This window comes from Stenella coeruleoalba (genome assembly GCF_951394435.1).
Source record: "Stenella coeruleoalba genome assembly, chromosome: 20".
Lineage (NCBI taxonomy): Eukaryota > Metazoa > Chordata > Mammalia > Artiodactyla > Delphinidae > Stenella > Stenella coeruleoalba.
Genome location: NC_137166.1, coordinates 941,973 through 1,060,903, shown reverse-complemented (window position 1 = coordinate 1,060,903; position 118,931 = coordinate 941,973). Strand labels below are relative to the sequence as shown.

At 62.9% G+C, this 118,931-nt stretch overlaps 6 protein-coding genes across 22 annotated transcripts; 2 read left to right on the top strand and 4 right to left on the bottom strand.

The window, feature by feature from the left end:
* The first annotated feature begins 13,247 nt into the window (after positions 1-13,247).
* Positions 13,248-17,825, top strand: CDT1 (chromatin licensing and DNA replication factor 1). Of its 2 annotated transcripts, XM_079907605.1 has the most exons (10): positions 13,248-13,599; positions 14,020-14,151; positions 14,228-14,379; positions 14,890-15,087; positions 15,185-15,330; positions 15,487-15,587; positions 15,997-16,185; positions 16,467-16,607; positions 16,683-16,884; positions 17,244-17,825. In XM_079907605.1, the coding sequence occupies exons 1-10, from the start codon at positions 13,369-13,371 to the stop codon at positions 17,405-17,407; spliced, it is 1,656 nt and encodes a 551-aa protein (XP_079763731.1). In that variant the 5' UTR covers positions 13,248-13,368; the 3' UTR covers positions 17,408-17,825. The 2 variants fall into 2 exon arrangements, with proteins under 2 accessions (XP_079763731.1, XP_079763730.1); XM_079907604.1 differs by lacking the exon at positions 16,467-16,607 and having other exon boundaries at positions 13,286-13,599.
* Positions 17,826-17,933: 108 nt separating this feature from the next.
* Positions 17,934-20,805, bottom strand: APRT (adenine phosphoribosyltransferase). Of its 6 annotated transcripts, none has more exons than XM_079908199.1 (5): positions 20,189-20,805; positions 19,948-20,054; positions 18,793-18,926; positions 18,461-18,539; positions 17,934-18,215 (listed from the first exon to the last, which is right to left on the bottom strand). In XM_079908199.1, the coding sequence occupies exons 1-5, from the start codon at positions 20,266-20,268 to the stop codon at positions 18,031-18,033; spliced, it is 585 nt and encodes a 194-aa protein (XP_079764325.1). In that variant the 5' UTR covers positions 20,269-20,805; the 3' UTR covers positions 17,934-18,030. The 6 variants fall into 6 exon arrangements, 4 of the variants coding, with proteins under 4 accessions (XP_079764325.1, XP_079764328.1, XP_079764327.1 ...); XM_079908201.1 differs by having other exon boundaries at positions 18,125-18,349; XR_013825355.1 differs by having other exon boundaries at positions 18,177-18,215; positions 18,648-18,926.
* A 296-nt stretch (positions 20,806-21,101) lies between these two features.
* On the bottom strand, positions 21,102-43,106 carry GALNS (galactosamine (N-acetyl)-6-sulfatase). Of its 7 annotated transcripts, none has more exons than XM_079906826.1 (15): positions 43,067-43,098; positions 42,729-42,972; positions 36,881-37,004; positions 36,082-36,156; positions 35,471-35,573; positions 32,885-33,028; positions 32,055-32,121; positions 31,848-31,975; positions 31,461-31,600; positions 29,748-29,851; positions 28,859-28,995; positions 28,171-28,273; positions 25,092-25,213; positions 24,450-24,567; positions 21,102-22,008 (listed from the first exon to the last, which is right to left on the bottom strand). In XM_079906826.1, exons 2-15 carry the CDS (start codon positions 42,843-42,845, stop codon positions 21,922-21,924), a joined length of 1,569 nt encoding a protein of 522 aa, XP_079762952.1. In that variant the 5' UTR covers positions 42,846-42,972; positions 43,067-43,098; the 3' UTR covers positions 21,102-21,921. The 7 variants fall into 7 exon arrangements, with proteins under 7 accessions (XP_079762952.1, XP_079762956.1, XP_079762957.1 ...); XM_079906827.1 differs by lacking the exon at positions 21,102-22,008 and adding an exon at positions 24,171-24,334 and having other exon boundaries at positions 43,067-43,106; XM_079906830.1 differs by lacking the exon at positions 28,171-28,273 and having other exon boundaries at positions 43,067-43,106.
* Positions 43,072-50,953, top strand: TRAPPC2L (trafficking protein particle complex subunit 2L). 5 transcript variants are annotated; one of them, XM_079906833.1, is made up of 7 exons: positions 43,072-43,140; positions 44,846-45,072; positions 46,071-46,236; positions 46,374-46,453; positions 47,277-47,313; positions 49,299-49,357; positions 49,637-50,953. In XM_079906833.1, exons 1-7 carry the CDS (start codon positions 43,108-43,110, stop codon positions 49,683-49,685), a joined length of 651 nt encoding a protein of 216 aa, XP_079762959.1. In that variant the 5' UTR covers positions 43,072-43,107; the 3' UTR covers positions 49,686-50,953. The 5 variants fall into 5 exon arrangements, with proteins under 5 accessions (XP_079762959.1, XP_079762960.1, XP_079762958.1 ...); XM_079906834.1 differs by lacking the exon at positions 49,299-49,357 and having other exon boundaries at positions 44,846-45,018; positions 46,149-46,236; XM_079906832.1 differs by lacking the exon at positions 49,299-49,357.
* A 204-nt stretch (positions 50,954-51,157) lies between these two features.
* Positions 51,158-54,633, bottom strand: PABPN1L (PABPN1 like, cytoplasmic; the record flags this gene model as incomplete). Its single annotated transcript, XM_079907878.1, has 8 exons — positions 51,158-51,367; positions 51,640-51,909; positions 51,993-52,181; positions 52,668-52,755; positions 52,852-52,958; positions 53,458-53,510; positions 53,831-53,969; positions 54,385-54,633. 8 exons carry the CDS (start codon positions 54,631-54,633, stop codon positions 51,158-51,160), a joined length of 1,305 nt encoding a protein of 434 aa, XP_079764004.1.
* Positions 54,634-54,756: 123 nt separating this feature from the next.
* CBFA2T3 (CBFA2/RUNX1 partner transcriptional co-repressor 3) lies at positions 54,757-114,994 on the bottom strand (the record flags this gene model as incomplete). Its single annotated transcript, XM_079907877.1, is given in 21 exon segments — positions 54,757-54,892; positions 55,051-55,193; positions 55,846-55,873; positions 57,515-57,715; positions 59,197-59,329; positions 59,957-60,054; positions 60,179-60,216; positions 62,494-62,564; positions 62,567-62,593; positions 62,596-62,830; positions 64,061-64,251; positions 64,546-64,614; positions 65,040-65,238; positions 65,812-65,897; positions 68,626-68,849; positions 69,494-69,675; positions 73,913-74,002; positions 74,121-74,362; positions 78,427-78,504; positions 81,469-81,615; positions 114,857-114,994. Coding segments are annotated over 20 exon segments (2,592 nt in total). The 5' UTR covers positions 81,590-81,615; positions 114,857-114,994.
* Positions 114,995-118,931: the final 3,937 nt, after the last annotated feature.

The following is a 118,931-nucleotide window of genomic DNA, read 5'->3' as shown; positions in this document are numbered from 1 at the left end:
CAAATTGAGGAGCTGTTAGAAGAAATCATCACGCATCCTGCCGTGGAGCGCTTCAAAGCAGTTAGAAAGTGAAGCAACTCTCTGTGTATCAATATGGAACAATCCCTAAGACACATTATTACAACCGGGAAAAGCAGAGGCGTTGGCCCATGCCTGGCCGTCGTGGACACAGAGTCTCTGGGAGGAACATGCGCCACAGCCAGGCCGGTAGGGGTGGAGCTGCACTGTGGGATGGGAGGGGAACAGTGGTTGCTGAAATGCCTTTTTGTGTTGTGGTTTTTTGCTGTATACATGTATCACCTATTCACAAAACACATTTTACAGGAGCACAGTGGGGACAGATTCTCAGCAGAAGAACTTCCCTACCTGCCGACTTGCCGAGTAGGGGGCAAGTCCTGGCTGTTCAGTAATGCAGGTTCTAATCCTTTGCAGACGAGGACACGGGGGCCCGAGGGGGGGACGTCATTTGCCAAAGGACAAGCCAGGCCTTAAGACCAACTTTCCTGATTCCAAGCCCAAAGCCATTTCTGCCCTACAACCCCATGGCTCAGGGTCCTACCACACTTGTTGATTAAAATAGAAATGTAACTACTCTAAAGAACGGTATGGAGGTTCCTTAAAAAACTAAAAATAGAGCTACCATATGATCCAGCAGTCCCACTCCTGGGCATAAGTCCGGAGAAAACTGTAATTCAAAAAGATACACGCACCCCAGTGTCCACTGCAGCGTTATTCACAATAGCCAGGTCATGGAAGCAACCTAAATGTCTATCGACAGATGAATGGATAAAGAAGATGTGGCACATATACACAATGGAATTCTTTTCATAAAAAGAATGAAATAATGCCATTTGCAGCAACATGGATGGACCTAGAGATGATCATACTAAGTGAAGTAAGTCAGACAGAGAGGGACTTCCCTGCTGGTCCAGTGGTTAAGAATCCGCACTTCCACTGCAGGGGGCACAGGTTCGATCCCTGGCTGGGGAACTAAGATCCCACATGCCACATGCTACGGACCAAAAAAAAAAAAAAAAAAAAAAAGAGAGAGACAAATATCATATGATATCACTTATATGTGGAATCTAAAAAAACAAGATACGAGTGAACTTATTTACAAAACAGAAATACACTCACAGACTTTGAAAACAAACTTATGGTTACCAAAGGGGAAATGCGGGGTGCGGGTGGGGATAAATTAGGAGTTTGGTGTTAACGTATACACGCATATATATATAATAGATAGTCAACAAGGACCTACTGTATAGCACAGGGAACTCTACTCAATACTCTGTAATAACCTATACGGGAAAAGAATCTGAAAAAGAATGGCTATATGTCCGTATAACTGCATCACTTAGCTGTACACCTGAAACTAACACAACATTGTAAATCAACTATATTCCAATATAAAAGAAATTAAATTAAAAACTAGTAATTTAGTCTTGGAAAAGCAGGCATGGTCAGGTCCCCCATGGAGAGAGGAAGGGCCGAGGGAAGAGTGTCATCAGCGGGCTGTCGTCACTCAGGTTTAACTTTCCCCGAGGATAACACAGTCATCCTTACCTGTCTCTATACTTACAACTTATTTCTGAGAAGAAAGAACCCAAGTGTCCATGAACAGATGAGTGGATAAACTGAATGTAGTCCCTCCACACGATGAAACATTATCTGCCCATGAAAAGGGAAGTAGTGACGCTGCTACAACCCGGATGAACCCTGAGAACATTCTGCTCAGCAGAAAGAAGTGAGCCACAAATGGGCGAGTATGGCCCGATCCCGCTTATATAAAACATCTAGAATAGACAGATTAATAAAAGTGGAAGCTAGATTAGAGGTTCCCGGGGCTGAGGGGAGAAGGGAACGGGGAGTTATTACTTAACAGGTATGGACTTTCTTTTTGGGATGATGAGAAAGTTCAGGAAATGGTTACAAATGGTGGTGGTCACACAACAACGTGCATGTGCTTAGTGCCACTGAATCGCGCACTTAGAATGATTAAAATGATAAATTTTATATTATGGGTTTTTACCACCGTGAATGACTAACTTGAGAGATTCGCGTGAGGCTAAGCGGATTTCCCTGCAGCCCACACCATGGCTGGTCCTCCCCCGGGGGCCCCCCCAGAGGCACCCACGTTGTCTGTTTTCTGAATATTGTTTTCCTGACACCTGGCCAGAGACTTGATGAGATCGGGGATTACTTTTTAATTTCCCCAAGTACATTCCCACTGAGTCTCCCCAGCCCCACTTTCCCGGAAACAGGACCAGGAATCGATCCAGCGGAGAACACGCCCAAGTCAGGCTCCTGTCAGCGGTTCCCAGGCCTGGTTCCTTCTGAGGGACCCGTCCTACCGGAGGCCCCTCCCAGCCACCTGCCCACCAGGAATGGGCCGAGTGACCCCTCTTCCTCGCTGCCCGAAGGCCCAGCCCTCGGCCCTGTCCCTGCTCAGGACGTGACTGGACCAGAGTCAGCAGTGGCGCCTGCTTCTGCACTTGCAGCTCCCAGTCGGTCCGGAACCTGCCCCCCTCACGGGCTCACGGGCCGGCTGAGTTGGGAGGCTGGAAATCGGCGCCTACAACGCAGACACGTGCCTACAGGGGCCTGAGGCTGCGAGCCCTTCACAGGCCGCCAGGAACGGCACGGGCCCTAAACCCACACTGCGGGGAAAGGTGGCCCGATGAATAACCGGGTTTTCCACGTGAAGCCAACTTCTAGAAGTTTGTCAGTGGTTTCCCTACCCCCATCTTGGCAGCAAAACCGGACTCCAGCTGGACGGGATGATGGAGGGACCAGGTCAAAATGATCGGGTCGGAGCTGATGGCCCGGCCCCAGGTGCAGACACTACCCAGCTGCAGAGACGAACCGGCCCCACACCCAGCATCCCCTGCGGCTGACAGGCTAGCAGGGCAAGTAGGGTGAGGGGCGTCACAGAGGTGACATGCCTTGCTGAGACCAACTGCTCTGCCCAGCCCCCCGCCACCTGGCCCACGCCAGCCTCGAGTGCCTCCCTGGCTCTGCCTGGGAGGGCACGGGAGGGGGACTGAGCCGGCAGCAGTGGGGACGGGAGGAGGGGAGGGGGCGGCAGGGGGCAGAGGCGGGGTCGGGGAGTGTCTGAAGCATGGCGCTCCCCATGAACTGGGATCATTTCCACCGTCAGACAGTGCTTAGGATTATGAGGGGCAGGAAAATGTCCAGCACCAAACTTGCACAAAGCAGGTGAGTGAAGGGACAGAGGAGGCAGGTTAACGTGGGGCACGAGTGAGACGGCCCGTCACCCCTTCATGGATTAGGACCTGGGGGCCAGGGGTCAGTAGTGCACCAGTGGTTCTAAAGAAAATCAATAACTCGAAAATGTTTATAACACGTGGAGAAACTGAGCTCGGAGAAGGGGGTGCTGCGCCCAGGGACAGTCCAGGCTGACCTGCCCGCCCTCTACCGGGCCCCGGTTTCGAGAACTCCTGGGCCTCTCCCTGCGAAGGATCCCTTCCCCGCAGGGCTCCACTCAGGCTACGCTGAGCAAGGTGCTGAGGGGAGAAGACGGCACTTCTCACCATTCCTACATCTTCTTCACCTGGCTGTTGGGAAGGGGGTGTGATTCTGAGATCTCACTGCCCCAGCAACATCCCGAAGGAACCCAGGACAGACAACCCAGGGGTCCTGGGCAGCGGAAGGGGGCTGGCTGGCACAGGGCAGCCTCAGCGACCACGCGTTACGACCCAGGCCTGGGAGGACCAGGAGAGCATCACCAGGTGAGCGGCTCAGCTGGCGGCCCTGACGGGTCACACGCACCCCCTCCTCCCTTCCTACAGCCATCCGATGTCAGCGGCAGGGCTGCCACGGCCTCTTCTGGGCCGCTCGCCCCACGCCGTCCTCCGCACAGCAACCGACTGAGGTACTGCTAACACGGATCTACCGCTTCCCTCCCCACCAGTCTCGGAGGAAGCTGAAACTTTTTCGGGGGTATTGAGTCCTCCGTGGGCTGGTGATCACTCCTGCCCTGGCCACACGGTCTGCCCCTCCCTTCAGCTCCCAGAGTCCTGGGCTGGGCCCTCCTCGTCCAGTCCTTGGATACACCGGCTCTGCCCCATGCTAGTGACCAATCAGTTCCTGCTCCTGAGCTCTGCCCTGAGGCAGCACCCTGCAGGCTGGCCCCGCGGACCTGCACGACACCCTCTTGGGCAGTTCGGTCACCTGCCCACAGCCTGCGTGCAGGAGTCAGCATCTGCTCTAATCTTGAGTCCACCCACCTCTCTAATCCAAAGCCACGGGCTTCTGCCCAGCCAACTGCATCAGCCTCTCCCTGGCTCCAGTCCACCCAGGACAGTCTTCTAAAATACTGCCGGCGTAAGTCTTCCACGGCCCTTAGCAGAGACCAAAATGCCCTCTGAGGCCATGTACGCCTTCTCGTGCCAACACATTGCCCTCACTGCCCGAGCTCCAGGGCCCCCAGCCCCACCCAGACCCCACCGTGGCACCCTCAAGCTGCTCCCTGCCGGCCCATCCGCATGGCCAGCCCCCTAGGGAGCGTCACTCCCACCCAGTCCACCTCGGTTGGGTCAGGCTCTCCCAGGGGCCTATTTATACACTTGTTTAAGGTATGTTTCCCCACTGCCCGCTCCCCACGGTCCCCTGGGCTCCGTGCTTGGTGCCCGGTGCATAGTGGGAGCTCAGTAAATACTGCTGAATGGACGGACGGCCGCCTCACTTCAAGCCCGAGCTCTTAGAACCAACTAACCTTCCACTCTGGCAGGCTTTGAGCTCTCAGATGCAGGACTCCCCAGCTCACCCTGGACGGGGTGGCTTGTGGCGGGACCTTCAAGGTGTTAAAGGTGGGACATTACAGCCCCTCGAGTGCAGTCCACGGGCCACGGCAGGAGGGGTGCCCACCTGTGTCAGAAGCTCAGATGCCCATGCTCGCCCTCGGGTGGAGGGAAGGAACGCGCTGGGCGGACGCGGGGGCGTTTTGGCCTTCTCAGGACAAGTCCCTCGGCCTCAGGCACGGCCCCTACGGTCAGGCTGTTCACGCAGGCCTAGGCATTCTCCCTGGGACGACGTCTGACCACGGAGGATGCCTCGCTACGTGGGGCCACCCTAGTGGGCAAACGGTGCGGCGGGAGGGCAGCAGGAGTCAGGACAGGGGGGCGGTCCCTGCAGGCAAGCCGGGACGTGGCAGGACCCTGGGGCTGCAGTGACCAGGTGACCCCGGCGGCCGGCGCCGCGGCTGGGCCAGTCTGTGTGCCTGTGAAGTCTGGGCTCGGTAGCGCCTGGAAACTTCCCGCCCTGGCGCGCAGCGAGTCGGCACCCAGCCAGGCCCCTGGAGGCAGCCCCGCCCCCTGCGACCTCGCCCCGCCCATTACGTAGCCCTCCTCCACCGCCTCGGTCGGAGAAGCCACGTGACGGACAAGGCCCGCCGCTCGCGACCACGCCCACGCTAGGCTCGCCCCGCCTCCCCACACGTCTCCGCCTCCGTGATTGGCAGCTCCAGGCTGAGCCGCGGACCTGCCCCTGCGGGCGCTCGTCCACTCGAGGGCTGGGCCCGGGGTTGGCCCTCGCCTCCGGCCTCCAGGAGCTTCTTCCTGCGCTGCAGGGTCCTCGCACCGTCTCTTCCATGTGCCCGGCCGCCTGGTCGTCCACACTCACCCTGCCTGCTCCGGGCTCCACAAACTGGTGCGCTGAGACGGGCCCTGGGCCTGGGCGATGGGGAGCCGCCGGGGGCTGGGCTGCACTTGCATTCGCCTTTAGTTAATTTTCACACCCTTTGCCGTTACCGGAAAACTTTTAAGTCTACTTAGAACAACTTCGGCACATGAGTCCACCTTTCCAATTTCATGATTTCGAAATAAAGATCGAGTACGCCATGAAAATTTAGCATGCTCCAAACTGAGATGTGCTGTCAGTGTAAGATACACGCTACGCTTAGTATGACTGCTATCAGTGATCAGTACTTTGTGATGATTATGATGGTGAGAAAACTGGAAGTATTTCGTTAATAATAAGTTTATATTGACTACTGGTTGAAATAACATCTTGGAAATAACGGGCAAAGTAAAGATATATTTTAAAAATTACTGTCACATGATTCTTTTTACTTTTTTAATGTAGCTACTAGAAAAGTTTAAATTACACTTGTGGCTCCGGCTGCATTTCTACCGGCAAGCACTGCTCTAGACACGCACAGTGCAGCAACACACAGAGCACTCCCCCCGCCTGCTCTGAAACCACGTGGGAGTTTCAGGCCCAGTTCCCTTTTCCAGGACTCTCCCAGCAGCCTGCTGAGACCAGGTTCCCTTGAGGTCCCCCTGGTAGGATGAAGAGACCGAGGCTTGGCGGGGAGAGGAGACTTCCCGAGTCACTCACCCTGGGGGCAGCAGCCTCCCTCTTTGTTCCATCCAGTGATGGAGTCCAAGCTTGCCTGGTGGACCAAGTGCGGACGGATCCTGGCTGAGACCCAAATGCCTTCACTGAAGGTGAAAGCTGCCTCCATACTTGGCCAGGGACCTCGCATTACAAGCCAAGACCATTAAAAGCTCCCCCACGGCTGCAGGTGAGGCATTCTCTGCAGGGCCCAGGGGAGTCCCGGAAAGCCTGAATTCCACCACTAGTCTCTGACTCCAGTCTGGTCTCCGGCGAAGGAAAAGAGGCAGACTGAGAGGCAGAGGTGCGGGTGCAGACACAGCTCCCTGGTGCACCCGCTCTGTGCCCCGTGAGTCTTGGCCTCTTTACCCCGAAATGGGATACCGCTTGTAGGTTTGCTTTGAGGGGTCAGATAAGGCGTTCCACTCACAGGGACCAGGGCCTGCACACAGCGCACCTCAGCAGAGGCCAGCTATTCTTGTTTCCTGAAATTGCTTTAAAAACGGTAAGGTGCTACACACCCCTGGGTGATTGTCATTCCGTGCAAATGGCTCCAAGGTAGAGCACGTGGGGACCAGCCATTCATGCTCCAGACGGGCAGGAGCAGCACCGGGGCTGGGGTGGATTCTAGGGAAGTTAGGGAAGGTCAGACGTGGCTGTGGTCCAAACTCAGAACCTACTGCAACTCTGTTCATCTTTTGGAGCGTGGCTAAAATGATGATGATGGTGGTGGTGGTGGTGGTGGTGGTGGTGGTGGTGGTGACGGCAAGCCCCATATGTCTTATTTTATTTATTTTTAACTTTTCTTTTTTGGGGGGCGCCATGCTGCGCGGCTGGAGGGATCTTACTTCCCCAACCAGGGATCGAACCTGGGCCCCAGCAGTGAAAGCGCAGAGTCCTAACCGCTGGACCTCCAAGGAATCCCCAAGCCCCATCTATTTTAAGTGGCTGCGCTAAGCACTTCACCCACATTCAATCCTCACGAGCCAAGTAGTATTACCATCCCTTGTTACAGATGAGAAGCCTGAGGCTCGGGGTGGTGCAGCCACCTGTGTGGAGTCACCCAACCAGATTCCACTTGGGCTCTTTGACTGCAGGTCCTGGCCTTTACCCATCCAGACCCCAGCTCTGCCTCACGAGCCATACACCCCTAAAAATTTCTGAGGACCCCTAGGGGCTTTTATCTATCAGTATTTGCCATATTAAAACTAAGACTTTGGCCTTCCCTGGTGGTGCAGTTGTTGAGAGTCCGCCTGCCGATGCAGGGGACACGGGTTCGTGCCCCCGTCCGGGAAGATCCCACATGCCGCGGAGCGGCTAGGCCCGTGAGCCATGGCTGCTGAGCCTGTGCGTCCGGAGCCTGTGCTCCGCAACGGGAGAGGCCACAACAGTGAGGGGCCCGCGTACCGCAAAAAACACACAAAAAAAACAAAAAAACCCCCAAAACTAAGGCTTTAAAAAATTTATGTATTAAATCATTAAAAATAACAATAATACATCCACATTTTATAAATGAAAACTAATTGTAGTTTCCAAGACAAAAAATTTTAGTGAGAAGAGTGGCATTCCTTACCTTTTTGTGTCACTTTAATGTCTGGTTGAATAGGAGACAGCTGGATTCTCACAGCCGCTCCACATCCAATCTGCTGTGACGAGTTGTTTTGGTCAAAGCATGTGAAGATAATCCGGCCTCACGTTGGGGTGTAACGGGAAAGGCGAGGAGCATTGAGGATGCTGGCTGAGACCAGGGCACAGTGACGGGTTGAGTGACAGCACCAGATTGCCAAGGTCTGTAAGGTTCAGCTGCAGCCTGATGAGAGACCCAATGTGGGGATGAGGAATTCTGCAGGAAAAGCACATGGGAGACCGCGACGGTCCCCTCCATCAACCTCCAGGTCGAAAGTTTAGGTCAGCCCACAACTAGTGATGCTACTGTATGCAGACCCAGAACGGGCCCTGCTGGCAGAGATGAAGCCCACAGGCCTCTCAAGGAGCTGGTGGACGGACGGAACCAGGTCACTCCCAGTCAGGGATGGGGGCCACCTGGGTGGGCAGATAGGCTCTGGCTCAGCCCATATGCGTGGGCCAGCCAGCAGGGGCCTAGGTTTGAATTTCAGCTCAGCCACTTGCAGGCTGTGTGGCCCGAAGCAAGTGGCTCAGCCTCTCGGGCCTCAGTCTTCTCATCCATGAAATGGGTGTTCTCTGTAGCCGTCTACATCCTCGGTGGCTGTGTGGATCAGATACAGAGGGACGTGCAAAGCCCTCAGGACTATACCTGGCGTGTGGTAAGCGCACACACTCTGGCTGTTAATATTCAGCGCTGAGATCCCTTCTCCTGGTGGTCCTTCGTCACCAGAAGCTTGCTACCTCACCTCTGGGCAGCTCATCCTGCAATGTGGCCTGGACCTCGCTCCGTCTAGAGGTGGGGCCTACGTCTCCTCCCCTGGAGGCTGGGTGGACCTTTGCAACCCCTTCGTCCCCCAGGAGGGGCAGAAGTGGCACTGCAGGACTTCCAGGGCGCTGTCATGAAAGGCGCTATGCCCTGCGTGATCTCTGCTGCGAGGCCCCTACACTCGCAGTTCCTCCTGCTCCGGATTCTCTTCCCTGGCAGCTCCTTCTTGCCATGCACGTCTCAGTTCACATGTCATTGCCTCCAGGAAGCCTCCCTGAACCCTCAGGTGTGAAGTGGCCCCCCCGGCCCTCCACCCCATGGCCAGCTTTCATAGTCTTTATCTGAAATTCGCTCTCTCTCTTTATGACTAGCTTCTCTCTCTCTCCACTAGAATGTGAGCTCGCGAGCAGGGGCCTCACCTGTCTTGTTCTCAACCTGGTGCGTAGCGGGTCCGTAGCAGCCAGGTTCCCGGGGGGCACTCGGTAAACGCTGGTTGATCAAATGAATGAAGGCAGTCCCAGATCTCCAAGTTTCTCCAGGGTCAACACCCACAGACGAGGGGTCTAGCCCCTCTGGCATCTGGTCTCTCTCCCATCCAGGCATTTCAGCCAGGCGATATCCTCTTAGCGTTCCACACCTATATGCCAACCTGACATGGCTGGTGGAACCCTGTCAGAGAAGGGCTTTCACCTCCCTTCTCTACACTTTTACTAATGCAGCCTAATGGACCAACCTTTGTGACCATGCTTTAATCAAGGCTCTTTGGGTTGGAAGAAACAGAAACCCACCCAGAGGCACTTTAAGAAAAAGAGGCAAATGTATAGGAAGGAATCAAGGCTACCTCATAAAAAAGTGGCCCTCACGAGACCAAACTGGAAACTATTAAAAACCAACCCCTGGTGGTCCAGTGGGTAAGACTCCGTGCTCCCAATGCAGGGGGCCCGGGTTCAATCACTGGTCGGGGAACTAGATCCCGCATGCATGCTGCAACTAAGAGTCCACATGCTGCAACTAAAGATCCCGTGTGCCGCAACTAAGACCCGGCACGGCAAAAATAAAAGAAACCACATCTGAGTTAGCGGCTGCCTGGCTGGCTGTCTCTGGGGCCACAGGGTCCCTTGCTCGCTGTCTCCACACATATGGTGGAAGGTGGCTGTCCTCCTCCATCTCACTTGCTGCTACCAGGGGAGACAGAAGGGGATTCTAACTCGAGGCCCAGGTCCCACAATAGGTTCTGATTGGCTCAGCTGTGCGCCTCTCAGACCAGGGGGCGGTGTTTGGGAGGGGTGTCGCCCAGTGCTGCCTCGGCTGCCGAACTCCATCACTGCAGGTGGGTGGGCAGTTTTCTGAGAAGCAGCTGGCCCCAGGGTTGAAACCATCCCAAAAGGCCTCCTCTCCAGGCGTGACATTAAAAATACTCCACAGTGGCACAGCCAGACGCTGCGCCAGGGCATGGACGGCGGCCACAGTGGCGGGGCGGGTCCTGAGGCCCCTGCTGTGGGGCTGCCCCCTTCCTGCTGGCTGGCTGTGAGGGGTCAGCGTGCTAAGTCCCCAGACCCCCAGCACTTCCCAGCCCTCATCCCACCCCCGCAGACAAAGGTTCACACTCATGTTCTGGACTTGAGACTCCAGTGGCATCCTTCTCAGCCTCAGCTCGTCCTAGAGTCCCAGAGCTGCCCCCAGCGGGAGTGAGTCTGTGCAACGCTTTCCCTTCCCAGGAGTGCCCTTGCTGTGGACACGCCTGGCGGCGTGTGCCTGTCACAAAGCGCGTGGTGGCCAGGCGGGAAGGGAGTCCCCTCCCGAAGCGTCTCCCTGGATTTCTCAGGACCTTGGGGCCTGCCTGGGGCCCCACACAGCTCTGGGAGGGCATGAGCCAGCGCCCACTCTGTGGCTGCAGGCTGGTGGGTGGGCAGGTGGCAAGACACGTGAAACGCCGGTGGCGCCAGCTCAGCGTTGCGGAAACCGGGGAGGCCTCCGGCCGCTTCCTGTCCATCAGCTTATCTACAGGGGGCAGGGGCTGGGCTAAACGGCAGGCGGGGGCGGGGGTGGGGGTGGGGGGGCCGAGCGCACAGTCACTACTGTCAGGCCCTGGCGCTGCCACCTCTCCAGACCGGGTGTTTCTCTGTTTTCAAAATGTGAAACACAGAGTGGGAAACCAACTTGTGGCACCCTCCCTCCCGATGAGCAGCTACAAGCCAGCCGAGGCGTACAAGGTCCCCTTATCGCCTCTGGTCTCGAGAAGAGGCTAGGCCTGCGGCACAGGCTCCCAGGCAGGTCTAGACTCCCACACGCTGTCCCTCTTTAACGCGCAGGAGGCTCCGCTTTGACTCAGGTTGATGCCTGCCTACAACCCCCAACCACTGTTTTGATTAAAAATGCGTTTTATGGAAATCGAAACTACAATGAGGCATCACCTCACAGAGGTGAGAGCAGCCATCCTTAAGAAGTCTACATACAGGGGGCTTCCCTGGTGGTCCAGTGGTTAAGACTCCACGTTCCCAGTGCAGGGGGCCCAGGTTCAATCCCTGATCAGGGAACTAGATCCCGCCTGCCGCAACTAAGAGTTTGCATGCCACAACTAAGAGCCCACATGCCGCAACTAAAAAAAAAAAAAAACATCCTACATGCCGCAACGAAGACCCGGTGTAGCCAAATAAATAACTGCTAAAAAAAAAAATAAAAGTCTACACGTAACAAATGCTGGAGAGGGTGTGGAGAACAGGGAACCCTCCTGCACTGTTGGTGGGAATGTGAGTTGCAGCCACTACGGAAAACAGTACGGAGGTTCCTCATAAAACTAAAAAGAGAGCTACCATATGACCCAGCAGTCCCACCCTGGGCCTATATCCAGACAGACTTTAATTCGAAAAGATACACGCACCCCTGTGTTCACAGCAGCGCTATTCGCAACAGCCAACACATGGAAGCAACCTACATGTCCATCAACATATGAACAGATGAAGAAGATGTGGTGTATACAGACAGCGGAATGTTAGCCATAAAAGTGAAATAATGCCACTTGCAGCAACATGGATGGACTGAGGGATGACACACTAAGTGAAGTCAGTCAGAAAGAGAAAGACAAATATCAGATGATATCACTGATTGGCAGAATCTAAAACAAAAATGATACAAATGAATTCATCTACAAAACAGAAACAGACTCACAGACACAGAACAAACGTGTGGTTGCCAAGGGGGAGTGGGAGCCAGAGAGGGTTGGCTTGGGGGTTTGGAGTTAGCAGATTCAAACTATTATATATAGAATGGAGAAACAGCAAGGGCCTACTGTATAGCACAGGGAACTATATCCAATCTCCTGAGATAAACCATAATGGAAAAGAACATATAAAAAAAGAATACGCATGTGTATGTATAACTGAATCACTCTGCTGTACCACAGACATCAACACAACATTGTAAACCAACTACACTTGAATAAATTTTAAAAAACACACTTAAAACAAAAAACAAAAAACATGCTTTACTTGGTGGATCAGAGTACACACACCAAAAGAAAACTGTAACAAAATGTAGCCTTAAAAATGCTGGCCTCGGCCCACCAATAACTTGCTACCGGCTGCTAACAAAATATGGATCTGGTTGCTGTGCCCTTTCTAACATGTGGGCAACGATGCTTCTCTACCAAAGCGTCTCATCAGCCGCCAACTTTCTCACTCTTGTCACTTTGCAAGCGCCACCCCAACTGACGTTTCTGTTCCTTTAAATTTTACTTTTGTAAAGGCACGATTCATGCTCCTCACAGAAAACTTGGAGAAGATGGCAAAGTAAAACTCCCGTCTCAGCCCTCACCCCCTCCCACAGACAACCCTTGTGATTTAGTTTCCTCCCAGACCTGTGGTCAGACTTCAGAACCGGGCTGACTGCATTTTTCTGTGATGGGAATTCCACAGACATTGAGCCTGCCAGATAACCCAGCTTCAGGCTTTAAGAACTTTCTTTCCAATCTGGCCATTTGAGAGCAACATAACAGCTTGATTGAAACATAACCTTCACCCTTAAAGAAGTGTGCAATTCAGTGGTCTCGGTCCGTTCGCAAAACTGCCGAACACCTTCTTTCGAGGCGCATCCACCAGCCTCAGGGTCCTGGGCCGCACACTGGGCGCCAGGCCAGGCCCAGGACACGCCGAGACCCCCGCCCCCGCGGGCACGTGCGCAGCGCCCTCCTAGTCCGCGCAGCTGGGCGCCAGCTTCATTGCACCGTATCAGTTTAAATTTCAGGTGGAAGCAGCGTAGCATGTTCCTCTTTGCCAGGACAGCACTGGCTCGACGGCCACCCGGCACCGTGCCGCCCGGTGCAGACCCATCCGGCACTCGGGAAACGGCACACCTACCACCAAACAACCGAGACCCTCGCCGCGGCGCATGCGCGGTAGGCGCAGCCCGAGAGGGCCAGCGCGCACGCGCCCGGGCCCGTCCATATTGCGCCAACCCCCTTGGCCAAGGCGCCGATGGTTCCGCCTACGGCCGGGGCGGGGCCAGGGCGCGGCGCGAAAATCAGCGGGAAAAGCGGCTCCACTTCCGCCTGTGGTCCTGCAGTCGTGGTCCTGCAGCCGCGGTCCCGCAGCCCCGGTCCCGCCGCTCCCGCCGCTCCCGCCATGGCGCAGTGCCGCCTCACCGACTTCTTCGCGCGCCGCCGTCCTGGGCTCCGGGCCAAGCCGACGCGCACCAAGCCGGCCTGGCGCACCCCGAGTCCCGCCAAGTCCGCGCCCCGCGCCCCGGCCCCCGGCCCCGGCAGCAGCCGCAAGCGCGCCCGCTCGCCCGCCGAGCCCACGCGCGCCGAGCCTGCACCGCCCGCGCGCAGGAGGCTGCGGCTGCCGGCCAACGCGGTGAGGGCGCGGAGGGGAGGAGGAAACTGAGGCCTGGGAGGGAGACAGATGGGAGGGAACCGGTGGAGCCGTGAGCCGGCCCGGGTGGGGCGGGGGCGGGGCTGCTGGAGAGACCTGCCCTGGAGGAGGGCACCGACCCAGGTGGAACCCAGGCCCCCCGCGGGAGGAGGGGCTAGGGCCAGCTCACGCGCACCTGGCAGGCGGGATCCCGTAATCTCGCGGGGCCTCCCTTCCAGAGGACTTCCACTGACAGGGAGCGGGGGGGGTGCCTGATCTGACACACGCTGGGGGAGGGCCAGAGCCCAGCGGACTGGTAAACGCCAGGTTCGTCTGCAAGAGTGGGCGAGGGGTCAGGCCTTCTGCGAGATGGTGCACCCCGGAGTCTTATGGTTTCATCATCTCTGGGGTCCTTCCCACCAGGTCTCTGGCCCTAGTTCTCCAGCTGCCGCTGGCTCCCCAGAGCACTCTTCTCCCCAAAGCAAGAAGACAAAGAAGGCCCCCCTCTCGGCCAGCCAGCGACCTTGCCTGGCAGCCCAGGAGGACGAGGACAAGGTGAGGCTGGACTGAGGGCAGGGGAGGTGGACTGGCCCGGGGTGACAGGCGGGCTGACAGCACTCTGTGTCCGCAGGTCCCTTCCAAAGTCACTCTCTCTGAGCTCACGTCGTGCCTGCAGCGGGCACAGGAGCTGGGGGCACGGGTCCAGGAGCTGAAGGCAAGTGCACAGAAGAATGCCGGGGAACCCAGCGCGCCGGAGGACGAGGGGCACCCAGCCGGGCTGTGGTGAGTCTAGGGAGGGCGGCTAGGCACCCAGGAAGGGGTGGCCTGGTGGGAGGCCTGGCGGGGCTGGGCTGTGGTGGTTCGGGTCGGGGAGGGCCGCGTCCTCCAAGGGATCAGTGCAGTGCAATTGTGTCAGCCTCCGTCTGTGGGAGGGCCAGCTCTTGCGAATTGCAGACCACCTGGACAGCCAGCGGTTACCAGGACCTGGCGCCGTGTCTGTCCTAGCAGGTCACGTAGTTATCATATGCCTCTTACAGACAAGCCAGGGCTGGGGACGGTCGGGGACCGCCCTGGGGGACAGCTGGCTTTGAGGCCAGGCTTTGGTCTTTGGCCCTGGTAGTGCTCCTGACTGGGAGACAGTGGGTGCGTAGGGGCTTTGTAAACTGGTGCGCAGTGAACCCTGGGGGTGGAACCCCAGGCTCTGGGGTCTTCCCCCACCGCTTTGCCTGCCGTTGGGTGCTTGGAGGGGGTGGGTGTGGTGCTTCTCTCACGTCCCCGCTCCCTCCCTGGCAGTGGTGAGCAGATGCCTGCCTACCAGCGCTTCCACGCCCTGGCCCAGCCGGGGCCCCCGGGCCTTGTGCTGCCCTACAAGTACCAGGTGCTGGCCGAGATGTTCCGCAGCATGGACACCATCGTGAGCATGCTCTACAACCGCTCTGAGACTGTGACCTTCACCAAGGTCAAGCAGGGCGTCCAGGACATGATGCACAAGTGAGCGGGGGTTGGGGGGTCAGGGCCTCGTCCTGCCCTTGGAGTCTGTGCGCCCTCTGACCCCAGCTCTCTGACCCCCCACACCCTCGTCCTGTAGGCGCTTTGAGGAGCGCAACGTGGGCCAGATCAAAACCGTGTACCCTGGCTCCTACCGCTTCCGCCAGGAGCACCACATCCCCACCTTCAAGGATGGCGTCAGGAGGTCTGATTACCAGCTCACCATCGAGCCGCTGCTGGACCAGCGTGAGTGTGTTGGGCCTCGGGTTCTTGCCCAGGACGCTGCACGGTTTCAGCGTGGGTGTAAGGCCTCAGGCACTGAGCCTTGTCTGACACCCGTGGGGTGGGCTGGGTGACTGGGTAGGCTCGGCCCTGGGGCTCAGGCCTGGACTCTCCCCACAGAGGCTGGCAGTGCGGCCCCCCGGCTCACGGCGTCGCACCTGTTGCAGCGGCGCCAGGTCTTCACCCAGAAGCTGGTAGCCCGAGTCCGGGAGCATCACAGGGTGAGCGGGTCCCCCGGCTCAGGTCCTCATGTTGTCCCTGCTGTCGCGGCCCCATCTGCTGCCACAGGAAATGGGCTCCTCCCGAGGCTGAATTCTAGAGTTCTCTTAACCACTGTCCACGGCTGTCTTCTACACGTGGGCAGGCGCGGGGCTGGGCGGGGACCCTGGCCCTGAGCAGACAAGCAGGGAGCTCGAGGCTGGTAGCCTCTGGTCCCGGGAAGCTTGGGGAGAGTCCAGTGGGTGCTGCTGGGTGCTCTATGCTGTACCTTCAGCCCAGCTGAGCACCTGGGGCTCAGAGAAGTGAAGTAACTTGCCCGAGGTTGCCCAGCTGGGACAGGAATCCGGACAGCTCTCTACACCCACAGGCAGATGTGCCCAGGGTCAGCTGGTGCCCCCCCTTCTCACACAGGCCTTCCTGGCCTCCCTGAACCCCCCCATGGAGGTGCCCGAGGACCAGCTGACACGCTGGCACCCCCGCTTCAATGTGGACGAAGTGCCTGACGTCGAGCCAGCCGAGCTGCCCCAGCCGCCCACCGTGGAGAAGCTGGCCTCCGCCCAGGAGGTGCTGGCCCGTGCCCGCAGCCTGATGTCACCCAGGGTAAGGCTGGTGCGGGGCGGCCTGACCCCCATGTTGGTGCCTGACAGGCTCCACCCTTGGCCGTGGGCCTCAGGGTAGCTGGACCTGCTCTCCCCACAAGCGGAGCACCGCCCACCAGCAGGCTCTGCCCTGGGGCGGTGAGCACAGGCCCTCGATGTGCCGGGGTGACCCTGGGCCAAAGGACTTCTGGGGGGGTCCACACAGGCGGGGTGTGAGGAGCCTCCCCTGTGGCTGAACTGGGGGGAGGCGTCTCCTGACCTCTCCCCTCTGACCTGCTTCAGATGCAGAAGGCTCTGAGTGACCTGGCGCAGCGCACGGCACAGCCTGGCAGCCCCCAGCCCCCCAGCCCGGCACCGCCAGCCACCCCGCCGGCCGCCTCGCCTGCCGCTCTGAAGGGGGTGTCCCAGGCCCTGCTGGAGCGGGTGAGTGTTCGGCGTCCCCGCGGGGGGGTGGTGGGGCTGAGGCAGACGTCCCCTGACCGTCCATGCCCGCGGCAGGTCCGGGCCAAGGAGGCGCAGAAGCAGCTGGCGCAGATGACGCGGCGCCCGGAGCAGGAGCTGCGGCTGCAGCGGCTCGAGCGGCTGCCCGAGCTGGCCCGCGTGCTGCGCAGCGTCTTCGTGTCAGAGCGCAAGCCAGCGCTTACCATGGAGGTGGCCTGCGCCAAGATGGTGGGCAGCTACCGCGCAGCCATGAGCCCCGGTACGTGCAGGGCCCTCCCCAGGTCCCAGGTGAGGGCGGGCACCGTACCCTTGGGCTCACCTGAGGTGGTCTGGCCCCCTTGCCTCCTGCAGCCTTGAGGGGCTGTTCCCACCCTATCGACCCAACCCAGCCTTGTTTCCCCTGCGGTCCCTCCATCGGCCCCCAGGCCCCATAGGACTTGCCTGTTGCCTCCAAGGTCTCTGGTCCCTCAGCGGCGGGGCGCCTCCCATTGTGGGGTTTCCACGGGAGGGTCAGCTCCTTGGCAAGGCTGTGAGGTCACTACTGGAGTCCTTCCCAGTCTTGTCCTGGGAGGCCTCAGGGCCCCAACCCCCAGCCTCACGTGCCCCCTCTCTCCGCAGGGGAGATGGAGAAGCACGTGCAGCTCCTCTCTGAGCTGCTGCCCAACTGGCTCAGCCTCCACCGCATCCGCACTGACACCTACGTCAAGCTGGACAAGGCCGCTGACCTGGCAGGTGTCACGGCACAGCTGGCCCGCCTTGCCCGTGCTGAGGAGGCGCTGTGAGCCCGGCGGACAGGTGCCAACACCGCCGGGCCGCCGGACCTGTGTCTGTTTTACACTAGGAACACGACGCACTTTGCTTTCCCTGTCCCGAGTCCCCGTGAGGGTCAGGGCTGTGGCTGCTGGGCTCGAGGGCTTCTGGCCAGTGTGGTGGAGGCCCCCCTCGTACACAGGGTGCAGGGAGGGTAGTGTGGCTGGCAGCTAACCCTCCCAGGTGTCCACGTGGGATCCCGAGGTGGTCCTGGAGTAGCTGGGCGGGCTGGGTGTCACACAGGGCCCTCGTGAGAGGCAGGCAGGCACACACTGGGTCTGAGATTGGGATGCCCGGAGCCGAGAGCCGGGAACAGGCTCCCCCTGGAGCCCACAGAAGGAACCAGCCCTGCCTACCCACTCCCTGGTGTTTGTACTTGGCCTCCAGAACTGTGAGATAAAGTTGTTTCAAATCCACACGCGTGCGTGGAGTTACAGCAGCAGAGGAAGCCAGGGTGGGCTGCCCCTGTGCGTGCATACGGCGGCTCACAGGGCTCGAGAACCACCAAACGCTAATGTCAGAAAGCGCCCAGCCTGCTGGGTGGGCCCCCGCACCTTCCCACACTGACGCTGGGGAGGAGACTCGCTCTAGAAAGTCAGTTGTTTATTCTCATTCTCATTCCACTGTCAATGAGCCTGCAGCTCCAGGCCTCGGGGCTTCCAGAAGCCCCCGCAGGCCCCCCAGGCAGCAGCCCTGCGCCCAAGTCCCGCCCCGCCGGGCCCCAACGGCCGATCCTCTTCTCTCCCAGTTGGTGGGGGGCTGGGGCCGGGGTCACTCGTACTGCAGGAGAGAGAAGAAGGGCACAGTCCCCAGCTTCTCCCTGCCCTTCAGAGACGTCAGCTCCACCAGGCTCACGCACTCCAGCACCTGGGCCTGCAGCTGGCCCAGCAGCTCACAGGCTGCACGCATGGTTCCTGGGGAGAGAGGGAGGAAGGGACGGAGGGGTGGTGTGGAGGCAGGCCCTGGGAAGCTAGAGTGCTGAGACCCATTGCCCACCCCCCCAGACCCTGAGGCCAGGCCCTCACCACCAGTGGCCAGCAGGTCATCCACCACCACCACCTTCTGCCCTGGCTCCAGGGCGTCCGTCTGGATCTCCAGCTCAGCCTGCAGAAGCAAGCGGGCATGTGACCTACCAGCTTCCCCAAAAGGCCTTAGTGTGCAGAGCTGGGGAACTGACAAGGGGCCAGCCCCTGGGCCCCAGTTCCAACCCACCCTGTCTCCTGGCTCCGTCAGCCTGGCCCAGCTTCTCAGCCTGAGTTCCCATGTCCACTCCAACCAACCACGGCAGCTCCACTGGCGTCCACGACTCTCCTTTTGGGAATGGAGGGTCCACAGAGGCAGCCCCCAGGCTTCTCACCTTCCCGTATTCCAGTGCGTATGAGGCACACACAGTGGGGCCTGGCAGCTTCCCTCGCTTCCGGATGAGAACGCAGCCCAAGCCCAGCTCCTGGGCCAGGGAGGGACCAAACAGGAAGCCACGGGAGTCTAGGCCTGTCGGCGAGACCTGGGGTGTTGGGGGGCAGCCGCGTGGTACAGTAGCATTGGGGTCCCCATGGGTCAGGGCTGAACCGTGACAAGTAGCCATCACGACACAGGACACACAGCCTTGCTGCCTCCAGATGAAAGACCACTGACATCCAACCACTCTGGGAATGTTGACAGATCACCTACCACACAGGGACTGCTAGGTGCTAGAGAGGTCAGGAGCCACTCGGTACACGGCGGTGTAAATAGCTGTGTGGGCTCGGGTAAGTCACCTGACCTCTCTCCAAAGCTCAGCTGCTCACCAGTGGCTGGTGGTACCTGAAAACGCCCTTAGCAGACGGTGCAGCGTCTGCCCCAGGAGCTTCTAGTCCAGCAGGAGAGGCAGTCCACCTCCGGGGGCGGACTGAGCTGTGATGGGGGAACTCAAGGGCCTCTTCCCCACGTGCGAGTGTAGTTAGGGAGGAAGAGCTTCTGAAGGGAAGAATCCTCTGCAGGACTCAACCAGTTGGAGCCCTCCAGCCTCCAGGGCAGTGCTGTGGCCCCTCAGGGTATCCAAGAACCAGGGAGTATGGGGGGGGGGCTCTCAAAGAGAAACAGGACCTGCGCCAGGATCTTCCACGATCTCCTGGGTTTTCCTAAAACCCACCACTGGGTACAGGACCTGGCACACGGCAGGCGCTCAATACCCGCCGGTAAGACAAGAAAGCATGCTTGGCCCAGTGGATTCTGGTCAGACACCCCCACCTGTCGTGCCTGCCCTCAGCCCCGCCGCCGGCACCCACCCATCAGAGGCGTTCCCCGGCCGCTGGAGGGGCCTGTCGCCCCTCTCACGGCTGCAAAGTCGGGATGGGGCAGCGGGTCTGTTCTTACAACCCAAGCACCGTTGGGGCGTCCGGCGGGTCCCCTAAAAGACCCCCAAAGCCACCCTGCCCGGGGTAAAGGACTCCCGACACTGCGCCCTCATGGCAGACTCGAGCAGCACCAGGGAGAGTCCGGGGACCCGGCGGAGCCCTGACGCGCCACTTGCCCGCGATGTAGTCGATCCTGCCGCCGTGGGCCTTTTTCAGGTGATTAGCCAGGAGGCTGATGGAGGCGCGGAAGGAGTCGGGGTCCTTCAGGACGGGTGAAATGTCCCTGGCACGCAAGGACAAGCCTGGTGACTCTCGGGCCCAGGCAGAGCCCACCGCGCCCCGACATCCGGGGCCGCGCGGCCGGTGCGTCCCTCCGTTCCTCCGCCCGCGCGCCCCACGTGGCCCGGCTGCCCGTACCTGAACAGCACGCCGGGGACGGGGAAGTCGGGGAAGCTGCGGATCCGCCGCGCCACCAGCTGCAGCTCGGAATCCGCCATCTCAACATCCGCGCGTCTCGAGGGCAAGAGCCGGTTAGTAGGCTCCGCGCCTGCGCGGGGTGGGGGAGGAGCCCCCAGGGGGCGGAGCCGGGAGCCCAAGGCGGCTCCGCGCCAGCGTGGAAAGGGTCTGGGTTCGGGTGGGCGGGGCCCACCATCTCCCGTAGGAGGTACCGTATTTCATCGAATCTGAAGTGCGGTCGGTCTTAAGACACGTGCTTATTTCTTGTGCCCTGAACACTAGCGTCCCCGCCTCAAGGACGTTCGCGCGGGGCCCAGGTGCGAGTCAGGGTTGATGGAGTACGGCGTCTACGCAGCCCCGGCCGGACTGTCGGGGAAATCCTCGCCCGGTTCGGCCGAGCCGAGAGCGCCCGCAGGTCTTCGGCGCAGCTGTGGCCGGGACCCCAGGCCTCGGGCGGCGCGCACTGCCTCGCCCGCTCTTCTTCCCTCCCCGGCGGGTCTCGGCCGTGCTCTTGCAGCGCGGTGCGAGGGGGCCAGCGCGCGCACGGGGCGCACGGCGCACACACACAGCCTGGCCCTTTCCCCAGGAGCGCGCCAGTGCCTGAGGACCGGAGCAAGGAGGGACTCCGAGCAGGAGTGCGGTGCAGAGGCCCGGAAGGGAGCAGTTCAGAGAACCAACGGCCGGGGGCGGGGCGAGCCAGAGGCGGAAGCCCAGGCGTTTGTTGCCTGGCTCCCCCGGGACCTGCTGGGGGAGGGCAGCAGAGGGAGTGATGGAATGCTTGGCCTGGCCCACTCCAGCCCCCACCGTGGTACCCAGGGGGGACAAATTCCCCCAAATAGAATTTCATTTAAAAACAAAAGGCTAAAATGCCTGTTACTTTATTCTAAACCTGTTCTCTTCATAATTTCCCAAGTCTTACAACAGTACAGAGTTGGTGTGACAGTCTGCAGAGTGGAAACTCCACACAATGGAAACGACCCACGAGCCTTAAGGGGAAGTCCCTGGAGGCCGTTCACAGTCCTGCTCAGGCTCTCCTGATTTCGCTGGTGAATGGGCTCGTCCTCAAGCGCTGCCACCCTGGGCCCGAGGACGGGAGTGCTGAAGCGCAGGCGGGCCCCACAGTGTGCTGGGGTTGGGAGTCCTGATCTCCAGGGACGCTGGTGGCTTCAGCTGTCCGCGCTGGACTGGGGAGGCCTCGGCTGTCGAGGCTCCTCCGGGACAGGGAGGCCCTTGGCCTCCTCCCCCTTCATGTTCACACCCCTCGACCATGGTGGGGGGAGTACGCGGGGGAGGGGCGCTGGGGTATCCCCTGTGCACAGCGCCAAGGGGCAACACAGGATTGGCACGGCCGCCCTTGACACCAGGGCTGAAGTCCTGAGGGGACTGCAGGGGCAGCCACGGCGAGTCAGGCCCCTGGGTCCTGGGCAGAGCTCAGGCCCTGGAAGAGGCAGCTGGGAGGTAGCTGGAGCAGAGCGGAGGACATGAGGCAGGCAGCCTCCGGTTCAGGGGCTGATGTGAGCCTGCGGCTGTAGAGTCAGACAGGCCCGGTGGGCTGGGAGCTGACTCCAGGGCCGGGCTGCGTAGTCTTGCAGGTCCTGCTGCTGGCTGTCCGTCTGGCAGCAGTCAGGGCAGAGGGAGTGGGGGCTCTTGCAGCACAGGAGCCCTGAGGCTCCTGTCCTGAGCCCAAGCCGGTGCTAGTGGGGCCAGGAACACTTCTCTGGGACAGACTCCGGGGGCATCAGGCACTTCCCTAACTTCTCGCAGCCCGGGGGCGCCCAGTTCTGGGTAATGAAAGTTCAGAAAGGGGACACGCAGTTATTCCAAGCACTTGTGGACTCAGCACTTTCCAGACTCCTGCCCTGCCCAGGCCTGTGACCTGCCCCACCGCAATGGGTGGCTGCAGTGTGGAATCACCTGTCTCCACCTGGCTCGGAGGCAACTCAAGGCCTGAGGCCGGCGCAGGAGACACTGCCCCACAGCAGCCTGGTATTAACAGGGCCTGCCTGTCACTGACGGGGACAGTCCGCTAACTGCCCACACAACCTTGGCCTCCCGGTAAGCTCTACAGGGGGAGGCCTTGGTGCCCCAGGGAGAGCTGGCCTGCTTCAGCACAGGCTCTCCTGGCTGCACCTTCATGGGCTGACGTCCTTTGTGTGGCCATGATTTCCCGGCAGCAGAACAGGACACTCGGGCTTCCCCGGTGGTGCAATTGTTGGGAATCCGCCTGCCAATGCAGGGGACATGGGTTCAAGCCCCGGTCTGGGAGGATCCCACATGCCGCGGAGCAACTGAGCCCGTGTGCCACAACTACTGAAGCCCACGCGCCTAGAGCCTGTGCTCTGCAACAAGAGAAGACACCGCAATGAGAAGCCCGTGCACTGCAACAAAGAGTGGCCCCTGCTCGCCGCAACTAGAGAAAGCCCACGCGCAGCAACGAAGACCCAACACAGCCAATAAATAAATAAATAAATGTTCCTTTAAAAAACAAGACAAGAAAAAAGAAAACAGGACACTCATGCCCCTGAGAGGGAGCCTTTGTGGCGCTGTCGTGTCACCTCACCCAGGAGGTGCACCCATCCCCCTAATCACCCTGTGGGGGGCACTCCCCCTACTACCGCCCCTGCCAGGGCCTGAGTCTGAATCAGAACATCAGCGCCAGTGAGAACCGCAGTAAAGCCCTCCCCTGCCCTGAACAGCATCAAGTGGCCGCCCGGCAGGGCCAGGGTTAGATGAGGAAGCAGCTGCCAACCTCTGAGGCAGAGCAGAGGAAGGGGCCAGGTGCCTGCAGAAAACAGATTCTGCACCCAACCTGGGAGCCTGGGGGTTCAGGGAGGCGGGCTGCCCGGGCTGCTCTTGTCCCAAGAGCAGAGGTCGCTACCCAGAGTCCTCACCCGCTGGCCTGGACGAGCGGGTCCCAGGCAGAGTGCGGGGACGGGGGAGGGCTTTGCACGCTCGCGTGTGTTCGCGTGCGCGCACACACACACACACGCACACACGCGTCCACACACTGTTAAGTCCATGCACCTCTCTGGTGGCAGTGCTCGCTTCAGAGTCTGAGGCCAAGCCACGCTCTTCCGGGGTCCTCAGCTCACTTGGGGCGGGGGTCCCTGCTTTCTCCTGTTACGGGGTCGGCCGAGCCTCGACAATTCCTGCCGCGCCCAGCAGGTGGCGGCAGCACCCCGGCCGAGTCAGTCCCTCCCCATCTCCCCTACCGTCACTAAGACCCCTTTGGTCTCTGAGCCACCAGGCAACGGCTGCTACCTGCAGACTCGGCCCACAGGGCAGGCGTGACAGGAGATGGCGTGCTGGCGTGCGGACAGCACCGTGTCACAGAGGACAAGACAGGTTTGCAGGGGGCACCAGGGGCTCCTCGGACCCGAGGGGCCGCAGTGGTCCTGAGCCAGGGAGGCCCTTCTGCTCCAGTGCTGAGTCCAGAGGCCGGAATGCCAGCCTGGCGTCCTTCCAAGGGAAGGGGGAGGCCCTGCTGGCCCCCGCCCCAAATGTCTTCCCCTGTGAGCCCCAGATGTGGACAACAGCGACCAGGCTGCCCCACTGGCCCTGGCCAACGACCCTCGGCCGCCCCCAAGGCCACCGGCCCCCTGCTACACCTCACCGCTAGGGAATGCTTCCAACACCCGTGCGTCGTCCTCACGCGCACCCATCACAGCCACCCGGCATCACTCAGGCACCTCCTGGCTCGAGGCAGCGGCTCCGCAGGCCCGGCCGCGCCCGCAGCTTCAAGGGGCTTAGCCGTCCTCACAACCGCCAGGTGGGTCTGGGGAATGGGGTGTGCGGGGCGGGGGCACTCACGGGCTGGAAGCCAGGCTAAGTTACTGGCTTTGCTCTGCGGGTTTTGGGGTGCTGCCGGAGCTTCTGCCGCGGGGACGGGAGACTGCCCATCTTTGTGGAACAGGGAGCCACACAGACTCCCCAGTTATGGGACAGACTTGTGGGTGAGCCCCCATGGAGTTGGAGGAGGCTGTGCTCGGAGGTGGCCCATGGGCTTGCTGCACCCCAGGCCATCTGCCCAGCCTTTCAACACCCACATCCCACATGGGGTTGGCTCGTCCTGCACCTGCAGAGGTACCAAGCGACCCCTTGCCACTCCTGTGAGATCGGAGACAGAGAAGCAGGAGGGAAGTGGAGTTCGTGCCTGCAGCAGACCGGTCAGCACTCACATGGCCCTGGGATGCCCCCCACAGCCCACGTACGAACCACCTACCATGACCGCCCGGTTGCACACATTGAGCTGCGGCTGTCCGGGGACCAAGGCCTCCTGGTGCTGCCGGACAACCGGGGTGATCTGGCGAAGGGCGTCCAGGTACTCGGTGCTGGCAATGCTGCAGGCGAGGGGCACCAGGTCACCGAGGTGGAGGGAGGGACAGAGCAAGTGGGGCAGCCCACCCAGGTAGGCCAGGGTTGGGGGGGAGACTGAGGAACAAGCCCCCCCCACCCCGGGGTCACCATCCAGCAGCCTCCCGGGAAGAGCAGCTGGGGCCCACACCTTGTCCCGCCCGCCCTCCCCGAGAGGCGTGCACCCTGGGAACCACCCAGCAAATGAGGGCTCAGACAGAGCCACGTCACGCCCAGGACAGCAGCTGTGACCCTTCAGCCTGCTGCCTGCAGGAACCACCGGGGCACCGCCCGGCATCGCAGGCGCCCTGAGCTGCAAAGGCTTGGAAATGCCCGATCTCTCCTCTCTCAGGGTCCCTTTTAATCCTCTGGCCCCGGTTCATTTCTCTCGGACAGGCTGGTCCTGCCCCAAACGCCCTGAGACCGCGTGGCTCCCGGGCCCTCGGCGCCCTGCTCGGTCGGCTGCACTCGCCCCACAAGGGGACTTGGGGCCCCGTAACCCCCGGCTCACCTGAGGGGGAACCTCTCCCCGGGGTCTCGTCCCAGGTGGAAGACCAGCGGCAGCTTAGTGTGCTCCTCCTGCGAGTGGGTGGTGACCCCCGACACGTTCTGCCCGGGGCAGAAATCCACGCCCTGAAACGACAGGCGGGAGCGCAGGTGACGCGTGCGGGGCTCGCAGCTGGCGAGCACAGCAAGACCGCGGATGCCGTGCTGTGGGGCGGAGCCTGCTTGCCACCCAGCCCCGGGCTGCGTGCCATCGGCCCTGTGCGCCGTCCCCTAGGGCTTCGGTACTTTCCTGGGGGAGGAGGTGGTGAGTCTCTAAAATATTTCAGTCCATCTTCTATCTAATTCCTAGAGCAAAGCTTTTCACGTCCACCCTATCTGCCTCGTGGCAGACGAGGTGCGCAGCGGTCGGCACTCCTCCAAGACTCCTTGGCCAGCTGAGGAGGAGGGACCGCAGGCCTGAAAGCCAGAGGAGACACAGGGGACCCGGACGCACCGCCCCCACCCTTAACAGGAGACGGAGCGTCTTCTCCACCAAGGCTCAGGTGTGCAGCCCTGCTCCGCGCCCTCCAGGCGGCCTCTGCCCTCGGGGTTCAGCCTTCGACGCGCGCGTGAGATGGGGTTCCCGCGCCAGCGTGTCCCCCAGGCTTGAAGGCTGCCCCCCCGGGGCTCCCTGACTTGGTTTAGGGAAAGGCCTGCTGCCATCTGGGCAGAGTGGGGCGAGGCCAAGGGTTGCCACCCCAGAAGCACTGGGGACCTCAGGGCCCCATAAGCAGCTGGGCACTGGTCTCCAGGCATCATGGGACACTGTTTACAGGGTCTGGAGCGGGGCCGTGGCGGGGCCCGTTAACCTTAAAACGGGGCCGGGGACAGAGTCGTGCCCCCTGCCTCTCCTGCGGGCCGCGGTGCAGCCTGACGGCAGCCCTCCCAGCACCCGCGGGCCTGTCCTGGACAGCCCGGCAGCGGAGCAGCGAATACCCTGCTTCTCAGTAGAGCAGGGAAGTGAGGAGCGAGGTAAGTCCCAGTCGTCTGCCCTGAGCTGTAGACCCCTGAGTCAGCGGCTGCAATCTAAGCTGTGGAGAACGGACACCCAGGTGGGTCCCAAGTAAGTGACCTCTGACCTTCTGAGAGCAGACCAGCTGGAGAACAAAAGTGGATTTAACGGTGGGAGAAACAACCACGTTTAGCATAAAAACGCCGAGCAGTTAATGGAGAAGAATCCAAGTCTAGACAGAAAACACGAATTACCATTTGGAAGCAAATCATCAGCTATTTGATTAAGACGCCGCTAATTCGTGCAGGAGTTTCCTCTCACAGCCACTCTCGGGAGGGAGGACCTGCCCCAGGGGCAGCGCAGCTGAGCCCCACGCAGCCCAGCCAGGCAGAGGGGGCGCGGGGCGCCCTGCCCCAGCACAGCACTGGCGTTGGGAGGACGGGAAGGAGGAGGGGGGCGGGCGAGCCGTGCCCTTGAGCCAACGCTCGTGGATTTAGTCCAGAAATGCAGAAGGTCCCATGGACACACGGGCCCTCCCTCCTGCCTCGGTCCCCCGGGCCTCAGACGCCTCCTGAGGGGAGGCCACGGGCTTGGGGGTGATGGCGGCGCCAGACCTGGCACAGGGAGAATGCTCACTCCTCCTTCGCCTCTGGTACCCGGTCAGGACGCGGGCAGGTGGGCCCACAGGCACTGGGGGGTCGGGGGGTCGAGGGGGTGGGAGATGCCCCAGACAAGGGTACAGGGGGAAGTTAACAAGGTCCCCTCGGGCGAACCCTGCACCTGGGGACCCCTGACCTCCTCAGCTAAGCCACGCCCCCAGCCTGCAGACAAGGCTGCCCCTCACGTGTTGATCGCCTGGAAGGCAAGTCTCCACAGAGTTCAGGGAGCTGTCGACGGCCACAAGGCCGCTGTCGTGGTTTCTGGGGCCCCTCCCGACTGCACACACCCCCTCCGCCTTACTGGTCCCTGCAGGGAGAGGGGCCATCAAAGCAGCGTGCGGGGCCCCCTCCCCCGCCCCCAGCATCTGAATGGAACTGCGACCGTGCAGACCCACCGCAGGGGGCACCCCCCAGTGCCTGCACGCCTGCGCGCCTTGGAGAAGAGACGGCAGTTTTGCGCGTTAACCAGAAGCCCCACAGATAACCCTTGGGAAAGGGAAGCAGCGCTCCCCGCGGAGCCCTGCGCTCGGGTGTCCCCGCCGCGCCGAGGGGGCCTCCTGACGCTTTCCGCCCCACCGTGAACGCACTCGGGTCAGCACAGGCCGTGCAGCTGGCTGCCCGCTGCCTGCAGACACGCTGGGCTCGAAGAGGCTCCCCAGCCCCTGTGGGCTCCGGCTTGGGTGGAGGCTGGGCTGACCACACCTGCCCTCAAGAGGCCCAACAGCCCACGGCGCGCGAGCGGTGGCTTCCAGAATGCCGGCGAACCCGTGCAGCTGGACGCAACGGGGACCCTCCGGGGTGGGGTGGGGAGGGCCCGGGGAGGGGCAAGGGCCGCCGCGCTGTCCCCAGGGGCCCTCAGGCGGGGCTCCTAGGCCCTCGGCCCCTTGGCATCTTCAGGGCGAGCCAGCCGCAGCCCTGCCCGTCGGGGTGCCGGGTGCTCAGGACAGCTCAGCAGTGACGGGACGTGGGGAGGCACAGGCTTGGCTAGGGGAGGGCGAGTGGGGGGCGGCCCAGGCACGTGGAGAGGAGGTGGTGGGCGGCCGCGAGCTGGGAGGGCCGAGTGGGGCTCCGGGCCTGGCAGGGGCACTCCACCGTCAGGACTGGGGGTGGACACGGGGAAGCAAACATGGCGACAGCGTCTCGGGGGGCCGCCGAGCACCTGGCCGGGCCAGTGGGTGGACGGGAGGGGAGGCCGGGGAGGTGCCGGGTCTGCCTGGGCCCCTGAGGCATCTGACCCGGGTTTGGGGCTGAGCGGCCCTGAGGCTCGTCTCCGGAGCCTGGGTGGCGCGGGCCAGGGTGGGTGCTGTCCTTGTGGCCACAGCTCGTCACCCCCAAGTCCCTGACAGCAGGTCAGCACGTGAGCTGGGGGCACAGAGGCCTCCCCAAGGTGGGACGTGAGGGACGAGGCATTCACAGAGCCGGGACCGCCTCACCTGCCTGAACTCCTCCCAGGAATTGGTCCAGGTCCAGAAGTGGGCCTTGTACTGGCCACGGGTGACCGCCATCAGCGTGTTGCCACGGTAGTAGAATACCGGCCTGTCAGGGGGACAGGCGGCGTCGATTGAAAGGGTCCCCGGGCTGTGGAGGGGCCCCCTGGCCGCCCCTCAGCCCCGGTGCTGGAGAGGCTGGCGGCGGAGGAAGGGGGTAGCACGCGGGCACGGCAGGCGGGCCTGTGGGGACGAGCGTGGCGGCTGGCACCCCCTACCACCCCCGCCAGGGGTAGCAAGCTCTCATGCCAGGTTTCAAGACAGAAAAGAGACAGTGAGCCGTCCACTCCTGGCCGTCAGCCTGCTCTGGTTACACTATACACCCTTCAGAGTCCACGCCCCTTCACGGCAGCCTGGGAAACTCATTTTGTTTGAGCAAAACAGTAGCAGATCTTGAGCTGGAGCAACTGCCTCTGGACAGCGTCCCGGCGTGGAGCTGCGTGTAGGCTGGGGCCGGGCAGAGGGTGAGGGACGCCGCAGGGAGGAACAAGGCCTCTCCACCCCACCAAGCACTTCATGCCAAGACCCCCGGGTCTCACCTCCCCCTGGGCGAGGACACCTGCTTTGTCAGCCAGCTCGGCCCCGGCGCCAGCTGCGGGGCGCCGGGCGGGGCGAGTGCCCGGCGGGACCCTACCTGTCTGTCAGGCGGCCCTGGAGCATGGTGGGGAGGAGGTCCAGGCCGTCGATGGCCCTGTCCCTGGGTGGCTCCAGGCCTGCGAGGGACAGGCTGGTGGTGAAGAGGTCCATGATGCTGCCCAGCTGGTGGCTCACCTGCAATGGACGTGGCGCAGACGCGCTGAGGATGCCCGCCCTGCCCTGCCCAGATGGCGGCCAGGGGCCAGGTCCCCAGGCGTGCTTGCTGACGCCCACGCCCACGCGCACACACACACACGTGCGGTCACATCCCGCTGCATGTCCACACACGCAGAATAGAGGCTTTCCCTGCCCGATGACACGTGCGTGGCAAAACGAGCGCAGGGAGCAGGCCAGAGAGGGGACCACGGCTTCACGCCCCAGGATGACTGCAGGGCAGGAACGAGCGCAGGGAGCAGGCCAGAGAGGGGCCACGGCTTCACGCCCCAGGATGACTGCAGGGCAGGAACGAGCGCAGGGAGCAGGCCAGAGAGGGGACCACGGCTTCACGCCCCAGGATGACTGCAGGGCAGGAACGAGCGCAGGGAGCAGGCCAGAGAGGGGACCACGGCTTCACGCCCCAGGATGACTGCAGGGCAGGAACGAGCGCAGGGAGCAGGCCAGAGAGGGCACCACGGCTTCACGCCCCAGGATGACTGCAGGGCAGGAACGAGCGCAGGGAGCAGGCCAGAGAGGGCACCACGGCTTCACGCCCCAGGATGACTGCAGGGCAGGAACGAGCGCAGGGAGCAGGCCAGAGAGGGGACCACGGCTTCACGCCCCAGGATGACTGCAGGGCAGGAACGAGCGCAGGGAGCAGGCCAGAGAGGGGCCACGGCTTCACGCCCCAGGATGACTGCAGGGCAGGCACAAGGCCGGCTCTGACTCACCTGGCCGGCAGGGATGTGCCCGGGCCACCAGGCGATCGCAGGCTCCCTCATCCCACCTTCAAACGTGGTCTGCTTCCCGCACAGAAAGGGGCCATTGCTGCCACCTGGGGATAGTCGCCCATCAGACCACGTGCCTGAGTCCCCAGGGCCATAAACACCCTGCCGGGCACTCGCCCTCGGGACACGTCTGTCCACCTGGCTCCCCGCCTGGCCCTTTGGAGGTGACATTACTGAGGCACTGAGGCCGTTGTGGAGACAAAGGACCAGCCCTGGTCCTTTGTCAGGCCTCAAGTTCAAGGTCGGAACGCCTGGAGATGGCTCTGACCTAGAGCTGTGGTCATAAGGTCATGCCCCCATAGACCGCGACCACGCACACACACAGCACGTGGACATGTTAGTGAAAGACGTGGAAACGTTAAGACACAGTCCCGACCCCGGGCCTGGCAGGTGCCAGGTTCCCTAAATGTCACTGTGCACAAGCAGCTCCTGTGTGCCTGGGGTTTGGGGGTGCAGATCCCGTGTTTCTGACATGCCCTGCTCTGAGCAGGTGGTCCCTGAACCTGGCTGTAGGCGGTGCCGAGGGCAGACAGCCCGGTCCTGGCGAATCGCACGTCCCCGGCTCGCTGCCATGATGGAGGGAGGGACCCCCGAGCATGGGCCTCGCTGGTCAGCACAGGGACAGCAAGGGTCACAGGCCAGAGGCCAATGAGGGCCTACTTCTCTCCTGCTCCTGTCTCTCCAGCTGGGGGTGGGTACATGGATTTTCATTGTCTTGTTCTGCCCCTGCAGCTCCTTCTCGGCCGAAGCCAGTTGCGCTGTTCCTGTCCCTGGAGATCCCTGGGCCCCTCTGCCCCCAGGACACGTGGCTGTAAGGTCCCCCAGTGCCTCCCCAGACAGGCCCGGCCCTGTGGGGTTTCCAGCTGTCTGTGGCCTTCCTTCCAGAGCTGTCTGAGTGACTCAGGGCCCTCCTGGGGCCCAGCCTTTTTAAGAAGAAAGGGAAAAAGAGACATCACCACGGGGGTGTGAAACCCTCATAGGACTGTGAAACGCGGGCTCTAACAACCTCGCTCCAGCTCCGCAAGGTGGAAAAGCCTCAGGCCTGAGAGGCCTAGAGCCAGGGTCCTCAGGAGGACTGCAGGCTGGCAGGGACACAGACGGAGGGTCTGGGGGAGTGAGCAGGCCCCCCGCGCTGCGCCAGGGGCTCCGGCACTGCAGGGGAGGGGGGCTTGCTCCCTCCCCTCCCGACACCACCCACCACGAGGCCTGGGGGGGCGCTTCCGAGGGGCGGGGTGGGCGCCAAGCCTGGGCCTGGCTGCCGCAGGGTCATCGCCCCCGTGGGAAGGGAGGCCCCCAAACACAGAAAAAGGGGCAGACGTGTCCAGTCACAACGGCCACTGTGTTACAGCTGAGATCAGAACGGAAACGCTGATAGGGGACGTTGCGGCTTCAGAGAGAGAACTCCGGACGCGACTGGCCCCAGGGCTGGCCAGTAGAGAGGCAGGACGCGGTGAGGGCCGCAGCCTCTGCCTCCGCCTGCCCCACCGAGCTCTCCCTCCTGACCAGGCACCTGCCAGGCGGTGGGGAAGAGGGGCATCGGACCTGGGGGGCGCTTGCCGGTGTCTCTCCCTCCCCAAGGCTGAGCCCTTCACACTCGGCCCGGTGGAGGGCTGCTGGGGGGCCCCGGGTGGAGCCCCATCTGCTCAAGTCACCTGCCTTGTCTGGGCGCAGAAATGAGGGCAGCGCCGTTGTCGGACGTGAAGAAAACAAAGGTGTTCTCTGCGATGCTCAGGTCCCGGAGGAGGTGCAGAATCTTCCCGACGCTGTCGTCAATCTCCCGGACGGCGTCCCCGTAACTGCGGGAAGGAGGGAGCGGTCAGCAGGGGCCGGTGGCCTCCGGGACCAGAGGGCGGCCGAAGCCGAACCTCAGGGAGGGACGAGGAGGGGGCGTTCCAGTCGAGTTTCAGACGGAATCGGGGCAGAGGCACAGATGCTTCCCTCTGTCCACAGCTGACAGTGGTAGCGAGGGCCCAGCCTCTGGTGGTAACCAAGCACAGCAGACCCCCCGCCCCGGGGCCCAGGTCTACATGCCCAAGGACTCACCGCCCTCGCTGGCTGGTGCCCAGGAAAGGCCTGGAGGCATAAACAGGCGCGTGTGTCGCGTCGATGGCCCAGTGTAGAAAGAAGGGGCGGCGAGCTGCCTGCTGCCTCTTAATGAAATCCAGTGCTTCCTGAGGAGAAGCGCGCACCGTCTTCCCCGCCCCAGGCCCACCCCCACCCCAGAGCCGGGCCAGCCCCTGCTGTCGTCACCTGCAGGTAGATCTGGGTGAGGTTGGCTTCTCCGGTCTTCAGGTTAATTGGAAATTCCTCATAAAATCTGAAAACAGTACAGATCCAGACAGAAGTCGGCCTTCAGGGCAGGAAAGCCCCCCCCCCCCCGATTTCCTGGGCCAAGTCAGGGGCCTCGTTTACAAGAGAGACGGAAACGTTCACGTCAGAACAAAACCGGAGCCTGGAAGCTCCCAGGCCCGTCGGGGACCCACCGGGGTGGAGTCTGGTGCCCCGGTGACCCCACCATCTGGGAGGAGGGGAGCCCCGCCAATGAACAGGCAGGACGGTGCGAGAGGAAGCGGCCAGTCCACGGCCACGGCGGGCACGGCTAACGGGTGTGGGCATCTCTCCAGGGTGACGGAGGCGGTCTGGGATGGGGGTGCTGCGTGAGCTACCCCTCAGCAATGCTGGCCCAGCTCTGTGGTCCAGTGACGTGTACTGCGCTTCCACCAGAACAAAAATAATTTCAAAAGGAAGAAAGGGAAGTTAGGCCAGACAGGAAAGACCAGGGCCTGCCTGCAGCCACCCGATGGCCAGACCAGGTCGGTCCTGCAGCCGACGGCCCCCCAGACGGTGGCTCGGAGCGAGGCTGACCGTGCAGAGCGTAGCCCCCTCAGGGCACGGGGCCCAAACCCCGGAAGCCAAGTGACGCGCCTCGCTCTGGGGAGCATCCGGGGCTCCCAGCACCTTTCCTGAGACAGTCAGAAGCCCCCGGACGCGGGGCTCTTGTAAGTCAGAGGTCACAGCACGAAGTCTGGGCAGGACGAGGAGCTGGCGGGTGGGCAGCAGCAGTGGGCGGGGCCTGTTACCTGCCAACCATCTCCCAGTCCCGGTACACAGGGATGTTGGGCCTGGCCTTGTTGTCATAAGGTCCAAAGTGACAGTTGGGCGATCCAAACCACTCGTCGAATCCGTGCTTCAGGGGGTGGAACTGAGGCCTGTGGCCCAGATGCCTAGAGAGAGGAACCCGGGGCACTTCAGGGACCGCCGCACGGGCGCCCCGGAGCTCCAGGAAGCAAACACCCTCGCTTTCAGAGAACAGCTCAGGAGACAAGGCTCCAGCCAGCCCCAGGGTGTGCTGAGCCCGGGTGCTCCGTGGCCTGGCCCCCCTGCCCGCACAGTCCACCCAGGCGACAACCGAGGGGTGCACATGGGGACGGTGACCAGGTCCCATGAGCGCGGCTCACTGCCCCGGCGCCCTGGGCAGGAGCCGGACGGGACGAGAGGATAACACGGCAAGGTGCCTGCGGGGCAACGGCCCAGCTGTTACCAGGCTCGGACCCGCCCCCTGCTCCCACCCGGGAGCCCCTTCCCCGCAGGTGCGTCACGTCGGGTCCTCTCGCCAGTGGGAGGGTCTCTCTTGAGAAGGCGCAGCTTAGAGAAGGGGTTTCGGGGTGAGGTTCCTCCTCCCTGGGAAGCAGACAGGTTTCTTGGGGTCACGTTTGCAGAAAGCCTCTCGCGGCCAGCATCGCCGGCGCAGCGCTGGGGGGCTGCACCGGGCCAGGCCGACTCCACGTCACTGTGAGCTTGCCGCACAGCTCGCTCGCTCAGTCAGGTGGATGCGGCCCGAGGCAGCTGGGCAGGATGGCGCCGGAACTGAGCTGGCCGGCAGCGGAGTCTGGGCGCCGGTAAGTGAACCTCTCGGTGCCCCCTGCTGGTCCCGAAACACTCTGCCTCCGCCGGATGGCTGCCCGGCTTCTGGAGCCCCTGTGCCGGGGGCACCCGCACGGGCTCTGCCCCGAGCGCTGTCTCTGCAAAGGAGAGCCAGCTGCGCCCCGTGCTTCCTCTCTGGGCCCGCAGCTATGACGCCCCCTCCATGCTGGACACCGCTGGGTGTGACACTCCTCGTCCTGCATCCTTCAGCCCAAACGGCCTTCACGAAACAGAAACACCCACGAAGGTCCGGCTCGTGTGAAGTTGTCAATTCCAGGTGCTGGTCCCAGGGCAGCTGCGGGGTCAGTACTGCCTGCCAGCGAGCTGAGTGACAGCACGTCGAGCCCCTGGGACTCAGGGCAGCCTCTCGCGGGAGTCCAGGCTCCATCCATCCCAGGCCTTGGTTAGGCTGACAAAATCCGGATCCGTGGTGCTGGGGCCCGAGGCTGGCTGTCAGGCAGTCACGGCCACGGCCACCAACACCCCCTGCGGCTCTGATGGGACCCTGCTGAGACCAGCACACCCACCTGGCAGAGGAGGGACCGAGCCCCCTGCCCCGGGCCTCCCAGAGCCCGTCATCCCATTGGCCATGGCCGCCCTGACCCCGGCTGGTCCACCAGCTCTGCGTCCACCTCCCTGAGTCCATGGAGCTGCCTCTCCAGGCCCTGCCGCGTCCCTTCCTGTTCCTGAGTCCGCCCATCTCCGGAGCTCGTGGGGACAGGCTCCCACTCCAGCTCTGGCTGCCCCGTGTCAGTGACCACGAACGGGAGGCCCCTGGACCGGGGCAGAGCCGCCAGGCTGGGCAGAGAGCGCCGGTCATCGCAGGGGCTCCTCCTTCTGCGGGCGCAGCCCTGGCACGGCCCCGGCGGGCCTCGTAGCCACCCTACCGCCGTCTCCCGGGCCTTCCCGGCACTGCTGGGCCTTGCAGGCTCCCACATCCTGCACCCTCGTCAGCTCTGCTGTGCAGCCCCCACCGCCTCCAGGCTCGACCGCTCGGCCAGCAGGACAGCTGCCAGCCCCTCTCGGGGGTGAGGAAGCAGCCTCCATGTCCTCGGGTTCCCTGAGGACTCCTCTCCCGGTTTCTGCAGATCCCCCATCACTAGGACTGTCAACTGCGTGGGGCAGTGGTCCCCAAGGGGCGCAGATGAGGTGCTTGCCCTCGAGGTGGTGAGTGCCATAGGGGTCAAGGCGAGAGGGTCCAAAGCACGGCAGCGGCCGAGCAGAGACGATCAGGGCTGGAAGTCAGGGAAGGCTTCCTGTAGGAAGCAGGCTTGGTCTCCAAGGGCTCCAACACGCGGGAGAGGAAAGAGGACATCCGACCTTCATATCAACCTCTAGGGCTGCGTACTCAGGCATCCCCGGGGAGTACAGCACGACACGCGTGTGACAACGTGATCTTTCACGATCACTTGATCCCGATGATTCCACACCACACGACCGTCCCCATCCCCTGCTTGCTTCTTGGTTTCATCACCAGACAGAGCCGCTTTGCTCGCTGGCGTGTCATCGTGACGGCACGCGTGTGCAATAACATGGCTCCTTTGGTGCTGCCGTGGCAGCCACCACCCCAGCCTCACCACGGGAGGTCCCACGGGCACGGCCACAGCAGTTTTTAAAGGGATGCTTTGGACATCTTAGCGGACCTGGAATTCAAGGACTCTACTCCCACCCGAGGGGCTCCCACTGGGCAACGTGAGTAAGGAACCCGCTGGGTGAGCCCAGCAGGCAGGTGTGGGACTCACCACTTGCCCACGATCTTGCTGGTGTAGCCGGCCTCCTTCAGCAGCTCCGGCAGCAGGAGCTCTGAGTCCGGGATGCCGCCCACTATCTCCTGTGGCGTGTAGGCTGGTGGAGCAATGCACCGTGTGAGCCGGCAGGGTCGAGCGGCAGAGCCCTGGTCGGGGCAGCACCACCCGGGCACTTTGCAGGTCTTCCGGCGCTCATCACAGCCAGCACCATTACCAGAGCGAACAGGCAAACGTGCCCCCGAGGGGGTCTGGACGTCAGGGGTCAGGGGTCAGGGGAGGGCCTGCCCCTGGCGTCTCCAGAACTCGGGCTCTGAGACCACACCTTCCTCCAAGGGCCCCTTGAAGCCCCACTTGGTCGGGGAGCCCACCTAGAGCCGGGCCGCCCCCGCCCCTGGGACAGGGCGGGAGCCAGCCCCACCCTCACCGTCCTCCCCATTCGCCCAAAACACATTGTTTCTGATGGAAGCTCTGCATTCTGTTTTAACATGAGTTACGACCCAGACAGAAGCCTCAACCCTGGGCGACAAGTGCGCCCGGGAGAAGCCAGGTCACCAGAGAGGACAGGCGACAGACGCCCCCTCCCTCTGCCCCAGGGCACAGCCTACCGTTCCTCGCGTGCCCGTTGGTGGTGTAGAAGCCACTGCGGATGGGCAGGCGTCCGGTGAGCAGAGCCGCCCTGGCTACGCGGAGGGGACACAACAGAAACATGGGTCACGCGTGCAGCCCGAGGCCAGCCCTGTGGTACCCGAGTCCCCGGCAGCCACTTGAGAGCCGGGTGGGAGCACAGCTCCGCAAAGACCAGCAGCGGGGCCGGACGCAGCTCCCCCTCGCTCGCTCTCCAGCTCCCGGGACAGCCCACAGGCCTCCTCAGGTGCCGCCCCTTGCGGGGTCGCCTCTCGTCCTCCAGATCAGAGGTTCTCCCCCCTGCGAGGCCACTACCCCCCCAGCTGGCGATCCCTTCCCCGGCTGAGCACCTCCCCCGAACCAGCCGCGACACTCAGCTCCGCGAGTGAACAGCCGCCGGCACCGAGGCGGCCGCTTGGGCCTCAAACGCCCGCAGAGGCTCCGAGCACTTGGCGGCCTCTGGTGGCTCCTGATGGCCCCGCGCTCCCCAGAGCATGGAGCTCAGGTGCTCCCAAGCACCAGCATCCGACAGAAGAGGCCGCAGCCCGCCTGCCAGCCCTCTGCCCCTTGCAGGAAATGCCGGTGGAGCCGACACACAAGTCAGGGCTGCCACCCCCGAGCTCTGTGCCCGCACCCTGTGCCCCTTCTGGCCTACGCATTCCCCGCCTCCCCACCACGCCTCAGTCTCCGCGCTCCGTGCCCGCCCCCCTTGTGTCCCCCTGCCCAGCATGCCCTACGCCCGGCCCCACCCCCTGGTGGCCTGAGCAGGCCGTGGCTTACAAGGGGAGCACAGGGGATTGGCCGTGTAGAAGTTCGGGAAAAGCATCCCTTCCGCAGCCATCCGGTCCAAATTCGGGGTCTCTCTGGAAGGTTCTCCGTACACCCCGAGGTCGCCCCACCCCATCTGCAGGAAAGAGCGTGTGCAGGTGGGATGAGAACGTAGCCGGAGCCGTGGCCCCCAGCGCACCCCAAGTGCGGCAGGTGCGCGGTCAGCGCTCCCCGGTGCAGATGCCCAGCGCCCACCTCCTCCCGGCCCCGACGCCGGCCCCACGTGCTCACGGGGCACCGGCACCAAGACACACACCTCTGCCTTCTGCACAGACGAGAAGGCCGTCCTACTGGTGGCCAGGCCCCATGAAGCTAACCCGGTGAGGCCCTGAGGCCCGCGGTCCTCCCGAGCTCGCTGTCCCGAGAACTGGGCCGGCCGGCACCCAGGCGCCGCACGAATGTCCACAGCAGCAGGACTCCCGACTGCTCAAAAGAGACAGCCTTTGTCCATCACTGATCAACAGTAGACAGATGTGGTCCATCCATCCAGGACCGGGGTGAACAGCAGCCTCCCGTTTACGTCCACTCAGGACCGGAGAACGTAACCATACTTGGAAATACGGACGTAATTAGCTAAGATGAGATCACACTGGACCAGGGTAGCCCTAAATCCAGTGACTGGGTCCGTGTGAGAAGATGGGACACAGAGACAAGACAGACACACAAGGAGAGGCCAGGCCTCCACGACGGAGGCAGAGACTGGAGGGTCGCAGCCACAAGCCAAGGAGCACAGGAGCCCCCGGGAGATGGAGGGGAGGGAGGACCCTCCCTCGGAGCCTCCGGAGAGACTGGCCCTGCAGCCCCTTGATTTCAGACTCTGGCCTCCAGGACTGGAGGAAACAGATTCCTATTCCAAGGCACCAAGTCTGTGGCCACCTGTTAGGCACGAGGGACCTGATACGCACACTACGGACCACTACTCGGCCGTAAAGAGGAACGAGGTGCTGACACTCACGAAAACAGGCTGCTGAGAAGCCGGTCAGAAAAGGCCGCAGGGTGTGCGATGGATGTGAGACGTCCAGAACAGGCAAGTCCACGGGGACAAGGCAGATGGGTGGTTGCCAGGGGCTGGGGGAGGGGGAGGAGAGTGACTGCCAGTGGGAAAGGGGTTTCTCTTCGGGGGGTGGGATGTTCTCAGCTACCGGATGGGGGCGCTGCACAAGCCGGCGCACGTGCTAAACACCACCGAACCGCACGCTTTAAAATGTTAAAAGGGTGAATTCGCGTTATGTGCGTTGTGCCGAAAGAAAACCCGCCAGGTGGTGAGGTGGGTTAGCACGGGGACGGACGGACGGACGGACGGATGCGAGACAGAGCAGGCAGAGTCCAGGCGGGGCGACAGGTGTGCACTGCGACACCCTTTCAGCCGCACGGGCGTTCGACAACTTTCATCCTAAAGCGCTAAAGAAATACCTGAAAAGGGCAACGGGACGTGACTTCGCTCTACGACCCAACGCATCCTTCTGCGGCCAGCGGCGTGGGGCAGGAGTGACCCCGACAAACTGATTCCCCTCGGCGCTGCTGGCGGGCGCGGCCCTGCTTCCCCTCTGGATTCTCTAGACGCGCCAGCCCCCTCCAAGCTGGCTCTCCTTCACCGGCCGCTCCTCCTGGAGGGATGGAGTGGGGGGAGGGCGGGGACGGGGCTTCTTCCCGGGGTTATGAAGATGACCTACAGCTGACCGTGGTGACAGCTGCACGACGCTGTGAAGGTGCTAGAAACCGCGGAATTGTGCCCTTTAACTGGTGAACTGTGCATGGTGGACACTGCGTCTCCGTAGAGTGCCGCTGGAAAGCGCAGGCACCAGGGGCTGCAGCGGCCTGGCCGTGCCTGTCTCTCTGGGGCCCCTTAAAGCTCTCCAGACTCACGGGCCACGGCCTGCCAGCCCACAGCAGGCTCGGCAGGTCTGCACGGAGACGCTGGGGAGAGCGGGGCCGGCGCGCACGAAGCTCAGGGAGCCCTGGGTCACACGTGGGGGCCGAGCATGCAGGTTTGCCCAGGATGGTCACAGGTAGGTGTGTGGTCTGGCTGTCATCATTCATGCCCCCTGCACCGGGCAGGAGCTCACACGGCGCCCTCTCCGTCAGGGAGAGCCAGGAGGGGGACACGTCCCCTCGTCTCCCGGCCTTCGGCCCATCCTGACACTCGGGTCCCAGAGCTGCCTGGGGGCTTTTGCCCTTGGACTGTGCAGTGTGTTCTCAAAGACCCTTCCAGCCATAGAGTCCCTTTGGGGATGGTTTATCTTGAAATTACTGAAAAGGCTTTTCCGTTCACCACAACAGGAGCTGGAATGAAAGTTGCCCCTGGAGGGAAGTGCGGCCGACAGGGGCAGGAAGTGGAGTGGAAGGCACGAGGCTGAGGCTCCAGGCCTCTCCCTGCTGCCCCCTCTCCCCGCACCCCACGGGGCACAGGCGGGCTGCCGACCCTCACCCCCAGGCCAGGTAGGAGGAGCAGAGAGAGGCAGAGGGGCTGGGTCCACTGGCACCACCCAAATCCCAGCCTCCCAGGAGGGAGGTGGGGCTCGGCACCTCAGCACGTCTGCATAAACGGTTTAGGCACAGGGAATGCTGGGATACTCCCCAAATCCAAGTTCCCAGATGGCGGCCAAGGGCCCACCTATTTACAGGTGAGCCTCTCTGAGGCCTGCAGTCACTGGCCTGCTGTGTTAGCTCCTTCCTGCTGAATCAAGTTCTACTATCACTTATCGGTAGGCTTTCTTGGCTATAAAAATAGGGATGTTAACATCCACCTTGCACGGCTATCACGGCTTCCATGAGACCGTCCTCCACGGCACCCTGGGCAGGGTCTCCCACAGACTGTGAAGGATGTCTCCCCTCTCCCACGTGATCGCCCACCCGCGCTCCCAAGGCAGCTGGAACCCGGGCCTATGGTCCTCCTCCTGGCCTCGGCCTTGCCATTACTCGGTGGGAACTTCAAGACTTCTGGGCGTAACTAATGAGAACATAGCACAGGGAACTCGACTCAGTACTCCCTGGTGACCTAAACGGGAAAGAAATCCAAAAATGAGGATATATGTATACGTACACCTGATTCACTTTGCTGTACAGTAGAAACTAACACAACACTGTAAAGCAACTACGCTCCAATAAAAATTAAAAAAAAAAAAAAGACTTCTGGGCAATGCAGGGGCCACACACAGCTACGAGGAATTATTACCCGTGCGTGTGTCCACATCGACACGTGTGCGAGGCCCTGGAGGGTCAGGGCGGGGGCACTGGCTGGATGGGCCCACCGTGGGCACACAGGGGCTGGCCTCTGTGCAGCCTGGCCTTACCCTTCCCAGTAGCCCCAGGGCGTCCTCCTTAGTCCTGTTTTACAAGTAAAGAACTGAGACACAGAAGGCACTCGGGCCCAGCCGGGCAGGAGGGAGCTCTGTCCCTGTGCCCCAGCCCCATCACCCATCAGCCTTAGAGAATGGAGCTTCTCAGCCTCTTCTAAATTCTTCCACAAGTTGATGCCTACCAGGGCCTGCGCCTCCTGCCAGGCCGATGACCGCCTGGGTGAGGACGCAGAGCTGGGGGGCCTGAAGCCTGTCTAGTCGGGAGAGCCTCGGCCCCCACTTCTGCTAAAGTCGCTTTGAGTGTGTTTCCTGTCATGCGCTGACCAGGACAGAGGTCTCCCCGACTTCTCTGGGCTTCAGCTGCCAAAGACCCCCAAAGTCACCGGAGGAAGCCGCAGAGGAGAGTCAGGGCATTGGGGCCTCCTGGCCCACTGTTCCTGTTTCCTGGACCCACCCTGGGCACCCAGGCAGACGGGCCCCTGGGTCAGCCCCCCTCGAGTGAGACGTGCCCAGTGCCGGTCCCCCTCCACCACTCAGGGCCTCCGACAGAGCCCAGCGGCCCCGGTAACGGGCAAAGAGAAACAGGTGGGTGTGGGCACAGGTTGTACTTTCTGTAGCCCCATAAATCCAGAAAACGACCATTTCAACCAGCCTGCAGCATCGACCTTCACTAATGAACTGTCACCTTGGAGAGAAAGGGAGGGGCAGAAATCGGAGAGGCTAAGTGCTCAGCAAAGCCTTGCTTGCCCCAGTAATTCATGTACTTAAACAGCCTTCCTGCCCAGGAACCTCAGCTTTGAGAAGGCTGACCCGCTGACACAGCGAGCATTTCCAAGACCCACGTGTTCGTCACGAGCAAACTTTCCGTACCAGCCATTGGGGCGGGCTCCGGAGGAGAGGAACTTCCGGGTCCCTGCGGAAGCCGTCCTGTCTGAACAGTTACGGGTAGAGAGAAGCACGGTCTGCGTCACCTCTGGGCGGAGCCACCATGGGCGGGTTTCTGCGATCTTTTCCGGCTTATTTGAATGTTGGTAACTTTTTGCAATAAAGAATTATTTTCATAATAAAAAAGTTACATGAGGTATATTTTATGTCTTTTTCCTGTACTAGGTCTTTGAAATCCGAGCGTGTTTTTTACACACAGCACCTCGCAATTCCGACCAGCCAGGACCGCCCAGCAGCCACGTGAGGCCCGTGGCCTTGGTCCAAAGGCTCCCGGGAGTGTCTCTGCTGGTCTTTTGGGGAACTTTGAGCTATTTTTACTCACAACACTTCTGACACCAAGTGTGTGTGGGTGCGTGACCACAGCAACTACTTCTCTGGCCTCTGGGCACCGGCTGGGAGTGCAACAATTCAGCTCCGTCTGACTACCTACCTGGACCTGGCATCTGACCCCGCAGGTCAAGGGCTCAGCCCCACAAGACTGCCCCCACTTCACATGCCAGGCGCACATCCTGGGCCTCCTGTAAGTCAAGGCTCCCACAACCCACCCCCACTGCTCCCAAAGTTGGATAATTTGCTAGAACGGCTCACAGAACTCAGGGTGGCGCTGTGTTCACTATCACCTGTTTACTATCAAGGATACAACTCAGGGACAACAGGGTGAGGTGTCGGGGGGACTTCCCTGCCCTCTCTGAGCCCTTCCACGTGTACACCGACCTGGAGCCCTAACCTTCCAGCCACGCCTTGGCCTTCCTGGCGACCACACCCTGAAGCCATCCAGGGCCCCCCCCCCAGACACTGGTATCACTCCGGGTTCGAGGGTTTAGGAGCCGTATGCAGGACCTCTGCACTGCCTCAGCCCTCAGGACGGGGCGGAGGGGAGGCCCAAAGGGCCGCGGTCTCCCCACAGCTCAGGGGCAGCAGGCGCCTGAACCCAGGTTTGCCTGCGTCCCCACTTTACCCCAACGCCCCACAGGGACTGATTCCAGAGCCTCCATTTCACTCCCGAAAAAGTGCCCCCCAAATACAGTCCCGCTTCCTTGGGAAGGAGCACAGGGACCAAGTCGCAAAGGAGGCGCGAACAGCACGGCTCTGTGGGAAGGGTTGGCCGCCGCTGTGACCAGGGTGGCCTGGGGCTACACACACACCCATCCGGGGACACTCCTCCGGTTCCCAGGGCAGGTCCAGCAGGCCAAAGGCAGCGGGGAAGGCGACTTCCAGGGCGGGCAGGCAGGCCGGGGTCTTAGCCAGCTCTGCACCGCTTCCCTGCCACCCACACCCCCAGCAGTGGGGGGCGGCAGGCGAGAGCAGGGGTCCTGGGGAGGTGGTCCTCACGCGGCCAGCATCGCAGCACGCCTGAGGGGCAGCGGAAGGAGCGGGGGAGGGAACAGGACAGGAGGGTCTTCTCCTGGCCCGGCCTGGACACTACACCTCACTTCACCCTCACCCACGAGCCAGGCTGCGGCCTGCAGGGCCAGGCGCGACCCCCACACCGCCGGCCGCCCCCAACCCCGCCCGAGCGCAGTCCTCCCGGGAGCCCGGCCCACACCCGCACTCACGTCGTCCATGAGCAGGAGCAGGATGTTGGGGGGCTGCGGGGCGCCTGTGGCCCCCAGCCCCGCGGCGCTCAGCACGAGAAGCAGCCGCCACCTCGTCGCCGCAGCAACCGCCGCCATGGCAACCACGCCGAGCGCCACCGAGCCCCGGAGCGGCGGGAACGGCCCGGCCCGGCGAAGCGGGCGACCCTTCCGGCTGGGCGATGGGGCGGGGCCATGCCGGCTGAGTGACAGGAGAAGCGGGGCCCTGACCGACAGAATGAGAGGTGGGGCGGGGTCAGACCGGCTGAGTGACAGGGATGTGACAGGCGGGTGGGGCGGGGCCTAGCCGGCCGCATTACCGTCGTCGTCGTCACGTGACGCGGCCTGTCGGGCTCCCAAGATGGCGGTTTGCGTAGCGGTGATCGCCAAGGAGGTGCGTACTCCGCCGGGCAGGCCCGCTGCAGCGTCAGCCTAGCTCTCCGGTTCCCCTCCTTCCCTGCCCCAAGGGCTCCGGAGGGTGGGCCCGGGGGCTTTGCCGAGCGTAGGTGGCCAGGGGCGGGCCCGGCGGAGGCGCCGCCCAGACCTGCACCTGCCGCTGCCGAAGCGTCACGGGCCGGGTCTTCCTCTTCCGTGCGGGCCGCCGCTCCGCCCAGCCCCCCGTCCGCGGGCTTTGTGGTTTCCTGCTACCGAGTCTAGGCGTCCACTTCTGTCCATCCTGCTCGGCCGCGCGCTCCCAACGGCCAGGCCGTCGACCCCCGGACGAGTGATTGTTTCCTCTCCGCTCAGCAGCCACAAGTCAGACCGTTGCACACCTCTGCCTGGCAGCCTCAACAGTGGCTTCTCATTGCCGTAGGATCATGTCCGAATAATCCCCTCCCCGTACCACAGACACGCTCCACTCCAGCTGACGGACTCCCCCGGCAGGCTCTGCTCCCTCACGTCTGGGCCTCTGCACCTGGAACCCCTTCCTCCTTCTCCCCCACCCCTGTCCCCTCCACTGGCCACCGAAGATTTCACTTTCTCTAGAAAGCTCTTTCTGAATCCTGAGATTGGGCTGCGTGGCCATCCACGCGCTCCTACTGCACGGAGCCGTGGTGTCCGCCCCGGCCTTTTGAAGACTAGGCTTCTGCGGCGGTTTTCCCGTGAAGCTCTTGTTACGCTGACTTCCGTCTTATCACTTGCTGCGTTATTTGTTGGTGGGTTTGTGGACTGTCTCCTTCATCTGTCATCTCCATCAGGGTAGGGACAGCATTGTGTACACTATATCTGTGCAGTGCCAGGCCTGTGGGAGCCTGGGAAGACGCTGTTAACTCCAGGGTTAGGTTGCTCGGAAATGGCCCTGCAGAGATGGAGGTCTGAGACAAGCCTTGACGGGTTTAGAGGGAGCCTGCCAGTGCCTCTGAGACTGCAGGAGCTGGAGTGTTGGGAAACAGCCAGTATGACGGGGCCAGGAGGAGGGCACGTGCTACGATGGGGCCCTGCTCAGAACGTGAGTGACAGGCTGCGCTCAGACCCACTTCAGAGGCGTCTTCTCTTTTCTGCCCATCCTACCCATGCCCCTTTGCAGACAGTATGAAAACCTCCTCAGATTAGATTGGGTGCCCTGAAGGCAATGCCCACGGCAATTTGAAGGATATTTTAAAATTTATTTATTTATTTATTTATTATTTATTTTCGGCTGCGTTGGGTCTTCGTCCTTGGGTCTTTTTTGCTGCGCGCGGGCTTTCTCTAGTTGCAGCGAGCGGGTTGCTTCTCTTGTTGGGGAGCACGGGCTCTAGGCGCGCGGGCTTCAGTAGTTGTGGTGCGCGGGCTCAGTACTTGTGGCTCGCGGGCTCTAGAGCGCAGGCTCAGTAGTTGTGTTGCACGGGCTTAGTTGCTCTGTGGCATGTGGGATCTTCCCGGACCAGGGCTCGAACCCGTGTCCCCTGCATTGGCAGGTGGATTCTTAAGCACTGCGCCACCAGGGAAGTCCCAGTTTGGAGGATTAGGCAGTGGGTTTTGGGGAATGAGAGCGTATTCCATGGCTAATTGGCACTTGGCCGATCTGCCCTCCTGAGTGCCCCGTGGCCTTGTTTTCCAGGCCAGCGCACATGGGGTGGATCCTTGTCACTTCAGCCGCTGTCATCCTTTTCTTGCAGAATTACCCTCTTTACATCCGCAGTGTCCCCACGGAGAACGAGCTCAAGTTTCACTACATGGTGCATACGTCCCTGGACGTGGTGGACGAGAAGATCTCAGCAATGGGGAAGGCCCTGGTGGACCAGAGGGAGCTCTACCTGGGCCTGCTGTACCCCACAGAGGACTACAAGGTGTATCCTCGCACCTGGCAGTGGCTTCGAGTCTGGGGATTCCCTGCAGTCGCAGGGTGCGCTGTAGCATTAGGTCCCCCTGAAAAGCATCTCGTAACATCACTTGAAAAGAAAAAAGATGCAGGCTTTTGGCCAGTGGGGAATTAGAGCAGCTTGAGGACACTTAGGACCTCACACCCTTTTTCTTTAATTAGGAGGATAATGTGGGAGCAGCCAGGCTTGAATTGCCTTGTGACAGTCTCCACCTGTCCCTTGGGTTTGTGGAGGAACTGGGGACTCTCTGGCTTCATGCCGTCTCAGCGGGGCCACCACCTCCTGAGCAAGGGGTCATTGTTCACGCATCTTTTTTTTTTTTAGTATTTATTTATTTAGACCGCACAGGGTCTTACTTGCAGGATGTGGGATATTCCTTGCAGCGTGCAGAATCTTTAGTTGCGGCATGTGGACTCTTAGTTGCAGTATGTGGGATCTAGTTCCCCGAGCAGGGATCGAACCCCAGCCCCCTGCATTGGGAGCGTGGAGTCTTAGCCACTGGACTACCAGGGAAGTCCCCACTCATCTCTTTGCCAGGCCCGGCCCCACCAGTCACTGTAAGATCTTGACAAGTCCTTGGGACAAATGGCTCAAAACCTATGGAGTTCAAAGACATTCCCACAAGCAGTAACGAGCTCGCCCAGTGTCACTGCCCGGAGCCACTGTTCCGCAAGATGGAGTGGCCTTTAGAGGTACAAGTACCTTAGGCAGGATTCGCCTCATTGTGCAACCTCTGGTCTTGCAGTTAACCCTTCCCAGCTGGGAACTGATGCAGAGAGAAGGCGAGGTGCCCCAGGGTTTGGGCAGGTTGCCCCGGGGCTTGATCATGATAAGGCCCTCTGCTTCTCCAGTGAACACCAGAGCTGTCTAAGGAAGTGTCCATCACACCTGCTGCAGTCCTGTGTCCTCCTGGCACTGTGGGAGTGGCCCAGCCTGGGCCACTTGCTGTGATGCAGGTGTCATGCTTCTGCAGAGCAGCTTAGCAGCCGGAGGACATGCACAGATGGCCTTCCTCTCGCAGGCTCTGCACGGTGATGCCGTGCTTGGGGTTGTCACAGAGTCCCCGCATTAAGAGCGTGTTCCCTAACCAGCTGTGCAGTTACGGCTACGTGACCAACTCCAAGGTGAAGTTTGTCATGGTGGTGGATTCCTCCAACACGGCGCTCAGAGACAACGAGATTCGCAGTGTGAGTGTGGGGGCCGGTGGGTGCGCCTGGCCGCTCGGTTTTCCGTCTTTGTTCAGAAATGCTGAGAAGCCCGAGCGTGGCAGCAGCTGTGTGTACTTACACGTGTGAATTAAACACGTTGTTGGTTCTTGTTCCAGATGTTCCGGAAACTGCACAACTCCTACACAGACGTGATGTGCAACCCCTTCTATAACCCGGGGGACCGCATTCAGTCCAGGTGGGCGTGGCACCTTCTCGGGTAGCCCCCGCCTTGCTGAGAGGCAGCGATTCTGAGAGGCAGGGAGGGAAGGTCTTTTTAAGCGACGGGCACTGTCCGTCTAAGGCAGCCATTCTGAAGAGGCAGAACCCTGTTTTTCCAAACAAACTCTTCCTTGGATCTCCAGGTCAGCAGAAGGGGAGTTGGGGCGCGGGGGCCGCAGAGCTTGTCCATCTGGTCTCCCAGGTCGGCCCAGCAGGTCCTGGGGCGCCTCCCCAGATCCCAGTGAGGGCCCAGGCATGTGGACAGGAGCCTCCGGGAGAAAACGTCCTCCTGTCGCTGCCCGATTTTGTCTTTGACGTTGAACTTAGACGATTAGGAAGTTAGGGTGCAGGTGTCTTCCAAACAGCCTTCAGGTAAACACAGACCTAACATCTGGATGTCACAATGATGCTTCCCAAGGAAGCATTCATGAGCACGTGCTCCAAACCTGCTCTGGGAATTCCCTGCATCCCAGACACAGTTCCCAAGGGGTTTCTTGTAGCCGGCCGGTGACCCCAGCCAGGGAAGATGACCCCTTCCTCTGCTGCCTTCCCTCAGTGGTGACAGTGTGTCTTGGGTCATCCTGGGTGCCCCCCCCCGCCTGGAGACCCAGCAAGGGCAGCACCGTGGGAAACCGCACAGGAATGAGGTGGGACACTCAGATTCTCACCGCCTGATGTGGCGGCATGCATGTCCTGGCCTCAGCCAGTTTTACTCACCTGGACCTCAGAGACTGACATCTCTGCCAGCCAGGGATGGAGGGCCTGGGTCTGCTTCTCTGATTGTCTGTTTCTCTTTGCAGGGCCTTTGATGGCATGGTGACGTCCATGATGATACAGGTCTGTTGAGGAGAGCTCTGCAGCCCGTGGCTGGAAGGAATCGTTCTGTGTATAACTGTGTTGTTCAGATGTATCTTTATTTCTACTTGTCTCCTCTTGGGTGTCATGGACGTGCCACTGGGGGCAGGGCCTCATGCACGGTGCCTGTTGACTAAAGGTCTTGTGAGATCAGGTTTGGCTTTTTCCTTCTGCGTCAGCAGAAGGTTTAACTAAAGACAGTTTAGGGACTTACCTGGCGGTCCAGTGGTTAGGACTCTGCGCTTCCACTGTAGGGGCCGCAGGTTCAATCCCCGGTCAGGGAACTAAGATCCCGCATGCTGCACGGCATGGCCAAAAAACAAAAGGAAGGAGTTTATGTGGACTTTCCAGGGACAGAGCAGATCAGGGACCAGACAGAGCAGGAGCTGTTGTCCCCACTAGGCACGAAGGGGCAGGGGGAGCCGGGTGGCAGGAGCTCTCAGAGCTTGGAGCCCAGAAGAGGCTGCGAAGGGAGGGGCAGAGGACCCGTGGGCCGGCCGCCCCCTCCAGTGGCTCAGCAGGTGGGCTAATCTGGAGGGGTCCGCCTTCTGTGCCCAGAGCCGGATTAGAGGGGCACGTGGGACGGCCTGCACACCTTCCCCCGGCGGGAGGGCCCTTCCTCCTTCTGGTCTGGCCCGGCCCTGGAAGGCCACCCTCCCGAGACCGTGTAACTACAGCGTCCTCATCAGCTGCTGCTGGGCATCGAACGAGCAAAGTGCAAGAGTCCCCTCCTGCCTGTTAGTGCCCTGAGGTTCCTGAGGGCCCGGGGCCGGGTGGGTGTTGGGAGAGGAGCCCCCTTCCCTGCTGACCCCCAGGGCCCTGCGCAGGCTGTGGAAGGGGCGCTTACACTTGAGGAGGGGCTGGTGTCATCAGATTTCCGCCTTCTGCTGCCCCAGAAGCCTGCTCAGTCAAGGTTGATCACAGTTCTAACTGACCACGATTGAGGCCACGGCCCCTTCTGGGATCAGGTGACCCAGGTTCTAGTGCACTTTGTCATTTGGTGACGGCGTCTCTGAAGTGGAAGAGGCCCTCCTGGGCCTGAGCCACCTACACAGTCTGCTCTGTGTGGTCTCAGCGTGGCTGGCTTCCTTGATCAGGCACCCTAAGACACCACGAGCCCCTCCTGCCCCCTCAGTCACTCTGGAGAGGGTCTCTGACCAGGAGGAAGGTAGGAGGGTGGCTCAGACCCACTAGGAACAGGGAGGCTGTGAGCCGTGAGCGTCGTCGGCCCAGGGCTGGAATTGGGATGCACTCTGCTCGTCTTTGGGTTTCCTTCCCTTCCTTTGAGCACAGAAGTAAACAAACAAAAAACAGCTCAGAGTGTGTGTTAAAGACACACGTCCCGGGCTCCCCCCCACCCTGCCTTGCCTGCCACAGGTGGAATTGCAAGACCTAGAAGAGGGCTGAGAAGTGCGACCAGCAGGTGCTGGTCTGATGCAGGCCACCCTCACACGGGCTTCCTCCCCACCGTCCATCCTCAACTTTCTGGTTGAGCTTTCACTTAGTAATCTCTCCTGCCTGAGTGATGGCTGAGGCAGGGACTACAGGTTGCCAAGGCAACTTCCATTCTCTCTTGCTTGCTACTAACAGAACCCTAGTGTTACTGGGGACAATTGGCTAGACAAAATACGCTTCCTGCCCGCACAGGGGTAGGTGGTTATGGCGTTTAAGTGGCTGGCGTTGGGAAGCACTTGCAGGAAGGACACTTAAAAGGGGGATTCAGCTGGCAGTACCTTCATCTTTACCCTTCCTCCTTCCTGGAACTTAGATGTGATGGCTGGAGCCCAGGCAGCTATCTTGAGAGCATGCAGGCAACATTCATCCCCTGAGGATGGAGAGCAGAAAGCTAGAAGGAGGCTGGGTCTTTGCTGACATACCAGCCCTGGACTACTTATGTTCAGCATTTTTTTAATGAGGAAATGAAACCCCTGTCTTGTTGAAGCCACTGCTGTTTGGGTTTTCTGCAGATGGAGCCAGAGCAACCCATAATGGTTTTACACTCGAGATTCTTCACGTGCATCGTCAGGTAGTGTTCCCGTTTAGGTCTGAGAAAATCAAGGCTTAGACATGACCTGCCGGCCTTTGCTTTGCCCGCAGAACGGTCAGATGGCAGTTTCATCCTAACTCTTTGCATCTCTGTACTGTGAGGCTCGCCTCACTGAGGGCCACCTGCCTGCCCATCCTCCCCACAGGGCTGAGCCCCGTCAGATGCAGCCCCTGCTCAGCCCTTGGCTGCTGCTCCAGGTGCTTCTGCTGAAGTTCTGTCCTCCCTCCCCATCAGCATTCCTTCTCCCTTCTTCCCCAGGCCAGACAGCCAAGAGGATCCTGCGTGTCTTGGCTTTCTCTGGGCATAGCTGAGAAAGTGTGGGTCGGAGCCCTGGCCACCCACATGGGCTGCTTGGGCCTGAAATCCACAGGAAAGGAGGGACTCAAGGGCCCACTCTCCTCGCAGTGGCCACGCAGAAGGGATTAAGAAGATACATCTGAAAAGGGACCAATTCCTTGGGATAGAAGCCTGTCTGCAGGTCCTTCCACAAAAGCAAAATGCACAATGAATGCATCAAGGCCAATGCACATCCTCGCCAAGGAGGAGACTGGCACAAGGTACGGCGCGGCAGGAGCTGGTGCTTCATAAAGTTCAGCTCCAGGAACTACGTCTGGGAGGCCTCCCTCTCCTGCAGCCCCCAACTGCACATGATCCAGGCCTGGCTCGGCCCTGAGCCACCCAGCAGCCTTGGCAAGGTCCCTGCCACTCAGCCCCTCCTACCCACATTCTCCAGGGGCCAGTGGTGGTGCGTGTGTGTGCGCGCGCGTGTGCACGTGTGCACATGAAAACAGAAATCTATTCTCTCACGTTTCTGGAGGCCAGAGTCAGAAATGAAGGTGATGGCAGGGCCGGTTCCTTCTGCAGGCTCTGAGGGAGGGTCCTTTCAGCCTCTCCAGCTTCTGATGGCTGCCAGCGACTGCTGGAGTTCCTTGGCTTACGGACGCATCACCGCAACCTCTGCCTCTGTCTCCACGTCACGTTCTCCATGTGCCGGTGTGTCTCGTACCCAGTGTGTGTCACTGGGTTTAGGGCCACCCAGGTGATCCAGGGAGATCTCCAGGTCGTTAGCTTAATCACATGTGCAAAAACCCCTTTTCCAAATAAGATCACATTCACAAGTACTGGAGATTAGGATGTGGACATATTTTGGGGGGGATTTCGTTCACCCCACCACAGGGCCAGTGCTGACCCCAGATCACAAGCGGAGTGTGAACCTGGCCAGATGGACACGCGGATGGAGAGCACAGGCGCGCCCTTCCGAGAAAACACTGGTGCTGGAGAGGGGACACTAGGGACTGGGGACCGCCCACCTGTGGATAGCTTAAGGACCTGATAGTCAAAAAAGTACAAGGTGGGCTTCCCTGGTGGCGCAGTGGTTGAGAGTCCGCCTGCCGATGCAGGGGACACGGGTTCGTGCCCTGGTTTGGGAAGATCCCAAATGCCGCGGAGCGGCTGGGCCCATGAGCCATGGCCACTGGGCCTGCGCGTCCGGAGCCTGTGCTCCGCAACGGGAGAGCCCACAACAGTGAGAGGCCTGCGTACCGCAAAAATAAATAAATAATAAATAAATTAGTACACGGCAGAGAGGGTTGCTTTAGAAAAGCCCAGGCTGAGATCTGTTAGTGGTTATTTAAGGCCAGGACCGCGCGTGTCTGCAGCTGGGCCCCAGAGCTTCCTTTCCCGATCCCAACGCAGTCAGAGGGCAGAAAGCACGCTGCACCATCAGGGAGGGAGAGAGCGGGGCGTCTGCCACAGGGAGGAGCGCAGGCAGGGCGCCCGTCATGGAAGCCCCTCTGCGTCCCTGAGTGAAGAAGCCCAGGCTTGCGCCAGGTGCCCGGGCGCACCCTCCTGCGGGGCCTCACAGGTGAGGACCCACAAGGCGACGTCTGTGTCACCCGTCACGGGGGAGTGTGTGCCCCGGAGGCCACCAGGCCCGGGTGAGGCGCGGGGGCTGGCGGTGACGCTGTAAACCCCGAAGCTAACGCTTGGCTGCCGGGAGTGAAGCGGGTAGAGCTGGGTCTGGGATCCACAGCCGCAGCCCATCCCCCGCCTTCTCTGCACAGTGTGCACCGAGGAAACGGCGTCCAGGTGAGGCGAACAAAGCGGGGCGGTCTGTCGCCAGGTGCTTTTTAAAAATATTCAAGTTTAATAATTTATGCTTTACCAGTAAGACACACATTTCTACTTTTCTGTAAAAGGCGTTAGTGGTACAGTCCTGAGTATGCCGCCCCGAAGCTGACCCGACGCGGCCTGGGCCTCACCTGCCCGCAGCTTTGCCCGGTGCCCCCCAAAGCCCCGACTAGCCCGCGTGCCAGGTCCACCCCGTGCCCTGCTTCGCGACCGGCGGCTTCGGCCGTGGGGTCTGGGCTGTCCTCCCGCCGAGGGAAGGGGGACGGATAGTTATTCTGCGCGGAGTAAATGGTCGCACGAGGAGCACGGCTGTCTACTCCTGACCCAGAGGCAGCCCCCCTCTCAAAATCGGGCCCTCCCTTCAATACGGTGAATACCACGGCGAGAATCTTCCGCGCCCCCTGCCCGGAGAGAGGCCGGGGGGCGAGCGGCCTCCAGGGCTCCGCCCACCGGACCCAGCCAGGCCCAACAGAGCCCCGCCCACCGGGCCCCGCTCCAATAGGATCCCGCCCTCCCAGGGCCCGGCCCACCGGTTCCGACCCCGTGGTCTGAAACGGGCCCCGCCCTGGAAGTTGCTGTGGGGGAAGGGTCCCCCCCTGGCGCCTGGGTGTCCCCGAAGGCCCCCGCGGTCCGTGGAGCTGATCCCTGGTAAATTGGTTCTTTTGGGCAGCACCTGGAACCAAAGGCCGAGTCCGCCTGAGACCTCTGTTCTCACACCCTCCTCCCCAGCCCAGGGCCAAGACCAGGGCTAAAGCTGCCTCCAGGAAGCCTTCCTGGGTTTCCCTGCTGAAGGCTCACAGGCAGGTGAACACAGGCCCCAGCACCCACCAGGCCCTGGCGGCCCCAGGGCATGCGGCTGCCTGAGGCATCAGATCTTAACCTGTTCCCAGCCCCTGTCAAGCCAACATCTCCCCCTGCAGGGGGTGTCAGGAAGGAAGCCTCCCCAGGGCATACACCCAGCCAAACCCGCTGGGGTCTGAGGTGCCCCCACACCAGCCGGAGGATGTGCCCAGACACCGGACACTGGAGAAGGGTCAGGCTGGTGCGGCTGCCTGCTTTGCCTGTCCCCCCGGGGCTTAATGGGTTAACGTAGACAAGCTCAGAGCAGAGCGCTCCCCCCACCCCCCCACCCCCGCAGTGACTGGTGGGGGACACGCACCTTGATGACCCGGCCTCGGAAGACGCTCTTGTCCAGCTCCACAGCGGCCTGGGCCGAGCTCTCGGTGGCAAACTCTATGTATGCATAGCTGGGGCGGGGCAGAGGCAGGTGAGGGCCACGCTCACCCACGCAGAGGTGTCCCCGCCCCCCGGGCGCCCGGCCCCTCCCCGAAGCCCCAACCGACCCCTTGGGGTGTCCGGAGAACTTGTCGCACAGGATGGTGACCCGCTGGATCTCCCCGCAGTGGTTGAAATAGGCCTCCAGCTCTTGGGCTGTGCCCCCGTAGTCCACCTACAGGCATGGACCCTGGTGGGGGCCCTTCTGCAGGGGTCCCCGCCTCCCAGGGTCTCCTGCAGCACGTTTTCTTGGTAGAGAGGGGGTGACTGGGCCCCAGGGTGAGAGTGGTCGCCTAGACCTCTACGCGCCCCCCTGCCGGGGGAGTGGACTGGATATCCAGACGAATGCCCCCCAAGTTTACTGGCCTATGCAAAGGGTGCGTGGCTTTTTCAAGTGGAACTCGTTGCCAATAATCTGCCCGCTGGGAGATTTCACGTGGAAATTCCGAATCCCAGCCCACAGTGGGGAATCAGGCCTGACCACAGAGGGGCCACGCTCCCTCATGGGGACAGCCCCCTCATCAGAGCCCCCCCTCCTGCCTCTCGCTTCCAGGCCTATGTGGCTTCTGAGCCTGCTACCCATACTGTCCCTTCCTTTAATCCTCACAGCCAGGAGGCGGCTGCAGAGCCAGTGCTGCTGGGCCGACCCCACCTCGCCCCCTCCCCCCACTCACGTTGCCCACGTAGACGGATCTGTGATCGGCCTCCAGCGCCTCTGTGGGGCTGTCTGTGGAGAGAGGGGGTTCAGGACCAGGGGGCTTGGCCTGGCAGGGGCCTCCGGCAGCTGCTAAGGGCAGGCGCCTCAGGCTGGTGGCTCAGTCCTCGCTCCTCAGGGAAGAGGGGCACCTGGGTTCTTGGGGAAGAGCACCCCTTGGGGCCTATGTAGAAGGACCACTGCCAGGCCGGACCTCATGGAAACCCTGGCCTTTCCCCGGGAGCCCACACGTTTCCTGCAGCAGCGCGCAGCTCAACCGCATTTACCCTCGTGCCCGAGGACTTGCGGGCCACAGCCCAGGGAAGGGGTTAGCCTGGCCCTCTGGCTCCTACCCGTCTCGGGGCTCTGCAGCTGCCCGGCCAGCAGGGCCCTGGCGTCTTCCTCTTCCCCCTCTGGGCCCTGCTCCCCGGGTGGCTCCGGTCGCTGGGCCTGCTCCATGGCCCACAGCTTCAGTCTGATGGCTTCCAGCTCCTGCCAGCACACGGCCCAGGCTGAGCCCGGAGGCGGGACAGCCCCCAGGCTCCGCTGGAGGGAGGGCAGAGGGGAAGGGGGCCTGCCCCTGCCTGTTCTCAGGGTCATGCTGGGGGCTCCCTGGGCGGGGGGAAAAGGGAAGACCACACGGACTCGGGCCTGGAGAGAAGCCCCTGTAATCCACCCCCAACACACAAAGTCCCCTTCAGGCCGGGGAGGCCACCCTGCCCCTTCCAGCCCGTGCACAGGTGGGCGTCCCTACACCCTCTTCCAGGCGTGGGGACAGTGGCCCTCTTGGCCCTCTCACCCCTGGGGTCAGAGCTGCAGCCGTCCGTCCCCCTGCCCCCATGCACAGCGTTCCCCAGGTTCCCGAGATCCCGGCCGGCCTCCACCAGGCGCTCGGCGCCGCTGTTACCTGGTCAGCTAACGGGCACTCGGCCAGGTCCCCCCTCTCCAGGACAGACAGCAAGAAGCCTGCGTCTTCCTCGCGCTCTTCCGCTTCCCCTGTCTCCTCCTCCTCCGTGTCTCCAGCCCCCGGGCCCAGAGGGCTCTTCTCGGCCTGGCTCCAGGCCCCCCAGCCCTGAGCCTCGGGGTCTGAAGAAGCCCTCCTCAGCCAGGCCTCAGTGGGGGGCGGGAAGAGAGCGCGGCTGAGGAAGGGCCACATGGCGGATGGGGCAGGAGGGGCCAGCAGAGCCTGCGCGCTCGCCTCCACGCTGCCTGCCGGCACCTGCCTGCGCCCTCCCGGGCTTTAAGCCCTCCCCCAGGCCAGGTGTTCCCACTAGAGGCCTCAGAGGCCTCCCGGCTGCGCCAAGCCTCCACCCTGGCTTCCGGGCCCTGAGGGGTCAGAGGCTGGACCCCCGCCCCGGTGCCCTTCTTCCTCACTGGCCGGCCCCTCTGGGACACTCCAGGTGGAGAGGGTGCAGCTGCGGCACAGCCGGGAGGGCCTCCTGGCGACAGCTCGGCCTCACCCGCCACGATGCAGGAGCCAGGAAGCTAAGGGGTCGCAGGTCCCCCCACCTCGCTGTGTCACGCCTCCAGTGGCCGGCCACGGTTAGGATGACGCGGGGGGGAAGCAAGTTACCTGAGTGTGCAGAGCACGGGTGGGGCACAGGGGGTCAGAGCAGACTTCCTGGAGGAGGTGGCATTTGAGCCGGCCTTCAAGGGTTGGGTCAGGCAGAGCCGGGTGAGCGTGGCCTGGGCGGAGGAAACAGCTTGAACAAAGGTCTGGGGGTGGGGGGTAGGGGAGTGCCACGAGGTCAGCGGCTTCTCGGGCCGGGCCAGGGCAGGGTCCTGGGCCAGAAGGAGTGACATCCCTCCTCCTGACCTCTCCTGGATTCCCTGCGGTCCCTCCCCTCCCCACCCCAATTCTGGGCCAGCTCTTAGGTGGGAACCACGTAACGAAGCCGGGTCCCTGCCCGGGCCGCAGGGCACGATGATGAATTCTGTGCAGGTCAGGCCTGGATACTGGGGGCCTCAAGGCAGTCTGTCAAGTCCCGCCCCATTCCTCTCTCTCCCCCAGGGCAGCTGCAGGCCTGTGTCCCTGGGTGCCCTGCTATCCTCCGTCTGTCCTCCCTAGCAGCTGCTCTGGCCTCTTCTCCCCCTGGCGTCATCTTGGGGGAGCTCCTGCCATGCCTTTTCCATCCTGCTGACGTGTTTATGGGGGGCCCTTCTGGGCGCGTGTGCCCACCCAGCCCACATCCCACCCTCCAGACCATTGCTGGTAGGGTCTCTTCCCTGGGAATGTGGAGTTGGGGGAGGGGAGAGTTGCAGCCTGTGAACGAACCCTGGGGGCCGTGGATGGGGGGACGAGGCGTGCGCCCTGGAGGGAAGTGGGGGCCGGCCGTGGCTGCCTTTCTCCTCCCGGCTCTGTTCTCACCTCCGTGGAGGCTGAACGCCCCCGGGCCCTGCAGGGAAAGGAGCCGGCCTGAGTTGGCTGTAAGCCTGCAGGCCTGGCCTCCCAGCTCCCGGCCCTCCTTGCCTGCAACACCCCCTTCCCCCCACCCCCCACCCCCGGCTGCACATGGCTTCATGCACTTGCATGTGTGAGGCTCCAGGGGGCACTATTCTCACTGTGCTGCTGCTTCCAGGAAGCCTTCCCGATTGCTCCATCTCCCTCTTGTGGCCACCGTGCCCGGGCCTCACCCTCTGTCTGGCCTGTGTAAGTTACACGTCCCCAGGTCCTTCCCGGATGGCCAGAGCGCCTCAAGGGCAGCACTGAGGACAGGGCCCAGCCCAAGGCTGGCTGGATGAGGACAGAAGTGCGGCTGCCGCAGGTCTTTCTCCCATGGTTCGGGGCAGTCAGGCCCCCTCTCCTGTGGGCCGAGACCCCACGGAGGGCCCCTCGCCCAGGCCCTTCCCTCTACCTCCAGGTGGGAGGCGGGACACCAGGGAGGCTGCGTCCAAGCCAAGGGCCGGCTGGACTCGGGCCCGGCCCGGCCAGCCTCCCTCTGAGCTCAGACCTCTGCAATGGAAAATTGCTGTCATCCCCTCTGTGCCGGGACTGCTGACACACCAGGCCCGGCTGGGGCGCCGGCCAGTTGCCTGGCGTGCGGACAGGCTTGCCCCCATGCTGGCCTTTCCAGTGACGCCTTTCAAAATACACCATGTTCCAGGCTGGGCCCGAGTATTAATAACACCTCTTTCCTCCCAGGGGCCACCCGTGAGCCCAGAGCCCTAGCCCTGCACACCCACTAGGGGTGGGACCTGCCCTGTGAGCCGGGACACCACGTCTGGGACACCCTGGCTCCTCAGGGTCTTGTGGGAGGTGCCCACATGGCCACAGGCAGGGGGGGCTCGAGCCCTTGAAGCCACGAGCGTGTCATCTGGGGTCCGAGGTCGTCCCGACCACCTCGAGGACACAACCTTCGAGAGTTCACCCCACTTGGCCGGAACTCAGGAGGCAGAGGTCATCCACCACGTCCCGCTCACGCCCCGACCCTGCACTACACGTTCGTCCACCCCCGTGGCGTGGTGCACCCCCTCTTGTCCCTCCTGCCTGTCACCGAGAAAGCCCCCCAACACAAATCTGGTGAATCAGTGTGTGAAACGGGCTTAGGTGGAGTCGCCAGGGACCCAAGGAGAGGCGGAGCCCGTGATGGTGAACGGCGGCTTTATTCCATGACACAGAACCCACGCGGCCGCGAACAGAGAGATGGGGGGACACGGGAGGGCGGCCACCAGGACCCTGCCTGGCACTGAGGAACGTGACCCAGCACTCTCGGTCCAACCCCTCTGGGGGAATTAAAAAATAAAATCACATGAAGAGGAAGTGGACAGTCAATCCATTGCCCATGAGGCTGCCCGAGCCCCTCGGCCCACGGAGGCTGGCCTGGCTAGGCCCCCCTTGTCCTTCATTCTAACGTTTAAAGCCAGGCTCCCCTTGAGTCCCGACGTCGAGTTACTGCTCTAAGGGGTCTCTGGGGAGGCACTCCAGGGTCTGGCTGAACTGAAGCAAAAGCAACGGGAAGCAGGCAGATTCCAGAGTTTTCTGGAACGCCGGGGACTGTGCAGGTGGCTGCCCAGACAGCCGGCTCCCCGGGCCTCACCTGTGCACCGTGTCCAGGCTCGCTGCAACCTCTTCTTCCTCCTCTCCTGCCAGCAGGAGGTGATCCCGCGGGGGGCGCAGGAAGAGCCCCGTAGGTCGCGGGAGCCCGCAGGCAGGTGTGGGGCTGAGGGGCCCAGGGAGAGCCGGGGCTGGCAGAGTGTGCTGCGCCTCTAGGGCCACAGGGACACCCACCCCACGACCCCTGGATGGAAGACGGGCATAGGGGTGAGGCAGAGCCGGGCATGAGCCCCCGGGAGCAGGGGCTCCAGGAGTACTGGTGTCTTAGGGAGGCCAGCACGGGGCTCTGTCTTGCCCCTCCCTTCCTGGGGACCTCTCCAGGCAGTGACCCCTGGTGACAAGGAGAGGAGTGAGTGGCGCCAAACCGCAATGTCTGGGACTTGCCAGGGAATGTGCGCTCCCCGACTGGTGGTCCCGGTCACAGGGCCCCCGAGCAGCTGTGCGGGCCACCTCTAGCGCCTCTCCTGGCCCGTGGCCACCACACTTGCTAGGCGGGCCCAGACTGGCCAGAGCTGTTGCTGGGACATTGGTCCAATCTGCCCACATCTGCAGCAGAACCTTATCTGTCCCGGGAGCAGGCCTGGACCAATGGGAGGGGCACTGGGAGGGGGTGGCCAAGGCCACAGGGGACCCGAAGCACCCCCACAGCTTTGGATCACTGAGGGAGTTGGTGACGCTACACTGGGTTCTGGCTGGGGATGGACTGAGGCGTGGTTGTGTGGATTAGACGGGAGACCCATGTGTGGTGTGCAGACAGGTGGATGGTGAAAGGATGAACGGGGGACCAAGTGATAGCGATGGATGGGTGGATGGACAGATGGATGGATAGATGGACAGATGGATGGGTGGATGGACAGATGGGTGGGTGGATGGAGGGATGAGTGACTGGATGGATGAATGGATGGAATGGGTGTATGGATGAATGGCCAGAGACATGACAGGATTGGTCAGAAGGGTGAACTGATAAAAGAAAAGAATCAATAAGTAATTGTAGGTAGGCTGAAGGGACGGGCAGAATCATGGCCAGACAGACACGCTGCAGTGAGCTGGGGCAGGCAAGGTGGGCGGCGCCAGGGACTGGACTTTGGTGTCATTTTGAGGATGTATTTGGAGAAACTGGCAAATAGGAGGAAGTTAGGGCCTGTCCCGATCCCTCTCCACGGTGTCATTGGGATGAAACCGGAAGCAGCGCTCCCTCCCACCCGTGTCCCTCCGCCACTGAACCTCTCGGGCCCTGATGAGCAGCCCCACAGGGCGGCCCCTTCCCGGGAGGCAGGCTCCTCTTGCACTACGGCCCTTACCCTCCTGGCCCCAAGGCTTTCTCCAGCTCTCCTCTCTTCCCTGGTAGCACCCAAGGCTTTCCTTTGGTCCTGGGGACGGGAACCCTCGTGATGCTGACGGGGTCTGGGGTGTGCCAGCCTGTCCACACGGGGAATGGTAGGCTCTGGTCTTTGTCAAGAGAACACCCCCCAGACACCACGCCCTGGGGACAATGACACGTCCTAAGAGAAAGAGAGGAGGGGGTGGGAAAGGTCCAAGGGTCACACGTCAGGGCGCTTTCCACCGGGGGTGAGGGGACCCCGGCGCCAGCATCTGCTGTCCCAGCCTGTGCATCTCCCTGACTCGGCCCTGTGGGCCGGGAGCTCCGGCCGCCGCCCGCCTCACTCTGCCCTCCTGCGGCGCTTGGCCTCAGAACGGGGTGATGCTGCCGTTTGGGTTGGACTTGTGGGGGAGGGAGGGTCTGCCAGCAGCCGCATCTCACCGAGCTTGGGCTCACCAGCGGGTCCGATCTCGGCCCCTGGGGAAGAGACCCTCACGCGCACACCGACGGCCCACAAGCTCGGGAGGCAGCAGGGCAGGTCGGCCTCTGAGCTGGACCCCCTTCTGTCCAGACGCCCTCTTTGCATAAGGGAGGCAGGGCGAACACAGACCACCAGCAGCCCCAGCTCCGGCCGCCCCCCCACTCCCCGACCAGAGCTGCTCATTGGGAGTTTGCCTTCTCTGTGAGCACTTTGGCCAAACAGGGCCTGCGCACAGCGACCAACAGACATGCCGGCTCCCGAAGCACGGAAGGGGCCCTCGACGGAAGGAGCCGCCTGCTTGGTGTGACCCAGCCCACACCCGGCATCCGCTGACACGTCGCCCCCAGGGACACCCCCTCCCGCCCCCTCTGGGCCTCAGCCTCCTCGCTGCCAGCCCCGCCCACCTGGCTGCCACCCTCTGACCCTGCGGACCCCCTCTGCTGGCCGGGGCTAGGTCTGTCGGCCTCTGGCCGGCCCCTCGTGCCAGGCTTCTGTAGCCCTGGCCAGAGGAAGGTCTTGGTATATGAGATACGGGTATGGGGGTCACACAGAGAAGGTGGCCTTTCCTAGCTGGCTTGAGGTTACCTCTTCCCAACAGCTGGGGTGGAAGGGGCCGTCCCCACCTCGGACCCTCAGCCTGTGGTCCGGCCCTGCAGGCTGGTCTGGCCCGATGCCACCAGCTGGCCAGCCCTGGCGCGCCTGCCTGAAATCAAAGGGGACCCTGCGAGGGGAAGAGGAACAGAGGCCGGCAAAGCACACCTGCGGGGCTGCAGGTGAGGGGCTCCTCCCAGCCAGGACTCACCCCGCAGTCCTGACATCAGGGCCTCAGACCTCCACACCCACACCCCAGCGCGCCCAGGGCGCCACCCTCCACCGGCACAACCTCGTGGGAACGGAGTCCGAGGGGAGAGGCGGGGCTACGTCACAGCACGTGCACAACCGCCCTTCTGACAGGTTCAAGTCTCGCGAGAGAGAAAGCTGACTGGAAACATGACGGGTGGGCGCCCGCTGCCTCACGAGAGCCGAATCCCACCTGGCCCCTGGTCTTCTGAAACCCACAGAAGCGAGCCTCTGAGAGGCGGGTGGCCCTGCAGCCCCAGGCGGCCCGGGAGCTTTCTGGAGGGTGAGATAGGTCTAGCTCGATGGTCAGAGTTAGGGCTCCTGCCAGGTGGGGTTCGGATGGGACCTGGTCTGTGTACCGATGGAATCCTTCCTGGCAATACTCAAAGGGTGAATTCTTACAACTCTGAAAAGTAACAGCGATCAACAAACCCATTGCTCCCCGTAGCACCGCAGTTCGGCTTTCTTTGAAAACCTAGTTCCTGAACTTTACATACTTCCATGGTTTCTCTTAATTTTTTTTTTATTTGGCAAACATCTCTTCTTTATTATCATCATCATGAATATCATCATTTGGACCTCTGCAAGGGCTATATACATTCACATTATCGCAGACTATTGACCTCTTCCTCTCGGTGGGGCCCCTGGGCACCCGGTTTCAGTAGCTGGTCACTATTGCACTCCAGTCCAGGGAACTCCTTACAGCCATGCAAGAAAACACAGATGGGAGACCGTGTTTGCTGTCTGTTCTCCCACTGGGTACAGATCAGAATTTCCTTATTCTTTTATTTCCTCCTTGAGATCGCTGGGGGCGTTGAGTGTGGTGGGGGGACAGGGCTAGGCTTGGTGGGGGGATTTCGGAGAGAGCATCCCCTGAGGAACAGCTAGACAAAATGCAGGGTTATATACAGCTGATCAAGTCTCCAGAAGGCGCGGGGAGGGCGGATTGCTTTCCTTTGTCGTTTTTTTCCTTTTTCTGCAGAAGTGTGGAGCTGCAGGAGACACAGGGGCTGGGACGGAAAGACGAGGTGGGCGGGAGGCTTCTCGGAGCGGGCAGCAGAGGTAGAGGATGACAACGAGAAGCAACAGTTGAAGGCGCAGTTGCTGTCTCCTCGCGCTTTGAAACGCAGTCAAGAATCAACCCAAAAGATTGTCACAGTTTCGTCTCAGAATTATGTTCTCTCTGGGAAGGACACGTGAGCACTTCTTTTTCACCAATGGAAAGAATGAAATGTGACGGAAATTCACAGATGGAGTGAGGACAGACGAGGTACCCTCCCTGCGCGTGTGCAGACGCACGCTGGGCGTGCCCCGGGTGCACACGCAGACGGGCACGCACGCGTGGGTGCCGAGGGCCGAGCTGCCCACCCCACCCGGCCCCGGCGGAGGTGCTGCTGTCGAGTTGAAAAGAAAGAAGTCGCTTCTTGTCGGACAAAACACTTCAAACCCCAACATCCCAACCCCCCCGAACAGAATCAAAGCAAAAGACCGACATCTGAACAAGCCCAGGCGTAGAGTAAGACAGTGAAATAAATACTTTGGCAGCGACAAAAAAATTGTGGATTTGGACTTGTCGTGTTTGCTTTTTGGATTTCCTTTGGAGCAGAGGTGTGTCCGGCGTCCTTGGCTGGCTAGCTGGCAAGGTAGTTTACAGGTATGCTTCCTTCACCTTTTTTTAAAAAAACTTTTTGGATTTCTACTTAAAGCCAAACAGTTTGACATTAAAGGAAAAAAAAAAAAAAACCCTGAAAGCAAAAATTACTTCTTGAGTCTGAAATTGACATCTTTCTAACCGTCCTCGCTGCACCGGCCACACACCCTGGGGGGTGGCTTCCGGGACACAGCGGCTCAGATCTCCGGCTACAAAAGAACAGTTTTCTTTTTCCCTTTTGAATCAGGAAGGGGGAAAACAAACCCCACAGTTTTCTTTGTCCATTTCTGAGTAGCTCTTTTGCCAAACAGCCCCCCAAAATTCTTCAATGAAAATATAAGCCACCAATTAGATTTTTTCATTGAAGAGAAAGTGTGTTAAAGTCATAAAGAGAGAAAAATGAGAGGAAAGAGAGAAAGAGGGAGAGGCGGGTGTGGACAAGCCGGTCACCTCCGGCCGGCGTCCGTCCGGCTGCCTAAAGCTCGTCGGGTGGTTTCTCGGGATGCGCGAGAGGTTGAGGCGTGATCGTCAGGTAGCTGAGAAGTTGCATTGATGCAGTCCTGTTGGTTCTCTTTTCTTTTGGAGAGAAGCAGTAGCAGCAGTGACTCCCAAGGTTGGCTCCCAGGTCGGCCGTCTAGGGGCGCGCGGGCTCGGGGGTCGGCTGGGCACCGGGTCCGGGCGGGTCACGCTGGGCCGGGTCCGGCGGGTCAGCGGGGGCGCGGCGTCCAGGGCGGGCGGCCGGAGGGCGAGCCGGGGCGGGAGGGCCCCGTGAGCCGCCCTCGCTGGGGCTGGCGGCGGCCGGGGGCAGGCAGGGGCCCAGGCCTGGGGTGGCGTCGGGCTGTCCGGGCACTGGCTCGGCTGCTGCGGCCGAGGGGCCCTGCAGGCTCTGGCCGCACACGTGATGATGCTTCTCCCAGTCCTTGTGCTGGCAGAACGAGCCGCAGTAGCGGGCCGCGTTGCAGCCGCTGCACGTCTCGCTGGCCTTGCGCCCGCAGTTCCAGCAGCTCTGGATGTGAGGGGGCACGGTCAGAAGTGGCCCGGGCCGGCCCCCCAGGTCCCCAGAGTACCCTTCCTGGCTGCGGACCAGGGAAGCACACACTCCAAACACACCTGCTCAGACCCAGCCATGACATCACCGGGCAACAAGAGAAAAGCCCCAGCTTGCGGTGACCCTCTGCAGACTCGGCCCCTCAGCTGGGCCGTTTGGGGGGACGGGCTCCCACAACTCCAGCCCACCCCAGACAGGTTCACGGTGGGCCACAACCCCCTCCCTCTCTTCCAGGAAGCCCTCCTGGCCTCGCCAGGGCCCCGATACCAGAACGTGGCAGCCCTGGCAGAGTAAAGAGGTGGGCTGCGCAGCCACAGCTGCTGAGGTCCCGTCCTTCCCCTACCACTGGGCCTCTGATCCTTTTTTCTGTAACAAGCGACGACCCCAGCTGCCCACATGAGCAGAAGGTGGGCAGGGATTCCAGCGAAAGGCCGGAGGCAGCAGCCCAGGCTGTGGGACAGGGAAGCTAAACCACTCTGGGAGAAAGGCCCAAGCGCCCATTTAGCCCCCAAAGCCTCCTGCTGGCCACACTCTGCAGGCATGCCCCCCGCCCCACCCTTGCTGCTCCCCAGATTCCTGCCAGCTCACTCCCTCAAGGACTGCTCGGACGGATGGTACCGCTAGCGGGCTTCCCTGACGCCCACCGTCCTCCCTGCGCACGTCCACGGCCTGAAGAGCCACAGGATGTCCTTCTGTGTCCCTGCTCCCCTTGCCCCCTCGGGGCCAGCTCAGCACAGACGGCTCCAGGGGCCTTTGGACAGTCCCAGGACCCCTGGAGAGCCTCCCCCTCCTCCTGGCCTCTCTGCCGTCCAAGCGCTTCTCAGACAAGGAGAGAACGCAGTGGACGCGCAGGTACCAACACGGTGACTCTCACGCCCCACTGCTCGCCTCTGCTCTCACAGCTTAGAGGGAACCTTGGTGTCTGCCAGCCTGGGTTCAAATAGCGGCCCACCACCTCCTAGGGAGTGACCTGGGGTGAGCCATCTACCCTCTGGAGCCCTCAGAGTCCACATCTGTACAATGGGGACACCCACAGGACCTGCCTCACCAGGCCGTGTGGGGTCAAGGGGCCCCGGGGCTGCCCAAGGTCACGTGGCTGGGAAGCACGTGACCGGGAGGCGGTAGAGTGGGGTTCTGGCCCCGGACTGGGTGTGTGTGTGTGGGGGCAGGGAGGGCGGGCGGCCCTACCTCGCTGGAGTCCTCCTGCTGGTTGACCACGGTGAGGGCGTCCTCGGAGGCCTGCCGCCGCGCCTCGGCCAGGGCCCGCTCCATCTTGGCTCGCTCCATGCTGATGAGCTCGTGGGCCTTGCGCTCGGCGTCCAGCACGGCTTTCTGCAGCTCCGACATCGCCTGCCGCTTCACCTCGTTCACTGCTTCCTCTGCAAAGGACGCCCTCGGCTGGTCGGCACCTGGACCGGCCCAGAAGGGTCTCCCCTGTCCACAGCCCCGGGGGCACGAATGATAGCGGGGGGAAACCTGCAAAGCCAGCCCTCTACTGTAGTGTAGAGGACCGTCCCCTGGAGGGCGGGGACCGGGCCCACGCCCACATTCTGAATCAACAGGCCCGGGCGCGCCCGCAGGGACCCCCACGCAGACGCAGACGCAGCAGACTCAGACGCAGATGCAGACGGGGAGGGCGAGGGGGTCTGGGGCCCCGGGCCACCCCCACTCACCAGCCTTTCTCCAGATCTCCTCGGGCACGTAGCTGGACAGGGTCCGAGGCACGGACTCCCGGTGGACATCTGAAACACAGGAAGGCCGGCATCACACACAGGACGGGGCCCACCCGACTGGGCCATGGGGGCAGGGTGTGTGATCTTGGGGCCCCAAGATACCCATGGTGGAAACCCTGTTATCAGTTGCTGGGCGGGGGGAGCAGGGTGATGTCAGGAAGGGAGACCCTCGGGAGCCGATGGGCTTTGGATTCGGCTGGGAGCTGGTCCGAGCCTGGCCCCTCTGCGTCTCCACGGCCATCATGCAGGGGCCTCCCAGCGCCGGGCCCCTGGCCTATCGGAGCCGAGAGCTGGGCCTCCCAGCGGGTCAGGCAGCCCCTCTTTCCCAGGTTACACGGTGTTGGGTGCTATTTCACTGCAGGGCCGTGTGAGAACGCTGCCGTGGCGAGTGGTGGCCCCGGCCCCGGTGCCCCGCGCGCGCCCACAGAGCACACCTAGCTGAGAGCCCTCAGCGCCCGCGGAGCTGCCGAGGGGCCGGGCGGCGGGCGCGGGGCCCTTCTTGCTGTCCTGGGCGGCGTCACTGTGGCGCCGGATCCAGTGGTTGAGCTCCTCGCGGTCGGCCTCCTGGCAGCGGCGCAGCACGGTGAGCGAGCGCCGCGTCTTCTCGGCCATGTCCATGATGCAGGTCAGGAGCTGCGGGCACGCGGGGCCGGGTGAGCCACTCGATGACGAGGACAGCCGGGACACTGCCCCACACTCCGGGCCCGGCCAGCCCGCCCGCCAGGCCTTCCCAAGGGGGCTCAAGGCTGCGGCCTGAAAACCCACCTCCACTGCCCGGAAAGACACCGAGCAGCTGGGCGGGGCTGGGGGGGCGCCCGGGGCACCACACCGGCGCGGAGGCTTGTCCCGACCCAGGGCTGGGGCTCTCCCTGCAGCCCTCGAGGAGCGGCCTGCCCCGCGAAGCAGACGGGCCAGCGCCGCTCTCTTGGGCTCCCCTCCCCAAAAGGACGCGGGGCAGGGATGACCCTGAAAACGGTGTTAAAGGGGTCCCACCCCCGCGGCCAGGGGGCCTTTCTCCGGGAGACGGTCCGCGGGGCCCTAGAAGGGAGGGTGCTGAGGGGCCGACCAGGAGCGCACGGGCGACCCTAGACAGGCGGGCGCAGGGCCAAAGGGGCACACACGAGCCCTGCCCGCGCAGCGCCCGCAGGTTGGGCAGAGCGCCTGCGAGTTGCTGCGACGCCCCGTGGCCCGGGCCTGGACACTCACGTTGTTGAGGTGCTTCCACTCCTCTGACCACTCGCGCTCCGTGAGCCGGTGGTCAATCACTTCCTCAGGCCGGGACCCGTGCACGGCTGCGGAGGAGGCCGATGGTCAGGCCCCGCCCCCGCTCCCGCGCCTCGCCCCCGCTCATCAAGCCCCGCCCCCACTCACGCCCCTGCTGCAGGCCCCGCCCACGGGCTGTGCCCTCCCGTGGAGAGGTGAGGAAGAGAGCCCAGGGCACTGACCGTATGCCCACTTCCCTGGGGGCTCAGGAACTGGCCTGGCCTCTACTCATGCTTCGGAGCCCTGTCCCCATCCCGCGCTTTGGCCACCCCTCCCCCACCTCCAAATCCAGCCACTCTCACTCTTTCTGCCCCCTGCTGCTGGCATAGTGGCCTCAGACCTCAGTCAAGGGGCTTCCCCGCCGCTCAGGGCCTCCTGTGGCTGCCTGGCTTCACCCATACTTTACTGCTTCCCGGACTCCTATGCGTCCTTCAAAGCACGGGTCCCAGGCTCCTTCCTCCTCAGCAGCCTTGGGCTCTCAGGCTCCCTTAAGCCCCATGTATCTCTGGTTGTGTAGTAACTATAGGTGCTACTTTGCTTATCCTCAGTCCTGCCAACAGACTGTGTCAGTCCCCAGGGCAGGGCCAGTGTGGCCTGTTCACCTCTGTGTCCCCTGGGCCGAGCTCCAGCCTGGGAAGAGGGGTGATCCGGCTTATCTGCTGGGTCTCAGGTGAGCAGGTGTAAGTGTGGTCTCCTGGGAAACAGTGGGGTCGGGAAAAGCCAGAGCCCTGACACTCATTCCCCATGGGACCTGGGCCCTTTGTCTTGCTTGTGGCCTCAGTTTCCCCCACCCTGCCTGCCTCCCGGAGGTGTGATAAGACTCCCGGGAGACGAGATGGAGGGGAGGGCCCTGGGTGTGGAGCAGGGCTCTGTGCTAAGGGCTTTACGGGTTCATCCCTGCCTCAACCTCCAACCGTGTGTGAGGGGAGGGGTCCTGCCGTTATTTCCATTTTATAGATGAGGAAACTGAGGCTGGTTACAGGGACATGTGGACCAAAGTAAAGCGAGGTCGGCTGGAGCTGGGGCTGTGCCCTTAGCCGCTGGCTGGTATAGCTCCAGAGACTGAAACAATGGGGTGCCCACACCCCGTAATCAGAAACAAAACAAACAACTGAGAGCTGAGAAATTCACACCAGCAGGGCAGCGTCTGGCTTCCTCACAGCAGCTCCTCCTACACTTTTTGAAATACTGAATATGCTCATCCCACTGTGACCCAGCAGGGCCCATGCTTCCTGGGCTGGGGTCTACTTAGGCCTTTTTTACCCCCCAAACCTGAAATGCCTACCCAAACTGCAGCAGAGGTGGGAGGTAGTAGCCACAGCCCGCGGTACAGCACCCTGCCCTGCTGCCCACAGAGCTGGGGCCTGCACCGACGCCCTGCCCTGCTGCCCACGGGGCTGGGGCCTGCACCGACGCCCTGCCCTGCTGCCCACGGGGCTGGGGCCCGCACCGACGCCCTGCCCTGCTGCCCACGAAGCTGGGGCCCGCGGTGCACCGCCCTGCCCTGCTGCCCACGGGGCTGGGGCCTGCACCGACGCCCCAACCAAAATAGTGGCTGAGATCTGCCTGACAGCTGGTGTTTATTTTTGCTTTAGCAGAAGCGGGTGGGAATTAGCACCTGCCTGACCCGGCTGCAGGGAGCCAGACGCTGTCACCTGCTGCCCGGGCCTGGGCCCGGGCCCTGGAAGCTTCCGGGGGGAGGAGGCAGGGGCAAGGCCTCTGCTGACCCTTCCTCTGGGCCCACCATCGGCGCCCTGGGCCTCTGCCTCAGGGGCAGCTGTTTCCAGGTTTCCCGCTGGGGGGGGGGGTGTCCCTGGGGTGGAGGCTAATCCTATTCATCCCTTTGACCCAGCACAGAGGAAGGTCAGAAGGTCAGTCGTGGTAGCTAGACGACTCTGGGCCTGTCCGTTACCCCCTTGGGCCTCAGTCTCCCCATCTGTGATGTGGGCACGCTAACACATCACACGGGTGTGTCAGAACACATCAGGGTGCTGCCTTCTAGGACCCAGCGAAACATACAATGCCAACAAGAGGACCCCCGGGACCGGCCACACCACCCCCAGTGACAGCTGGGTCTCAGCACCCACTCTGGGCTAGGCCCTGTATTAACACCCTCTCACCCCCTGAAGGCGGGGCTGCTCTTAAACCCAGCCAGCAGGGAGGAAGCAGGCCTGCAGGGCACGTGACCTGCCCAAGGGCACACCTGCCCCCGGGGCGTGTCGCCCCAGCGCCCAGCCCCCCTGATCTCCTTCCTTCTTGCACGGACCACCCTATATGGATTTGGTGTTTTGGTGTAGCAGGACCCGCCGTGTGCGCTCAGTGGTGCCCTGCTTTCCCTCGGGGCGCCTGGGCGTTGCAACTCCTGCGACTTGGGGACCCCCCACATGCCCGGTCTCTCCCGGCTGCCAGTGCATCCTGAGCGGCTCTAGATCCCATACCTGGCCCTGCAGAGTCCCCAGGACAGGCACCTCTGCAGCCACGGCGCCCACCTGCCATGGGGAGGGGCCCTCCTGGCCCTGAGGTGGCGGCGTCCAGCTGCCCCCCCGGGAAAGATGGCTGTCCCTCAGGCTTCTGGGCGCAGCCCAGGCGGGGTGGGGCACAAATCTCTCCTCTGCACCCACGTCCTCAGTGCCCATCCTCCCCAGACAGACGCGGCCGGGCAGCGCCAGCGTTCACGAGCACACGGCAGCCCCGGATGCTCCGCCCGCCCCCACCTCCACTCGGCGCACGCGTGCACCCCCGCAGCGCGCCGCTCACCCAGCTGCCGATGGCGCTCCCGCAGCTCCCGGGGGTCGAGGTGGCGGTAGGAGTCCCGGAAGTGGTGGGCCACGGCCATGTCCTCCAGGCGGTAGTGCGGAGGCGGCGTGGGCTGGGGCAGCCCGTTGCTGGGGCTGCAGCGCTGGGCGGGGCTCAGGGTGCACGGCCGTTTGCTGAGGTGGTCCGGGTGCAGAGGGTCACGGTCTGACCCGTTCTCTTTGGTCCTGGTCCCAAGAGCAGGCAGGGGACAGTGGTCACGGGGCCACGATCCGTGGACAGAGGGGTGACGGGAAGGTCGGGGCGCGGGCAGAGAGCGAGTGAGCGAGCGAGGAGGAGGCAGACCGAGGTGAACAATGGGAGAGATCAGACCCAGCTGCTGGGGGCCCAGCCCGGTGCGCCCCTCTTCCCCCTCCTCTGGGGCTCCTGGGGTGAGGTGGTCAGGAAGCCTGGGCCTCCTTGGAGAGAGTGGGGGAGACACCCTCCCCCATCAGCAGGACAGGTACCCACGCTATGACCCAGCAGTGCGGGCCAGCCCAGGCACCTGGGCACCTCGGGCTGCTGGACACTCGGGGTGCACGTCCAGAACGAATAGCCAGGGCATGCCGGCCAGGCAGTGTCTGTCCTGCCTCCGCCCCTGTCCTCCCGGGGCATCCGAGTCCTCAGGAGAACCCGCCACAGCCAGACAGGGCGGCCTCGCACCTCAGGCTGAACCTGACCAACCCGGCAGCGGCTGCCACGGAACGCAACGCGGTATCGGCCTGCGTTCTCTCAGCCCCGGAACTGGGGTGCCCGCTAAGCCTCGGCGCCAGCGCAGCTCTCGAGAGTCAGGTAGGGAGAGAGCCGGCCCCTCCACCGTCCCCCCAGGTACCTGTCAGGTGTCCTCCTCTTGCCGTTCTCGTTGACCTCCGGTAGGAGCTCCGAGGAGTCGGTGGGGGAAGAGGCGCTGGCATCCAGCAGGAGCTGCTCGTGCTGGGCCAGGTACTGGGCGGGGGTCTGCTTTGCCAGGCGGGCGCAGTGCAGGAGCTCCCGCTGCAGCAGGGGCAGGTTAGCCTGTGGGGGGCGGGGAGGGGCTTGGACTGGCTGCTGACTGAGGTCAGGGCGCCAGGTGCTTGGAGGTGAGGCAGGGATGCCAGCGGCCAGCCTTGCTGTGTGACTCTGGGCAAGCTGCACGACCGCTCTGGGCCTCGAGTTCCTCTGCTACAGCCTGGGGATGAGGGCGGGACCACGCCCCCCAGGAGACCCAGTGGTTTGGGGTTTCTCCCCTTCACCAAGCTCCCTCCTGCATTGGCATCTGGAGAAATCGAGGCGGGCTCCTCACCAGGACCCGCTGCCTGCGCCTGAGGAAACAGGCCCCAGACGACCGCCCGCACGGAGAAGGAGAGTGAGGCTCAGAGGGGACGGGGCAGCCCTGCACACAGTCCCCGCAGTGGATGAGCAGGACCCCAGCACACCTGCCGCAGACCCCAACGTGCGCTGGCTGGTCCTGCCTGCCCACTTTCTGCGGGTTCCCAGCCCAGCCTTGAATGAAGGTATCAGTGTACCCACGCCGCTCTGGACCGTCACGCGTGTCACCTCCCGGGGTTGGACACGACCACTGGGTTCCACATTTGTGGGTAAGGACACCACAGCACAGGGAGCAGATTGGCACGTGGGGGTGGGCACGGGATTCGAACGCAGATCCCGCCTGTGACCGCCGTGCGTAACTGCCGTGCCCTCCTGCCTCCGCTCTGCTCTAGGCCTCCCGGCGAGCACGGCAGGGCCCCGGGGGCTCGGCGGTCTCCCCAGGCTGGGTGGGGGCGCAGCGGCAGGCCGCTTGGGAGGGCCAGAGTTCTGAGTATTTGTAACGAAGGCAGTTCCCCAAGTTTCTCACGGCGTTTCAAAGCCACTTCGGCAGCCTCTCCCGCCTCTGCGCCACCAGCCCCCACTAGCGCATCCACCCGGACGCGATCAAGCAGCCAACGTGTTTTTTGTCAAGCAGCGCCGGCTGCCAGGCCTGTTCTTTTCCTACTTGGATAGCTGAACAGCGGCCAGCCCGCCATCTGTCGAACACGTTAGGAGCGTGAGCTGGGAAAGGAGGTCCCGGGAGGTCTGAGGACGCCAAACATCCTCCCTCCCCCTCGCCAGCCCCTCCTCTCCTGGTGCAGCAGGGCGGGGGACAGCACGGGCCCTGGCTGGTTGTGTTAGAGCCATGGAAACATCTGGATTCCTGGCCGGCTGGACCCAGCTGCGAGCCGGGGCCACGGGTGGAGGGCTGGCTGGGCGGGGCAGCATCTCCCAGCTTCCGGAAAGCCCCACCACTCAGCCCCGCACAGCGTCAGGCTCAGGAGAGGGTGCAGGGGACCTGGGGCCTTTGGCTGGGGGAATGGGGACCAGGGCCCAGAAGAAATGCATAGACACTATGGGGGGCGGTGCGCCTCTCCTTCCTGGGCAGCAGCCCCAATTCTGTCTCCAGGGCCTCGGAGGCCTCGCCACTGAGATGCTGGACAGACCGAGCTGGTGAATCCCAGCTCTGCCACCTGAAAGAAGGTTCCATGCTGCCCCCTTCACAGACGGGAGCTCCGGCCGGAGAGAAATCAGCGTTTGCATAAACACCCGCAGTCAGTGTTACTGGAGCAGGTGTCTCCCATTCGGTGAGGGTTTATGATGTTTCCACTGCTTTCCCAAGGATCTCCTTCACTGCCCCACACTCCACTGCAGGCCCTGTGTCTGCCCACCCTGGCTGTGCTGTGTGACCGTGGGCAAGTCACTTAACTTCTCTGACTTCTGCCTCACCTGCAGCTGGAGCTGCAAGCAGCTCTGGCTCCTCCCATCCTGGGTGTGAGGCTCCCACGAGCTTCTCATGAGTTAACTCTCCCAGTCCCACCTGAGGAGGTGGGCTGTCACACCCCAGGGACCCGGGAGGGGACTGGGAAGTGGGAGTTTCGGTTGCCCAAGGGCAGAGCTGGGCTTGAGCCGGGCGGGCTGGCCACTGCTCCTGCCTCTGCTATAGGAGACGGCGCCAAGGGCCACCACGTGGGTGCGCCACGGTTGGGCCCAGGAGGCCGTCAATCCCCAGGAAGGCAGTGACCCCGCTGCTCCCAGGTCACAGGTGGGGAAGCCGAGGCCGCCCAGCAGGCCGGCACGCCCCCAGGCTCCCTGCGGCACTCTGCGTGCTCAAGAGGCCAGGGTCCCACGGTGAGTGGGGGGGGAGCAGGGGCGGGGCACTTCCCAGGCAGGGCCGCGACGACTTGTCCACAAGCCCTGGGAACAGGACTGGCCATGCCCAGGAGCCCCACGTCTGGCAGACGAATGGACTCTGTCCCTGACAGCCCGCCGGCCCAGGGCCCTCACCCAGCTGCCCCATCACCAGGAGAGCAATCGGGGCGCCACAGCTCCGACAGCCCCATGACTGTGCTGCGGGCAGGGGGCACAGAGGCAGGCACTGCCAGGCCGGCGCGTCCCGCCTGGCGCCTCACTGGGGTGTGCCTGGGAGGATGCGGGGATGTCAGGGCGAGCGGGCCTGGCCGGGGCGCGCGGGGATGCGGCGTGTTTTCCCTGCTCCTGCTCCTCTGATAAACAAGGGCAGCGGACACGGGCAGGTGGGACCTGTGCTGTAAATGTCTAATCTGACAGGATAAGCAGGCACTGCGTCCCCCACGATGGGGAGCGTGGAGTCAGCAGTACGTTGAAAGCAGGGAGGAACAGGGAAGGGCTGCTGCTGAATTACAAATGACTGCCAGATGGGCAAACCCTCAGCCCAGCTCACAGTGAGCTCAGAGGGGTGTGGGCGGGAAGGCGGGAGGAGGGAGCGGATGTGGGGTCCCCTTGCAACGAGGTGCGGACCTGGGGCACACCCCGGGCAGCCTGGGAGGCTTGGAGCTGGAGGGGTCGGGGCTCCGGCTCTGCTCCACCCCTCCACCAGCGGGGACCTCAGGGCCTCAGTTTCCCCACCTGTTAACCGGGAACAGTGGCAGTGCCTGGGCCACCCCCCCGCACCCCGAGGGCTGCTGGGGGCCCAGCAGGGGCAGCTGCAGAGGACACGTCGTCTGCAGAACACCTGAAATCCCCAGGTGATGACGCCCAGTGGTAGTCGAGCGCATCCCAGAGTCTTTACCTGCGTGTCTCCCCACAACCTTCCCAATAGCCTGAGAACGGTTCCCACTTCACAGCTGCGGAAACGGAGGCACAGAGGGGTGAACTAGCTTGGCCCAGGACAGTGGGGGCTAAGCGGCAGGGTCAGGGCTCGCATCTGGGCGCGTCTGGTATGGCCTGTCTTCACGACCCTCTGAAAGGCAGGCCCCACCAGGGTGCAGCTGTGCAGGTGAGCACGGCCCACGGCTGGGAGCACCACCTGGGCCCGGGAAACGAGAGCCCACCAGGCGCTCCAGGGCGGGCATCTCCCAAGCGAGCTCTGTGGAACCTGACCTGAGGAGATGCGCGCCAGCAGGGGCACCCGTGGTCAAATACATTTGGGAAGCATTTCACCTCCACCCGCTCTGGGAGATGTGCGACCCTCAAGGGGAGCGAAGGCCCTGAGGAGCGCGGCAGGGGAGACACGGGTCTAGCGCTCGTCCCCGTCTTGTGCACACACGCCGCCCAGCACCTTGCTAAAACGCAGGTTCTGACTCAGTGGGTCTGGGCTGGGGCCCGGGAACCTGCATTGCTCACACACCCTGGTGTTGCTGCCGCCAACCCAACACCAACTACCGAGAGGCCCTGGTCCACTGTTTACCTTCCGTGACGGCCACACGGCTGCCTTCCAACTGACACCCGCTCAGCCATCTGTCTGCTTACCCACATGACCACCGTCTGTCCACTGTCCCCCTCCCCTCGCTCCGTTCCGGGTACACCCTCGCTGCTCCTCAAACACAGCAGGCACACCCCTGCCTCAGGGCCTTTGCATGTGCTGTCCCCGCTGCCTGGCTCTGTCCCCCACTCTCCTCCCTCGCCCTCCTCTATCCTCAGAAGGCACAAGGCACCCTCCCTGTAGCTCCAGAGTCTATGGCCGTTGCTGTCGGCTGGCATAGAGCAGGTGCTCAAAACATAGCTTGTCGAGCGGCTGAGTGTATTGGTCACTAATATAACAGGATTGAGCCTGGGAGCTTGGTCTCCGAGCACAGGGTCGGGTGGCTGACTACTCTGGCCTGGCAGCGAGCTTGCAGGAGTCGGCCGTGACAACGGGTCAGCACTGATCCCCCCTGGGGGACAGGGGAGTCAGAGTCTCGAGAACAGTGGCTGATCTGAGCTGGCAGAGAAAAGACTCGGGGCTCCTGGGGCCCCAGCGCAGGGGAAGTGGGTTTGTCCCTACCTTCAGGAAGGGGATGACGAATGGCCGCAGTGGGAAGTTGGTGGCCTCCTGGAGCTTGGAATGGAACTCCTCGATGGTCAGCGTGGAGTTCTGGGGGGTGGGGCAGGGCGGGGCAGGGGGAGAAAACACCTTGCTTCAGCCCGGGGAGAGGAGGGCAGAGACTGAGGGCTGGCCCGGCCCAGGGTCACCACGTCCCCACCCGACTCACCACGAGCCCCAGCACCAGCGTGCGCACGCGCTCCCCGATCTCCGGGGAGATGTCACTGCCGAACTGCTGCAGGGTGGCCAGGAAGCGCTTGAGTTTGCTGAGCTGCCGCGCCCCGCAGGCCGGGGGCAGCTGCTGCGTGGACAGCGCGGCGGTGCACGAGGTGGCTGGGCCATTGCTGAAGCCGCTGGGCGTGGATGGGGTGCCGCTGACGGCCGTGGGCGAGGGACTGCTGCCGTTCATCACTGCGCGGGGAGAGGCGGGCTGAAGACGCAGCAGGGCGGCCGGGCCCCACGGACACCCTTTACAGACGCACAAACTGGGGCCCCGGCAGGGTGGGAGCACAGACGTGATCCAGGCGTGGCCCGGGCTCAGCGGCCCCTCGGCTTTGCTCTGGGCCACGCAGTCAGGCCCTCCACACCCGGGGACACCACGGCCGCACGCTGCCTGGCAGACACGCATCTCCTGCGAACAGGTAGAGGGGCTTCCCCACAACCGGGATCTGCGGGCCCACCCTCCTCTTCCACGGGGAGGTCCCTCATCCCCCCTAAAGGGTAGTGACCACCCCCCCACCACGACAGCCCAAAGCCACGCCCCAGTGCCTACGCAGGTGCCAGGCTGACGGGGCTCAAGGTGGGGCAGGGGAGCCTGGACCCCCGGGACAAGCGGGGTCGGATGCTGGCGGGGGGACACCGCACAGCTGCTGTCTGGGGCTGCTGCACGGGTGGACGTGTGCGCACACGGGCCCCAGCTGCGTGCGGAGGACGAGCAGGTGACCCGAGGGGCTTGCGCTGAGCTTGTGCGGGGGCCCCGGAGCAGCACTGTGGGTGCCTGTGGTGACAGACACTGGGATGCTGTGAAGGGGACCAGAGGCAGGACCGTGATCCTCAGCTGAGTCTGCCCCAGGGCCGGGGAGCCCTGCAGAGCCTGACCACCTGCACCCACTCCCCTGCACCAGGGCCTGCACAGAGATCAGAGGTCGTGGGCTCCCAGGGCCCTCGGTGATGGCGGAGGGGGTCTGGACACGGGAAGGCTGCACGGGACCCGCGCCTTCACACTCCTGCTCGCACACCCAACTCCCGCTCCTGCGCACGTCTGTGCTCCCTACACGACCATCCCGAAGCCCACCCTCGCCCACACCCTGCACTCCACGCACCTTCCCTCCCTCAGCAGCCCTGCACGCACCTCACGCAACATGCCAAACACACGTGCTCTCATACACGCGTACACGTGCACGCACAGATACATAAATGTGCACACACGCGCACACACCTCATGCGTGCTCGCACACAGGCCTATATGCACTGCACGCATGCACACACGTATGTGCACACGGACCCAGTGCACAGCCCACAAAGACCTATGCACACACGCACACACGTGCACACACGTGCCCACAAGCATACCCCACATGCACACTTGCACACGTGTGCACACACGGGCACGATGCAATGTAGCCCCACGGCGCACCCATGTGCACACCCACACAGCACACGCACACGTGCAGGCGCACGTCTCACTCACTCAGCTGTGGTCCCCAAGGCCCGTGCCCTGGCCCTCCCGCCTTGTCTGGCTGGGTCTGTGCAGAGGCCGCGCGCTCACGCCTCGCTGGACTAGGGATCTGGGGACGCAGGACAGCTCAGAGCTGCTGTTTTCTCAGGGCCGGGTTTCTCCAGGGCTCCAGCATCTGCCGGGGCCTGTGTGTGTGGAGACGGGGGAGCAGCAGCCCCCTTCTCCGGGCTGGGGATGCTGCTGGGCTCGGCTCTGGGAAGCGGCCCTTCTGAACAGCCGCAGCACGGGCGGAGGGTGTGTCGCCCTGCCCCTCCAGACCACGCCAACCCGGCTATCCTGATCTGGCTCTGGGGGGTGACCTCCGCCGTCTTGGCCTCGCCCAGCCTGCAAGGGCGGGAGCACGTGAGGTGACCGCATGCCCGTCCCTCCTCCCTGCGCCTCGGCTATCCCAGGGCTTGGCTCTCCAGGTCCCGGTTGCCGGCTCCACCCGCCCCTGCAGGCCTGTGGGAGGTAGCTCCCCTCCAGCCCTAGGCCTGTGCCCTCCCCCTCGGAGCTGGAACTGGCGCCCCCCGTTGACCCCGAGCCCACTGTCTGGGCGGCTCCGCACCTTCAGCTTCCATGACCGCCTGCCGGCGACACCTGCGAACGCTCCCCCCGGCCCCCCCGCCCTGAGCTGCGGGCCAGGGACAGCCACCTAAGCCCCAGGCAAGGGGCCTCGCAGTCCCTGAGCAGCACCCACGGTGCTCAAGGTCGCCTCCCGTCCCCTGGGGGCCCCGGCACTCCGCAGAGCCTCAGAGGCAGAGTAACGCAGCCCAGCCCTTGTGGGCACAAGATAAGCACCCTGGTTGGGAGTGGGCGTCCTGGACCAGCCCAGACATGCCGTGTGGGTGAGATTCGGGCCTGGCCCCCATTTCCTCATCAGCACACGGCCCTCGGCCCAAACCAGAGGTGGGGCTTCTGGGCCCGGAGGACGGGGTGTTCCGTCTGCTGCATGCTCCCCCTCGCAGGACCCAGGTTATCCTTCTCCCACCGGAAGGCGCCGGAAACGCCTGACCTGATTGCTTTTACGTGTTGGGTGATGGCTCATCGATAACCGGCCCCACGTAACAGACGTTTGGGAAGCGCTGGTTGAAAGCCAGGGTTGGCGCCAAAACAGACGTGCTGCCTCTGTGTCCCGAGAGGGGGCGGGCTGCAGGCGTGGTGACCCGCTCCGCTCGGGGCCCGCGCCCTTCACTCGGCCCTTGGTCCCGCTTCTCCCTCCCTGGAGACACAGTGCAGGTTGAAACCTGTTTGCCCCCCTGCTCTGGGCGGCCTTAGAAGCTCCTTCCAGGACCCACAGGTGACACGCCGGCTCAGGGGTAATCCTACAGGACAGTCACTCTGGGGACTTCCTCTCGCTCTGGGATGGAAGGAGCTCCAGACACAGAACACGAAGGGCCCTGTCCCTCACCCTCTCCGAGGTGTGTCCAGGGCACCCTTGGAACAGAAGACTCTGCTGTTGTGCTAATTTTCTCTGTCATTGTGGAGCTGATGCCCCCCCCCCCCCACACACACACCCTCGTCGAGACTGATGACAGCCGCTGGCGGTCACCCCAGACAGGCCGGGAGGTGGCCTGCTGCATGGGGACCTCACCGCAGCGGGGGCTCCTGGTCACTCACGGCAGAGCTGGGCCGTCGCTCGGGGTCTGGATCCTCAGGGGCTTCGAAGACGTGCGGCTATCCATGCCTCCTGGGACCCCGCCCGCCAGCCCCTGGCCTGGCCTCCCCGTGGCGCCCTTACCCGCTCGCCCTCGGCGCCTGGTCCTCCCGGCGGCCGGCCTGCCCTCGCTCGCTGCGCTCCCTCCCAGGCTGCCGGGCAGTCTCAGCCGCTTGCTAAAGAGACGCCGAAAATAACCCTCGGCCACAAGTGCTTTCATTCCCGCAACAGGTGTGTTACTAAGATAGACCACACGTGTCCCGGCCGAGGTTTGGGGGCACAGCGCAGCACCCCACGGCTCCCCCAGTCCCGGGGCTGGGCCGGGGGGGCTAGGACGAGGCACCGAAAACAGCCCCTCCCGCCAGCCCCCCTCCCAGCCTTGGTGCTGGGAATCGCCATCCTCCTGTCCACACAAAGCTCACAGGCATCACAGCACCGCAGCTCCGTGCACACGCCGGGCCCTAGATGATGCCACACCTGGGCTTACATCGGGCCGGTCCAGATGGGCGAGCCCGCTGCGCTGGCTGGCTGACACACACTGCCAGCATCGCCCCGTGAGAGCCTCGCCTAAGGGCATCAGCTGCGGCTTGGGCGCTTGGACGGGCACGTCCACGAGTGACCAACATCTGCTGAGCACCCCGCGTGGGCCAGACTTCGTGCTGACGTGGCCCAGGGCCTCGTGCGATCACCCCTGGCACGAGCGCCATAACTTTCTTTTACAGGTGGCGGCCGCGGCCTGTGGACACTGTGCCTGGAAGGGGAAGCGTGGGGTCTGCCCTTGAGATGGGCTGTGGACTGGCCACTGACATCTGACCTTCTTGCAACTCTGGGACCTGCCTGGCTCGCCCTGTTTTGAGTTGGGGAAAAGGAAGCTGAGCGAGGCCACCCGCCTGCCTGAGGCCACAGAGCGTACGAGCGGCAGGGCTGGCTGTGAACTCAGTCTGTGACTTGGGGGTCCTGGCTGCTCTGCTCTCCTGGGTCTGTCCCTTGGGCTCCATCCCCTAAGAGAGGCCTAGCCCGGCGGACGCAGGGGTGCAGGCAGAGCAGTGGGCGCCGGGCGAGGACCTCCCGGGAGGCCGCGGTTTTTGTTATTTTACTTACAAAGACAGACCATAGACCATTTTAAGCAGCCATGAAAACGGCCGTGGGGCAGAGACATCGCAGGCCCGTCCTCTCGATCTGTAAGCAAAATAAGAAAAGCACGCTGTGAGGAAGGAGGCCGGCACCGGACGCTGCCCTGGGGGGTGTCTACAGTCGGCCCCTCCCCTGCCTCTCGACAGCGTTTTGGGGATTGGGACTCTGTCACCACCTTGGGCCAGTCCACAACCTTCTCTGGGCCTCGGCTTCCTTCTCTGAAAAATGGGCTGGACCAGGGGATGTCTTAGGGCCGTTTCTGGCGGGAACATCTGGGGCTCCACAAGGGTTCTGGCACCTCCCTGGGTACGGGTGGGACACCCTGGCTCTTAACAGCTGCGTTTCTGGAAAGCGCCTGGTGACCCCACTCGGCACCATCCTCAGGGACCCGGAGCCCAGGTGATGGGCTAGAGGTCAACAGACACACCAATGGTGGTTCCGAGACGAAGCCCAGGTCTGAGCTGCCGCGAAGGGCAGAAGCACCGAAGAGGAAGAGAGATTTGATTCGTCTGAGCTGGAGTTAGTGGGCAAAAGCCACAAGGAGACAAGCTGTACCACTGTAAACAGAGACTGAGCCCCTGTCACGGGAGCAGGATGGAGCGCTAGCCCCTTAAGGGTCCTCCCCGCTGCCGAGTAGCTCCTTACATCCCTCCCCAGAGTTCTCTCAGCCCTCTGCCCCAGTCCCGAGCCACACCACAGCTTCAACTCTAAAATGAATTCATGCCCAGGGCAGTCACCAGGCAAGGAGAACCACAGCCCTCAAGCCATGGCTCAAGGTCAGTCTCTGGTCAGCTTGGCTCGCAGGCCGGTCCTGGGGAATCTGGGGAGGTTCTTGGCAGGAATCCGCAGGGAACGCGGGGGCTCCGTCTACTCTGGCTCCCACCAGCAGGTGCACAGACGCGGTTAACCCCCCTGCTTTCAGGGAATTCGTGGGTTAGGGAACGAATCTGAGGCCACCTTGGAGGAAGCCTGACACTTAAGACAAAAGCCCCCAGCAGCCAGAGAGCACTAGGCGTCAGCTTAGGAAAGAAAGACGCTCTTGTCTCTCATAACCTCCATGCCCTAAACGGAGCCGGGACCCCAACGAGAGGGGACGGACCCTGAGCCACACGCAGGCTGCCACCCGCACGTCTGTTCCCAGGCCTCACGGAGGCGAGCCGGTGGTGTCAGCTGACCCCAGCCCAGTCCACAGCCTGGAACATCTGGTTCCCAGACCAGCACTGTCTGGAACACGGGCTCCTGGACCAGGAAGAAAAGCAGGCCAGGGAGTCGCGCCCATGAGGGTCGGGGTCCCCGGGTCGGAGCCCTCGACCAGACCCTCAGATGGTCTCTGCTGGTCTCTCCTGCTTGCAACCCGGACAACAGTTGCGGGGCAGGTCATCTTCCCAGGGGGAGCTGCTGTTGCCCCGTCAGGAAGAACTCCTTTTCCCGCCCGGGCTGAGCGTACGCGGGGGAAGTTTCGCCAGGCTGCAGCCTCCCCTCTCCACCCACGAGGCCGCACGCGGAGGCAGCGGTCCGTGGACGGAGACCGGCCTGCGGCTCAGCCCGAGGTGAGGACTGACTCTTCTGGAAAAGAGGGAGGGGTGACAGTCCCCGGGCGAGAAGAGTGAATGAGACAAAGCACGGCCACCTCTGGCCACTCCCGTGCGGCCAGTGCAGGCTGCGCACCCAGGATGGCGGAGGGCAGGGCCCACCCCAGTCTCCGGCACATGTGGGGACCCTCACTCAGACCGACCCCGGGGGAACAGAAGCTGGAACATTCTGTGCCAAGCGATGTGTGGGGAGGGGTGCTTGGTCATTAAGCTCCTACTGTGCAGGGGTCGCCCTGCTTTCAGGTGGCTGCTCCCGGGAGCAGGTGGTGTTGTCCCATCTCCCAACAGAGACCAGCTCACAGCCAACATCCTACAACAAGGGGCCCAGCCCGACCTCCTTCTCCAGGTGGGGGCCGCTGCCTGGCCTCGGAGGGCAGAACCAGTACCCTTCACGCCCAGATATAAAAGGAGCAGGCCGGGCCCTGGGGCCCACCCTGGGCTCTGAGCACAGCCCAGGACCCCGGGTGGGTGGAGTGGAGCCCGATGAAGCCGGTGGGAGCCAGGAGCCACCAGGCCAAGGCATTTGAGGTTCCTGCCCCAGAGACGGGCTTCATTAGGGTTTCAAAGCCTGGGGAAGGGTCCCCCGGTGTGGGGCTTTCTGGCTTCTGAACATGTGGGTGGGGGAGGCACGTGGACTGCCCGCCAGAAACACCTAGGACACACTGCTGAGCCCTTGGTCGAGGGGACAGGGAACAGGGTCCCCCCAGCAGCCCAAGCCGGGGGTCTCCTTCTCAACTGCTCTGGCTCAAAGGACCGGGGCTCAGGTGGTGCCTGTGGATTCCGAAGCCCACCCAGACCCTCTGTGTGTGCCGAGATGCTCAACCCAGGGCCCAGGGCCAGCGAGATACCACCACGTTGCTGGCAGCCGAGGCCCCCCTGACCCCAGCTCCTGGCCCACCCACACACCCGGCTCAGGCCTGGCCGCAGAGCTCCTCCAAGGCCACAGCTGCCTCCAATGGGCCCTCCAGGGCGTGCAGGCCCAAAAGGATTCACCCACATGCAAGTGACCTGCTGTGTGACCATGGGGAATCCCTCATCCCTCTCTGAGCTCCAGTATAGCAGCTAACCTTGACAGAATGCTCACCGTGTGCCCACCGTGCTAAGAACTTCTAACTTGCTCGCCCTCACAGCAGCTCCTTGAGGCAGGGGCCATGGCCAGCCCGGCTTTGCAGATGAGGAACGCCGGGCCCAGAGAGGTTAAGAAGTTTGCCCAAAGCCTCACGGCTACGAAGCAGAAGAGCTGGGACCCGAACCTCAAAGCTTGGGCCCTGACCCGTGATGACATCCTCCCTCTTAAAGGCCCAACAGGGGCGTTTACAGGTCCAGGATGGAAGCTCGGACCTTAACGGGCTCGAGGGACCCCCGGAGGTGCCTCTCCCCGCTGCACCCCTCGGGACCGGGCCCTGGGGTTACTCACTTGTGTGGGGTGTGAAGGGGGGGTGTCGCGTGGCCCCCTGGGACGCGGCGGGCGGCGGGGGTGGCATGCTGGGGGGCGTGGCCTGGGGCTGCGTCTTCACCTCGGCTGGGGAGCCAGGCATCGCGGAGGCCTTCTCCTTCCTGTCCGCTGTGGGCGTCACGGCCACCGGGGTGGGGGAAAGGAGAGAGAGACAGAGAGAGAGAGAGCACGGGTGAAGCAGGCCGAGGGGCACAGGGGTCGGCGCCGCCCAGCCCCACCTGGTTCCCGGCTAAGGGCCCCAGCAGCTGGACGTGGGCCTATGTTGCTGGGGGCCCAGGTGGGCGACTCCCAGATGGCCCCCAGGTAGCTTCCGGCTCTGCCTACAGAGCCCGTCCCAGGCCCCAGCCTGCCCTAGATAAGCCCCAGGTGTGCTCACAGGTGGCTGCCATCCCACCCACCTAGGACCGGAGAGCAGGCTTGGGTCGGCCCATTTCAGGTGGGCTGGAGGGTGTGGCTTTCAGAACTCTGGCCAGCCAGAGCCGGGCTGGAGTTCTCACTGTGGAAGTGGCCCTGGGGGAGCCTGGATTGTCTCTCCTGCAGACCAGGGAGTCGGGCGGCATCCCCCAAGCCTGCGGTACCCCGACTCTGCTTGCATCAGCCCCTCCTGGAGGGCATGTGCAGACAGCCTCCCCAGCCCCATTCCTGAACTCAGCAGGTCCGGAGCGGGCCTGAGACTCCGCACTTGTAACAGGCTGCCGGGGAGGCCCCCGGGGCCGCAGCTGCCCAGGTATTCTTTGCAGGTGGAGGGGGGTGAGCCTCTGGGCCTCCCCCCTCCATCTTAGCTCAGGGTCAGGCCGCAGAGACCCGGGAGCAGCGGCTGGGATTGTGGGTGCGTCCCGCCTGTAACGAACAGGCCCAGCCCACGTGGCCCCAGCCACTGCTCGCCCTGCTGACACTGACGGAGTCTCCTGGGGGCCGGGGGCCGATGGGGCCAGGCTTGACACCTGTCAGCCACCACCAGGACTACAGCTCTGTCCCTCTGCCTCTGCCCATCCTCCCCTCCCCGGGGTCCCGCACGATCTGGGCAGAGGTGGAGACGCACGTGCACCCGGGCAGCCACCTCCGTGAACAGCGATGATGCTAATGAACGGCATTTACCGCTACCTGTGCCCCAGACCGTGCAGACCTCCCCTCATCGCTCCCACATCCTCCTTTACAGAGAGGAGATGCCCTCGGCACTCCAGGGCCCAGGGGGTGAGAGCAGAGAAATCCCCTCCCCACCGGGCCCCACGGAAGGGGGAAGCAGCCGCTCACCAGCAGCCACCCGGCCTCGCAGCACCTGCTGTCCACTCAGCTGGCCTCCCTCCCGCCGGGCGCCCTGCCCCCCAACAGCCCGTCTGTCAGGAGGCTGACGGCTTGGCACACGTGTGCCACAGCTGTGGGGGCCCGTCAACGCCACGCCTGGCTACGGGGCTGGCGGCCAGTCTCCAGTGACAACCAAAGAAGGAAAACGTGGCCAGCGCCGTGGGCTCCAGGCCACCTCTGTGGGGTGCAGCCCCATCCTGGCCAGCCCTTCATCTGACCAGGCCACCCTGGGGCAGGCAGTCCCGCCAGCAGGCCAGGGAGGGCGCTTAGGGTGCCAGACTGGGACGCCGGGGATGCAGGGCCTGGTCGGACCTTCCAAAGCCCTTCCACGTCGGGCCTTCACCGGAGCATCATGGGTGGAGCAGACCAGAGAAGTGGATGGAGAGAAGCCGGCGGGAGGGGGCCATCAGGGAGGGTGGACCGAGTGTGCCCGCGATGACGAGGGTGCCACATCGCAAGGAGTCTTGCGCCCACCCCACTGATGCCTGCCGGGCCTGTGGACGGAGCGGGCGGTGCCCTGCTGGTGCCCGGAAAGCAGGCCCGAGGCTGTCCACTTACAAAGGAGACACACTCACGCTTCTGGAAGATGACAGTCGTGGCTCCTGTTCCCAGGAAACCCTGCGAGGGGGACGCTGCTGCCAGCCCTGCTTTACAGGCACAGAGAGGTGCAGCCATCCGCCAAGGGCACACAGCACGTATGGTGTGGGTGGGTCTGCAGGGTTCCAAGGCCTGGGTGACATCAACGCGAACTCGCCTCCTTGCAGGAGAGGCAGCAAACCCAGGTGGATGGAGGTTCTGGGCTGGCTGGGTGGGGGCACCCCTGCTCTCCCAGGTCCCACCTCCAGCCCTGTGCACCGTGGAAACCCCACAAGAAACCCCACAGGTCTTGAATCTTGTTTGAGTCTGGCTCTATTGCCTCCTGGCTGGCTGTGTGACCTAGGGCCAGTCACCTCACCTCTCTGAGCTGACTCTGTAAAGGCTGAGGGCAAAGCGCTCAGTGAAATTCGGTCACGGTTTACGGAGCAACTTGTGCGCCGGGACCCTGCTCTGGAGGCTGCCCTCGGCACGCACCCCAAGCCATGAAGCAGAAGGTGACAGAGCCCCTCGGGGAAGAGCAGAGGTGGTGTGGAGACGGCGAGCGACAGCAATTGTGGTCCAGGAACAGAGAACACAAAGGCAGCAGGGAGTGTGCAAGGCCTCTAGCTGTGCAGGGAATCGACAGGAGGCTGGCTGGGCCGGGCTGGTGGGCAGTAGGGAGCCAGTGAAGGTTCTGCACAGCATCCAGCAGACGTCATCTCTCCTGCCTGAAACCCTCCAGCAGCTTCCCCTGTATGTGGGGCTTCCCAGGGTCCTACCCCCCGGCCCGCTCCCACGACACCCAGAGCCCCAGCTCCAAGCCCTCACACCCCCCCCAGACCACTCCCCCTTCCCTCCTGGGGGTCCAGCTCCGACCTCATGTCCTCAGGAGAGGGGTCCCCACGTGAGACATGAGGGTCTCTAGCTCCCCTGGAACGTGACCCCCCGAGATGACCTTGTTTCCTGGCTCACCTGTCGCAGGGTTTCTGGAAGGCCGGCCACGAGAATGAGGTCACCACCGGCAGCCCTCCTAGAGGGGTCTCCCTGCTCAGGGGCCAGAGGGGGCAGGTCGGGGGGTCCTGGCTGCCCTGCCTCCAAGGTGGGCCGACACGGGGGCTGTGGGCGCACCCACAGCTCACCCTGCACCCTTGCCTTCCTTGGGGCTCGCCGAGCGAGGACAGCAGGGTGCGAGGGAGCGGAGTCCCACCCTCCTGACGAGCGGCTGCCTCTGAGCCGGGCTCCCCCCCTCCCCGGGGTGCAGCATGGGTCAGAGGAGGAGGAGAAGCGTTCTTGGTGGGGGGCCGAGCGCCCGCCGTGGTCACGCCGCCCGCGGCGGTAGCTATTATTACCGTCCTCTCGCCGCCTCTGCACCCCCGAGTGGGGAGCCCGGGTCAGCCCGCGCTGGAGCCAAGCCTGCCCGCCTCTGGCCTGCGTGGCCTCAGGGCACACGGCTAACAAGCTGCCAGACAGGCAGCCTCACTCTCCCAGGAGCCGGCTTCCTGCCCAGACCCTTTCAAGGGCCCGCGCCAGCCAAGGGCTGCTCCCTCACCCCCTAAGACCCACTGCGAGGCTCGGACCCCCGAGGGCTAGGGCACAACCTTCCTGCCCATCTGGCAGCCTGGGTAGGGCCGTGTAGGCAGGACCCTGCACCCACAAGCCAGCACGAGCAGGAGCTGGCCAGGACGCGGGGGCCTGGGGAGGGGCCCGCTGTTGGGTGCTGACTGCTGGGGGCCGGTGAGGGGGCAGCTCCCACCCCGCCAAGGCTGCGGCAGGGGGGACGTCCCGGCAAGTTCCAGACTCCACCCAGAAAACCTGGGCCGGCCTTGTGGGGCAGCTCTTCCCCCCTCCCCCATTCTCAGGTACCTCTGCCCCCAGCGTCCACTCCCAGGGGTCCTCAGCCCCGGGGGAAGCCAGGCCCCGTGTGCTGCACGTCCACACGGCATCTCATTGGATCCTCATGGCCCCCCCAGAAGGCGCTGTCAGAGCCCCTGTACCGTGGCATCCTGTGCCCCGCCTATGAGAGGCACTGACCCCATCCATGGGACCCCGGGCTCCAACGGTCCCCCTGCACCCACCCCGGGTCTGCGTTTCCCCCACTCCTGATTCTAGGGTCATTGGGGGTCCTCAGCCCGAGACCCTCCACCCAACACCAGGGGTCCTCCTACACAAGCCCCCTTTTAGGGAGCTCTGATCTAGCAAGTTGGTTATGGGGCCCAGGCAGCTGAATGTATGTCAAGTTTTAAGTTCCTTGTTTCTTATGAGATTAATATATAAGTAACAGCTTCCCCCACGCTGGCCTGGCACATGCCCCTTGTGCCTCAGCTTGCCCACCCCTCAGGACCCCAGGGACCGACTTTGACTAAGAATTCCATACCCCTGCTCGAGGACACGCTGCACCTCAATAGCAGCCCCAGGAGGCAGGTCCTGCCATCGCGCCCATTTTATAGATGGGGAAACTGAGGCTCGGGGAGGACAAGTGACTTGCTCAGGGTCTCAGAGCCTGAGGGCAGCAGGGACCGAGCCTGGGGACTCTCCATCAGAGCCTCAGGCCCCCGCGCCCTGCAATCACTTGGGAGACTAGAAAGTTCTGAAGCCAACCCAGGGCTCCCTGCATGGGCCGACCAGCACACGGAAAGGGCAGCTGCCTGGGGTTTGAGGCCGGGGCAGGTTCATTGCTCTGAGTCAGTGGGTAATGCCCCGGGCGCCCTGACTCTGGGGCAGGGGAGGACAAGGACCACCTTCCCAACTCCTCGGGCTCTTTCCAGACGTTAGAGCTCCAGGGAGGAAGAATCGGGCCGGCCACAGCATCCCTGTCCCTTCCCCAGCCCCATCAGCAGCCAGGGGCCAAGCCAGCAGCCACGGCAGCCCCAGAATCCCACACAGAAATGAAGCAGAAGATGGGGCGGAATCTAAAGACACGTCTGGGCTTATCCCCAGCCGGGGCTCCCCGCCAGCTCTCCTGGAGTCCCCCACAGCGCCTCGACCAGAACGGCGGCCCTTGTGCTGCCGGGCGGGAGACAGCTCCAGGGGTGCCAAACCCCGCACCCATGGTCCTGGCTCAGAGGTAGGCAGACAGGGGCGAGGCGCCCAGCCAGTGACTCGTGACCCTCTCACAGCCCTCGGAGGCAGACGGTGCTCTCCTCCATCCTATGGATGGGGAAACCGAGGCACAGAGGGGCTAGGCGACCTGCTCTGTTCACACAGCTGAGAAAGGGCTGGAGGCGGCCCCAGAGGGCTGCCGCTGGAGGTGGTCCCCGTCCAACCTTCTAACTGTCCGTCCCCCGCTCCCCACCGCCCCATTCCGATCCTGTAGGGCGGGGGGTGGTCCCCGCTGGTGACACCCAGTGAGCTGGAGGGTGAGACGCGAGCGGCCCCCCTCGGGGCTGGACTTCCTCCCCTGGCCTCTGTCGCAGCCCCACCCACTGCCCCGCACTCCCAGCCCTCGAGAACATTCCCAGACCCCTGCGGCGCTCCCCAGGGCCCCGGGAGACCCTGCGTCTTTCCCAGACCGCGGCTCCAGTTCCCACTACACGTCACTAATCTGTTGACAGAGGAAGCTGCTCTCTGAGCCGGGCGCAGCCGGTGGGAAAGAACGTTGAGGGTGCGGAACAAGCCGCCCCATCCATCACTGTCCTTGCCTCCTGTGTTCCCAGCCCGCCCTGCCCGTCTGAGAACCGGCCACAGCCCAGCGCTCCCAGCCCTGGGGTTCTAGAGCCCTCCACGGGAGGGGGGCCATGAGCACCGGCACAGCCCATTCCCCATCCGTGCGCCGCAGAAGCAGCGGGCCCCGCTTTCATCTTTTGTGCTCTGATTCTGCCGTTACCTCACTTGACCCTCATAGAAGCCGCAGGAACTGGGAAGGTGGGAAGGTGGGCCGGTACCGACGGGTAGCACAGCTACGGTGACAGAGTCCGGACTGCGAGCCGGGCCTGAGCTGAGCAGGCCACACAGGTCCCCCGGCCTGGGAGGTGGCAGATGAGGAGACCGAGGCTCAGGGCCCAGAGGCCACTCTCTCTGTGGGGTCTCGGGACGTGACCTGTGGCGCACCCACACCCGGTCCCTGGCACTGACCCGCAGGCAGGCAGGGCTCCCCAGGCCCGTGGTAGGCTCGGCAGGAGGCCTGCACCCTGAGGAGAAGCCCTGCGCCTCGGCCCCTCCCCTGCGAGCGGGTGGCCCCTGGGCACACTGCCCGGCCTCAGCCTCCGCAGCTGTAGGTAGGGGACGAGGAGGGAGCCCCACTGGGCCCGGCTCTGAAGTGCTGGCCTCCGCCCTGGGCCGGGCAGCCAGCCGAGGTTCTGAAGCTCCTGCCGAGGTGGACCGGACGCCGGACTTTCTTGGAGGCAGAGGGGCGAGCTGGCCCCAGAGACACGTTTCCTAAGAGCATTACCAGGTGGCCCCCTGCCCCTCAGCCGGCATCCTGAGAGTGCCCCAGGACGCTCTGTGACTGGCCGTCCCCTCTGCCCTCACCTCCCACACTCTCCTCCACGCCTTTGCCTGAATGCGACCATCTTTCTCAGCGAAACCAAGTGCCCAAAGTAGGGCCAAGCGCACAGGAGGTGCTCCACAAATGCTGTGGAGTCAGGACCGAGGGAACGGGGAGATGGTCCACGGACAGCGGGACGGTCACAGCCTCGCCAGCCCCACAGGCTCCCTTCCGGCAGACGCCAGTCCTGAACCCCCAGCCCAGAGCCTCGGCCAGAGACGAGGGGAACCTTCCCAGTCAGGTGTCCTCTGGAGCCCCGTCCTCCGTCCTCGGAAGGCCTGCGGGCAGGGCAGCAGCTGGCTGGTGTCAGGTGTCCCGGGAAGAGCCCAAGGTGTCCCCAGCGAGGGCACACAGCCACCCGTCCCCGGCGCCTCCGGGCACACTCTGTCCTGCTCAGGCCAGACTCTCCCGGGAGGATTGCAGTGTCCCATCCCCACAGACATCCTGCCCAGGGCGGGGCAGCCCATCCATCGGGGCCCAGCCTGGGCTCCCGGGACCCTTCATCCCACACCAGCCCTCGAGGAAGACGCCGCTATCACCCCGCTTATGGATGGGGACAGCAGGGCCCAGAGTCACAGTAAGCGAGGTGCTTTCCCATCAGGTCCAAACTCTGTGTGTGACATTCGGGGCCCGCACGGCCTCATCTCCGTGTCCTCCAAGGCCCCGACGGCTCCCGAGTGCCCACGCTCTCTCAGGCTCCTCCTCCGCGTGGCGGAGCCCTAGTCCGGGTGGATGTCGCTGCCCGCTGACGCGATGAGGAAATCGAGGGGCTGGAGGTCGGGGTTCACGCAAGACCACAGCTCAGCGAGGCTGCAGAGTCCTGGCTCTGGCACCACTGGGTCCCGGCCAGGATTCCCCTCCCGCCTTCCCTTCCTTTCTTCTTACACCCCCTATCACACCACCGCTATGAGCCCCAAAGCCCCCTCTAACTACCAACAGTCCCCGACCCCCCACAAGCACAGAGGAGACAGAAGCGGGTGTGTCTGTGGGGAAGTCAGGCAGCGCACGCTGAAGTCCACGGCTTCAGGGCGTCCCTCGTGGGCAGCACCCGCTCGAAGACGTGCCCGTGTGTCAGACACGGACACCGTGGGGGCCCTCGGACCCCGGTGCAGCGTGGTCGAGCACGGCACCGTCCCCCAGCAGTGACAGCTCGTGGAGGTGAGAGCAAGGTGCCTCGGCCCACGAGCGGCCCTCCTGAGCGCCGGGCGCCCACGGGGTCCCACTGCGTCCACACGAGGGGTGGACGTTGTTCTGCTCACGCGGTCCCAGGCAGGTTTCTGGCCTTATGACCGTTAGGCGGGACCTTGGAAGCCGTGAGAGACGCAGGCGATGCTGGCGGTGCAGGCGAGTCCTTCCGGAAGGCCGGCCCCGAGCACGCGCTGGGGACAGATTCAACTCCTTCGAGCTCACTGACCACTGCACACTGGCTGCTGTGGGGCCTGGGCAAGGCGGGACAGACCCACTGCCAGCGCGCAGAGGGGGCGGCGGGACAGCGGGGGCAGACACCTCTGCTTAGGTAGCTCCTGCCCCCAGAATGCCCTCCCCTCCCCTCAAGGCTTCCCGGAGGGTGGGTGGGGGGTTTCTCTCCTGGACCCTGGGGCTCTCGAGTAAGCCGGGCAACCGCCTGAGGGCTAACGTCCTGGAGCAGGAAGAGGGGCACAGGGACCCTCTCAGAGCCTCCCAGTGGACGCGTGTGGGGCAAACAAGGGAAAAGCTAGGCCTGCACCCCAGGAAGCAGCCGCGTCTCAGAGGGGCCTGTGACCCCGCTGGACGGGGCTCTCAGGCAGAGGTGGAGGGACTCGGGGGGCTCCAAGGACATGGGGTGACCCGTCACATCAAGATGGGCGGGTTTGACCAGGAGGCTGACCCCTCCCCACCCCCTCCAAGGCCAAGGTCAGGGGACGGCTTGTCTTTGATCCCCAATGCTCTGCAAAGCAATGCGAATTCTGGGGGGCGGGCAGCCCTAATGAGTCCCAGGAGCTGGAACTTGGGCCGCTTCCCACATCTGGTTTCAATCAAGGTCTTCGCCGACCGACGAACCAGTAATAATATACACAAGGATTAGTATCTTCCCTCCCTTGGTCTGGGCGGCCCTCCCGCCCCCGCTGGCGCTCCAGCCACGTCCCTTGGATCCTCCCGCGTGGCCCTTCCCGGTCCTGGGGTCTGACCGGGAGGGCTGTTCCTCTGTGCATTGCTGCTGCCGCCGCCGCCCTTCCCGCTGCAGAGCGCTTAGCCACCCCGGCCGGCCTGCCTCCAGGGACCCTGTGACCACCGGGCCTGTGGGTGACAACAAGGTCACCCGTTGCCATGGCAACAACACTGGGCCGGGAGCCAGGAAACCTGGGTCCCCCATCCTGCTCTGTGACCGACTAACTGTGTTTTTTTTTTTTTTTGCTGTACGCGGGCCTGTCACTGTTGCGGCCCCTCCCGTTGCAGAGCACAGGCTCCGGACGCGCAGGCTCAGCGGCCATGGCTCACGGGCCCAGCTGCTCCGCGGCATGTGGGATCTTCCCGCACCGGGGCACGAACCCGTGTCCCCTGCATCGGCAGGCGGACTCTCAACCACTGCGCCACCAGGGAATCCCCGACTAACTGTGAATCCATAAAACCACCCCAGCATGGCTCTGAGCCTCGGTATACCCCCATCGGTAAAATGGGCCCGTGACTCCCTCTTCTCAGGTCGGGGGTGGTCTTAGAAAAGGAAGCGTGAGGAGCAAGGCCACCGTGGCTCCTGTGTCGGGGAGGCTCCAGGTGGCCTCCCTCCACCCGTCTCGGCCTCTCGGCTGGAGTGTCAGTGGATTTTCTACCTGAGGCCTCGGTTTTCTCACCTGTGAGATGGGGATGAGAGCAGAGCCGCCCCGTAGAGGCTCGGAGGGACGGGACATGCTCAGCCAGAGGCTCCCAGAGGCCCGTGGGCCTGGCACCAGGCGGGGCACAGCTCTCATTTTAAACGGGCTCCCTTTTGCTGGGAGCTGCGTATGTGCCTGGGTGCCAAGACCCCCTCATGCTGACAGAGCCCTGATGTGTAAGACCCGAGTTGCAGATGGGGAAACCGAGGCACAGGGCGCGTGCCCGGGGTCACACGGCCATAAGGCAGCAGATCCCACACGTGCAGCCCTCTGGCTGACGACCCTGCTGGTCGCAGGAAGAGTCCCTCACTGAGGACCCTCGGAGCCTGCCCAGAGGGGTGGCGGTGAGCCTCTGTCTGGGGGTGGGGTGGAGGGGCCACAAGAGAATGTCCTGCTACTCAGGGCAGCCCCTCACAGCCTCAGAGGGGGCGCTGCAGTGGCCAGGCCGCCCCCCGCATCAGCAGGGGCTCATGAATCCCGCTGGGGCGGAGAGGAAGCCGTCTGCCTGGACGGGAGTTTCCCTTCTACCACCGAGATGCTGTGAAACTGGGCCAGACACAATCTCCCCACTGTGCTCCAGCCCAGGGGTCGCCTCAGGAGCGGTCCAATCTCCCCTTTGGTCTGGCTGCACGCCCCCAGGCTGGGAGACCCCGTCCCAGGTGCTCCTGTGCGGCCGCAGGGCCTCCGCACCTGCTGGGACGCCCCCCACGTCCACACGAGGCTGTCTCCTCATCCTCACTCAGGATTGGGTCCCAATGTCCCCCCTTAAAGGAGCCCTCCTAGCCCCCACCCCTGCCCTCCCTGCTGCATCACCCACTTTATCTCCTGGGGAGCACCTGTCAGCACCCGCAATGGTGGTCCGTGCAGGTCCCTGTGTTCACCACCCCTCGCCTCAAAGACACGGGCCTCGTCTTTCCGTGCACTGCTAACCCCAGACCAGCACCGACGCCTGGTGGTCCGTAAGATGCTCCACAAAGGTGTGCCGGCTGACCTGTGAGAAACCCAGAGCGGCCCCGCCTGCCCTTGTGCTGCCTTGGCCCCCGGCCCAGACCGTTCGTGTTCACGTCGGAGAGCATGGTGGCTGTGGCCGGAGAGCCCGGGCGGAGCTTGGCTTGGGACCTGCCCCGCCCAGCGGCCCCAGCAGGTAGTGCCCCTGTGTGTGTGTGGGGGGGGGGGGGGCGAGGAGCTGTTCTGAGCCTGCCCCACAGCAGTAAAGCTTGCTCGTGGCTGCCTAGGACACCCGCCACCTGCGGGGGTGGACAGATTGCAAAACGGCCTCAATTCTCGCGCCCCCCCGCCCACTCACACCCCTTGCAATGTGACTGCAGCTCTTTCCACCCAGAGATGGAGTCGATTTCCCTGCCCTTGGATCCGTGCTGGCCCTGGGAGTCGCTCTGGCCACTAGGATGCGGCAGAAGTGATGTCAGCCGGCTCTGAGCCGGACACCAGGCGGTCAGCTCCACTTGCTGTCCTGTGGAGCCTGCTGGAGGGGAAGGCTCACATGGGGCAGGGTTGGCCCAGCTGCCCCAGCTGGGGGTCCAGGCGCATGAGGGGCCCGGCCACACTCAGCAGAGCCAGGAGCAGGCCAGCCAGGACCAGGACCTCACACATGAGTCGCGCAAAGACTATGAGGCAGATGAAGGTGGCTGTTTTAAGGCACTAAGCTTTGGGCAGCTTGTCACCCAGCAATAACTACCAGGTACACACTGGTACTTAGAACCACAACATTTTGGAGCTGGGAGGGCCCTTAGAGACCCAAGGATCAGATGTTACAGGGGCAGGTTCCAGCTGGACCAGGGTTCCTGCCCCTCTGCTCCCTGCTCTGGTGGAGACGTCTGGGCTCAGGTGAGCAGGCCACCCAACGGACCACGTCTGAGGACATCATCCGGCCCAGACAGCGACCTGCAAGGAAGCTCGCCACAGCATTGCTTGTGAGGGGGATGAGCCCACAGATGACAGGTCAAACACATCCTCCGCCAGGGGGGCCCTACGGAACCTGAAGTCACACGGTGGGTACCTTCACTCAGGAAACGGCTTTTCCGTGCCCACAAGCCTGGAGCACTGCACACACAAGGCACAGCGGCTTGCTCTGAGGCGGGGAATCAACGGAAGTGCAAACAGCCGGGCATCGGCAGCAAAGGACAAGAACACTCACTGGCCACTGTCACAGAGGCCCATCGATAGGTCAAGGGGCAGATCCACACGGCAGAATATTATGCAGCAAGGAAAAAGGACACACGTAACCCAGGCACCAACACGGACAAATGTCACCAACGTAAGGCTGAGTAAATGACCCCAGATCCCAAAGGGGACGGGCCACGTGATTCCACTCACACAAAGTTCAGAAGCTGGCATTAGGGTCAGGGTGGTAGTCCTGCGACAGGCAGTGACGGGGAAGGGCTCGGGGCCTGGGGCAGGTCGGGGAACGTTGCCTGGTATCTGCACACTCTGTGAACACTCCCACACTCCCACACTCTTCTGTGTGTGTGCTGTACTTCAAATACCCGATTACTAGCAAAAATGGTGCCCCAGAATACCACCTAATAATAGGGAAAATCAAAAGAGCTAGAAACACGTGAAACTCCATCTTGTAAATAAACATACGTGCAGAAAAAGGATGAGAAACAAAAGGTGACCGTGGTTCCTGGTAGAAGGCTGGTCAGAGCCATTCTGTCCATGTCTGTGTTTTCAAGAGGGGTCTGGGGGTTTGGCTGGAGCGAGGAGGCCAGAGCTGCCGCCAAGCGCAGATGCCCGAAACAAGGAGGGGGGCGAGACTTCCTTCTTGGACCAAGCCTGGGATGGTCACAGAGCCAAGTCCACGGTGCCCCGGCGCTGAGCGGAGTTCTGAGGCGGCCGGGGTGGAGAGCTCACAGCAGCTGGAATGGAAACCCTCCCTGCTCTCCGCCGGCCGCAAACGTGATCCAGATGTCCCCCGGCTCGCCCCGCGGCTGGCGCACAGAGGAAGCACATTCCTCGCCCAGCTGTCCGGGCTGCGCGGCCAAGAGCAGCTCCTGAGAGCTGAGGGGGAGGCGCCCGCCATCTGGGCCGCCCGCCGTGTGTGTGTGACTGTGTGCGTGTGTGTGTGTGTTGCCGGGGGCAGTGGGAGGAAGGGTGCCCTCCTCTCCCAGCACCGGTCCTGGCACTCTGGGAGTCCCCTCCCGTCCACCCATGCACACCTGCCCCCAAGGGGGAGTGGCTCAGCTGCAGGCTGGCACACCTAGTTAGTGTGAACAGGCTGGGATGATAAACGTGGTGGTGCCTGGGCAGGCACGAGGGGTGTGGGCACGTGGACAGACACGAGTGGGTGAGCAGAAGGCGGGGGGATGGCGCTGTGACCCAAGCACGATGGACAGAGTCCCCTCCTGCAGCTCTCAGTGGTGGAGGCGATGGACACACAGGCCACCACACAAGGTTGCGCGGTAGGGGGGAAAGGCCCAGCTTTGGGGGCGGCAGGCCGGCCTCCAGCCGTGGCCTCGTCACTGGGGTGGCCCTGGCTGGGCCTCCTCCTCTGAGCCTTGGTTTCCCCAACTGCACACTCGGGCCGACGTCCCCGTGAGGACTAGCTGTGCGCCTGTACAGCCCAACACCCTGCTTTGCTCACACACACACACCTGGCGGGGATGTGATGGGGTGGGGGAAACCGCCACCCCAGGAGCTGCCTCGCCTGGTGGGGGAAGTCCTCCTGGAGCCCAGGACATCTACACTGAGGCCTGAACAAAAGACGTGTCCCCCAAGGGCTGCGGCAGCACCTGGTAGAGGCCGACGCGCAGAGTGTGCACGTGTGTGCGTTTCCTGGGGGGAGGGGCTGTGACCCCAAGGAAGACTGCAGGACACCGGGGAACAAAAGAGGATCTGATATGTACACGGAGAACCTCTAGAAGGAAACAAAAGCTGCCCCTGGGCAAAGGCAGCAAGGCCCCCTCCTCTCTGCCTCCCTCCTGGACCAGCCCCGCTTTTAAACCACCTCCTGATTTATTTTTAAACTGCCTGCCGCCCACCAGCGTTGTGCCCCCCGCCAGCTCTGAACGAAAGTGACAGTAACGTGAGCAACAGACAGACAATGACAAAGTGCCACTGAGCGAATAAACAGAAGCCTTAGTCCAGATCCCTTATTTTAAAAAAGGAACTCACAAAACGCAAGCAACTCTGGCCACAACACCCTCTGAGGATGGTCGGTGCTCAGGCTTGGGTGAAGCGGGAAGCCCTGCATCCGCGCAGGCACACCCGGACAGGGTGCGTCACTGGGAGAGGCAGGGAAGCCTTGAAGAAGAGGTGCATTGCCCCTGTGCGGTGTGCACAGCTGAAGCTGGGAGGGCTTCCTGGTGGAGGGCGCAGCTTGGCAAAGCAGTGCGGTCGGAACTCCAGGAACAATCTAGTATCGAGCTCCGCCTGTGCACGAAGGTGGAGAGCAGGGCGGGGAGGCCGGAGGGTCTGGAAACCTAGGCCACGCGGTCGGGATATTCCCCTGCCGGCAACGAGGCGCCCCCGAAGGCTTACCGGATCCCCAAGGCATTTTCGTTGCTTAAAAAACGTGCAGACTGGCTGCATATCACCTTGAAGGCCCCAGAGGAATGTTGCCAAAATATAAAATAATCAGGCTGCGCCTGTGAATGCTAAATAATAATTAGAGACCGGCGGTTTACCCTGCACGCACGGCCCATCGAGGGCGTCTCTCCGGAGGGCCACATGATCCTCCCGCCAGCCCCGAGACACAGAACGCCGCCCTCGGCACACGTGGCCCGCGAGGACCCCGGTCACCCGTGACGGGAGCCACCGATGCGGCGAGGGGGTGTGGCCCCAGGATGCTGCCCGCGAGGCCTGAGGGATCCCACGTGGTGACCTGCACCCGCTGAAGCGGGTTTAGACGTCACCGCCCGCAGAGGTGGGGGCTGAGGAGGTGGTCCGGGCTGGCTTTGCTCCGAGGGCCGGGGTGTCTCCAGCTCTCACGCCCCACTTTCGTAAGGATGACCCGAGAGCTGGTTTGGTTGCTCTGCGGTGAGGGGCAGCCCAACATGGCGCTGCCCCCGTGCCTGCTGCGGGAGCCCCTGTGGACCGGGACTGGGGTGCGGGCAGGCCTGTGGTCTCTCGCCCCACCCAGAGACAACCAACCCCCCTTCTGTGCCCTCTCGCTTCCTGGACGTGGAAGGCCCTGCCCAGGCCCCTCCCTGACCCACACACCCAGGGACGAAGCCGGGCCCACGAGAGACCCCACTGCTGCGGCGGCAGCAGCCCTGGGCCCCAGGCCCTCCCGTCTCTGCCTTCATGGGGGAGGCTGGGGGCCACTGGAAAAGCTCACGCTTCCTCTGGCAGAGAACTCGGTAAAGACAGGAGGCGAGGTACCCTGGGGGCCTTACAGCTACAGCATTCTATCGTGGTCAAAGTTCATAGCACCGGGGAGGCCATCACTGCCTCCCTTCCCACATGCTCAGAGAGGTCCAGGTCTGCACCCGAGGTCACACAGCACTGGTGCAGGCTGGGCGCTCCTAAGGACACAACAGGCATGTCTGGCCCCAGCAGCTCTGTCTACTGCTCACCTCCTCAGATACCTGTGGTTAATTTTACAATTTAACGCCAGCCACGCCGGAGAGGCCTGGGGGCAGAGTGGCCTCACACCACCTCTTGGAGGGAGGCACCGGGCCCCAGCCTCTTTGCATCCCGGGCACCATCTTCCCAGGACCCTTCTCCCTGATGGATTCCAAACAGTCCATCTTCTTCCCCAGAAACCGTCGAAACGTTCCAGAAATTCCAATCACATGTCACCCAAATGTCACGGCCCAGACCCTCCCCCGCAGGGGGGCCAGGAGCCTCAGGGGCCACACACAACCCGTTTCCAGTGCAGACAGCTTCCTGCACGTTTGCTGCGTGCCATGGGCCATGCGTCTCACCCCACTCCCACTGTCACCTCACGCAGTCCCCGGGACCCCGCTATTTCCCTACTTTCAGAGAGTCAGCAACGTGCCCGTGGTGAGCGTGGCAGCTGGCCCCAGGTGGGGGTCATAGTCACACAGGAAACCCGTGACTATAACCCGCTCCCACCCCTCCCAGCCCCCACCCACAGTAACCACCGCTGACGGGTCTCCAGGATCCTTCCAGACACTTCTATGTAAACACAGCTCTGTGTGTGTGTGTGTGTGTGTGTGTGTGTGTGTGTGTGTGTGTGTGTGTGTGTGTGTGTGTGTATGAGACCCGGAGGCTATGCTCATTCCCGCTGCAGTCTCCTCACCTGTGCAATGGGGAGGATGGGCCCCACCCTCGAGGGTTAAGAGGAGACACAGAGGGCTTCCCTGGTGGGAAGAGTCTGCCTGCCAATGCAGGGGATACGGGTTCGAGCCCTGGTCCGAGAAGATCCCACATGCTGCTGAGCAACTAAGCCCGTGTGACACAACTACTGAGCCCGCGAGCCACAACTACTGAGCCCGCGAGCCACAACTACTGAGCCCGTGAGCCTAGAGCCCGGGCTCCACAAGAGAAGCCACCGCAATGAGAAGCCCATGCACCGCAGCGAGGAGTGGTCCCTGCTCGCCGCAACTAGAGAAAAGCCCGTGTGCAGCAACGAAGACCCAACACAGCCAGAAGTAAATAAATAAAATAAATTAAAAAAATAAGACGCAGAGTAATAACTAGTAGAGGCAGCAGCCAGGTATACAGCAAGTGCCAAATTAGTGCCAACCTACAACAGCAGACACCCCGAGCCCTGGCTTTCTCGAAGGTGCTCCCGGAGCCCTGGCTTTCTCGAAGATGCTCCCCGAGCCCTGGCTTTCTCGAAGGTGCTCCCCCGAGCCCTTGCTTTCTCGAAGGTGCTCCCTGAGCCCTGGCTTTCTCGAAGGTGCTCCCCGAGCCCTGGCTTTCTCAAAGGTGCTCCCCTGAGCCCTGCCGCGAGACGGAGGGACGCCGCGCCACACCACACAAAGGCAGGTGGAAAGGAAGCCTCCCCCTCCGCACCCAGAGGAGCCCCCAGCCTGGCAGGACGGTGTCCCCTGCCACTTCCCAGCCCTGCCCCCCACCCTGCTGGGTGGTCTCCCCCCAGCCTGGCCCACCCAGCCTCGAGGCCAGAGCCCCCAGCGGGCCCTGGGGATGACACTAAGGGGACACTAAAGCCTTCTGGGGAGGCAACCCCGTGAGCCAGCGTCCACACAAGCTGGGAACAACCTCCTTTCACTGGATTTAAGGAAAACACAGTCCTCTGGAAGCAAACCTTTTAAACAGATGTTTCCTCTTGGCACGAACTTCCCGGGCGGGGCCTGCGCTCTCACACAGAGGCGCCGGGGAGACCAAGTGATTTCCATTCTTTTTAGGAAGGGGAGGAAAATATTTTAAAAAATGTGTTTTACAAGCCTGCCTTTGCCATTGTTTATGTAAACAGGTAAATTGTTTCCTGCCTCAATTAAAAACATCTGCCACATAAATGAATACCAATTAACTCATCCTGCTTTTAATTAGCCTGTTAATTACACGCAGGCAGCAGAAAGGATGCCTAGAGTCGGCGAAGCCGCGTGCGCGCCCTCCCCCCAGCCTGGCAAGGATCTGGGCTGTGTCTGGCTCCTGCAGGATGAGCATGGCAGGGAGCTGGTGGCGCGGTGCCAGCCGGGATTCCCTGATCTGGGGCTGCCGGGTGGGCACCTCCTCCAGGGGCCCCTGGATGGGGTGGAGCCCCCTTCTACACCCCGTTCTGCCCTCCCCCCTCATCTCCTCCAGCCACCCCCCTCATCACTGGAGAGCAAGGAGGGACCTTAAGGGCGCCCCACTCACATCTCGGCCATATTTTGCTGGGGGAAGGAGGCGGCCAGGGAGTGGAGGCCTGTGCCTGGTCCAAGAAGGCCTGCCTGGGAGGGGCGGGGTGGGGGGGAAGACAGCTCGGTCAGACGCTGCATCGCATCGCTGCATCCTGAGCGCCGGCCTGGCCGCCTCAGGAGTGCCCTCACCCGCCCCTCGCCTGCGCCCCTCCTCCGCAGCCTTCACCATGGTCTGTGATTTCTCACCGTCTTGTGCCTGCTTCCCCGAAGCCCGGCCCAGGGCAGGAGGCGCCCAGTACCCGCTCTGTGAGCGAGCCTTACCCAGGCGATGTCATCATTCCCACTCGGGAGGCTCAGGAGGGCGGAAACCCCTCCAAGGGGTCACCTGGTCACATCCCCCCTCCGGAGGGGCTGGATTTGAACCCGGGGGAGCCCTGATTCCAGGGTGTACTGACAGCACCGAGGACATCACAGAGGCCAAGCTCCGGAGCCGACGCTGTCCCTGGGGGCTGGGCTGGCGGGATCTCAACCCTCACGTCTGATGGGCCCCTGGGGTGCCCCCTCCTTCCACACCCGGGTCTCTCCTTCCAGGGTGGGGGGCACATCCCAGCCTCCCACAGACACTCTCCCCACATCTCCCCCAGGTTCCCAGGGCTTACAGAAGCAGAAATGGTCAGAGCCCACCCAGCCAGAGCGGTCAGTGGGCTTCCACTCGCACTCCAGGCCCTTCAGGCAGGTGGGCACCAGAGCCGCTCAGCGAGAATGCTGCTGCTGAGGAAAAGGGAAAAGGGCAAGATGTGTCCGACTGCGTGGTGATGTCTGCCACGGGCATCATAGCAAGTGGACGGAGAGGAACCCAGGATGCAGTCCACCTTTCACCCACGGTGTTCTAGAACAGTCTGCCTCTCCAGCTGCCGGTGGGCACCTGCTCAGGGGCTGCCTGCACCAGGCCTTCTCTGAGAGGCGGTGAACAGTCCACAAAGGGACAGGCCAGAGGCCAGGGGCCAAGCCCTTCTAACACCGGGTCCCAGCTCACAGGCCCCACCTGGAATCCTGTCCCACCCTGGGAGAGGGGGAGGGGAGCAGCCAGTGCTAAGTAACCAACAATATATTAGCTCATTTAATCCTTCCAACAGCCCCGTGAGGTTTTCCTGCTATTTAATGATAAGGTCGAAACATAAGACGTGTTACCCTCCCATCCCCCCCCCACCCCCCGTTTTACAGACGCACCTCACACACAGAGGTTCAGTAACTGCTGGGCACACGGCTGGGGAGCGCAGGGGTGGGGCTCCACCCAACGACGCAGCTCCGCGTGTGCCCAGGCTGAGCGCACACAGCTGCCTGGACCCAACCCGCTCCTCTCCCAGACCAGCAGCGGGCTGCTGGGGGGAGCCACAGCCTTCGGGCTGAGTCGGGCAGCCGCCCACCTTCTGGCCGCAGCTACGCGTGGGTCCCTTCGCTCGCTCGGCCTCAGCATCTTCCCCGGGAAGTGGGGGACCCTCACCCTGCCTCGCGACACGGGCGCGAGGATTCTGGGGCTGTCCTGCCAGCCTCCCTGCATGCCTCCCCTTCCAGGCAGGCCACCAGGCTGAACTCCTGCACGTGGCCGGGCAGTTCCTTGAGCTGCTGGAGGCCAAGGCCAGCACGGGCCCGGGCCCGCCTGCACCTCAGCCTCGCCGGGTGGGGGCCTCTTCAGACCTTCTGCAGCGTGCTGTCCCTTCAACACCCGCCGGCCATCAACCTCACACGGGTCTGGGCCTTTCTCTGGGGTTTTTGGGCCTATTTGAGCCGTAAGATGCATTAACAGCAGCTCTGCACAGGGCGCTGGGGCAGCGGGGCCTGACGTGGGGAGCCCCATGCTAGCTCACCCTGAGCACATCTCCATGCCCGGGGGGCTCTCCGAGGAGCGGCCAGGAAGGACAGCCGTCCCCAAGGCCCGTCCTTCAGGCCAAGAGATATCTTGCTGGCAGCCTGCAGCCCCGCGTGTTCCAGAGGGCCCGCCTGCTTGCGGGGAGGAACCCAGACTTGCTGGTCGGGACTTCAGATGGGCAGTGGCCACAGGGAAAGGACCACAGGGACCCTCAGGTCCCCCACGCCCCGGGTCTGAGGCAAGGGCTCGTGATGACCCGAGTCAGAACAGGGACCCCGCACCCCAGAGGCCACGTCTGCGGCGGGAGGGCCGCACCCCGGGGTTTAAACCCCAGTGACCTCCTCTGTGTGTGGCTAGATGAAGCCGCCCCCTCAGAGGTGACACAGGCCGTGGGTGGGCAGTTATAACAGAGGGACGGTCCTGCAGAAATGAGATGCCGCTGGCCAGCGGGCGCTCACTGGTCAAGTGCAAGGTTCAGAGTGTCCACATGCTACATCAGCCCCGAGGTGGAATCGCTGTGCTGCTTCCGAGGGGCACGGAGAGGGCAGGAGCCGGCCCGGGGTCACAGAGCGGCAGCCTCACCCGCCGGCCCTCAGTCCCCTGATCTGGAGAACAGGCTGTGTCCACAAAGGGCAGAGGATCTGTTTCCAGCCCTGCCTCCCCGCCTTGGACGGCACCGGGCGGGCAGATGGGCCGGCGCTGCTGCAGCCGCGGTGGCAGCTGCTCTGGGAGAGGGAGCAGGGAGCCGGCTCCACACCTCCCTCCTGGGCGGAAGCTTCTGGGTGTTCTGACTCATTCCACAGAACCTCCAGGAGATCTGGGGGTGGGGCCCTGCTGAGTCAAAACAGCCCAGGGTTCTCTGTGGAGGGAGGAGCAGCGCTCTGCCGGGCTGTGAGGCCATCCCCCCGCCTGACAGCAGGGAAAGCCGAGGCCACCACTGGCCCCGGGTCTCCCCTCTGACCCTGGGAGGCCAGGCCAGGCCTGTCGTGAGCCTCGGGCACGTGCGGAATCAGGCGGCGCTTTATCTGGGGCTGCGCCCTCATCTCCCGGGTTCCCCTCAGGGTGGGCTTCCCGAGGCTGAGAAGTGGGGGGCCCCGATTGCGGCCAAGGCCGCGGGGCGCTCCCAGTCACGGGACACCCTCCCGCCCCGGTAGTGTGACCGTTTCCATGTGACTTCTTTTTAAAAGAGAGCTGCTAAGGAGGCCCCGGCGCCTTGGAGGGAACACCTGTGTCCGTAGGCCTCACCCCGACCGCCCCCCGCGGCCTGCAGGGCGGCCTCTGTGCAGACGGCGCTCCGTGCGGGCGTGTGGGACTCGCCCGCTTGCCCCTCCTGTGATCCGGGGACAGCCCACGGCAGGGCAGACGCTCTGAGCTGTGTGCTTCAGACCCACAATCGTCCAGCACAGCAAGCTTCCGGGGACAGACCCGAGGGGCAGCCCGGGCTCAGTTCCGGCCTATTCCGGCTCCACAACTCAGCTGCAACGCCATGAGGACGCCCGCGGGCCCTCCTGGTCTCTGAATGCCCATCTTCCGACCCTCTCCCAGCAGCGCAGGGTTCAGGGCACAAGTGAGCTTCCCCCTCCTCCCTCTCGGCAGGCCTCGGGGCGGATGGAGAAGAAGCACCTGCCTCAGCTTGAGCAGGAGGACAGGGCGAGCCGAAGCCGCCAGTCGTGGGGCCACAGCCTGACCCAGAAGGCCCGCGAGCCTGGGAAGGCGCAGCTCCACGCGGGGATCTCCCTCAGGGACAAACTGGCCGCCGCCGTGCGGTCATGAGGGTGGGGGGCAGGCAGACCCCAGGCGATGCCAGGGCTCCCGTCGGATCAGCCCTGCGAGTGCTTCAGCGCAAAGCCGGGCGCACGGGGAGCTCGCGGCTTTTGCATGCCTTAGTATCGTTTTTGCTCTACGTTTCGCCGGGCCACGCGGCACGTGGGATCTTAGTTCCCTGACCAGGGGTCGAATCCACGCGCCCTGCTGAGGAGGCACAGAGTCTCGGCCGCTAGACTCCCCCGCCAGGGAAGTCCCCACGCCTCAGTGTGGATGCCAGCACCTCCACCAGCCAAAGTCCTCAGTGCCCACCGGCGGTTCCCGGGCCGTGCTCCGCCCTTCTCGGCACTCCTCCCTCGTGTCTCTCCAGCCACAAGCCCACCTCGCTGGTCCTCAAATGTGCCAGGCACACTCGTGCCCCAGGGACTTCACACAGGCTGTTCCCTAGGCCAGAGGGGCTGTGCCCTGGTGGCCTCCTGGCTCCCTCCCTTCCAGGCTTCAGCTCAATGTCACCTCATCAGAGAAGCTGGACCTGGCAAGGACAGCAACCTCCCCCCAGCCACAGGCCCTCCGCGCGGGCCCTGGTAGAGAAAATGTTCCTCGACCCCTTCGTTTATTGTCCGTCTCTCCCCAAACAGAGTAGCAGCCCCGCAAGGGCAGCGGTCCGTCCGCTCGATCCTGGAACAGCACCGACGCACGACAGGCCCTCAGGCGCTACCTGTCGAAGGAACGAGCAAGCACCGCCGAACCGACTGCGTTCTAATCGACGGCTCGTCTCAGCTCCACGTCACCCAGCTCTGTGCCGGCGTCCCACAGCCGCTGGGCGTGCGCTGTGCCGGGCAGCAGTGACCCCCACCCTGGGGCCAGCCTCCCGGGCTTCGTCCAGGAAGGAAGCAACGGCTGGAAAGCGGGGTCACGCTGGAGGGGGAGCCCTGATGAGCAGATGTGAGCGGAGGTGGGGGGCGGGGAAGCACCGCCTGGAGTCAGAACGCAAACCCCCAGCCCCCCCGAAGCTGGGGGCACGGTGGCTTTGGCCAGGCCCACCCACCCCCAGCATGCAGGGGGCTCAGAGGAGGAGTGAGGGACTGAAGCTCTGCTGCAGTTCGAGAGCTCCGCTGTCTTCCAGTTTGGAGAGAAATGAAAAATCCTCATCTCATGCACCCTGGCCAGGCCCTGAGTATTCAGATTCTGCCCTGTGTCCAGACAGGCGAGGGGAGGGGCCGGCGCCTCTGGGAGGGGAGGGTCCATCTGTCCTTCTCCAGGGACCGCCCCACGTGGGGTGGGAGCCGGGGTGCCCAGGGGGACAAGCTGTGTCAGCTGATGGCGGACAGGCATACCACGAGGTGCCAGGCTGCTCCTGGCTTTGCAGTGGCCCCAGAGGCCCGGGCTCCCTGGCAGCTGGGAAGGAAAATGCCTAATCTCTCAGTGGTTCCCGGGACGGGGCCGTCCTGGCTGGGTAGACTGAAGCAGAGGTGACCCGGAGCGATCTCCACCGCCCTCCCCTCCTCTGCCCCAGGCCCAGGTTCTGCAGGGTCCCAACCCCCAGGGGCCTGTCCTGACCCCCCACCCTGAAACCCTCCGTAATTCTTCCTGCAGGAGGGGGCCTCCTCCCCACGCCACACAGGCTCCTTACCCACGAGGAGTCCCCCATCCCGGGTGGCCAGAGGGAGAGTCTGAGGACATCACGAGGTGGAGACTGGGCGTCCCCGCCGGGCCCCGTCCAAACTCCCGACCCAGGAATCTGAGAGCCGGCACCTGGTGGTTCTATGCTATGGAACGAGGGGAGTTCTGGCCACGGCAGGCGGAGCTGGGTGACTTCTCCACGAGCTCGCCCGTCCCAGCGAGTTGTTTCTGGGGCGCGCCCTCTCAGCTGCCCCTGGAGTGAGCCCTCGAGACGCCGCGGGGTAAGGTTGAGGCGGACGGCATGACCCTGGCCGCCTCCCCCCGTGGCCCCCACGCAGGCAGGACTCACGGCCCGACTCCAGGGCTGGCGAGCAGATGAGATAACTGTTTGTGGAACCAAATACAGCGACAGCTTGCAGGCAGGCGGGCCCTGCTGTTCAAACAGCCCTCTCCCAGCACCCGGCGAGGGCATCCCCGCAGCCGCGACCCTGGCATCGCCGCGCGTGAGATGGGGGCGCTCACAGATGACACACGTTCCTGATCCCCTGGGCCTCCTGGGTGTCAGGCTCCCGCCTGGGCTCTGGGGCAGCAGCGAACAGACAGACGGAAGTCCTGCCCTCACAGAGCTGACCTTCCAGGAGGGAGGTGTGGCGCCGGGCAAAGAAGAGGCCCAGCGGGGAGGGGGAGGGGGGCCGTGGGCACTCACGGCAGAGAGGACGCTGGGCGGGGCAGAGGGGGCACCGGCAGCTACGTGTGAGGGTGGGGGGAGTACGCAGGCAGAGCCCCCGCCAGGCCCCGGTGTGCCGGGGAGACAGCAAGGCAGGCGGGGCGGGGCTGTGTGGCCCTGAAGCCACCGCAGCAATGCGGGCGATCCGGCTCTGTCCCCGGAGGAGCGACATCTGACTAGCTTTCCGGGGGCCTCTCCGGCTGCCACGTGGAGGCCCCAAACTGCCTGCCTGTGAGTGGGGGGAGGGCAAGGGTGAAGCCGGAGACCAGGTGCAGAATCTTGCTCGTGCCACGCACGCCTGACGCAGGTGCCAAGGAGACGCGGTAACTGTTTGCGGAACCAAACACAAGGACAGCTTGCGGGCAGACGAGCCCTGCCGCCCAACCCCCCTCCAGGCTCCTGGCGGGGCGTCCCGACAGCCAGGAATCACCACTCCGCCCCGCCCCCGGGCCAGGGCGTGTCACCTGTGGAAGGCGACTCTGGGAAGCCGGGCAACCAGGGTGGGAGGCTCTTCTTGTGAATTCATCCCTCGAAACCTGGGGGACAGTGAGTTACACCGAGTGACCACTCGGCACAGCAGTTCCTGTCCCAGGAGTGAGCCCAAGAGAGCTGAAAACACACACGCACCCAAAAACGTGTACACGAAGGTTCACAGCACATCAGTCACACTCGCCGAAGGCGGAAGCAGCCCAGCTGTCCATCAGCTGGTGATGGACACACACAAGACGCGCAGATCCGCGCAGTCCAATCTCAGTTGTTACAAAGGAATGAGCGTGACACGTGTGACAACACGGACGAACCTCGCTGAGTGGCCAGAGGCGGTCGTGTATCTGAAACGCCCAGAACGGGCAGGTCCACGGCGACGGAACGCAGAGCAGTGGTTGCCAGGGGCTGGGGCGCGGCGGGGGCGGGGGCAGTGAATACTGGTGGGGACGGGTCTCCTCTTTTCGGGGTGATGAGAACGTTTGGGAATTTCACGGTGGTGCTGGTTGTACAACGTCGTGAATGTGTTAAATGCCACCGAACCGCACACTCAAAAGTGGTTACGGTGGCAAAGGTCATGTTGTGTGTTTTACAATAAAAAAGAAACCCAGTGGGGAGACGGAGGCAGGCAGGACGCGACCTTGTCCTCCTCCCGTGGCCCGTCTGTGTTGCTAACAGCCCAGGACTGGGGAGTCCAGGTGTGATGGGGACACGCTGCCCTCCCCGCTTGGCGGCCAGGGCTGGCCCACAGCAGCGCAAACTGGGAGGGTCATGGCCCTCTTCCCAGGCGCAAGGCTCTTGGTGACCTGGGGGTCCCAGCCCTACAAGTGGGCAGGAGGGTGGCTACCTTGCTGACCCCAACCCCGGCTCCCCTGGGGCTGGTGGTCCCAGGAAGGAAGATGGTGAGGCCTGGCCCCGCTGGCTAGTGACCCACGACCTTCCAACACACGCCCCGCATCCGGAGGCATGGCCTTCGGGAGTCAGCAGGGACCCTGAGGACAGTCCGCCTAAATAACCTCATGAACCAGGAGGCCTAACCGTACCAAAGGCCCCTGTGATGTGAGGATTCGCAGCCGGAAAGGGGTTCGGGTGGCAACTGAAGGAAGCTCAGCCGCTTTGAGAATCAGATAAAAGCCTTTGGAACGCGGGGCGTCGGCACAGGTCAAGCCCAGGACCGCGTGGCCACCCTGACCCGTCCTCCCCTCCACCCCGAAGCCCCCAGGGCCGTACAAGCCCCGACAACTCCACCGACCCCCCCGGGCCAGGAACTGTGCTGGTCCCTAAGCAGGGATTTAACGATCAGAGATTCTGAAAAGGTTTCGCATGAGCAGAGAGGAAACCGCGGCCCCAAGAAACCATGTAACCTGTTCCAGCCAAGGGCAAGCCTGTGGCCGGGGTTCCAGCTGGGTGCCTGACACCCTGAACGAGGCTCTCCCACAACAAAGCCAGGCGCACGTGAAGTGACAGGCGTCCTGGGACGGTCCTTGTAGATGGTGGTGACAGGCGTCCCTGGGACAGTCCTTGTAGATGGTGACAGGCATTCTGGGACGGTCCCTATAGATGGTGACAGGCGTCCTGGGACAGTCCTTGTAGATGGTAGTGACAGGCGTCCTGGGACAGTCCTTGTAGATGGTAGTGACAGGCATTCTGGGACAGTCCTTGTAGATGGTAGTGACAGGCATTCTGGGACAGTCCTTGTAGATGGTGACAGGCATTCTGGGACGGTCCCTATAGATGGTGACAGGCGTCCTGGGACGGTCCTTGTAGATGGTGGTGACAGGCGTCCTGGGACAGTCCTTGTAGATGGTAGTGACAGGCATTCTGGGACAGTCCATGTAGATGGTGACAGGTGTCCTGGGACAGTCCTTGTAGATGGTAGTGACAGGCATTCTGGGACAGTCCATGTAGATGGTGACAGGTGTCCTGTGACAGTCCTTGAAAATGGTGACAGGCGTCCTGTGACAGTCCTTGAGAATGGTGACAGGCGTCCTGGGACAGTCCTTGTAGATGGTAGTGACAGGCGTCCTGGGACAGTCCTTGTAGATGGTAGTGACAGGCATTCTGGGACAGTCCTTGTAGATGGTAGTGACAGGCATTCTGGGACAGTCCATGTAGATGGTGACAGATGTCCTGTGACAGTCCTTGAAAATGGTGACAGGCGTCCTGTGACAGTCCTTGAGAATGGTGACAGGCGTCCTGGGACAGTCCTTATAGATGGTAGTGACAGGCATTCTGGGACGGTCCTTGTAGATGGTGGTGACAGGCGTCCTGTGACAGTCCATGCAGGTGGTGGTGACAGGTGTCCTGGGACGGTCCTTGTAGATGGTAGTGACAGGCGTCCTGGGACGGTCCTTGTAGATGGTGGTGACAGGTGTCCTGGGACGGTCCTTGTAGATGGTAGTGACAGGCGTCCTGGGACAGTCCTTGTCCATGTGTGGTGACAGGTGTCCTGGGACAGTCCATGCAGGTGGTGGTGACAGGTGTCCTGGGACAGTCTAGGCTGGCTGCACAGCTCCCCTATGAGTGCCCCCGGGGCTGCTGCCCTCGGGACAGTCGAGGGAGGTCACACATCCTTCTTCTGCCTGGTTTTCACAGCCTTGCACACACACTTACGTGCCCCGTGTGCACCCCCCACATGCCCACTCACACACAGGGCTCCCAAAGCAGGGTGAGGTCCACCATGGGCCCCGGAGCGAGCGGCTCCCCCTCCACCAGGGACCTCTCTGCAGCCCGGCCCCTCCTCACCAAGTAGACGGAAGGGCAGTGAGCTGGGAAGCACACCTTTTCAGGCATAAGTGCCCTGGCTTCAGACCGTCCTACCCACATGCTGACTGTGGGACAGAAGGGGCCTCTGCAGCCCGTGCTGGGGGCTCGGGCTCGACGCGCAGAGGGAGCACGGTTCTCCTGGATGAGCCCCACCCTCTTCGGTGCCCGTGTCTGCCCACATCTGTACCCCAGGACCATCTTCTCAAAATGCAAACCTGACCAGCCCCGCACCCCACCCCACCCAGCCCAGCTCAAGGGGCTTTCCTGGGCCTCTGAGCCTCCAGGGATAAAGACCAGAGTCCCCTCCGGGTCCATCACGCCCCACAGTCCCCCGCCTGGTCCCGGCCCCCTGGCCTCCGTGTGGTCTGTCACCTCCGCAGGGTCGTCCCCGACACATGCCTCACAACGCCACACACCTGTACCCCCAGCACCATCGCGTCACAGCAGCCCTCACTGCTGTGGCCACTTGAGAATTCCCTGTGCCCGCACCCTGCTCTGTCCGACATGGCGGCCACCAGCCAGCCAACGTGGTTGCTCAGAACTCAGAGTAGTGTAAAACACACGTGGAATCGCAAACTCTTCTTGCTTTTTTTAAAAATCTTATTTATCTTTGGCTGTGTCAGGTCTTCGTTGCTGTGTGCGGGCTTTCTCTACTTGTGGTGAGCAGGGGCACTCTTCGTTGCGGTGTGCGAGCTTCTCATTGTGGTGGCTTCTCTTGTTGTGGAGCACAGGCTCTTGGCACGTGGGCTTCAGTAGTTGTGGCGCGTGGGCTTCAGTAGTTGTGGCACGTGGGCTTCAGTAGTCGTGGCTCGCGGGCTCTAGAGCGCAGGCTCAGTAGTTGTGGCGCACAGGCTTAGTTGCTCCATGGCATGTCGGATCTTCCCGGACCAGGGATAGAACCCATGTCCCCTGCACTGGCAGGCAGATTTTTATCCACTGCACCACCAGGGAAGTCCCTCAAAGTCTTTTTTAAAAAAGATCTCAATAATTGAAAAAGAACAATTGCCTGTTGAAATGACAATATTTTGGATATATTGGGTTAAATAACAGATATCATTAAAATTATGTGGGTTTCCTTTTCCTTTTCCCCTTTTCTCATTGCGGCCACAATCCTAACTGACACAGTCTGCTCTGCTTGTGGGTGCTGGGCGCAGGCTGGGCTCACCAGGCCGTGGGGGCCGACGCGTCCCGGGAGAAGCCGTCATTCAGAGCATCTCCTGTGGGACACGGCTTCGGGTGTCCCAGAGGGCACATGGCATGTCCCACCCCCTAACAGCTACTCAGATCACAAACCGAGCAAACTCCAAACTTCCGTGAGGTCCCTGAATAGTCCAGAGACGCCGGCATGTAGAGAGGCCGTCCCAGGGCTCCGTCCACACACGATCGGACCCCGGGGAGTCAGCTACGCAAAGAGCTCGTGAGGCGACAAGATCAACGGCTGGCGGGCCACGTGGAGAGGGTCTCAGCCAGACCCCTGACCCTGAGCCTTCACAAGCGGGATCTTCCCCAGGTAAAAGCAACGCCTGTAGTGCTGTCCAGTCTGTACTCCAAGGCGCGTGGCAGACGGGGTCACAGCAAGGCGGCGGCGTCCTGGCCCCTGCCTGTGGACAGGCACCTGGTGGGGCGACACGGCTGCTCGTCGAGGGAGTGGATAGGACCGCGTACCCTGTACTCTCCTGCCCAGATGTCCTCTACGACAGCAGAAGGACCTCTCTGCCAGGACCATAGCCACCCCCGCCGTCCACATCCGCGCTGCCAGCACAGCCTGGTGTGAAAGTGTCAGCACACAAACACCTGCCCTTCCCTCCGCCCTGTGCACAGCCAGCTCAGACACGGAATGCTGCCGTCTGTGCTCTGCCCGGGGCAGGGGTGGCCGGTGCCCCACTCTGACTTCTCAGGGGCAGGGAGGTCGGAGGAAAGGGCTCCTGTGTTTACTGCGCTCACGAGTCCAGGCTGGGCTGGGTGGGCTCGGGAAGCCCAAGGCCCAGGGAGAAGTTGCGCCAGCTGTTGGGGGAAACAGGTGTGGCGGAAACACAGAGGCTCTGGACTCAGATGACCTGGGCTTCTGAGCTGGAATCCCACCTCTGCCACCGAGGTGGGATGTGATGACGCTACTGGATGTGATGACGCCAGCCCCAGTTTCCCTCTGTGAGCTGGGAGGGGAGCGGAGCATGGGTGTGCAGGGCACACAGCTCCGGTCCCTGGCTCTGAGCTAGCTGCGTCCCCAGCGTGGGGAGGCGGGTCAGCAGGCGTGGGGGCCTGAGCTGCGCTGGATCACCCCACTTTGGGCAGGAGGACGCAGGCGCAGGCTGGGAATCGGAGAAACAGGGCGTGACTGCAGAGCTGTGGGAGCACTGGCACTGAGTGGCCCCCAGAGAGGGGCTGTGACAGCCAGGTCTGGAGCCACCAATCAGCCAGATACACCTGACCTTTCACCCTCATTGCAACCCAAAGAGGGAGGAGCCAGTGCGACAGTATTTTGCATTGAAATAGACTCAGAGAGGGTGAGCGATGTGCTGCCGGTCACACAGTGACCAGGAAGGGAATTGGGATTCAAATCTCAGCAGTGGGGTTCAGAGAGGCCAGGGTGGTGCCCCTTCCCCTCCACACAGCCTGGGTGAACAAGCTGGGGGGGGGCTGTGGCCTCCTCTGGTCCTAACGACCCTCCTGCCTCTCAACATGTCCCCCGCCTGCCTGTAAGGGGGGCCACAGCAGCTGGAGGGCTTTCCTTTCCTGCAGTGGCTTCACCCTGGCTTTCTCGGGTGCTCCCGGGTCGGGACCACAGGGTGAGTACTTCCCCGTGGGTTCCGCACGTGGCCCAGGGCTGTCAGGTACACAAGGAGACCTCCGGACCTGCCCCGGAAGCTGCGGCTCCTGCCCTGCCCCCACTGTGGACTTTTCTCTGCTCAAATAAACAGAAGGCGCCCAGTGCCGGACGTCCTCCCAAACCTCCTCCTGCCACGTCCGCCACGCTCTGGCCTCAGGGGCAGTGGGAGGTCCAAGCACCCCTGCTCGGGGAGGCTGGAAGCGGGTGTGGACAGTAAGCAGGATGGACACCGGACGCCAAGAGCGTGCGGGTGGTCGCCGAGCGGGACTGCGGGCACCCTGGCCCCAAGAGAAGGTTTCCTCGTTGCAGCCAAAAGCATCTCTGCTTTCCTTCCCACCGACACGTGGCTGCCGGTGCAGTCGCCGGGGTACAAAGAGCCGAAGTCCTGACTTGTTTTATCGCCGCAGAAAACCGCTGCACACGGTGCGTCCGTCGGAGGCTCCGCTCAGCCACGCACCGAGTGCCCCGGGTATGCCGTGAACTCAGACGCGGGAACCGGGAACCCACTGTTCCTCACTTTCCTTATCCTGAGTTTCCATCCCTAGCGCCAGGCCTCCGCCTGGCTCTTTCCACGGAGGTTACGAGGGTGACATCCTGCCCAGGAGCCTGTTTACAGATGCCAAGCCCGCGCTGGCATCTGTGTGCTTGGCGTAGGGGCCCCGCCCTCCGCACTGCCTCATCTGGGCCCCCACGGAGCAGGGTTCCGGCCTCAGAACCGTGGCAGCAGAAGCACGCCCGCTCCTTCTTTGCCCACAAGTCTGGGGGCATGAGGCCCAGAAAGGATTTGGAGGTTTGTCCAACTGTCTTGGAGCCTGACCCTCAGAACACGCAGCGTGGTGCCCGCGCAGCTGGCCTGGACCCGGACACCCACGCCTCTAGGAGCTGTGACCTCGTGCAAAAAAGGAGCCTCTACCAACCCACCCCTCTGAGCTCCCCCGTCCCCGCGAGCCTGGGCCCTCAGAGGCCACACCCCAGACGGACACCCACCAATCGCGAGCTACCAGCCTCCTCCTGCCCCTCCCTCGGACGCAGCCGGACGCAGAGGCTCCAGGTGGGGGGACATGGGAATCTGTGGGGGGCTCTAAGGAAGCATGCCTGCAGGCCCCACACTGGCCCTCCGGAGTCGGAACTTGGCGGAAAGCTCAAGGGGCCTGTCCACCCTCTGGTGGACCTCTCCCGGCCTCAATGTCCCCGTCTGGAGAATGGGGCAGCAAGGGTGCCCACTTCAGGGTTTTCCTGAGGTCACGTGAGAGGAAACAGCCTGCCATCGGGGTGTGAGCTGCTGTTGGTGCTGCGTTACGATCACTCTACCCCCTGCCTGGACGACTACCTGTCCAGCAATGCAGCGATGGGTGACAGCACCTTCCAGAGCCAGTTTGGTCCAGTAAATGCAACAGTGGCCACTTTCCCACGTTTACAAGTTAGAGTTCAGGCCGCCCCACCCGGGTCTGGGAGGTGACACCAGCTGCCCAACAGCGATGCGAGCGTTCTAACAGACAACGTCCAGTGGCTTCCAGAGGGCCTCGAGTGACAATGACCACCCCTCCCCTGTCCAGGGTGGTGGCACGGGGGAGGGGGCTGGCCTTGGGCCTCTGTGACCCAGACACGGCAGAGGTGCTCACCTTCCCCGGCCCTGATCCCAGGTGGCCCCCAGCCCCAGGTGGTGCCCTGGATGTCAGTTACAACTGTGCCCCACGAGCCTGAGACTGTGTCCAGGTGAGGGTTCCGACAACTGGGGCGTTAACCCCCCCTTAGCACCCAGCAGTCACCACCAGCCCCCCCAGGTGTGGAAGGAACCCTGACAGGCGGGCCGGGGACCAGGGCTACAGACACAGGGAGGCCAAGGCGGCTGCTGTCTGGGTGGGGGTGGGGCACCCAGGCTCCCCTCATGGAATCGACAGCCCACACCTCCCCGGGCGGGCGTCTGTGAAACGCGGAAAGTCCCACCGCCCCGCAGGCTGTCCCGCAGACTCAGGCGGTGAGTGTGAGCGCTGAGCCTCGCTGGGCAAGGCATGCCTGGTCCCCAGGCTGACTCGTGCTGGCGGCAGGACAGACCACACACAGTGAGAGCTGGGCCACGGAAAGCCAGTTCCCGCCCCCAGAGCACCGCTCATTAAGCACCTACTGTGTGCTAGCCCTTCACCTCGCCCACGTTCCGGATTCTGAGCACACACGTGTGCACACACTGACTGGCAAGGGAATTCAGAAGAACTGAATTCAACCGCCACCCTGCAGGTCCTGCAGGAGGCAGACAAGTGGCTGGAAGGGGGGAGGGCGCCGAGAGCTCCAGGGCACTTCCAGGTGGCAGGGAGATGCCTCCCGACACCACCCTCCCCTGCTGCCCGGAGCCCAGTGCGCAAAGCCGCCCTCTACAGCAGCCTCGTGGGCTTGGATCTCGCGGATTAGTGACCCAGCCTGCCGGCGTCTCCAGATCCTTACGTAGGAAGGAAAATTAATTTCTTCCAGTTACGCAGAAATGAAAATATGTGGACCCAAATCAGAGAGATTTCCTGGAGGTGGTAACTCATTATGCGGATCACCTGGTGACAGAGGAAGGGCTGGTGGGTGGCCCAGAGCAGCCCCAGAGGGTCCTGGAGGAAGATGTCCGCCCCACATCCTCCAGCTCGCCAGCCCGGGGACCCTGGGTGGGCTTGTGAGCAACCGGGTACCACGTCCCTTCCCCCCCATCACACACAGATCAAGGCAACTCCAGAGAGAGCCGGATTCCGACAGAAAATTGGTCCTAATGTGATATCCCCTCCCACCCAGCGTCCGCCTAGCTCTCGGGAGCCCCAGGCGCCACATCTGTTCCTCTGCTCAGCGCCCCTACCCTCCTCTTCCCTCGCATCGCATGAGGGTGGCCCGGCAACAGAGCCCCACGCAGCCAGGCTCTTTAGGGACCCGGCTGTCAGCTGCACAGAACAGAGAACAGAACCCCCTGCCTCCCTGGGACCCCCATGCAGAGGACAGAAGGTGGGAGGTGGGGTGACACAGCGAGACCCCAGTGCCCATCACAGTGCCAGCCCTCTATGAGTGTGCCCTGCCCCTGCCCCTGAAAAGATGCGGGGGGCTTCCTGGCGTCCAGGGCAGGCAAGAGCTAACCCCCCCAGGGGCCCAACCTCAAGAAGTTTCTCAAAACTTGCGGCAACTTGGGAGAGCGACGAGGGACACAGAATAGCTGCCCTCCCTCTGTCCCCGGCCAGCCCCTGTCCTCTGAAGGCGGCCGCCCTGGGAACCTCCTGTTTCTGGGTCCAGGGGAGGAAACACACGCCCAGTTAGACATAATGATTTGGTGTCCTGGCCGCTGGTCAAAGTCAGGGCCTGATGGTTGCTCAGATCATCTCCCACAGGAGCACAAGATCTCTATTCTCAAAGGAAATATGTTTCCCCCTGGTCTCTGTAACAGGCCAGAGATCGGCCAGCCTCAGCCCAAATCGTGGGGAATACAGTTATTCTGGGGGGGGGACTGGCAGGGGTCTCCACTCCTACAGGGGTCTGAGCACACACGCAGTTCCCAGGGGCCGGAAGGCGGAACAGCCTGGGGCTGTGTGTTCAGAGCCCGGTGCCTCAGAGTGTGGCTTGCCACCAGCCCCGCCGCCTTCTGCTCCACGTAAGCCCGTCTAGGGCTGAATTTCCAGCCATCTGTCCCTCCACGTCGGCTCACACCTCCCTCCCCGCCGTTCCCACAGCCTGGCTCCCAGCCTGCCCAACATGCAGATGGACGGTTCCCAAAGCGTGTGAGCAGAATCGCTGCCACGGGGCTGCGCCCGAGGCCCCGGAGCTGTCAGGATCCAGCGGCTGCTGTTCAAGACCTTCTCCCCAGCCACGGGGAGTGGGGCAGGACCCAACCCCCAGGACTTCACGCCTAAAAATGTTTAACGGCTCCTGCGCTGGGAGGCATATCCAGGAACCAAAACAAGAGGGGGAGGGGCTAGAAGGAGCTCTGGCCCTCCCCAGCCTGGCCACAGGCACCTCCATCTGTCCTAGGGTCACCCTCTCTGCCCCCCAACCAGTCCCCTGTCACATGGCCCGAGGCCTCTTTGTCGGGAAGCGCGGGCACCGCAGGGGAAGCCACAGGACTCCCCACCTTCCGCACGCAGGTCCCACCTTAGGTCTGACCACACCCCCAGCAGGTCAAGCTCCCGCTCACCTTGGGGGTGGTCAGTGGGCGGGCGCTGACTGGGCTGGCCCCACCCCGCTGTGGGCTCCAACTTTGCAAAGTGGGGAGGGGGGGCCTCGGGAGGCCCACGCACTCTGCCTGGCTGCAGGGAGACCCTAGGACAGCAGCCGCGGGCGGAGTCGGGTGACAGCGCGGCAGCGCGCGGACGGACGGGGACACTTACGGTCCGGGGGTCCGGCGGACGGGAGGCGATTGCACTCTCGCGACCCGGCTCCTGAAGCGGCTTTTCTTTCGAACTCGGTCCCTGCCTCCGTAACTTGGGGGCAAACCGCGCGCTGTCTTCTCGCGCCGGCCGCGCTCAGGCGCGAGACGGGGCCGGGGCGCGCAGGGCGGCTGCCCGGGCCATGCCCAGTCGCGTTCCGGGCCGCTCACTCCGCCCGCCGGCCGCCCGCGCGGGAACAAAGCGCGCACGCCGCCCCGGGCGGTCTCCGGCCTCCGCGGCCCGCGCCCGGTCCAGCCGCCGCGCCTTTGGCTCGCGGGCGCCGGCTCCGGCTGCCGCGCGCTCGCCCGAGCGTCTCACGGGGCCCCGCGGCCCCCGCCCCGCGCGCCCCGCCTCCGCCTCCTGCCCCTCGTCGCCGCCGCCGCCGCCGCTGCGCCACCTGCCTCCCGCTCGGCGCCCATCGCGCTCAGCTCCGCCCCGGGGCGCCGGGCTCCGTGCGGGGTCGGCGCGGGAGAGTGGCTCCGCCCGCCGCCGCCCAACGCCGAGGGCCGCCCCCGCCGTCCCAGCCACTCGGGCAGCCGCGGACCCCGGGGCGCGTCCTGAGAACTCGGCCGAGGGCGCGGGCCAGCCTTGGGGGCCGCAAGCTCTAGGGCGCAGCCGGCGGCCGGGAGCGCGGGTGCGAGTGTGGGGGCTGCGCGGGCGGAATGCGGGTGCGCGGGGTGCCGGGGTGGGAGAGCGGCTGCTGTGGAGAGAGAGACGCGCGCCGCTCAGTAGGGAGGGATGTCCGTGAGGGGAGCGCAGGGTGCCGCGAAGCGAGGAGCGCGGAGAGTGTGGGAGCGCGGGATGTCGTGGTGGGGGTGCCGCGGGGGTGGCAGTGTGGGTGCCGTGGGCCGGGAGCGCGGGCTGACGTGGGGATAGCCGTGAGGGTGCCGTGCAGGGAGCTCGAGTGGCGCGCTCGGCGGGCCCCTCGCCCGCGCCCACCCCCGCCGCCGCCTCCGCCTCCGCAGGCCGCGCCCTGGGCGGGCGGGTGGGGGCCTGGAGCTGAGAGCGCCGCCGCGCACACCCACCTCGGAGCAGTCGGCGGGCGCCCGCCTCGCAGTTTTACAGCCGCAGCGTCTGGCGTCCCGGCGGGAGGCGAGCGGCAGGCGTCCCTCCTCCGGCCGCCGCGCCCCCCCGCCCGCCGCCTGCCGCCTGCCGCCTGCCGCCTGCCGCCTGCCGCGTGGGCCGGGCCGGGCCGGGGCCGCCTCCGCGCTCAGCCGGCAGGGGGCGCCCTCTCGCCGCGCCCCGCACCGCGCGCCCTGGTGGCCTCTGCCCCACGCTGACCGAGTTACGGAGCGGAGTGCGGGGGGCGCAGGATTCCCGCTCACAGCTTCTGGCCTGGGGCGTTTGCGTGTGCTCTGCATTTATCTGCGTCCCATTCGTTTAATGTCACCCTGCAGGAACGCCCAAGCCGCTGCCCTGGCCTCTGTGCGCCCCGCTTCTCCTTGCCTGCAGCCCTCGCCCTACCTCCCTACCCGCGCCCACTTTGCCTCTTTCCCTGAAGAGTGCTTTGCGGCATATCTGGTGCGTTTGCCCGGTTAGTACATTCTAGCAAAATCGGTGCCTTTTCCCTTTCTTCTTCCTCCAACAGACACAGGCTGTTTCTTAGAGACAAGCTGGGGTCCCAAGGTCACGGTCTTAGGAGACAGAGGAGCCAGAACTTCAGAACACTACAGCCCTGGTTTGCATCTCATTTGGCATAAATCTGCATGCGAAGTTCCAAGGTCCCCAATTCCCAAGTACAAAAATACAGCAATGTGCCAAAAAATATCCTTCTTCTTGACTGAGCCCTGCCCACCGGGGCGAGCTAGGCAGAGGAAGCTGGTGGGAACACAGTGCAAGGCTCGGGGCGGGGCACCACCGTCCCATCCTGGTTGCCACCCCCAGAGGCACTGCTCCGGGGTCTGTCAGCTGGGTCACCAACTAGCCATGTGGCCTCCACCAGTCCCTCGACCTCCTGGGCCTCTGTCCTTGTGGAAATGAGGGGTGTGGTGAAGGATTACTTGGAACACAAATGTCTGGCATCTCCCATCCCCTGGCTTTCAGAGTGTGATCAGGTGTGGACCCCTCCTGTCCTGGGGGAAGAGCAAAGGGTCCTGAACCCGTGTCACAGAAGAACGTGGATTTAAAAGCAAGTGTTCCAGACTTCATACATCGGCGTTTATTCACACCGGCTCCCTTACTTCATGACCAGACTTCATACATCGGCGTTTATTCACACCGGCTCCCTTACTTCGTGACCGGACTTCATACATCGGCGTTTATTCACACCGGCTCCCTTACTTCGTGACCGGACTTCATACATCGGCGTTTATTCACACCGGCTCCCTTACTTCGTGACCGGACTTCATACATCGGCGTTTATTCACACCGGCTCCCTTACTTCGTGACCGGACTTCATACATCGGCGTTTATTCACACCGGCTCCCTTACTTCGTGGGCTCTGAGGCGCCATACATTTTAAGACGCACCATCATTTTAAGTGCCACTAAGAAAAGAGAACACTCTCGCCGTTGTAAGCCTAAGATGCCTCTAGGTTTCAGATATGTTAACATGCCACCAGTGGGCCAGGTGGAGCATTGAGCATCGAACAGACAGCCTGAAGCCAGCCTCAGGGGCTTTCGGCCAGGCCGACGGACAGGTGGACTGACGGACAGGCACCAGATTCTCACAGAGCATTAGCAGAAGCTGGGTCCAGCCTGGGCTCTGCTGCACCTTGACCCCTACAAACAGCACATCGTTGTCAGTTCTTTGTGTTAAATTAGCAATTGCAGGAGCTTCCCTGGTGGTCCAGTGGGTGAGACTCCGCGCTCCCAATGCACGGGACCAGGGTTCGATCCCTGGTCGGGGAACTGGATCCTGCACGCATGCCACAGCTAAGACCCAGTGCAGCCACATAAATAGATAGATAGATAAATATTTAAAAGATTATCAGTTGCATTGTCACTGATTTAAACAGGGTGCTGAACACCACTGGAGACGTGACAGATCCCAAAACACCAAGAATAAAACTGCAATCATTAGAGACCACGCTCAGGTCCCGAGCCAGTCCAAAGGCTCCCGTGTCCCCACCTGGGAGGACTGAGGCCTGTGGTGACTGGGTCAGACGGACAGCCAGGCCAGTCTGGCCACATCACAGTCATGGTGAGTCACTGCAGGAGCTGCCACATTGAGGAGGGCTTGCTGGGGGCAGGCACTGAGCTGAGCACAAGCTCTGCATTTTCCCACTTAGTTCTCACCTATCTGCCAGGCAGAGGCTACTGGAACCCCCATTTTACAGGTGGAGGGACTGAGGCTCCGACTGGCTGCATGGCCACACAGACCCACACGGGTGGAGGCTGAATGCCCACGCTGCCGCTACACTTTGGGCTCCCTTTTGCCTCCCGTGGGCTGGTTTCTCACTCTGGAGATGGCCCAGGAACAACCCCTGGGTCTTTGGCGGAGCTGGAGTCCCACCAGGCCAACTTGGCCTGGGCGTGCAGACCACCAGCCACTGCAGACCACTTGTCTTTAAAAATAATGCTGAGGGACTTCCCTGTCCAGTGGGTAAGACCCCGCACTCCCAATGCAGGGGGCCTGGGTTCGATCTCTGGTTAGGGAACTAGATCCTGTATGCATATCGCAACTAAGAGTCTGCGTGCTGCAACTAAGAGCTGGCGCAGCCTAAATAAATATTAAAAAACAATAATTCTGAGTGATGGTGGACTTCCTCAAACACGTATCTGTTATATGTAAAAATCTTCAGCAGAAGTTTAAATTAGCTTCCGAGAGTATAAAATCTGACATAGTGTTAAATATGAATATTTCGAAATAAAAGGGTGGCTGATGGGCTAGAAGTGATAGCGTTTCGATAGGCATCACTGTCCACTTAAAAATACGCGCACGAACTCTTAACATCTGAATTTTCACCAGCTCCCTAGCTGACACAATGAGCTTTTAGATACAACACCAAAAGCCTGATCCTTGAAAGAAAAATTGGATAAGTGGACTTCATTAAAATTTAAAAACTTCTGCTCTGTGAAAGACACTATTAAGAGAA

What these genes read in the sequence shown, in the direction of transcription:
- APRT (XM_079908199.1), bottom strand. Translation starts at nt 20,268, where the DNA reads ATGGCGGATTCCGAGCTGCAGCTGGTGGCGCGGCGGATCCGCAGCTTC. An exon ending in GTCCCCGGCGTGCTGTTCAG is followed by an intron (nt 20,055 to 20,188) that starts GTACGGGCAGCC and finishes CTTGCGTGCCAG; the next exon opens with GGACATTTCACCCGTCCTGA. An exon ending in ACGCACTGGAATACGGGAAG is followed by an intron (nt 18,540 to 18,792) that starts GTGAGAAGCCTG and finishes TTGCTTCTGCAG; the next exon opens with GCTGAGCTGGAGATCCAGAC.
- GALNS (XM_079906825.1), bottom strand. Translation starts at nt 42,845, where the DNA reads ATGGCGGCGGTTGCTGCGGCGACGAGGTGGCGGCTGCTTCTCGTGCTG. An exon ending in GACTGGGAGATGGTTGGCAG is followed by an intron (nt 32,122 to 32,884) that starts GTAACAGGCCCC and finishes TACTGTTTTCAG; the next exon opens with ATTTTATGAGGAATTTCCAA. An exon ending in CAGGGCCGCCTGACAGACAG is followed by an intron (nt 25,214 to 28,858) that starts GTAGGGTCCCGC and finishes CTGTCGTTTCAG; the next exon opens with GGCGTGGATTTCTGCCCCGG.
- TRAPPC2L (XM_079906832.1), top strand. Translation starts at nt 43,108, where the DNA reads ATGGCGGTTTGCGTAGCGGTGATCGCCAAGGAG. An exon ending in TAGCGGTGATCGCCAAGGAG is followed by an intron (nt 43,141 to 44,845) that starts GTGCGTACTCCG and finishes CTTTTCTTGCAG; the next exon opens with AATTACCCTCTTTACATCCG. An exon ending in GGATTCCCTGCAGTCGCAGG is followed by an intron (nt 45,073 to 46,070) that starts GTGCGCTGTAGC and finishes TTCCTCTCGCAG; the next exon opens with GCTCTGCACGGTGATGCCGT.
- CDT1 (XM_079907605.1), top strand. Translation starts at nt 13,369, where the DNA reads ATGGCGCAGTGCCGCCTCACCGACTTCTTCGCGCGCCGCCGTCCTGGG. An exon ending in GCAGCCTGATGTCACCCAGG is followed by an intron (nt 16,186 to 16,466) that starts GTAAGGCTGGTG and finishes GACCTGCTTCAG; the next exon opens with ATGCAGAAGGCTCTGAGTGA. An exon ending in CCCAGGCCCTGCTGGAGCGG is followed by an intron (nt 16,608 to 16,682) that starts GTGAGTGTTCGG and finishes TGCCCGCGGCAG; the next exon opens with GTCCGGGCCAAGGAGGCGCA.